This window comes from Bufo gargarizans, chromosome 2 (assembly GCF_014858855.1).
Source record: "Bufo gargarizans isolate SCDJY-AF-19 chromosome 2, ASM1485885v1, whole genome shotgun sequence".
Classification (NCBI taxonomy): domain Eukaryota; kingdom Metazoa; phylum Chordata; class Amphibia; order Anura; family Bufonidae; genus Bufo; species Bufo gargarizans.
In genome coordinates, this window is record NC_058081.1 from 485,795,558 (window position 1) to 485,939,736 (window position 144,179).

General features: G+C 42.6%; 1 protein-coding gene across 1 annotated transcript; it reads right to left on the reverse strand.

Moving 5' to 3' along the window:
- Positions 1-33,871: 33,871 nt before the first annotated feature.
- On the reverse strand, positions 33,872-117,208 carry FAT2 (FAT atypical cadherin 2). The gene is given in 26 exon segments (XM_044281172.1): positions 33,872-35,229; positions 37,514-38,052; positions 39,518-39,671; positions 39,772-40,177; positions 49,252-49,397; positions 49,562-50,363; positions 50,800-50,997; positions 51,080-51,223; positions 51,954-52,091; positions 52,600-52,814; positions 53,434-53,820; positions 54,057-54,290; positions 54,766-54,919; positions 56,262-56,458; positions 56,592-59,099; positions 59,102-60,637; positions 62,596-62,806; positions 63,130-63,204; positions 63,206-63,406; positions 64,127-64,266; positions 65,156-65,366; positions 65,817-66,128; positions 66,310-66,371; positions 82,497-82,811; positions 83,539-86,808; positions 117,037-117,208. Coding segments are annotated over 25 exon segments (13,002 nt in total). The 5' UTR covers positions 86,795-86,808; positions 117,037-117,208; the 3' UTR covers positions 33,872-34,768.
- Positions 117,209-144,179: the final 26,971 nt, after the last annotated feature.

The window sequence follows — 144,179 nt, forward strand, 5'->3', positions numbered from 1 at the left end:
CGAGGTATAATAGATGCAGTGTGTACAGGTATAGAGTAAATACAGCAGTGTATTGACGTGAGGTATGAGGTATAAATTACAGGTCGTACCTCATATATCAGTCCACTGCTGTATATACTATATATACTATATATCTGTACACACTGCATCTATTATACCTTGTACCTCACATATCAGTACACTACTGTATATACTACAGGGAGTGCAGAATTATTAGGCAAATGAGTATTTTGACCACATCATCCTCTTTATGCCTGTTGTCTTACTCCAAGCTGTATAGGCTCGAAAGCCTACTACCAATTAAGCATATTAGGTGATGTGCATCTCTGTAATGAGAAGGGGTGTGGTCTAATGACATCAACACCCTATATCAGGTGTGCATAATTATTAGGCAACTTCCTTTCCTTTGGCAAAATGGGTCAAAAGAAGGACTTGACAGGCTCAGAAAAGTCAAAAATAGTGAGATATCTTGCAGAGGGATGCAGCACTCTTAAAATTGCAAAGCTTCTGAAGCGTGATCATCGAACAATCAAGCGTTTCATTCAAAATAGTCAACAGGGTCGCAAGAAGCGTGTGGAAAAACCAAGGCGCAAAATAACTGCCCATGAACTGAGAAAAGTCAAGCGTGCAGCTGCCAAGATGCCACTTGCCACCAGTTTGGCCATATTTCAGAGCTGCAACATCACTGGAGTGCCCAAAAGCACAAGGTGTGCAATACTCAGAGACATGGCCAAGGTAAGAAAGGCTGAAAGACGACCACCACTGAACAAAACACACAAGCTGAAACGTCAAGACTGGGCCAAGAAATATCTCAAGACTAAGGTTTTATGGACTGATGAAATGAGAGTGAGTCTTGATGGGCCAGATGGCTGGATTGGTAAAGGGCAGAGAGCTCCAGTCCGACTCAGACGCCAGCAAGGTGGAGGTGGAGTACTGGTTTGGGCTGGTATCATCAAAGATGAGCTTGTGGGGCCTTTTTGGGTTGAGGATGGAGTCAAGCTCAACTCCCAGTCCTACTGCCAGTTTCTGGAAGACACCTTCTTCAAGCAGTGGTACAGGAAGAAGTCTGCAAGGTATGAAAAACATGATTTTCATGCAGGACAATGCTCCATCACAATGCTCCATCACACGCGTCCAAGTACTCCACAACGTGGCTGGCAAGAAAGGGTATAAAAGAAGAAAATCTAATGACATGGCCTCCTTGTTCACCTGATCTGAACCCCATTGAGAACCTGTGGTCCATCATCAAATGTGAGATTTACAAGGAGGGAAAACAGTACACCTCTCTGAACAGTGTCTGGGAGGCTGTGGTTGCTGCTGCACGCAATGTTGATGGTGAACAGATCAAAACACTGACAGAATCCATGGATGGCAGGCTTTTGAGTGTCCTTGCAAAGAAAGGTGGCTATATTGGTCACTGATTTGTTTTTGTTTTGTTTTTGAATGTCAGAAATGTATATTTGTGAATGTTGAGATGTTATATTGGTTTCACTGGTAAAAATAAATAATTGAAATGGGTATATATTTGTTTTTTGTTAAGTTGCCTAATAATTATGTACAGTAATAGTCACCTGCACACACAGATATCCCCCTAAAATAGCTAAAACTAAAAACAAACTAAAAACTACTTCCAAAAATATTCAGCTTTGATATTAATGAGTTTTTTGGGTTCATTGAGAACATGGTTGTTGTTCAATAATAAAATTAATCCTCAAAAATACAACTTGCCTAATAATTCTGCACTCCCTGTATATACCTGTACACACTGCATATATTATACCCCGTACCTCACATATCAATACACGGCTGTATATACTATATACCTGTGCACACTGCATCTATTATACCTCGTACCTCACATAACAGTACCCTGCTGTATATACTATACATCTGTACACACTGCATCTATTATACCTATTTTGTGTGCCAGGGCTGTTTTGTAATCCCAATCCGGCCCTGAAGGCATAAATTATAAAACGCAGCAGCAAGAATAGTTCATGGAACAAAGAGAGAGGCCTGGAATGGGTAGTCGGAGGGGCTCTAAACGGGGAATGGGGGCCCAATTTCAATTCTTGCTATAGGGCCCAGTGATTTCTATGTACGCCCCTGCCAGTAGGTCATTCCTATTCTGTGTCTGTGCATTATAAAATGCTTCATGCAGAATATAATCTGGATATCCCCTCTATGAAACATTTTGTACATCTTCCTGGCTGCTATGTGAACTCATTCAGTGTCAGAGCAGTTTCTACAGACTCTTAGATTCTGGCCTTTGGGTGTCCCTCTTTTGAGGTTCGGCAGGTGGTGGCTGTTCCAATGAAGAAGGCTGTTTGTTGCCGTGGGGTTCAAAAACACCCATAGAGACCAATTTGCCCCCTTGTTTCCAAACTTCCACGTTGAGGAATGTAATGGAGTCCAAGTGTACTTCTCATGTGAAAGAGAGACCTATATCGTTGCTGTTATGGGAAGAGATAAAATTCATGTTTTTTATCCCAGTCCAGATGACAAAGAAATTCCAAGTAAAAAATGTTTTTAAATAGTATGTAACAGCAACCAAACTCCAATCATATAGGATTGAACTATATAAGGATTTCACATCTATGCTCGCTAGAAAACACGATGGCTCAATATTCAGAGATTTGATTTTCCAGAGAAAATCCATTGTATCACGAGTATATGATGGGAGCGCTAAAACATAACACTTTGTCAGTGTAAATATCACTAATTTGTGGCAACGAGTCCACCCCAGATACTTTGGGCTGACCCTTAAGGGGGGATTTATGTATTTTTGGTAATCCATAGAAGGTGGCAATCTGGGGTGAATTCGGCAAGGCAAACTGATATTCTGACTGACAGGTAACCCTGTCCCTAAGGCCTACATCAAGTAAGCATTTAAGGTCAGAAAGAAAATGCTGTGTTGGATCTCTGTATCCGTAGTGGGGTCCTGTATGTTTAAGGGTATTTGCAGAATGTCATGATATGCTATGTATATTGATGTAATTCCTTATAACAGGCTGGTAAACCACCACTTCACATGAGTTACCACTAGGTGTTGCTGTTGCCAGGGGTGGACTGAGAACCCTCAGGGCCTCCGGGCAAAATAAATCAAGGGCCCCCTTACAGGCCCCACCCATGTTCTGCTGCAAGCCCCACCCTTGTCCCGCCTCCATGCCCCGCCTCCAGCCACACCCTACACAATCTTTAATAAGATTTCAAAGTTAAAGTGACACAAAAGGCACCCAGACCACTTCAGCTCATTGACGTGGTCTGGGTACAGTGTCCCTTTTGCTGCAATGTTCTAGAGAAACTGCATTGTTTACGTTGCAGCAATAAGTCACCCTTTAGTGGCCGGCAGCCACCTGAGGGCTTCCTGGATTAAAACAGACCTTTGGTCTGGTATCTGACGCTGGACGTCCTCACACCCTGCATGATGACCTCCAGGGTCAAATTTTTCCCCATAGGAAAGCATTGATTCAATGCTCTCGTATGGGGTGATCTAATCTCAGCAGCCATTAGTGAGCCTCTGTTAGAAGCAGTGTGGGCATAACTACTGTGAAGGGGGCACATATCTGGGCATAACTACTGTGAAGAGGGCACATATCTGGGCATAAGTACTGTGAAGGGGGCACATATCTGGGCATAACTACTGTGAAAGGGGGGGAGGCCCTTCACAGTAGTTATTAATCCCTTTCAGCAGTTCCCCCTTCAGTGAATGGGGGACTGCTGAAAGGGGTTAATAACTACTGTGAAGGGCCTAGCCGTCTGGGCAACCCCACAGATCATCCCCCCACCCACCTTGTACTTGTTCCACTGATCTGCTACTTGCGGGCTACATGGGCATGAGTTCAGTCACTTCGGTGTGCAATCCCATCCTGTGGCGCGTGATCCCGCGAGACCCGTGACCTACAGTGTCAGGTCTTGCGGGATCACGCGCTGCAGGACGGGATTGCCTGCCATTAAAGTGAATGGGGTCCTCTGCGAACTTGCGTTTTGCAAACACTTGATCGGGTTCGCGCATCATCCCGGCCATCCATCACTACTCCACACCTTGAAGATAGTCAGCCAGAAGTTGAGTGTGACCAGAGCCTGTTTCTAGGATTGCAGCCACAGATAACTGTGATGTGCTTTGTATGGATTACAAGACAACTACCTATTTCATGTACAGTACAGACCAAAAGTTTGGACACACCTTCTCATTCAAAGAGTTTTCTTTATTTTCATGACTATGAAAATTGTAGATTCACACTGAAGGCATCAAAACTATGAATTAACACATGTGGAATTATATACAATGAAAATATGTCATATTCTAGGTTCTTCAAAGTAGCCACCTTTTGCTTTGATTACTGCTTTGCACACTCTTGGCATTCTCTTGATGAGCTTCAAGAGGTAGTCACCTGAAATGGTTTTCACTTCACAGGTGTGCCCTGTCAGGTTTAATAAGTGGGATTTCTTGCCTTATAAATGGGGTTGGGACCATCAGTTGCATTATGGAGAAGTCAGGTGGATACACAGCTTCAATGGACATTAGACCAGTGGAAATCTGTGCTTTGGTCTGATTAGTCCAAATTTGAGATCTTTGGTTCCAACCACTGTGTCTTTGTGCGAGGCAGAAAAGGTGAACGGATGGACTCTACCTGCCTGATTCCCACCATGAAGCATGGAGGAGGAGGTGTGATGGTGTGGGGGTGCCTTGCTGGTGACACTGTTGGGGATTTATTCAAAATTGAAGGCATACTGAACCAGCATGGCTACCACAGCATCTTGCAGCGGCATGCTATTTCATTTGGTTTGCGTTTAGTTGGACCATCATTTACAAACCGGATTCCAAAAAAGTTGGGACACTATACAAATCGTGAATAAAAACTGAATGCAATGATGTGGAGGTGCCAACTTCTAATATTTTATTCAGAATAGAACATAAATCACGGAACAAAAGTTTAAACTGAGAAAATGTACCATTTTAAGGGAAAAATATGTTGAATCAGAATTTCATGGTGTCAACAAATCCCCAAAAAGTTGGGACAAGGCCATTTTCACAACTGTGTGGCATCTCCCCTTCTTCTTACAACACTCAACAGACGTCTGGGGACCGAGGAGACCAGTTTCTCAAGTTTAGAAATAGGAATGCTCTCCCATTATTGTCTAATACAGGCCTCTAACTGTTCAATCATCTTGGGCCTTCTTTGTTGCACCTTCCTCTTTATGATGCGCCAAATGTTCTCTATAGGTGAAAGATCTGGACTGCAGACTGGCCATTTCAGTACCCGGATCCTTCTCCTACACAGCCATGATGTTGTGATTGATGCAGAATGTGGTCTGGCATTATCTTGTTGAAAAATGCAGGGTCTTCCCCGAAAGAGATGACGTCTGGATGGGAGCATATGTTGTTCTAGAACCTGAATATATTTTTCTGCATTGATGGTGCCTTTCCAGACATGCAAGCTGCCCATGCCACACGCACTCATGCAACCCCATACCATCAGAGATGCAGGCTTCTGAACTGAGCGTTGATAACAACTTGGGTTGTCCTTGTCCTCTTTGGTCCGGATGACATGGCGTCCCAGATTTCCAAAAAGAACTTTGAATCGTGACTCGTCTGACCACAGAACAGTCTTCCATTTTGCCACACTCCATTGTAAATGATCCCTGGCCCAGTGAAAACGCCTGAGCTTGTGGATCTTGCTTAGAAATGGCTTCTTCTTTGCACTGTAGAGTTTCAGCTGGCAACGGCGGATGGCACGGTGGATTGTGTTCACTGACAATGGTTTCTGGAAGTATTCCTGAGCCCATTCTGTGATTTCCTTTACAGTAGCATTCCTGTTTGTGGTGCAGTGTCGTTTAAGGGCCTGGAGATCACGGGTATCCAGTATGGTTTTACGGTCTTGACCTTTACGCACAGAGATTGTTCCAGATTCTCTGAATCTTCGGATGATGTTATGCACAGTTGATGATGATAGATGCAAAGTCTTTGCAATTTTTCGCTGGGTAACACCTTTCTGATATTGCTCCACTATCTTTCTGCGCAACATTGTGGGAATTGGTGATCCTCTACCCATCTTGGCTTCTGAGAGACACTGCCACTCTGAGAAGCTATTTTTATACCCAATCATGTTGCCAATTGACCTAATTAGTGTTAATTGGTCTTCCAGCTCTTCGTTATGCTCAAATTAACTTTTTCCAGCCTCTTATTGCTACTTGTCCCAACTTTTTTGGAATTTGTTGACACCGTGAAAATTTAAATCAATGTATTTTTCCTTTTAAATGATACATTTACTCGGATTAAACGTTTGATCTGTCATCTACTTTCTATTACAAATAAAATATTGACATTTGCCATCTCCACATCATTGCATTCAGTTTTTATTCACAATTTGTTTAGTGTCCCAACTTTTTTGGAATCCGTTTTGTATTTTTCAACAGGACAATGAGCCCAAACACAGCTCCAGGCTGTGTAAGGGCTATTTGACCATGAAGGAGAGTGATGGGGTGCTGCGCCAGATGACCTGGCCTCCACAGTCACCGGACCTGAACCCAATCGAGATGGTTTGGGGTGAGCTGGACCGCAGAGTGAAGGCAAAAGGGCCAACAAGTGCTAAGCATCTCTGGGAACTCCTTCAAGACTGTTGGAAGACCATTTCAGGTGACTACCTCTTGAAGCTCATCAAGAGAATGCCAAGAGTGTGCAAAGCAGTAATCAAAGCAAAAGGTGGCTACTTTGAAGAACCTAGAATATGACATATTTTCAGTTGTTTCACACTTTTTTGTTAAGTATATAATTCCACATGTGTTAATTCATAGTTTTGATGCCTTCAGTGTGAATCTACAATTTTCATAGTCATGAAAATGAAGATAACTCTATGAATGAGAAGGTGTGTCCAAACTTTTGGTCTGTACTGTAAATGAACCTTTACATCTACCTCAAGGCAAATGATTAACAATAAATGTTCCAGTTATTTATAAAAAATGACTCCTCTTTATTTCAACACCTCATTTGCACACAAGGGTGCTGGCGTCGCGAATCTCAGAGACCCTGCCTTAGCTGTACCTAAAACCCAATACCACCAAGGGCACCTCAACTAACATCTGGCAGGAGATCCCTCAACACCAGAGTGTTCCCCACAGGATTCCAGTGCTATCCTTCCCGTCACTGCATGCTGGCCCAGGGATCTGCAGAAACATGAGTACCAACCACTACACCCAACAGCCCACATCTGTAGCCCGGTTGCTGCATAATCACCAGATTACACTCTCTTATCCAAGGATTTGATGGAGTGATCTTTCTCCAAATTAAGTAGGGCCTCCATTTCTACCTGAAATACATTTTGGAAACGTCCCCTTCTCGCATCCATTCCTTCCAAGTTGGAGACAACTATTTGCAAGAAAATATTGATATAGTCTAAATTGACCAAGGGGAGCAATCTGGTGCTCCTAGGTCGCAAATCTGTAATGGTGTCTCACCAGGTTTCTGGAAATCTTGGTCAAATAAATCAACAAGTAACTGTAGGTTTGGGATATCAGATTCAGAGATACCCAGATCCTTGCAGGTGCGTCTATTTGTATTTTTGAAAAATTTGTGCTACTTGAGTTTCCTCACAAAGAGGTGCAATTTTTTAACCCACGTGAAAATGTTAAAACTGGTTGTGGGTACAAAAGATAAACCTTTCTTTAATAAAATCTCAATCTCTCTAGACGACAAGTTGATAATTTGCATATTATCCTGGTTATCTGTTGTGGCCCCCCTTTATCTAACCTTGCAAATGGTAAAGGAGTCGGCCTTTTTCTAAAAAAGAGGTTTGGTTGTTCAAAACTAGTGTTGTAAAGGTAGAGGCAGAGGATGATTCTCCAGACAGCCCCACCAGTAATCATTCATCTCTATTTCCCCCCGTTTTTGCCATCTTCTCCCTTGGCCTCTAGAGAATGGGTGACCCCTTCCCTGTTCCACCATTTTACAGTATTGACTATGTTCAGAATCTGAGCAGTCAAGATCAGAGGTGGAGACCTCTGAATCAATAGGTGCTATAGATCTAGGCTCAAATTGATATGCCTGATATTCCCTAAATTCTGTGACATCTCTAATAAATTGTGTATGCTTTCTTTCTTTAATCAGCTTCTAAAACTTGTCCACTGGCTATTGAAGGGATGCTTCTCGTTTCTTAAAATTGGGATCTGGGATCAGTTTTAAATTTAAGAGTAGTGTCTTTCATTGTGTAGAACTGGCATTGGAACCTTAACTGGTGATTGTTTTATGGAGGTATACTACCATGCATAGAGCTGAGCCACTGTATCTGCCATATAAGAAAAGTTGTATTATAGATATAGATAGATATTTTTGAGGAGAAAGAAAAGACAAAACATATGTCTTGGGGCTTGTGTCTCTGATCTTTTAAGACACTAGCAAGGACCGGACTGCTAGTGTTGCATCAATGGGTCACATTTTAGTGGCGATGCTGCTGAAAAGGTACAGAGGGGTTGCAGCAGACAAATGTGTGGCGAAGTTGTACATGTTGCCCAAGCTGCTCTTGTACATCAGATGCTGTGAACCTTTAGTTACATCCCTGAATATGGCTCCCAAGTCAGAAACTTCTCCACCACCATGCCGTGCTACAGCATCACTGGAACAAATAAGTACACCTGCTAAAGGGAGAACCACCACCTGAAATAACAGTTGCAATAACTATATCAGTATTATATAGCAGTGTCTTGAGAACCTGTTAGAAGGACCATATGATCACAGGTCATGTAGCATGTAATGACAGTGCCAGGCAGTATAGCAATCAACGTTGGACTGGCCCACCAGAGTACCAGACGATGCTCCGGTGGGCCCGGGCTCTGAAGCCATAGGGGAGCCCAAAGGTCTAGGTCTAATATTTATTTTTTCTCATTTGTTTGATTTGGTTATCTTTATCTACTTTTAGGATTTCTGGCCTTGGCTATGGGGCTTCATGATTTCTGTGTACACCCAAACCTATATATTAAGGGATAGTGCATAAATTGGATTCTGTCCTATGAAATTAAAAAAGCAAACTTATCATCAGGTTTTGCCCCTAATCCATCATTGACACCAAATACGTGATAACATCTAGACCCATTGCATTGTCAATTCGAACTAGAGATGAGCAAAACTCTAATTTTCTGTCATCACCAGTGCATCTAGAGTGGCCATACTCGTTTAATAGGTGTTAGCTGAATGCTTAGTTAATATTCCTAACCTCCCCATACACATGCACACTTGGCTCATCCAAGCATGCATGTGATCTCAATAGGGAAAGAGGAGTCACTAGAAGATGCCTCAGAGAACAACAAGATCAAGCATGTTCAACATTCATGTTCAACATTCAAATCACCTACCATTTTCTGTTTATGACTCCTAAACAGTGATGTTTACATCTTTATTCCCAAGTCCAGCGATGCAGAGGTAAGTCCTTACCTGTGCCTGTGCCGCGAACCACTCTGAAACACATGCGGTCACCGGGAGCAGGCAGTTCCGAGAACAGCCTTTATCGGGCTGTTCTCGGAACTGCCTGCTCCCGGTGACCGCATGTGTTTCAGAGTGGCTCGGGGCACAGGTAAGGACTTACCTCTGCATCGCTGGACTTGGCAATAAAGATGGCAGATCGCATGTGTTCCTAGGCGAACACTGCGAACTGGCCATCACTGCTCCTAAATATCTGCATCTGTATTTATGGTTACAGACTACAAACAAGCCATGTGTAGTCTGATCCTGCATACATACTTACTCCCTTCCGTTCCATCTCCCCTGTTTCTTGCTAACCTATGGAATGTACACTATATGGGAAACAAATTTTTAATTGAATTCAGGTGTTTTATTTAGTCCCATTGCCACAGGTGTATAAAATCCAACCCCTAGCCATGTAGTCTGCCTTTACAAACATTTGTGAAAGGATGGGTCATTCTAAAGAGTTCATCTAATTCAAGCCTGGTACTGTAACAGGATGCCACCGTTGCATCAAGTCAGTTTGCAAAATGTCTTCCCTCCTAGATATTCCACCATGAACTGTTAGAAGTATTACTGCAAAGTGGAAATGTTTTGCAACCACAGCAATGCCGCCACAAAGTGGTAGACCATATAACATTACAAAACGGGGTCAACATCTTCTGAGCTGCATAGTGCATAAAATCAATAACTGCAGAGTCCAAACCTCCGATGGCATCAACATCAGCACAAAAACTGCGCCCCAGGTGCTCTTGGCATCAGTTTCCATGGCTGATCAGCCATGCAAGCCTTACATCACCAAGCGCAATGCCAGGTGTTTGATGTAGTAGTGTGGAAACCTCTGGAGCAGTGGAAACCTGTTCTGTTGAGTGACAAATTACGCTTCTCTATCTTGCAGTCTGATTGATGAGTCTAGGTTTGGCAAATTCCAGGAGAACATTACCTGCCTGACTTCACTGTGTAAACTATAATATGGTTGGCAGGGTGCAAGTCAGGAGTGCAAGTGAAGGGCTGGTAAGTTTAATGTAGTCAATGACCAGACCTGATTGCTTGCAATAAATGAAGTATCTCTTTACTGAATAGATAATGAGAGTAGTACAAACCGGATTCCCAAAAAGTTGGGACACTAAACAAATTGTGAATAAAAACTGAATGCAATGATGTGGAGATGGCAAATGTCAATATTTTATTTGTAATAGAACGTAGATGACAGATCAAACGTTTAATCCGAGTAAATGTATCATTTTAAAGGAAAAATACGTTGATTAAAATTTTCACAGTGTCAACAAATCCCAAAAAAGTTGGGACAAGTAGCAATAAGAGGCTGGAAAAAGTAAATTTGAGCATAACGAAGAGCTGGAAGACCAATTAACACTAATTAGGTCAATTGGCAACATGATTGGGTAAAAAAAAAGCTTCTCAGAGTGGCAGTGTCTCTCAGAAGCCAAAATGGGTAGAGCAGTGTTTCCCAACCAGCGTGCCTCCAGCAGTTGCAAAACTACAACTCCCAGCATGCCCGGACAGCCTTTGGCTGTGCAGGCATGCTGGGAGTTGTAGTTTTGCAACACCTGGAGGCACACTAGTTGGGAAACACTGGGGTAGAGGATCACCAATTCCCACAATGTTGCGCAGAAAGATAGTGGAGCAATATCAGAAAGGTGTTACCCAGCAAAAAATTGCAAAGACTTTGCATCTATCATCATCAACTGTGCATAACATCATCCGAAGATTCTGAGAATCTGGAACAATCTCTGTGCGTAAGGGTCAAGGCCGTAAAACCATACTGGATGTCTGTGATCTCCGGGCCCTTAAACGACACTGCACCACAAACAGGAATGCTACTGTAAAGGAAATCACAGAATGGGCTCAGGAATACTTCCAGAAACCATTGTCAGTGAACACAATCCACCGTGCCATCTGCCGTTGCCAGCTGAAACTCTACAGTGCAAAGAAGAAGCCATTTCTAAGCAAGATCCACAAGCTCAGGCGTTTTCACTGGGCCAGGGATCATTTAAAATGGAGTGTGGCAAAATAGAAGACTGTTCTGTGGTCAGACGAATCACGATTCGAAGTTCTTTTTGGAAATCTGGGACGCCATGTCATCCGGACCAAAGAGGACAAGGACAACCCAAGTTGTTATCAACGCTCAGTTCAGAAGCCTGCATCTCTGATGGTATGGGGTTGCATGAGTGCGTGTGGCATGGGCAGCTTGCATGTCTAGAAAGGCACCATCAATGCAGAAAAATATATTCAGGTTCTAGAACAACATATGCTCCCATCCAGACGTAATCTCTTTCAGGGAAGACCCTGCATTTTTCAACAAGATAATGCCAGACCACATTCTGCATCAATCACAACATCATGGCTGCGTAGGAGAAGGATCGGGGTACTGAAATGGCCAGTCTGCAGTCCAGATCTTTCACCTATAGAGAACATTTGGCGCATCATAAAGAGGAAGGTGCAACAAAGAAGGCCTGTATTAGACAAGAATGGGAGAGCATTCCTATTTCTAAACTTGAGAAACTGGCCTCCTCGGTCCCCAGACGTCTGTTGAGTGTTGTAAGAAGAAGGGGAGATGCCACACAGTGGTGAAAATGGCCTTGTCCCAACTTTTTGGGGATTTGTTGACACCATGAAATTCTGATTCAACATATTTTTCCCTTAAAATGGTACATTTTCTCAGTTTAAACTTTTGTTCCGTGATTTATGTTCTATTCTGAATAAAATATTAGAAGTTGGCAGCTCCAGTGGCACCTCCATCTGCCACCATCTCCAGGCCCCCTGTGAATGTGCCCAACATCAGCACTGCTGTAATGGTCCCGCTACAAGTAGCGCTTGTACAATTCCCTCCTTCCTCAGCAGTGACACAGCTTATTGTGCCCCCTGTGGCGGTGTAGTCTGTGTTAAAACCATCTGGCAGACTGTGTAGGTGGTTTGACCAACTGTCATTGCCTTCAAATGCAGCTGATGCTGGTCTCCCTCCTCCTCTGCCCCCTGTTCCTGCCCCATCTGATGCCTTACCAGCTGCTGCTAATGCTCCTGCTTCAGTGATGCACAGGCTTTTGCCACCAGAGATACCTCTATGCTGCTCCAGATAGCAGTGATGAGTTTTCTGAATTAGAAGCTGTCCCCGACACCCCACAGTATAGGCAACGTTTTAGTCCTATTGACGGCCATACTTTGGTGCATGATTCCAAAGCTGTCAGTGACTGAGGTCGTCGGGGCGCTCACAGTTCCATGGCTTTCTCGAGTTAAGACTGTGGTGTGGAGCCAGTTGGAGTCCATTCAGTAGGTCTCACAGCTGGAGATCGGACCACAGTGGGCGGTCACGTTCCAGTGGATCCTGTAGACATAGAAACCAGGTGGATTAGTCGCCTTCCAGTGTAGACAGCCACAGACGTACATCCAGACATGATCATCGCAGATGCAGACAAAGTCATGGGAGGCGTTTGGACATTCATTTGGGAGGTGTCCAGGACAATGGCACCTGTGGTACTGGCTACAGACAGGCTGCCCCACTGCCACATAGTGTTATTAAACATGCAAACGGGCATGTTAGGGCTAGGGGTGGAGTAGTGGTTCTCCATAGACTAGAGGGTGACAACTGTAATTTGATGCTACCGTGTACATCCTATCGTTTTTGGTTTAGACATTTTCTTCTCTGAGTTACAGGATGCAATAGACAGGGTCCTATTCATTCTATTGGGGGCGTTGGTGCTCAGTGTAGGCCGTTGTCGTAGGGGGGACCTTGTCTAAGAAGATGGAGACGTTGCAGGCACCTGAAGGTTTGTAATGCTCGTCGCGGCAGCAGTAACCTGGCATGCGAGGTGATGCAGATGTACAATGGTTTTGGCGTTAAGTGTTAGACAAGGTCTTTCAATTTTTGTTAATTTTTGGAGTCCCTCTATTTATTTCCTAAGATAGAGAGCTCTGATTCGGTTTGGGTAGTGACAGTCATGTCAGTCATTTTTAGCCTGTTGTCGGAGTAAAAATAGTCACAAACCACCTTTTTACAATTATTTAGGAGTGGCGACGATATGATGGGGGCCGAGATCCCGCGCCTGCACACTTAGTCCGTCGTCCGGCGCATGCACACTGCGATGCCCATTTCTTGTACGGCATCACAGCAATTAATGCGTTATACGGCTAACGACGCAAAAACACCACAAAGGAGGCGGTCCATCTGCGCATGCGCATTAATTACTGTGATGCCGTACAAGGAATGGGCATTGCAGTGCGCATGCGCCGGCCGACGGACTGAGTGCGCAGGCGTGGGATCTCGGCGAAACAAGACGTAAGTAGATGGGCGGTCAGAGGGATAGGATGGGCGGGCAGAGGGAAAGAATGGGCGGGGGGAAGCGACGATAAGGCTGAGCTAGCTGGGCACCTACGAGGGTAACGCCGCCCCTGGGCACTTGCGAGCCCTCATTTGCATATGCTACTAAGATGTTTTTTGCTGGTTTTATAAGTCCAGGATTGGTCATAAAGGTAACGTTTTTATTAACTGTAAGGCTGCTAGAAAGCTATGGGAAGGGTTAAAAAGGTGAAACTTTGATGACAGACTCCCTTTAAAAAAAACACCCAAATGCCCACCTGTTTCCCTGATGCTCAGCACATCCGGTGCTAACCAGCAGCTGCACAATGAGACGACACACACATTGCGCTGCTAGGCTGTGTAGGAGGAGGCTGATTTCCAGGCCTGCATGCCCCTCTCACACAGCCCAGCATTGCGATGTGTGGACTGCAGGGGAGTGCTGCAACACAGTGAATCAGAGAGTGGACGGCTTCCTACCCTACTTCACCATCTAAATGATATGCCCAGGTGTGCCCTTGCTACGCCCCTGCATTCACACATTTTTTATGAAAATGTATACCTTTTTTATGATATATAGTTAGTTTTTGCACTATATAGGAGAGAGGCAGTAAGGCTCAACAACAGTGAGGAGGAGCATCGTTACTGTTCTGTACTGCACTGTGAAGACGGATTAGGGATAACTCCAGAGACAGTTTTGTAATTAAAAAGTACAAAATCAACAAATAAAGTATATCGTGCGGCACCCAGAGCGGAGGATGAGAGTGGTAGTGGCTCTGACTATAGGATATGTCACAATGGTTTCCTTCAGACTGTCACTCTCTAGCCCAGTGCAGTGAGAAGAGGGTGCACCCTTTCTTCCCTAGGGGCACTCCCTGTAGTTGGGTCTCCTGCCTGATGGTAGTTTAGGGTGCCCTTGATGCTGGTATTGTATGGGTGTCTGGCAGGAGGTGTGGTAGTGCAATGGAGCGTATGGTATGGTAGGAGTACCTCTCTCAGTACAAATCCTTTTACCAGATGGTGAGGTATGAAGGCCTGCAAAGTGGCAAATAATGGTTCTCTTGGTATGCATATCTAGAATCTATGTCTAGCAACTGTAATCTGTCAATTATGGCTGTAATGTCCACTGCAGGATACAGGTTTTAGAAGCACACCTGGCCAGGACATGGTTAAATGTGATAGGTGTCTTAACCGTAATTGTAGCTAGCCAGCTAAGACCTGTCCTAGGTTGCTAACATAGCTTATATGTTTATACAGCTAGACCTGCCCATGACCTTAATACAGTTCCTATGTTTGTGTGTTAAAGACAAAAGCAGAGTTATTTACAGTGATTTCATGTTTGGATGTCATGTAAAAGTTATATTTTGTGCCCACAGAAGCAGAAAAAGATATTGTGCCTTTAAGATTCATTATATAATTTAAGGTAAGCTCAATAACACAGCAGACACAACAGAAAGCATAGAGTTAAACTGCTTCTGGGCAGGAGTCTTGACCAATCACAGCCAGCCTCACACACAGCTTGTGTGGGAAATTCCCCTAGCAGGAGCTGCTGGAATCATTATTCACCAGAGAGAGAAGCTAAACAGACACACACTCCACTAAGAGCTGTGTTTTATGGAAGCAAGAAGCCAAAATAGGTATTTAAAACAGCTATATAGAGGTCCTACTGTTAATATAGTGATTAGAACTGTATACTGAACTGGTTATATGTGTGTCTACTTACAGTTCCACCAAACCACAAATTCAATTGCATACAAATAAACTACTGAGCCATACAATCATACAATCCAAACAAATTGCATACAAATGCAAACTGCTCATACCAGATCATAAGCAATTGTATAGAGCAAATTGCAAACCAAGTAGAGCAAGTGAACTATTGGTTAACCTCAGATATACCTCTCAGAGAGATCATAAAGTTATTAAATAATTTAAAGTGAGAGTACAGATACTGAAGAAATAAATATTTCCACCATTTTATGTGGAATGACAAGATCGAACAGTTGAACCATCTTATGCATACTGCAATTTTATGAATCTTTATGCAACACGTGTTTTGTACATGGACTATCTGCTGCGGAGGTGGCAGTGTTATATGAAGAAAAGTTCAAGTTAATAAAAAAGTTATTTCAAGCATTTGGTGTGCTCTTTAAACCTACTGTTTCCATAGAACGGCGCTAGAGGAATTACAGAGTTAGGCTACTTTCACACTAGCGCTTGATCGGATCAGTTCTGAACGGATCCGATCATATTAATGCAGACGGAGGCTCCGTTCAGTACGGATCCGTCTGCATTAATAACTTAGAAAAATTTCTAAGTGCGCAAGATGCCTGAGCGGATCCGTTCAGACTTTCAATGTAAAGTCAATGGGGGACGGATCCGCTTGAAGATTGAGCCATATGGTGTCATCTTCAAGCGGATCCGTTCCCATTGACTTACATTGTAAGTCTGAACGGATCCGCTCGCCTCCGCACGGCCAGGCGGACAGCTGAACGCTGCAAGCAGCGTTCAGCTGTCCGCCTGGCCGTGCGGAGGCGAGCGGAGCGGAGGCTGAACGCCGCCAGAATGATGCAGTCTGAGCGGATCCGCTCCATTCAGACTGCATCAGGGCTGGACGGAGGCGTTCGGGTCCGCTCGTGAGCTCCTTCAAACGGAGCTCACGAGCGGACTGACGAACGCTAGTGTGAAAGTAGCCTAATAGACTAAAAGTCAGAGATATCAAAATTCTTCTAATGCCACAGCCCAAAAGGGATTCATAGTGCTGCGCCTGCCACAGTAATCCCTTACAAGCAGCAGTCTGTATAGCTGTAGTGGCAGGTTACCTTGCTGACTCCTATGGTTGGACTGCAGATTCTCTTTCATTCTCCCTTTCTTTGTGTAGCAGAAGCAATAAATCTCACGGAGATCGGTTAGTCTCTGGATCCTGAGACCTAAGGAGAAAGAGCACATGGACTTCTTTCCTCCCTCATCACTCACTAGAACTCCCCCTCCAGACAGGAAGTCGGGCCAGCCCACTTCTGCCAAGAGGGGACGGACAGGGTGGTAAATAGTGTTGAGCGTGAATATTCGAAAAGTGAATTTTTAGCGCGAATGTCGGCACTTCGAGAATTCGCAAATATTTAGAATATAACGCTATATATTCGTTATGACGAATATTCGTGTTTTTTTTTGTTTGTGGGCCAATGAGAAGGCTTTGTCACAGCTTAGCAACATCCCTAGCAACCAATAGAAAAGTTGCCTGCCCCTAACTATACATGTTGCACGTATAGCGAGAAAATATGCGCATCATTAATTACCGAAAATTTGCAAGCGCTAATATATTGGAGCACTCTATCTGCACATAAAGCTATTCTAATGTTCTGCCGTGCCAACCATTTTCTCCAGTCTTAGGAAACTTCTAGCAGCTTTAAAAATGTAGCATAAGTGACCCACGCTGGTATTTCGCGTGCATTATGCGAATAATACATTGCTGATTTTCGCAATCAAGAATATAATCTCAAATTCACATTTAAGAAGAAAAAAAATAAACGACAGTTACACTTGAAGCCAAGTGCTATATATCTGATAGATTATTATGGGTCAGAAAAAAAGTTGCAATGTGCTTTATCAACATGGTGCTCATCCTGAACACCATATTTTTCAATGTATTTATTCCAGCGTAAATACACTGATAAATCCTGCATATTTTCACTCACACTCTAATGCATGTATACATATGCTCAGTGTCAGACTGAAGTGCCTAGGGCCCACCACAAATATTTTGGGGGCCCACCGTACAGATACAGTACATTCAAATATTACCTGCTGACACAGCAACAAGATGCTACAAGATGATTGCTTATGGGGGTCCCTGCAGCGACTTTGAGAAGGCAGGTCCCTGGAAAAGGAGGATACTGGCTGGTGGCCTCTGTGCCTAGAAGTCATCTCAGCCACCTGATTGCATCTATAATAATATACTGGGTACACAGGTTTCTTAAATAATCTACCTACTTTTTATATGAATTTAGGCTGCAAGCTGCCTATCTGGAAGGTCTCATGCACACAACAGTGTTTTTTCACTGTCAGTGATTTGGCTTCAGTGGTCCGTGTCCGATTTTGCTTCAGTTGTGTTTCCTTGTGTCTACCTTTTTTTTTGTCTGACAGGGGGAAAAAAAGGAAGGTTAATGAAAAGTGTAATTTTATTGCACCAAGGTCTTGTAGAAAAAACAGACATGGACACGGATGACATACCAGTTGTGCATCCGTTTTTTTTTTAAGGACCCCATGACTTGAATGGGTCCGTCCTTCGTTTTCCACTGACAAGAATAGGACAGGTTATATTTTCTTGACGGACTGGAATCATGGATCACGGACGCGGAGAAAAAACTGAGGACTATCAGTTTTTTTTCACAGCTCCATAGAAATGAATGGGACCTTCGCTAAACTGTGAAAAATGACGGAACGGACGCGGATGCACACAACGGTCGTGTGCATGAGGCCTAAGTCTAATGTGTTATGTGCCACTTGTGCAGTGGGTGGGAGACTATGGGCCCATCTTGCTTATGGACCCATCAGGGAATTTATCTGTACCCCTGGGCTGTGGGCAAGTCCAAGCCTACATACGCTGCACCATTACATTCATACACTGGACACATAAATTGCACACTATAATCCACTTACCTTTAGACATTATACCTTGCCAATAACAATTTTTTTTTGCAGGCTGGGTCATGAGATGGGCAGCTTATTATCCCCTCACCATCTGTCAGACAGCAGGAGAGGGGGCAGAGACCGACTGCTCCTGCAGAACCAATAGACTGTGCAGGATATTTCAGAGGTAGGGATGAGCGGATCCGTCTGGTTTCCTTTATGCAGGGCTAAGTCCTGCATAAAGGAAACCAGATGGAGCAATTATGCTTGCTCATAGACTTCCATTATGATGGATCAAAACGCAATGCCTCTAAAAGTTTCTGTTTTGATTCCCGTCTTATGGATTCCGTTATCTTCCGCTATAACCATGTTATAAAGGAAAACAATAATGGAATGCATAATAACGGTGAGTTCAAATCCCAAGCTTTCTGTTCTCCTGATCCGTCAGAAGAGAGAGAGAGAGAGAGAAAAAAAAATCCTGTTGCATTATTTGGCATCCGTTTGGGCCATTTCCATCTGAGATCCCTTTTTTAGACAGAAAAAAAGTCGTACACGCAGTACTTTTTTCCCTCGGTCTAAAAAAAAAGGATCTCAGACGGAAATGCCTCAAACAGAAGCCAATATAAATATATAAGTATTTAGGGGGTCATTTATCAAACTTTTGTGAAGTAGAACTGGCTTAGTTGCCCATAGTAACCAATTAAATTCCACGTTTAATTTTGGACAGCTCCTTTGGAAAATGAAAGGTGGAATCTGATTGGTTGCTATGGGCAACTAAGCCAGTTCTACTTTACACCAGTTTGATAAATGACCCCCTTAATTTTTACTTCGTTCTGTCTCCCCCTGCAAGTTTCCTCACTTTAGGCACTAGACCTCCAGTACCTAGTGGGAAATATGGCCCTGTCTGTAATAGAAAATTTGTAATATACTTACTGTTCCAAAGTTGTGAGAATTGAACTCTAGGGAACCCAGTCACTTGACACAGCTCTTTTTAAAATCCAGCTTCTGACAACTTCACGTCCTTTACCAGGATTCCGGCAAGGGGTATGGATGGAACGTCACTTCTACTCTGGGTAGGGCCCGAACTATTTGTGTGCCTGCCTCATAGTCAAACTCCTAAATCCACTTCATCTGCAGATGTGCCAGGAAAAATAATTGTTCTGGCCCCATCCACATTGGAAGTGTGGTCTCATTTATAGCTCAGGCCGCAAACCTCGTAAAAGACATGTTGGTGGAAGCTGGATTTTCAAAAGAGGAGAGTCACGTGACTGGGTTTCTGGGTTTTCTTATCCAGACAACTTCGGAATGGTAAGTATATTACAAACCTTCTCCCTACAAGGGTGTTATATGTAATTAAAGTGGGTTTGTGGGGCTCGCTTGATTCCCGACAACCTCTTTAAAGTGAATCTTCACCACTGTGTGTTAGTGTAATGACCGGCGTCACACACAGGGAGGAAAACAGGGAAAGCCCTGCCCAAGGGAGAGGGAAAGGTGGTGACCCCTAACTCACCTTGCGGCTGGCACCTGACTGCCCTGACGTCCCTAGACGGGTTCCTCACCCGTGCGGCGATCACGTGCCTAAACCCTGGCTTTCCCTGAAATGAGCCCTGGATAGTGAACGGGCCGGTGGGATCGCTAGTCCGCACCACTGACACTAAGAGGGAAACACCAGGGAGAGGACAGACAAACAGATACACCCAGGTGGGCGACCACAGCAGTCCACAAAGGTCCAACAGGGATCCGGAGGGTAGCGTTCTGAAACAACCATCCGAGAACGCAGCAACACAGCTCCAGTGGGTCAGAATAGATGTCCAGGCAGGAAGCTCTATCTCTGGCAACCAGAGAAGTGTGAGAGAGGAATATAAGGAGGTTTGGGAGTGCTGGACAAGGAACAGCTGAGGAGAAGGAGCTACGGATCCCTGAGTGAGCCAAAAGGGTTTGCAAAGCAAACCCAGAAAGCTACCATAAGGAAAACAGCCCTATCTTAAATAGAGCGTGCAGCCAACCGCTGCGACTTCCTGACCCCGGGTATAACGGAGTCAGGCGTGGTTCTCGATACCCTCGTGACAGTACCCCCCTCTCTACGAGGGGCCTCCGGACACTCAGGACCAGGTCTCTCAGGATGAGAGGCATGAAAAACCCGAACTAACCGGTCGGCGTTTACCTCAGACGCAGGAACCCACATTCTTTCCTCGGGACCGTAACCTCTCCAATGCACCAGATATTGAAGAGAGCGGCGGACCCGACGAGAATTAACAATTTTGGATATCTGAAATTCTAGATTACCATCCACGACAACAGGAGGGGGTGGCAGCGGTGATGGTTCTAGAGGTGGAACATATTTTTTGAGTAACTACTTATGAAAAACATTATGAATTTTAAAAGTCTGAGGTAACTCCAGGCGAAAAGCCACGGGGTTGATGATGGCTACAATTTTGTAAGGGCCAATAAACCTAGGACCCAGTTTCCAAGAGGGAACCTTCAATTTAATATTCCTAGTAGACAACCACACATAGTCATTCACTCCTAGGTCCGGACCTGGCGACCGTCTCTTATCAGCCATGCATTTGTATTTACCTCCCATATTTTTCAAGTTAGCTTGCACCTTCTGCCATACCGATGAAAGAGATGACGAAAAACGTTCCTCTTCGGGAACCCCAGAAGACCCCCCCTCTTTGAAAGTACAGAATTGGGGATGAAAACCATATGCACCAAGAAATGGTGACTTGCCAGTGGATTCCTGACGACGATTATTTATGGCAAACTCAGCTAACGGTAAATATGATGACCACAACTCTTGGTTTTCAGACACAAAACATCTTAGATATGTCTCAAGGTTTTGGTTGGTACGCTCAGTCTGTCAATTCGACTGAGGATGGAAAGCTGAGGAAAAGGACAAGTGTACCCCCAAACGGGAACAAAAAGCTTTCCAAAATTTAGAAATAAACTGGGTACCCCGATCCGAAACAACATCGGAGGGGACCCCGTGAAGCTTCACGATTTCACTGACGAATACCTGAGCAAGAGTCTTAGCATTAGGTAGTGCGGGTAACGCAATGAAGTGTACCATTTTGCTAAACCTGTCCACTACTACCAAAATAACTGTTTTACCCGCAGACAAAGGTAAGTCAGTGATAAAATCCATTGACAGATGTGTCCACGGTCTATTGGGAATGACGAGTGGTAATAGAGACCCTGCAGGACGTGTATGTGAAACTTTTGCGCGCGCACAGGTAGAACAAGAAGACACAAAATCGAATACATCCTGACGCAACCTTGGCCACCAAAAACGACGAGACAATAGCTCCAAGGTTGCTTTACTACCCGGGTGCCCAGCAAGTGCCGAATTATGATGTTCCTTTAATAATTCGAAACGTAGGTTCAACGGTACAAACAATTTCTCTGAGGGGCAAGAGACCGGGGCGTCCCCCTGGGCCTCTAGCACCTTCCCCTCCAAAACAGAGTGTACCGCAGAGACAACCACTCCTCTTTGTAGAATGGGCACCGGATCACTCACAGTACCCCCTCCAGGGAAACAACGAGATAGTGCATCAGCCTTGGTGTTCTTTGCCCCAGGACGATAGGTAATCACAAAGTTAAACCTGGTAAAAAATAGCGACCACCTAGCCTGTCTAGGGGTGAGACGCTTAGCTGATTTGAGGTACAGGAGATTTTTGTGGTCCGTAATCACAGTGACGGGGTGGACTGCCCCCTCTAAGAAGTGACGCCACTCCTCAAACGCAAGTTTAATAGCTAATAGTTCCCTATTGCCAATATCGTAGTTCTTTTCTGCTGCAGATAGTTTTTTAGAAAAGAAAGCACAAGGACGCCATTTGCCAGGAGACGGACCCTGAGACAGCACAGCCCCCACTCCCACCTCTGACGCATCGACTTCAACAATAAAAGGCTGAGAGACATCAGGTTGGACTAGTACAGGTGCTGAGGTAAACCTCTCTTTTAGAGAGGAAAAAGCAATTTTAGCGGCGTCAGACCATTTAGAAAAATCAGTCCCCTTCCTAGTCATATCAGTAAGCGGTTTTACAATAAGTGAATAATCTTTAATGAATTTCCTATAGAAATTCGCGAAGCCCAAGAACCGTTGTAGTGCTTTGAGGTTCTCAGGAAGATCCCAATCTAAAATTGCCTGGACCTTCCTAGGATCCATACGGAAACCTGACGCAGATAAAAAATAACCCAGGAATTGTATCTCCTGAACGGCGAAGACACATTTTTCAATCTTAGCATATAATTCATTCGTCCGTAGGACCTGCAGTACTTGTCTGACATGCACCTCATGTGTTTTCAGATCAGACGAATAAATTAAAATATCATCTAGGTATATTACCACAAACCTGCCGATTAGATGACTAAAAATGTCATTAACGAAATGTTGAAAGACGGCAGGAGCATTGGTCAGACCGAAAGGCATAACTAGATTTTCATAATGCCCCTCAGGGGTGTTAAACGCTGTCTTCCACTCATCCCCCTCCTTAATACGAATCAGATTGTAGGCCCCCCTAAGATCAAGTTTGGAGAACCACCTAGCACCCGCAATCTGATTAAACAGGTCAGGAATGAGAGGAAGAGGGTATGGGTCTCGGATGGTTATCTGATTTAATTCGCGAAAATCTAAGCAAGGACGCAGGCCCCCCATCTTTCTTTTTAACGAAGAAAAACCCTGCAGCCACGGGTGAAGAAGAGGGTCTGATGTATCCCTTAGCCAAGCTCTCGGAGATATAATCTTTCATGGCTTGTCTCTCTGGACCCGAAAGATTATATAACCTGGTCTTGGGTAATTTTGCGCTGGGAATAAGGTTAACCGGGCAATCATAAGGACGATGAGGTGGTAACTTCTGACAACCTTTTTCAGAAAAAACATCCTCAAAATCCGAAATAAATGTAGGTAGGGTAGTTATGGAGGCGACTAAGCAATTGCTATTTAAGCAATTTTCTCTGCACTGCTCACTCCACTCCAATATCTCCCTGGCCTGCCAATCCACCACTGGATTGTGCGCTACCAACCAGGGAAGGCCCAGCACCACCGGAGTGGGAAGCCCCTCCAGAACATAACCTGAAAGCATCTCGTTATGGTGGTCCCCTACCCGGAGGTGTAAATTATGAACGATGTGGGTGAGGTTTCTCTGAGACAGGGGAGCAGAATCAATAGCGAATATGGGAATGGGTCTCTGTAACGTACAGAGAGACAAACCCAAAGAGCGGGCAAAATTGGCATCTATCAAATTTACCCCTGCTCCACTGTCTAGAAAGAAAGAAATAGTCTCCGTCTTATCACCAAAAATAATAACCGCTGGCAACACAAATTGCGATGTACGTATGGAGGAGACGTATACCCCCCGGCTGACATCCTCCACACAGCCTGGGGTTAGTAGTTTTTCCGACGGTCTTTTGTTTCTGAGGAAAGAAGGACAGACATTAATGAAATGACCCCTCTCCCCACAAAAAAAACAAACCCCACGCCTACGGCGAGCCTCAGGAGGACGGACCTGACTAGTAGTTCCTCCTAGCTGCATAGGCTCGTCTAAGTCCGTACAGACTAACTGCTGCTTGGGAGGGGTTACCAATTTCTCCGGTTCTTTCAACCTGTCCCTAAGGCGTCTCTCTATACGGATAGAAAGGGACATAACCGCATCAAGGGAAACGGGGGTCTCATATAATGCAAGCGCATCCTTAACCCTTTCGGATAACCCAGAGCAGAACTGACTCCTGAGAGCCGGGTCGTTCCATTGGGTATCCGTAGCCCACCTACGGAATTCAGAGCAATAATCCTCTACCGGCAGCTCTCCTTGTAAGAGTCTCCGTAATCTTGATTCAGCCAGTGCTACTCGGTCAGGGTCGTCATATATGAGACCCAAGGCCCCAAAAAACTCATCCACTGACCGAAGAGCCTGGGAATCAGTAGGTAAAGAGAACGCCCAGGACTGCGGGTCCCCCTGCAGCAGGGAAATAACAACCCCCACCCGCTGATCTTCATTACCAGAGGAGTAAGGGCGCAGTTTAAAGTATAACTTACAGGCCTCACGGAACGTCAAAAACTTGTCCCTTCCCCCAGAAAATCTGTCAGGGAGAGGGACCTTGGGTTCCGCAACAACCTGGTTACCAGTAGCAACCGCTGGGCTTGCGGTCAGTTGTAATTGCTGCTGTTGCTGGAGGACCGACGCCTTCAATCCTACCACCTCCAAAGACAGGCCACGAAATTGTTTGGACAGAGCAGCAATTTGATCCATACTGGATTGTAAGTAGGTAAAAAATATTTTTTTATTTTTATTTAATTTTTTACCTACACAAAATAAGGGCCAGAGATAATGTAATGACCGGCGTCACACACAGGGAGGAAAACAGGGAAAGCCCTGCCCAAGGGAGAGGGAAAGGTGGTGACCCCTAACTCACCTTGCGGCTGGCACCTGACTGCCCTGACGTCCCTAGACGGGTTCCTCACCCGTGCGGCGATCACGTGCCTAAACCCTGGCTTTCCCTGAAATGAGCCCTGGATAGTGAACGGGCCGGTGGGATCGCTAGTCCGCACCACTGACACTAAGAGGGAAACACCAGGGAGAGGACAGACAAACACATACACCCAGGTGGGCGACCACAGCAGTCCACAAAGGTCCAACAGGGATCCGGAGGGTAGCGTTCTGAAACAACCATCCGAGAACGCAGCAACGCAGCTCCAGTGGGTCAGAATAGATGTCCAGGCAGGAAGCTCTATCTCTGGCAACCAGAGAAGTGTGAGAGAGGAATATAAGGAGGTTTGAGAGTGCTGGACAAGGAACAGCTGAGGAGAAGGAGCTACGGATCCCTGAGTGAGCCAAAAGGGTTTGCAAAGCAAACCCAGAAAGCTACCATAAGGAAAACAGCCCTATCTTAAATAGAGCGTGCAGCCAACCGCTGCGACTTCCTGACCCCGGGTATAACGGAGTCAGGCGTGGTTCTCGATACCCTCGTGACAGTTAGGCCCAAAATTCTACACTAATTTCTAAATATACCTTTATACGGTTTAGAGCTCCATTTGACAATTATCATTTCTGTAATTTGTTCCAAAGTTTTGTGGCAGATATTCATATGCTCAACCAACACTTCTGGTTATGGCTGTCAGGAAGAATATGGTAACTGTATACCAAATAGAGGAGGACCTTTCACCTCTCCTGACATGTCTGTTTTAGTAAGTAATTAAATTCCACATGGGATGAAAAGTATGGAACATTTATTCTTATGACTCTATGTCATGCCATAACTTTTATTTCTACTAGAAGTTTATGAATAAAGGTCCATCTGGGTCTGACACTGTCCAATTAGTGCTGGCAGTGTCGTTTCTGCATAAACATCTAGCAGGACTAATAGAGCAATGGCACAACATAGAGTCATAAGAACATATGCCCCAGAATTGTTATTGCAGGGGCACTGCAAGTACTTACTAAAATGGACATGTCAGTAAAGGTGATGGGTCTGAAGTCTTTGCTGTGACTAAACATCCCTAAAAAACTATCCTTGTCTTGTGCACTTTAGGTTCTGTGTTCTTGAATTGTAGCCACAATTTTGTTATAGGGGATCCAAATCATTATCTACATCATTGTCCACAAACCAGCTGCCATTATACAAGGTATTAGTATAGCCAACAGTTATCAGTGTGCATGAGGTGAGATAATAAGCTGCTGTCGTACCTCTCCGGGTATGATCTTGGATTTAAACATCTGCTGTTGGTGGAATATCAGGAGGCCCTCATACACATTAGATCAACCAATCCTAATGAACTCTGCTTGGTCAGCCAAATTATTCTAATGTGAATGGCCAGCTTTACATAGGATATGGACAATGATATGTATCTTCACAATATTCATATGACACAGATGAACTGCCACAATACACCAAGCATTGGACTGAATTTGCTTATGTTCATTCTGAAGGACTACCCTCTGTATATACAAAGTATATGTATGTTCACCTTTAAGTAATTAAGGACTTGTCAATAGGGTTTTATACCTGGTAGTTATTGGTTCTGTTTTGGATCTGTTCAAGCTGCTTGTTCGGTTGACGTACTGCTCCAAATCAATATTAAATGAATACGTGCACGGAAAGATCAAACTGAGACACACAGAGCTGGGGGTCAAAGCAAGATCTCTGGTTTATTGCGAAACAGCAGACAGTATATAGGACAGAAAATATAGAACAGGAAGGAGTGGGGGGTGTAAGGTGGCGTATATCTTTTCTATTGGCTATAAACTCTGTATTTTCTGTCACGTCTATGTGCAAGAAGAAGTTCCCCCCTCCCCACTTTCAGATGGGGGAAGCTGCTTGCTTGAGATGAACAGAAACTGTCTTAAGGCACATAATGAAGCATGAAAGTAAGATTCTTGTTCTAGGCGTTGGCTGGGTGCCTGGCCGCCATTTTAGCTAAAGTATAGTTCTCAACAAGCAAGTATCCATTTTGTCTCAATATTCCATAACAGTTCCAAGGTCAGCTCCAGATTATGCTTTGCTGTATTATAGGAGCCCTGTTTTATAAGGAGCCCATTACTGTCATAGCTTTGGCCCACAGGACGATCCTCTGGTGGGCCATTCCAACCCTGAATGCAGCACAGGTAGTGTTGTCATGGGTAACTTGACCAGTTTTCAACATCAATCAGTTATGACCCCCAAACGCCTAATATGATCTTTAAAGTGAAGTATGGGTGCTTTTATATAATTCTTTCCTTAGTCTTGGGTCATTGACAAATCACCAAGTGACAGGTATACGTCAGTGACACCTCAAGGGTCCTGTTAAGTCCATAGAGTTGCACTCTGTGTTGAAGGTGATTATTAACCATCTCTTCTATTGTACAGGGATTGCTGAAACTTGTCCTATCATTAAGTCATTGTGTCACTGTCCCAACTTGTGTCTATTTACATGATGTCATCATACAAGCAGCCATTGATGTCTCTAATTCCTGGTATTCTATGTCTTGATCATATAAGACCGTAACTAATTCAAACAGGATTCCACCACTTGAAACTAACGAAGATGACCTGAAATTATAGGTGGCTCCTCATAAAATGACTGACTGCACCTGCTGACCTTCATGTGGGATTCCTCACATCAAACAGGCAATGTGTGACATAATTGATGGGCTGAGATGACAGCAGGTGACTGGAAACTTAATGCATGGACACATCTTTGAACATTTGTTGTGCAAACATTCAATTTTGTCTAGAAATTATTATATTTTTTCAGTATGATGATCTCTAATAATCCTGTAATCCAGAAAAATTAATTAGTGATAATCCAAAACTGTGTCTTTCAGCCCACCGCCCGACTAACTAGCAGAAACTTACTATAGTAACCTCAGGAACAATGCTGATACTGATGGTGATATCAGATATGTATTTGGGTGTTGTCCTTTTTTAGGTGACAGCTTCTCCTTCTACACTTGGACTACTTGGTGTTTGTGTGCGAAATGTTACGCAGCAACCATTGAAATTAATAGAGAATATTGATACAGGGAATCCTCCAGAGTGTGAGCCCCTTTTTTCAGCATTTTTTTTGTTCTGGTTAATGGAGGGTGGGTTCCTGATTGGGGAATGTCTCTCTAATAGCTCATTATGACTTAAAGGGGTTGTCCGACTCCCACAACAAATTTACATATGGCCAGAAAGTGCTCAGCCTAAAAAAAATTAAAAGAAAAGACATTTACCTATTCACAGCAATTATGTTCCAATGCTAAGGCCCCTGCTTCCATTTCACTGTCTGCTGAAATTGTGATATCCCGTCCTTCATCACGTGCACCGCTGCAGCCATTAACTGGCCTCAGTATTCTGGTGCTGCTTGTTACCACTGAGGCCTGTGAATGGCTGCTGTGGTGCATGTGATAATGGGTCAGACTGTAATGGTCACGTAAATACACACACAGGGGGGAGAATAGTGACCACTGCGCTCCACCCTCACCCCTGGCCCTGCCTACTTGCCTCGCAAGTCCTAATGACAGGGGACAACTGGACGGCAGTCCCTAGCTTAGAATACGTGCTGGTAGGACAGACAAGACAAATAACGGATAGTGAACGGGTCAGGTCAATACCAAGAGAGCAACGCAGTACAAAAGGATAAAGCAGAGAATAGTCAGGAGGTCAAATACCAGGAGAGTAATGAAGTACCACAGGAGTCCGCAAAGAATCTTTAGGTGGAAGCTGGGGTCAGAATACCAGGAGAGCAGCGCAGTACAGGAGGAGCAGGCAGAGGATCATCAGGGAACACAGGAACAGGTAAGTATGCCAGGAAACAAAATCGCCAAGAACCTAATTAACAGGCAACCTGGGGCCAGCAGGCTGCCTGTTAAATACTGGCTAGCTGGGGTCATATGACGTGGCCAGCACCACATGACCCACACTAGTCAATACAGCTGAGCACCGAGTGCCCAGCTCGGTGCTCAGACCTCCCCTGGTTGCCGGGGGAACTGAGAACGCCGGCCGTGCAGAAGAAACGTGCATGGCCAGTCCGTCCCGCCCCCTATCACCTAGGAGACGAGGACGCTGGACGCATCCTTGCTCCTGCACAGAGATGGGACGCCGACGGTGCTGAGGAGAGCGAGCGCCTCGGCGTCCCGTGACAGAGACGTCACACTTCTAGTTCATAGGGGACCCTCAGCTGAGCACTTTATGGCCATGAGTAAAATTGCTTTGTTGGTCTGAGAGCCCCTTTAATAGGGTATATAAAGAAGTGTAATTAAAAAGGAGCTACACGTGTTAAGGCCGATTAATTGACCTGTACTTGTGGGAGGGGCACGGTTGCCTATATCATGGCACCTCTGCCCCTCCTTCAATGAACGACGTGTCAAACTCTCCCACCCTACCCACCCTCAATCTCAGCTTCACAACAAGGGGATGGCCTCCTTCAGCTATCCCTTCAACGTCGCGGTTTCGGCATAACTCTAACCGCTTTAGCTAGCCAGCAGGTAGGAGTCCTTCTTTCGTGAGTGCCCCGACCACAAATGGGCGTTATCGGCTGAAGATAGCACTCACGGTTTACTGCTAATTGCTGTGATGCATCTGAACTTGCAAACTGAAATAATGGCAAGTCCAAGTGCAGCCGCTAATACCTATGCATGATAGCACCCTAAGGCCTCATGCACACGACCGTATTTTGTTTCCGTGTCTGTTCTGTTTTTTTTGCGGATATGATGCAGACCCATTCATTTCAATGGGTCCGCAAAAAATGCGGACAGCAAAAATAGTGCATGTCCTATTTTTTTCTAATTTGCGGACAAGGATAGGCATTATTACAATGGATCCGCAAAAAAACGGATCCGCAAAAAACCCAGATGCCATACGGAACGTCATCCGTTTTTTTTTGCGGATCCGCAATGGGCTCTAATTGCTTAAAGTGCCCTCGTGGCCACTCTAGGGCCTCATGCATATGACCGTAATTTCAGTCTGCAGCCGTCGATTTGCATTTTATGCGGGTTGGATGTGGACTCATTCATTTCAGCTTTTAGTTCAATCATTATGTTTTTTAGCTTTGTAACGTGACATCACTGTGTTCATTACTGCTATACTGCTCGATCACTGTGTCCATTGCCTCTGTAATGTGACATCACTGTGTTCATTACCTCTGTAACATGACATCACTGTGTTCATTACCTCTGTAACATGACATCACAGTGTTCATTACCTCTGTAACATGACATCACTGTGTCCATTGCTGCTATACTGCTCGATCACTGTGTCCATTGCCTTTGTAATGTGACATCACTGTGTTCATTACCTCTGTAACATGACATCACTGTGTTCATTACCTCTGTAACATGACATCACTGTGTTCATTACCTCTGTAACATGACATCACTGTGTTCATTACTGCTATACTGCTCGATCACTGTGTCCATTGCCTCTGTAATGTGACATCACTGTGTTCATTACCTCTGTAACATGACATCACTGTGTTCATTACCTCTGTAACATGACATCACAGTGTTCATTACCTCTGTAACATGACATCACTGTGTCCATTGCTGCTATACTGCTCGATCACTGTGTCCATTGCCTTTGTAATGTGACATCACTGTGTTCATTACCTCTGTAACATGACATCACTGTGTTCATTACCTCTGTAACATGACATCACTGTGTTCATTACTGCTATACTGCTCGATCACTGTGTCCATTGCCTCTGTAATGTGACATCACTGTGTTCATTACCTCTGTAACATGACATCACTGTGTTCATTACCTCTGTAACATGACATCACAGTGTTCATTACCTCTGTAACATGACATCACTGTGTCCATTGCTGCTATACTGCTCGATCACTGTGTCCATTGCCTTTGTAATGTGACATCACTGTGTTCATTACCTCTGTAACATGACATCACTGTGTTCATTACCTCTGTAACATGACATCACTGTGTTCATTACTTCTATACTGCTCGATCACTGTGTCCATTGCCTCTGTAATGTGACATCACTGTGTTCATTACCTCTGTAACATGACATCACTGTGTTCATTACCTCTGTAACATGACATCACAGTGTTCATTACCTCTGTAACATGACATCACTGTGTCCATTGCTGCTATACTGCTCGATCACTGTGTCCATTACCTCTGTAACATGACATCACTGTGTTCATTACCTCTGTAACATGACATCACTGTGTTTATTACTGCTATACTGCTCGATCACTGTGTCCATTGCCTTTGTAATGTGACATCACTGTGTTCATTACCTCTGTAACATGACATCACTGTGTTCATTACCTCTGTAACATGACATCACAGTGTTCATTACCTCTGTAACATGACATCACTGTGTCCATTGCTGCTATACTGCTCGATCACTGTGTCCATTGCCTTTGTAATGTGACATCACTGTGTTCATTACCTCTGTAACATGACATCACTGTGTTCATTACCTCTGTAACATGACATCACTGTGTTTATTACTGCTATACTGCTCGATCACTGTGTCCATTGCCTCTGTAATGTGACATCACTGTGTTCATTACCTCTGTAACATGACATCACAGTGTTCATTACCTCTGTAACATGACATCACTGTGTCCATTGCTGCTATACTGCTCGATCACTGTGTCCATTGCCTTTGTAATGTGACATCACTGTGTTCATTACCTCTGTAACATGACATCACTGTGTTCATTACCTCTGTAACATGACATCACTGTGTTTATTACTGCTATACTGCTCGATCACTGTGTCCATTGCCTTTGTAATGTGACATCACTGTGTTCATTACCTCTGTAACATGACATCACTGTGTTCATTACCTCTGTAACATGACATCACTGTGTTCATTACTGCTATACTGCTCGATCACTGTGTCCATTGCCTCTGTAATGTGACATCACTGTGTTCATTACCTCTGTAACATGACATCACTGTGTTCATTACCTCTGTAACATGACATCACTGTGTCCATTGCTGCTATACTGCTCGATCACTGTGTCCATTGCCTTTGTAATGTGACATCACTGTGTTCATTACCTCTGTAACATGACATCACAGTGTTCATTACCTCTGTAACATGACATCACTGTGTTCATTACCTCTGTAACATGACATCACTGTGTCCATTGCTGCTATACTGCTCGATCACTGTGTCCATTGCCTTTGTAATGTGACATCACTGTGTTCATTACCTCTGTAACATGACATCACTGTGTTCATTACCTCTGTAACATGACATCACTGTGTTTATTACTGCTATACTGCTCGATCACTGTGTCCATTGCCTCTGTAATGTGACATCAGAGTGTTTATTACCTCTGTAACATGACATCACTGTGTTCATTACCTCTGTAACATGACATCACTGTGTTCATTACCTCTGTAACATGACATCACTGTGTCCATTGCTGCTATACTGCTCGATCACTGTGTCCATTGCCTTTGTAATGTGACATCACTGTGTTCATTACCTCTGTAACATGACATCACTGTGTTTATTACTGCTATACTGCTCGATCACTGTGTCCATTGCCTCTGTAATGTGACATCAGAGTGTTTATTACCTCTGTAACATGACATCACTGTGTTCATTACCTCTGTAACATGACATCACTGTGTTCATTACCTCTGTAACATGACATCACTGTGTCCATTGCTGCTATACTGCTCGATCACTGTGTCCATTGCCTTTGTAACATGACATCACTGTGTTCATTACCTCTGTAACATGACATCACTGTGTTCATTACCTCTGTAACATGACATCACTGTGTTTATTACTGCTATACTGCTCGATCACTGTGTCCATTGCCTCTGTAATGTGACATCAGAGTGTTTATTACCTCTGTAACATGACATCACTGTGTTAATTACCTCTGTACTGTGACATCCCTGTGTTCCTTACCCCAGTACTGTGACATAACTATGTGCATTATCTTTGTATCATGATGCTGTGTTTATAATCCCTATGCTGTGACCTCACTGTAGTCCTTAGCTATTAGCTGTGACATCACTGTGCATCTTTTTGTTTTATCCAGGCACTATGAAATCACTGTGTGTAATTTCTGTTTTGTGACATCACTATCACTATGTGAAATATACCTGTACTGTGACATCACTGTGACAAATATTCCTAGGCTGACACTGTGACATCACTGTATTTATTTTTCTTCCTTATAGTATATCTGGAGGAAAATGTATTGGGGACGTATCTGATGAAACCTGACAAACCTCTGTACAGTATTTGCCGGTAGATTTTATAATTTCCATATTACACCTCCGTACAGAAAAGAACTTAACCTGAGCCATAACATAGTTGTGTGCATGAGACCTAAATCTATTGTAAATGATCTGCTAAGGCTATTTTGACACTAGCGTTAGTGTGATCCGGCAGGCAGTTCCATCATCGGAGCTGCCTGCCGGATCCGCCGATCAGTGTGACAACTGACAGCATTTGTAGACGGATCCGGGTGCGGATCCGTCTACAAATACATTGCAAGAATGGATCCGTCTCTCCGCTTGTCATGTGGATGGACGGATCCGTCTTGCAGTCTTTTTCACAGTTTTCCCGGTCTGCGCATGCGCAGACTGGAAGGACAGGTCCATCCTTCAGTTGTTTTGCAATGCCAGATCGGGCACTAATGCAAGTCAATGGGAATTAATGCCGGATCCGGCATTCCGGCGACTGATCAGGCATTTTGGACGGACATGATACTGCAGCATGCTGCGGTATTATGTTCGGCCAAAACGCCTGACAGTGACTGAACGGAAGGCATACTGATGCAAACTGAACGGATTTCTATCCATTCAGAATGCATGGGGATATGCCTGATCAGTTCTTTTCTGGCATAGAGCCCTTTTGACGGAACTCTATGCCGGAAAAGAATAACGCTAGTGTGAAAGTACCCTAAGATCACTATGCAACACCTTATGCCACTCTGCTGTCCAGTAATAAAGCACACTGCTAGATTTTAGGAAATAAAGCTTGTTTTTTCTCGATAATATACATGCAATTATGTTAACAGAACTATTTATAAAAAATTATATTTTATTGTTTTTAAAAATACAGCTATATACACCAAAAGTTGGAATATAACAATATGGAGGGAATAGATGCATCCAATGCCCTCAGGGCCCCAGTGGCAGCATATACAATATACATAATTTGCCATATCACTGTGAGTTAGTACATTGATGTGCTCTGGCGATGGGACTATAAATGTCCTGTAAGTTCATTAGTCGTTGCAGACCTTATTGTACCTGAGCTGCCAGCCATATATATTTTGGTCCGTGACTTCTCTATTCCTAGAATTTTGGCAGCATTTTTGTCTTTTGATATAACACTGCTTTTATCATGCAAGCAACCTACAGTAAACAAATATAAAAATGCTGAGTTTTGCCTCCGCTTCTCCAATGTGCACCTACATAGTTTCAATAATAATAAGTTAATTGTATTGGTTTGTGAAAGTGTGCCTCAAAATGGGTTCTTTGCTATAAAAAAAGACTTCAGGGTGAGGTTACCTTCAAAGGGCTCAAAACAACATTCCCTGCCAGAGGTAATACTGTATGCCGTGCAGCTTTCTAGGGTCACCAGGACTTAAATGTGTCATGCACAGCATTTTATAGGAATATATGAGCTCTGTACTATCTTACTGCAAGATATTACGGTCTGTACATAGTTCCTCTATGCACACACTGGATGAACATTTTCTCTTCAAGATTATTCAGCACTGAGATGCTGAAACACAAGCTCTCCTTATGATGGCACAGATGAGAACCCCATGGCGGTCCCCAATGTATAGTTGCAGAATACCAACTGGTCTTTCTGCAGTGATGTTATGTATGGCCTCTTTCCTTTGCTTTCTTTAGTACTTCTTATGACCATTTCCAAATGTATCTCTTTGTAACCAAAGCACTGGTCAGTTTTAAAACATGACTTCTTCACAGCTGCCATAGTCACTTTCTGCCAGATCTGGAGCCTGGTAATTTGAATTCGGCATTGGTGGAACACCACAGTCTGCATAGGATGGTTGTGCCACGCTCAGTCGTACATTAAGACGCTGGAGTCCATCCTTGGCTGGGTAAGATTGGCCTTTGGGCTGTGTGAGTTGTGAGGGATAATAGCTAATTGCAGTGTATTGGTCCTGGCAGGTAGATGGTTGTGGAAAAAAATCATCCACATTCCGGTTGCTATAACAAGGAGGTATTGGGGCTCTCTTGTGGTTAGGTTGTAAAGGAAAGGGGAATCCACCAAATAAGGGCTCTTGCTCTGGTTCTCTTGGAAGGGGCGGAATAGGGGGGGCAGTCGAAGTTTTCGGTTGTGGATATCTCTGTATTTCTGCAGGACTATAGCTGGATGGCCAAAATGATGAATCACCCGCATACACTAGAACACAAGAAAATAATCTGCATTAGAATGAGGGTAATAGCTGTAAAGTATACTACTAGCTCTTAAAGGATATTTCCACCTAGGATCAAAAATCCACAGTCCCTAAGTTGTTGTCTTATATCAACATGGTAAAAATTATGTTTTATCATCTCTTGGTGCTAATCATTTATGAGAAAATGGAGTGACAACCAATATGATTGTCATTATAGATCCAGCAGGGGTTGTATTAATGTAGCTATACATCCCATCTCCATATCAAGCTCATCTAGGTAGGTCTGCAATTCAGGAGACTTAGAAAGCTGGGTTAATAAAAAACAGAAGCCAAGTCTCCTTGCCAGAGGAGAAAAGAAAATTACATTAATTAGACTACTTGTCACTAGACCTCGAATGTGTGATAATGTTGTAGCCTTCCACTCCCAGAGCTAACTTACACAGGTAACAAAATCACCTTGGCATTCCTGGAGCTTACAGAGAGTCAGGACTGTCAATCAAAACATGTAGGTACACTACGGGGAATTCCAGACCTCCAATTAAGACGAGTGACAACAAGTAGCATCTTTGCTGCTGTCACTAACTTCATCCACCAGGTGTCAGTAGCACATCATGTCTACTTATTGTAGTACTGTCTTCTAATACAGACATCAGATTTGGGCTCTCCAATCAGTTTTCCACTTGGGGGATAAGATTGACTACCAAAAAACTGTATTTAAATGTATTTAGCAGATCCATTCACTTCAACGAAGCAGAGCTGAAAAGTTGAAACTTTGTACTCTGTCTGACAGGACTTCCATCTGTGTAAGTCTTTTTGAAGGCACAATAGTGTGATCGACTCTGCTATTGTGGACTCAAAAAGAAAAAACTAAATGTAAACCGACAGAACTAAATAGATCTGCTGAGGGATATGTTTGAATTTTTTTTTGGGGTATTCAAACATAACCCCCTGGTGGAAAGCTCAGTGGAGCGCTAAAGCATTATGTGAAAAGCCCCTTAGGCAAGTGTAATTTTTAAGATGAGCTTTAGTGATCAGTTACATATGTTTAAAAATGTGCCTGCAGATTAACATACGGTGATATATGTTTGGTTCAGTAGAAACTGCAGGAGATCTGTGTCCATTTAACACCAGAATTCTGAATTTCCCTTCCACTGAGTAGTTTCTAGACAGCCCAGTGGTAAATTGCCACAAAGATGCCAAGCGTGACCCGACTTTACTCTCTATACCAGTGTTTCCCAACCAGTGTGCCTCCAGCTGTTGCAAAACTACAACTTCCAGTGTGCCTTGACAGCCTTTGGCTGTACGGGCATGCTGGGAGTTGTAGTTTTGCAACAGCTGGAGGCACACTCGTTGGGAAACACTGCTCTATACAATCAAACAGGTGGACTGGACATATTATCATGATTATCCGAGTTAAGATATATGTTCAGTTCTTCTGGCAAGTTTGCGTATTTCTTTTCATATCAGATATAATAAAATACATTCATGACTAACTTGACTGTATATAGAATAGGATGCATATGCGAAAGGGTTCAAGCACAGTTGTATTGAGCCATGATATGCTATTCATTGATGTCTATGGGGCCCTACTGTAAAAGTGTATGCTCCCAATTTCATACAGAGGCAAACAGATTGTTGGGTTCATATGGAATGAGATGTGGTATGTTCCAGTACATGTCATATCAAGGGCATACCACATATGGCAGCACACAGAGTTGTACAGAGCCATAAGGACTCTGTGGGCCATCATACTAGGTCCATTCACTCAGGTCTGGATGAGGCCCAAGCCATATAATCCTCTGCCATATTTGCTGATTTATTAATGACCCCAAATATATGCTTTAACGTCAATGAAGGAGGGGGAAAAGTATCTATTGATAATCCATGTTTATTCCCATTTAAATGTACCACCTAATGGCATCTATAAGATCCCATAACATACAAACATTAGTGGGTGCCTATTCTTCGCCATCCCCTTATTAGGAATCCAAAATGTTGCCATATAATATGCAAGTTAAGGAGCCTGGGCCTTCTTGGACAACCAGATGCACCAAGGGGGCTGATGTACTGTCTCCTTCCAGCTGCCATTTTAAACCATATGGATGTAATAGATCCTATTAGGTTGTGGATTCTCTTTGTCTATGCTTACACCGATGGCCTATTGATATTCTCCAAGATCCAAAAGTAATAAGATCACCGAGAAATGCCAGTGTAAATAAAGCCTTCCCTTGGTTACTGCCCTTCCATCTAGTTGAGCTTGGTATTTGAGAATATAGAAGAAACACTTACTGCTCTCTTCACAATCCCAGTTGTTTTTAGCAATGGACTCATTGTCAGAACTGGATGGAGGTGCTGGAGGTAGATTGGGTGCTACACTGCAGACAGCAGGGCCCCGGGTCCCCTGTGGTTTACAGAAGGTAAGTAGCTCTGGAACATTGTTTCTCCTTGACTGACCTTCCGCATCCAACTGGTTTCGAGGTACAGAACTGAGAAGGTTAAGTTCCATTGGTGCCCCTTGGGTGCCCACACCTATGTCTCTGGATATGTATTGTTTTAAGTCTGGGTCTTCTTGTGGGGCAGGTTTGTGGCTTCCAGCCCGTCTGCAAATGCGTTTTCTAAAGATGACAAAAAGTCCCACTAAGAACAGGACTGCAAGTACCCCTCCTAGGATTTCGACAATCTCCTGAGTTCCGGATATAAGGGATCTTCTATCTCTTTCAGGGCCATCTACTTCAGCACACAGCTGCCCACCATTAATATCACTGCAATTGCATGTGCTGCTGGGTGTGCAGAGGTCTGCCTTCCCACAGGAACCATCTTGACAGCATCTGCAAGAAAGAGAACATTTATAATTGTTCTAGTAAAATTAAGGTCTTTAGGATGCATCAAATATAGTTAATGGGCTATTTCAGAGAAAACATTTTGCGCCCTGTATTATATGTAACACTTGTGTGTACAGTATTGCTCAGCGAGCAGAGGTGACAATGACATCAGGAGAAAGCATCTTCCAAATGGAAAATTAAAGGGAACCTGTCGTCAACTTTAAGCTGACCTCACTGAGGGCAGCATAAATTAGTGACAGAAATGCTGATTTCAGCGGTGTGTCACTCATGAGCTAAAAGTAAGTGGTTGTTGAGAACCAGCATCATAATCATTGCAGAACAGACCTGGAAAAGAGTCAAATCTACTTGAGAAGAGTCCTGGTTATTCATAATCTCTCATCCATCTGCTGATGATTGGCAGTTCTCTCCTAGAGAGAAAGGGAGAAAACTGGGTAGAAGACTGTCAGTCATCAGCAGGTGGGCAGGAGAGCAGGACTTTATGAATAACCATGACTCTTCTCAGGTGGCCGGGACTCTTTTCCAGGCCTAGTCTGCAATAATTGTGATGTTGGTTCTCGACAACCACTTACTTTTAACTTATAAATGACAGACCGCTGAAATCAACTCACCTGTCTGTACTTTATTCTGCCCTTAGTATGGGCAGCACAAAGTTGATGACAGGTTTACTTTAAAATCTGTGTAAAGCACCATTACAACCCTTAAAGGGTTTCTGTCATGAGAAATAACGTTATGTAGCTGACTGACATTAGCGATGTGCTAATGTCATCAGTACATAACAGTATGCTTTATAACTCCCTGCCTGCCGCCGTTCTCTTCAACACCCAGAGGCTCGGTCTATGTATCCTTTGGCACACCCAGGTCCAGTTGATTGACTTTCGAGTTCTCCTCATAGTTCTCCTCATCCCACGCCTGCACCGTCCCCTTTAGTATTTGGCGCAGGCGCAGTGAGTGAAGAACGCGCTCCTGCTGCCGGCTTCCTTCCTTCTACGCCTGCGCCGAATACTAAATGGGACGGCGCAGGCGAGGGCTTTACGGGACACTAAGGAGAAGTCAAAAGTCAATCAACTGGACCTGGGCGTGCCAAAAGGTGCGTAGACCGAGCCTCTAGGTGCTAAAGCAATGCCCTAGTAGCACCCAGAGGCTCATTAGCATATTTTAAAACTCTTTATTTTTAGAGAACAGCAGCAGGCAGGGGGTTATAAAGCATACTGTTATGTACTGATGACATTAGCACATCGCTAATGTCAGTTAGCTACATAACGTTATTTCTCATGACAGAAACCCTTTAACCACTTGAGACCAGAACACTTGATGCTTGTTTGCTCCCCACCCAATGCAGAGCTGGAGAAAAGGTGATGTGGCCAACTTGTTGTTGGTTGCTGTTTTTTCCCATACAAGCTGCATGACTACTTGGCTACTATAATATTATATAGTAGTGATGGATCCTCACCTTTCACCTTGAAATCCTGGAGGGCAGCTGCATGTGAAACCATTGGAGATGGATGTGCACATTCTACCTTGCATACAAGAAGATATGGCACATGGGTCTATACCCAGATCACACTTAGGACCCAAGAATGGAGAATGACAGAGACACGAATAACCTGTAGGAAAAAGGTAATGTAAGTATATAAATATATTTTCATAATAAACATTGATCAGACATCTCTTCTTAGCCTTGTTACTTTTTAGTCAAGTAATTACCTCCGTTTACCATCTCTGCACACATTCTGCCACTTGGACATGGCTCCTGGCTGCAGGCTTGAGTATTTTCACAGCATGGCATAATGTTCTTCTGATGAAGAGCTGATCCCAGGCTTGCCACTGTTTGTCCATTAATGGTGATGTTATCCATGCAACCATGAAATCCTTTAGAGACAAGGCCGTCGTCTTGTATGAGTCCACCAATGATCAGGTGAGATGACTTCCCAATGCATGTGGGTAGAGGTTGCTCCATGTCCACACCATCCACATGGAATTTGACAGAAGAACTTGTTACTTCCAGCATAATACTATGTAAAGCTCCGTCATTTACCAATGTCTCCAAAAACAGATTCTGGGTGGAAAGTCCTTGGCAGAGATGCTTATAATGTACGTAACCGTTATCAAGCTGTAAAATGGTCAAGAGAAAAAAATGAAATAAACTTACATTACAAACTTATACAAACAAAGGTAAATTGTGGATCTCTGTGTTTGAGATTGAAGACAAGCGGAATCTATGTTTAGAGGCTGTCCGTTGTTGATTTTCTATATTTCTGCATAAATTTGACCTACAACTACATCAGGTTTTTACACAAATCCTACAGGTTGATAATGATAAGCAAATCAAACAAATAAAACAACATTTTTTGACTTGATCATTTATTTCTTTAGGAAAATGATCATCTATGAGTGGCAAAAGTATGTTAACCTTTAAGTATTGTGTAACCCCCTTGTACAGCAATAAATAAACATTTCCGGTAATTTTTGATTAGTTCTGCATATCAGGAATTTTAGTCCATTCCTCCGTACAAAACAGCTTCATCTCTGTTATGTTAGTAGGTTTCCTTCCATAAACTTATCGCTTTAGGTTCTTCCACAACACTTCTATTGGATTAAGGTCAGGACTTGACTTGGCCATTCCAAAACTTTGACTTTATTCTTCTTTAATCATTCTTTGTTAGAATGACTTGTTTGCTTAGAGTTGTCATCTTGCTGCATGACCCACGTTCTCTTGAGATTCAGCTCATGGATAGATGTCCTGACCTTTTACCTTAGAATTTGCGGGTATAATTCAGAATCCATTGTTCCATCAGTGATGGCAAGCCATCCTCGCCCAGATGTAACAAAACAGGTCCAAACCATAATTCTAGCACCATTGTATTTCACAAACGGGATGAAATTTTTATATTGGAATGCAGAGTTTTCCTTTCTCCAAACATAACGCTTGTCACTTAAACCAAAACACTCTATTTTAGTCTCATCATCCACAGTACATTGTTCCAATAGTCTTCTGGTTTGTCCAGGTGATCTTTATCAAACTGTAGATGGGTAGCAATGTTCATTTTGGAGAGGCGTGTCTTTCTCCTTGCAATCCTGCCATGCACACCATTGTTGCTCATTGTCCTGCAGATGGTGGACTCATGAACATTAACATTAGCTAATATGAGAAAGGCCTTTAGTTGCTTAGAGGTTACTTTGGGTTCCTTTGTGACCTCACGGACTATAACATGCCTTGCTCTTGGTGTGATCTTTGTTGGTTGACCACTCCTGGGGTAGGTAATAATGGTCTTCAGTTTCCTTCATTTGTACACAATCTGTCTGACTGTGGATCAGTGTCCAAACTCTTTAGAGATGGTTTTGTAACCTTTTTGACCCTGATGAGCATCAACTACTCTTCTTCTGAGGTTCTCAGAAATCTTCTTTGTTCATGCAATGTTAGATTTCCACAAATATTTTGTTTTGTTGTTAAGATCAGAAGTTGATAGACCCCTGTTCTTTAAATAAATAGGTTGCCTACTCACACCTGACTCTATTTTCACCTTTAAATTATCTGCTAATCCTAAAGGTTCACATACTTTTGCCACTCACAGGTATGTGATATTGGATCATTATCCTCAATACATAAATAAGCCTAATATTTTTTACTTATCTTTATCTACTTTTAGGATTTGTGTGAAAATCTCTTGTAGTTTTAGGTAAAATTTATAAGAAATATAGAAAATTCAAAAGATTCACAAACTTTCAAGCATCACTGTACTTCATTAGTCCACTGCTGCCATTCCATCTCCTACTGGGTGGTTGCAGAACCACCGTGGCAACCAACTGGTTTGATTTGGGGCTAGATCTAAGGGCGGTCCCCTGGTATACACCCTTTAAAATCTATACAGTGACTTCACTGTAGAGGAGCCACCAGATCACTACCACTTGGAATAGTCGTAGTGTGGTTGGCTGCATTGATGAATGGCACAGAGGGAACAGGCAATAAACATATTCAGGAAACAGACAGAGGTCAGGGCTGGGTAAGTTCGTACAAATCTGGAATCTGGAATCCGTACACAAGAAGACAAAGAAATAACAGCTCTTATGCTCCAGCAAGCTAGAGAGACCAATATTTGTAGAGACCAATTACATGGTCAAGGAAGTGAGGTCAACAGCACAGCTATATTTGAGCTCATTAGTCAAGAAGCTGAGCACTGAATCAGAAATGGCATTAACCCTTGTAGTGCTGCAGGGAAAGGTCTCTATCATGCACACATGGGAAGAAACCTTGCAACTAGACCGCAGCCTGTAGCATGGGAGACAGGATACTGAGCAGGGGCAAGGTGAGAAATGCAACGCCCTTGCCAGCTCTTGATAGCGGGACAGTGGTGGCCATGGAGTGCCACCATAACACTGGAATCCCCCATTGCTCCCTGGTGGCTCTTGACACACAGTTAATTGCATGTTTTGTTTTTTTCCCATTCTACATTTTCCTACTGTTTATCCTCCTGACAAGCCCTTTAATGTGAATGTTCACACTTGAACACCATTTTATATATATTTTTTTTTATCATTGAAAGAACAGCAAATGCTGTTACACATGAATGAACAGTACTCAAAGTAACCAGTGGGGTAGTTTAAACATTTCTGCTCTATTTCCAGCATAGTTATTAGCATGTTAACTAAAGGGATTGTGTAATAATGAATTCTTCAAGGACACAAACATAATGAAGAAACGCAGAAAACTGACTTAATTATTTGTTATACCAGACGCCAAATCTACAAGCAATTAGCAAGCAGAAACAGAACCAGCACATATAGCAAACACATTATGTGCAAACAAATTTTGAGACAAATTTTTTTATGAGCTACAAAATGTTAAAGACATGCCTCCCACTGAGGTGGATCCAAGCATTATCTAGATGGCCGTTCATTTAATTATTAAATTGCCATTGGTGAGGATCATAGAAACGTCAATTTAAAAAGAGGTTCTCTTGAGGAGATAACCCTTAAGCTAACCTAAAAAGTTGTGCTTTAGGATCCTCTGGTGGATTTAGGTCCTAACACTAGATCCAACAGTGGACAACCATATGTGAAACTCATTTGGAGCCTATAACCACATGTAAGGGACAGTTTCTATTGGTCTTGCTTACTTTACTCCCTTTAAAAACGCATGTTTTAACGATATGACCTGTGTTTACAATGATAATAGTGCAAATCATACTCTCATGGTAGGCCCTAAAGATGCCCATAAATATCTGACCAGCCGACCATCTAATATGAATGGGGAGGAGAAAGATTAGACATATCAGTTTTAATATGACTAATCCTTAGTTCTCATGGAAGATTAGACACGATCATATCCCTATTGAGATCACAAGTATATATTGGGGTGGTCAGAGCTATCTAAGGTTTATGGCCACCTTAACCGCTTTACGTCCGCCCATAGGATATAAACGTCCTATGGGTGGACCTCTATTTCTGAAAGCACGTTTTAAAACGTCCTTTCAGAAATAGCAGCTGCACGCTAATCGTGCAGCTGCTGATCGGGTTGCCCGCTGTCAGTGACAGCAGGGCAACCCAGAGATAAGGCAGGGACAGTTCCCAGGTGTCCCTGCCTTCCGGATCGCTGCAGACACAGCGCTCGCCGAGCGCTGTGTCTGCAGAGCAGGAAGCGCTGTGCGCTTCCTGTTCCGGCCCGGCGGTCATGTGACCACCGGGACCGGAGCGTGCAGGAGCTGTGTGAGGTCTCTCACAGACCTCGATCAGCCCTGCTCTGAGGCTGTACAGCGCAGAATCACGCTGTACAGCCTCTCTGGGGGGTGCATTTCCACTGTAACTGGGGCTACTATGTCAGCCCCAGTTACAGGAGAAATCAACAGTGAAAAAAAAAAGAAAAAGTGAAGCAAATGTCCCCCAGAGGTCTTGTATGACCTTATGGGGGACGAAAAGTGTAAAAAAAAATAAAAAAAAAATAAAGGGTTGAAAAAAATAAAATAAAAAAAAGTTTCACATGTAAAAAAAGGTCCCCAAGTAAGGAATAAAAAAAAATAGAAAAAATAAAAAAAAATAGACATATTTGGTATTGCCACGTCCGTAAAAACCAGCTCTATAAAAATATCACATGAGCTAACCCCTCGGGTGAACACCGTAAAAAAAAAAAAAAAAAACGGTGTCAAAACAAGCAATTTTTGTCACCTTGCATCACAAAAGGTGCAACACCAAGTGATCAAAAATGCGTATGTCCCACAAAATTGTACCAATAAAACCGTCACCTCATCCCGCAAAAAATGAGCCCCTACATAAGAAAATCTCTCAAAAAATAAAAAAACTATAGCTCTTAGAACATGGAGACACTAAAACATCATTTTTTGGTTTCAAAAATGCTATTATTGTGTTAAAGTGAAACAAATAAAAAAAAGTTTACATATTAGGTATTGCCACGTCCGTAAAAACCAGCTCTATAAAAATATCACATGAGTTAACCCCTCAGATGAACACCGTAAAAAAAAAAAAAAAAAAACTGTGCCAAAACAAGCAATTTTTGTCACCTTGCATCACAAAAGGTGCAACACCAAGTGATCAAAAACGTGTATGTCCCACAAAATGGTACCAATAAAACCGTCACCTCATCCCGCAAAAAATGAGCCCCTACATAAGAAAATCTCTCAAAAAATAAAAAAACTATAGCTATCAGAACATGGACACATTAAAACATAATTTTTTTGTTTCAAAAATGCTATTATTGTGTAAAACTTTAATAAATGAGAAAAAGTATACATATTAGGTATCGCCACGTCCGTAACAATCTGCTCTATAAAAATGTCACTTGACTGAACCCCTCAGGTGAACGCTGTAAAAATAAATAAATAGAAACTGTGCTAAAACAACCAATTTTTTTGGTCACCTTGCCCCATAAAGTGTTATAATGAATGATCAAAAAATCATATGTACCCAAAAATAGTACTAATAAAACTGGCACCTTATCCCCTAATTTCCAAAATGGGGTCACTTCTTGGGAGTTTCTACTGTAAGGGTGCATCAGGGGGCTTCAAATGGGACATGGCATCTAAAAACCATGTGGAGTTCCTTTTCTTCTGCGCCCTGCCGTGTGCCCATACAGCAGTTTACGACCACATGTGGGGTGTTTCTGTAAACCGCAGAATCTGGGTAATAAATTTGAGTTTTGTTTGGCTGTTAACCATCGATGTGTTAAAGAAAAAATTGGATTAAAATGGAAAATCTGCCCAAAAAGTGAAATTTAAAAATTTGATCTCCATTTTCCTTTAATTCTTGTGGAACGCATAAAGGGTTAACAAAGTTTGTAAAATCAGTTTTGAGTAACTTGAGGGGTGTAGTTTCTACAATGGGGTCATTTATGGGGGTATCCACTATGTAGGCCCCACAAAGTGACTTCAGACCTGAACTGGTCCTTATAAAGTGGGTTTTGGCAATTTTCTTAAAAATTAGAAGAATTTCTTCTAAACTTCTAAGCCTTCTAACGTCCTAAAAAAATAAAATGACATTTCCAAAATGATGCCAACATAAAGTAGACATATGGGGAATGTTAAATAATAAATATTTTATGAGGTATCACTTTCTGTTTTAAAAGCAGAGAAATAGAAATTTAGAAAATTGCGAATTTTTCACATTTTTGGGTAAATTTGGGATGTTTTCATAAATAAAGGTGAAATATTTTGACTCAAATTTATGACGATCATGAAGTATAATGTGTCACGAGAAAACAATCTCTGAATGACTTGGATAAATAAAGGCGTTCCAAAGTTATTACCACATGAAGTGAGATATGTCAGTTTTGCAAAATTAGGCCTGGTCAGGAAGGGGGCAAATGGCCCAGATGGGAAGTGGTTAAAGAGCACATGCCATCAGAATCAACCCTATTAAACTGCTGATTAACATGGTATGGTAATGGTATATATAATGCAATGAGAAATTTTGCACAGGTATAATTGAATAAGCTTTTATGGAGAAGTAAATAACCACAAAGTCAGGAAAAATACATCCCCTATACCTATTTCAGTGCTGCCCCTGATCCATGTGGCCCTATGCAGGAGAACAGTTTGCCCTGGTTTATCATATTGGTTTGTTTTGTAAGACTAATTGCAAACAATTGTTGGTGACAGTGAGAAAAAATGCCTTTTCTGACTGAAGGAAATTGATGATGGAAATGATTAGGCTCAGTTTACATTTATGTCGACTTTTTTGTTGTTCTCTGCCATCAGAGCACCAGAAAAACATGATCCATTATATGGCATACAAAGGATATAATGAATACAAACAGAACACCTCCAATTTCTAGACGGGATGTATTAATGTCATTGGTAAAAAAAAACAAAAAACGGAAAACTCCTTTCCATCGTGTTTCCATTATCCTGCAGACATTCATCAAAAATAACGGAGACATGAAGCAACAGAGTCAAGCTGATACTAACGTTACACCATTGAAAGCAATGGTTATAATAGTGGAAACAAGTTTTCCATTTTCTGTTCTTTATCTTAACAACTCAACTTAACTTAAACAATTTGTGCTCATTTGAACATTTTTTTTTGCCAGATTTTACATGCTCAGAGGTCTCCATTAGGCTCCATGCCCGTCTGCTTTGGAGGCTCCGTTAGGAGCCTTCATTGTAGATTCTGTAAAAAATACAGACAAAATTGTGCTCTTTTTTGTCAGGTGAAATGGCAGATCCTATTATAGTAAATAGGTACTGTAATGTGGTATTCATTTATATTATTTGACAGAAACGCTGCGTCCATTATTTTCATAGTTCTGCTTCTATAATGGAGCAGAACAATAGAACTAAAAATGCCAACATTAACCCAGCCCTGGGGTTGAATAGCACCTAGATATATGAGTTGACACTAAGGTTGCCCTCGAGTGGGTAAACCACCAGTTTTGCCTGTATTACCAGCAGGAGGCACATAGAATTGACACTAATTTTCAGTAACCTCCTTGCTTTTAACGACTATGGGGGTCACTTGCTCGCATATTGCAGCCCAAAGGTCATATGCATCACAATCTGTGGATTTTCCCTGCCTATGGCAAGTCTAAAAAATTATACGTAGTGTGTGTGGGGAAGGGGACGGGCCAGCAGGCCTGTCTCATTTATCATCTTATATGCCTGTTTTTGGCGTAGAAAATGTTCTAAATTAATTTAAGCCAGCAAGGAAGGTGGCTTACATTTAGACCGGCGGTGGAGGCACCAAAGTTGTGTAGAGGCTGGCGCTAGACTGCTAGAGCAGGGGTTATTAAGACCCATGTCTAAAATGCCAGTCTTAATAAATGACCCCCTATATCTCAGGCTGTTTAAAGGGGTTTTCTAGGATTAGAAAATCATGGCTGCTTTCTACCAGAAACAGCACCACACCTGTCCATAGGTTGTGTCTGGTATCGCCACACACCTGTTAGAAGACAGCAGTCATACTAATCCTGGACAACCCCTTTAATAGCTACACCAGGAGATATATCACTGCCGAAGGAATATCATTTAGATTTCAAGTCAGGAGTGAGATCTGCAGGTATTACTGATCTTACAACTGATCAGATTTATCAGACTATCTCAGGCTGTATGGTGGCAAGCACTGCAGTCCCAGTCTTGGTTTAAAGCATAGATTCTTAGCTTTAAAACAAGAGATGCAAATAACTACGAGATATAGCGATACAGCCCTTAGTAGCAATGGGGTGTCACTATTGAAACTTACTGGCACTTCTATATACCGGCCTCTGGCTGGTAAAACTGACTAGTGGGAACCCTAGTAATAGATAGTATGGTAGTCATATTTGTGGTGACCCAGCTTACCTAAATACAGATAAAATGTCTTGATAATGTCTTCATAGATTTGTAACAACTTGACAAAAGAAGCTATATATACTATTTAGCTAGTGAAAAGTCTTCTCAGAAAATTGTCAGCCTTTGGTTGTCCTCATTTAAAGTTTTTTTTATTTTTTTCTAAGCACCACACTGGTTCATAATCTATGTCTGACGTTGTGGCTCAGTCTCAACTGAGTAGAGCTGAGCTGCAATAACATACACATCCTATAAATCTATGGTGCGGTTTTCTAAGCGGATAACCGCTTTAAGCAATTTTTTGATTAGTAGGTACAGGCTTATGTTTGGTAAAGCATCTCTGCAGGTGAAAGTGAGAGGTAAATTATTTGGTGAAAGATGCATTCTGAAATTGGACATATTTTTATAGGAAGAATTTGGTGCCAGTATCATGTGTCGCCATGACTGTGGAGTAGGACTTTAAAGGAAGCCTGATATCAATTTTCAAGAATGTCATATGACATTTTGTTTGTAAAGGGTGGGACATATTTTCGCCCCAGAATGTCACACTTTGGTGGGCCATTTAATGAATGCAGTTAGTTAAAGGGGTTCTCTGGGAATTCACATAATAAAATGGCTGAAAATTCTTAACTATTACTTTATTATAAATACATTCCCAAATACCTTTCATTAGTTATAATGGCTTGGGAACAATCATCAAGGGGGGGAAATGCCAGCCGTCCTATTAGCACACACAAAACCTGTCATAATCACGCAATAGGACAAGTTAGAACACTGAGCTAAAGAGCTTCCTCAGCCTCCTCTCTGCTCTGCTTGTTAGGGATTATGATCCTGAGCACAGCTGATATGATCTTCAGCTGAATCTCTGTAGTAATGGAGTTTATGAGAAGACAGTACTCTGAAGTACAGAGAGGATAGACAAGCCAGCCTGCGGTAATGTGAGACTGTGGTAAAGGAGACTGTGTGTAAGTGCTGCTGCTCATTAACCTTATCCCTACCAATCCGTTCTCTGAACTTCATTCCTACGGAGATTCAGCTGGAGATTTTATCAGCTGTAATCAGGATCATGGTCCCCAAGCAGAGCAGAAAGGATGATGAGGCAGCTCTTTAGCTCAGTGCTCTGAAATAACTTGTCCTTTTCTGTGATGAGGATCGGTTTTGTGTGTACTAATAGGATGGTGGCCATATTATTTTCGCTGATTATTGCTTCCTAGACAAAATGAGCCATTATAACTAATGAAAGGTATTTGGGAATATATTTATAATAAAGTAATATTTCAGTATTTTCAGTCATTTAATTTTATGATTTCCCAGAGAACCCCTTTAATTACTTGAATATTAACCTGAATAAAGTTTAAATGATACTGTTTCATGCATACCGCTGATGCATTTACAGTACAACATCTTAACTTACCTCCAACAGAAAAGAGGATGAACCATTAACTTGCATCAAAACAGACTGGGGTTGGCGGGTCTTAATATGTAGTTTGACTTTCCATCCTCTGGAGACATTGTGGCGGTAATACAAAAAACTGTGGCTGTCAAACCGCAAAGCTGTACCTAATGATAAAAGAAGAGGGATACATTAGATAAGACTTTAGACATTAGCAGACAATTGATCTGTTTTCCTTGTCTTCTTGATGGAGAGCCCAAAATAACTGTACAGAAATAGTTACATGCTCCCTTCCATAAAAAAAAACAACAACATACAGTAACAGACTTACTGTTACATATGCAGACTTGTTGTAGACTATACTGTGGTGTAATAACGCTCAGTCGAGCAGTGCTGTAAGAGGATAGTACTGACTGGTCCAGCTTTATTACTTCATGGCATGTGCGGCTTTTGCACTGGGCTCCATGACAAGGCAGGTAAAATATGTTGTCGATGTGTAACCCCACAGACTGGTCAAGCTCATGTCTTGCTGCATGGATTTTCTCAGAAAGAATCTGAGGACTTGCATATGAGTTGGAACCTGTTCCAGTCACCAAAACAAGGTCCAAAGACTCCTCATCCTTCTGTAGACTGGCCATCTGAATCTGTTGGCGGTCTATTGTTAGAAGGTTCCCAATGAACCTTTGAAAACTTCGCCAGTGGTCACCTATGAAGTCTCCTGGAGATAGGTTTTTGAAACGTAAAACCAATGCTTGCTGAAGAGCCTCCTCACTAAAACACCATACATAGATATGTACAAGAGCTGTGGATGAAAATGTCCCATCAGTGACTGTCACATTGAAGAAGTAATGTCCTTGGTGAAGACTTTGTAGTGCTATAACTTTTCCATCTGTTATCCCTACAGAAAAAAGGCCCCTTTTCCTTTCATCTTCAGCCAATCTGTACATTAGTGTGTCATGGAGATCCTGGTCTGTAGCATGAAGCTTGCCCAAAACACTGCCATGGAAAGACACTTCACTACTGGTGATGAAGATTTCTAGTGGCAATACTGTAGGAGGGTGTCTGCTTTGGTCAATGACTTGAATACTGATAAAAGTGGATGAAGAGAGATGTGGGGTGCCACTGTCAGTAACCTAAAAGAATAATTAGAAAAAAGGGATGGTTACTTCTTTTAGAAGTTCAGTTTTGGATACATTTACATGCTTTTGTTACACATATAGGCTATAACATTGGGTCCTATAATACAACTTGTAAGTGCCGCAACATAGTCAATAGAAACCTCACTTGTAAATGGAGGACACATAACTCATGGATTTCTATTTGAATGGCACTCTTGAAAAAGTCATCACTGGTTTTAATATAGATGACCTTGCAGTCTACTCAGCTCAAGCCTTATGTTTTATACAGCCATATTACTTACAGATTTGTCCATTGAGAGATTAAGACTGTTGTTCATGTACTATGCTGTGAATCTAGGTTTATGTATCATGTTATCGTTATCTTCTAGCGATTTATAAAGAAGGGAATTGTGGTTAATTATGTTTTAAAACATTATGAACCCATTCTTACCTGGATCTTTAACAGATATTTCTCCTTCAGAGTTCTGGTGAGAAGTGATGTTGTAGATAGGATTCCATCTTGGCTGATATGAAACACATTCTTCTCATTTCCTTGAAGGATTCGGAAGTTGAAGGGAGGTCCATGTTTGGGGGAATCCTTATCTGTTGCAATAAGTGTCATGACACTAGTACCAGCTGGAGAACCATCCTAAAGAAAAATTGTGATGATTAAACAAAGAAAAATCTGAAAACATTGACAAAGAAGCTTATATAGTGTTGGTGATCCATACCTGAAGTACAAGACTATAGTTGGACTGTAAGAACATGGGAGGGTTGTCATTCACATCCAGTAAATGTACATGGACAAGTGCTTCACTGAAGAAAGATGGAATACCATTGTCTGTAGCTTGTACCACGAGGGAATATTTGGATTTCTAGTAACGATGAAAAAATAGGAACAGATTTACATATTAGGGGACCCCAACAGTTGCTGTAAGCAGTGCCTACATTCCATTCTGCTGCTGAGAAAGGGAGTGCAAGCATGGGAAATGTGAACTACCTAGAGCTACTCCCTGTTGCATACATTCTATCAGTCTTTAATTAATTCTTGCAGTCTATGTATACCATTTTATGTCTTGTATGTCATGATGTTTATGGTCATGTAAAAACCCCTTGTACATCACATTCACAAGATCAGTTTGCCTATGTCTCTTTTTAGATTAAAAAGAGGATTGAAACACAATGTAAGAGAGAAGAGTAACATTTCCTAATATGCACAGAAAACGATGTTTTAATGTGATAGAGCAGGGATGCACAACCTGCGGCCTTCCAGCTGTTGCAAAACTTTAACTCCCAGCATGCCCTAAAAGCTCCAGGCTGTCCAGGAAGGCTGGGAGTTGTAGTTTTGCACCAGCTGGACGGCCGCAGGTTAGGCATCCCTGTGATAGAACATTCTATATAGAAACAACATAGCATGTTAAGAGTAAATTGAGGAGAACCGAACATACATACTTCAAAGCTAACGTAACATTTTGAATCAAACTCTAAAAATAACCTGTAGAACGGAACTAGACATGCCCTGCATATTTCTGTGCTTTCTGCTTAAAGTGATTCGTTTTTGAAGTCAGCAAGACAAGTTCAACCACTTTGTGGGAAAACGCTCACCTTCTCTCTGTCCAGTCGACTTAAAACTCTCAGATCTCCTCGCTCTGGGTGTATTGAAAAGTGGCCAAGAGGGTCACCTCTCACAATCTGGAAAGTGACTTTATTATTGTTTGGTCCATCCAGATCCGCAGCGGATACCTATAGAAAATATGTAGAATGAAACTAATCTTATATATAATACACATACACAACACAATATACGTTACAGTATGCCTAGTCACTGCCTCCTACAAGATCAACACACTCATCTCCTGCTATAACTATTTCTATCAGAGGTGTAACTTGAAGCTACTGGGCCTCAATGAAAAATATGTAGCTGGGTACTATGGGAAATTTATAATACTGGTGTCTTATGTGACAAAGGGGCCTTTGACCCCCTCAGGCACCAGGACCTGGGGGCAACTGCTGACTCTGCCCTGCCTATAGCTACACACCTCATTCTAATGATCTAATAATTCCCTCCCCAGGACTTATTCATGGCGTAAATAAAGGCTAAAAACACTATGATGTTCAGAACCTACTGAAATGTCACTATGGAAATGTGCGTTGTCTTAAAATGGCATAGCTGGAAACCCAAAGACAATAACATCATGCGTGGCTCTGTTATCTTTAGTGTATACTCATTTTAAAGACTCCCCTTTCTTACCATCACAATTAGATCACCCACAACTGCATCCTCTCTGATTTCGGCCTCATATTCCTCCAGGTTGAAGATGGGCTTGTTGTCATTTACATCAGTTATGTTCACCACAAGGACTGTTACATCACTCATGGGTGGAGAACTTGCCCTTGTACCTTCGACTGACAGGTAATACTGATGCTGAGATTCATAATCCAACTTCTTGTTCAAGTATAACTTGCCTGTAACAGAAATTAGTGTATAAAAGGGATTGCCAAGTATCTGGATATAATTAGAAGTACATTGAACAAGTAATGACATCATCATGGATAAAAGGTAAGAATTAACGTAGTAGTGAAAAGTATTGGGTATGCTAAATTTGGAAGCACAAATCCAGTATTAAAGGGGTTTATAAGATTAGATAAACAGTACACTGCAGCTTTCTTCTAGAAACAGCACCACTATTGTTATTTGGCTGTATGGGATATTGCAGCTCAGTCCCAGAAAAGTGTTTGGGGCTATGCTGCAATACCACACAGCTACATTGATGATAACTGCAGCATTGCTCTCACTGAAGTGAATGGGAGCAGGGCTGCATTTACCAGCTCTGTACAATACACAATGGACAGGGCTGTGTAGTTCTGGCACCAACTTTCGGCACTAGGGCTACTCTGATGTTTGTGGGGTTCAATGGTGCCAGTAGTTTTACTCATTTACAATATGAAGATTTTGCCTAGAGGGAGAGAAGAATTCTAAGGCTGGTTCCTGGAGTACGAAAAATAAGTTGTCCCTCCATGAATATGAACAGTCTCTAGTCATTCTGAATCTATACAGTACATCTCATCATGCAGACTACTCTACCTGTATCGTGCAGAAGGAACATCTTATTTTCATTCCCACTCAAGATTTCATACGTGATCTTTGCTTTGTCCTCCAAATCTTGACTCAAGTCTGAAAGATTCAGTAGCTCTGACCCTACAGCCTGGTCTTCTGGCAGCAATATAAGCTTTTCAGGGTTCCCGAAAACTGATCGGTAATAACTCAGAGACACTACAGATACCGAAATGGGTAGACATGTTGAAAGTGGACGGGGCAAACCACGGTCTGCTGCACAGATGTTCAACTCAATTACTTGGTCTTCCATATTTTCTAGAGGCTTTTCCAGATATACCACTCCAGTGTTTTCGTCTACTATGAAAAGTCCATTGGCAGAGGTTTTGAAGTAATATCGAACTTCAGAATTTAAACCTAAAGCACAAAATCCACAAAACAGTTTACCAAGAAAAATATTGTACTTGCCCCAATGTCACCAACTTACATAGCTATTTGGATCACACGCGTATGTGATGTAAATTATCATAAAGTAAGCTAAGGTTATTCAAGCAAGTCATGTCTGTTAATCCTACCAAATTCCATCCCAGAATTTGCCCACCAATATCTCCATTTTGACTCCCAAGTACAGTAGCATAATTATCTTGCATTACCTTCATCAGGATCTCTAGCAAAAACCACTGCAACTGGAGTCTTCAAAGTAGTATTATCAAACACAGTGACGGAGTAGTGATCCAAAGAGAATACAGGGCCGTTGTCATTTACATCTTCCAGATACAAGATGATGTCTGCTTGACATGACAGTCCTCCTCCGTCTGTGGCCTTTGCAAGCATGTGGTAAGAAGCTTTCTTCTCTCTGTCCAGTGGAGCCAATGTTGTAAGCTCACCTGTTGTACGTAATAAAAGAACAAGTGCTTGAAGCTTAATGTAACACAGATTTGTCAAGGGGTATTTTCATATATTTATTATACTTATGTATACATTCCAATAACAAGTGATGACAATTTGTGGAAAGCCAAGGATTTACATTTTTTACTGCATTGCACCATTGCCTTCCAAATACTGTGCCAAAGGATGCTTGCAACTTTCAATCTTGTGAGTGGTAGGGGTCTGTGGAGTCAGAGCCAAATAGATCAGAGTGACTGTCTAAACTGGTTATATGCCATTTTTTGCTATAAATGGATTGACCCAAGAGAGTAATTTCCATAGTTTGTATTGAGTATTGGATGGAAATTAAAAGTAGACAGGATGGCATTTGTCAAATTAATGTTTAACTGACTTTGGATTGTAATTAACCATACATAAGTTATATAGAAATGAGTCAGATAAAAACACAAAGCAACAGTATTTGGTAATACCTACCAGTATATGGATCCAGTCGGAACTGATCATCTCCAAGCCCATAAAGTCTATAAGTGACCATGGCATTGTGACCTAGGTCAGAGTCTTTGGCTGATATCTTGAGGATAAATACACCAGGGGGCGCATCTTCAGCTACCCTTGCTTGGTAAAGCATCTGATAAAAAGAAAATTATCTTAGTCTCTTTATATTTTCCATGGAAGCAATTCAACCGTTTCAGGAATGTGAAATCCCAAACAGAGCTGAATAGGAGCGACTGTTCTGTAATGCTGGTGTTATTTCTAGATCAGTGACGACTAGGTGTCTCCTCCTTACTGAGAGGAGCCAGTTCCTCAGTGCACTCAAACAAGACACGAATCGAGATGCTGCTGCTTATCAGGGTGATCAGAGCATTGATCTACCCCTTCATGTGCATTTCTTCAGAAGCAGTCTAAACAATAAAGATCTTCTTATCTAAGTCAGTGGGGAGAGTGATGAAAAATGTGGCATGACAGAACCATAGTAGTTTTCGTCTTTTAGAGGTCTTTCTCTGTAGCAACATTTATAAAACCTCAGCCCAGCTACTGTAAATTAGCTGTAATTCCCTGTATAACAGTCTTCAAAACTCAAGAACAGAGGGGCAGAGCATTATCTTGGCACAGCACAAGGCATAACATGGTGCATATATTTTGCCTGGAAAATTCCTTTAAGACTAATTTCTTAATATAACTTATTAAAAATATATATTTTTTCTGCAGCAATTCTGATCTAATTTCATTACAGAAGTAATGAAAGCATTTGGGGTGCTATGCTGGTAATGTTTTTTGTGACTATATAAAAAGTTCCAAATGCAAAAGTTCTTGTTGCCAATTTGATTTTTGGGGGCAAAACTGGGGACAAATCCCTAAAATAGCAGACATAAAACTCACAATTATAGTTCTCCTACCTTAAAGGTTTGTTTTTGGCAGACCCCCTTTCTGGCTATACCTGCAAAGAGAAACATATTTACCTGCTCCCCACCATTTAGTCCCAGTTTCTTTTCTCCCTGCACATGGCTGCCTCTGTCGGGTTCCCCACTGTTAACTTCTACTTTGATGCCCCATTACGTCACATGACTAATTGACATGATGCAAGGGGGCTAGATCACCGTTCCAGCCAGACATTGGTTGCAGCAGGGTCAACGTAAAAGTAGGGGAACTCAGCAAGACAGCCGAAGCTGGGGAGAAAACAATCCGGGACCCAGAAATAGGGAGCAAGTAAGCATCCTTTCCTTTGCAGGTCTGCCCAGAATGAGGAATCTGCCAAAATAGACAACCCCTTCAAAGGTCCTTTCTTGCTTTTATGTAAAATAACTCATTCACAAAAAATATTACATTTTTAAGACTGGAAAAATCTAATTCAAGAACTACTCTGGCACATCAATGTAAAACAATACTCTGTGAACTAATTTATAGAAATATACTAATATTATATTGTTTCATTAACACCACATACTGTATTTACCACATCAACCCCTTACCTGACGACAATGAGGACTATTGTCATTGATGTCCAACACAGTGATTTCCACATCAGTAGTAGTTTGAAATTTCCCATCAGAAGCCATCACACTCAAAAAATGTCTCTCTGTCTCTTCCCTGTCCAAGGGTTTTTTGGATGAAATTACCCACTGGTTCCCAAGTTCATTAATGCTGAAAAGGCCAAATGGGTCTCCATCTGTCAACAGAACATTATAATTTCTATTGAAAATACATGGAACATATATAGATTATGGAGACAGATAAAATTTCCATGCACTTTAGAAGGTTTATATGATGAAAATTTGATTGTGGAATGTGAAAATGCTCACCTGTTATGTAACATGTGACTTTCCTGTTGCTTTCGGTCATATCATTGTCCCATGTCTTGATGGTTGCTATAACTTGTCCAGGCTGGCTGTTTTCAGCTATAGATCCCCGATATATCTGAGAGGTGAACCTTGGAGGGTTATCATTATCATCAGTGACTGTGACCTCTACTAGTGCTTCTGAAGAAAGACGTATTTTTTTGCCTTGATCTGAAGCCACCACATAAAAACGGTATACCTCTTGTTTCTCACAGTCAAGCTCCTTAAGTGTTGTGATCCAACCACTGTCAGTATCGATGGTAAATAAAGTGTGGATCTCATTGTTATCTCCTTTCAGACTGTAAAATACTATCCCATCGTAGCCTGTGTCCTGGTCATTGGCAGTAACTTGTATGACAGTAGTTCCTGCAGGCATATTTTCCACTAATGAAGCTCTGTAAATATCTGCTTCAAAAACAGGTTGATTGTCATTAATGTCTTTCACTTGAATGCTCACTGAGACTAAACTCACCAACTCTTTCCCTAAGTGAGGGCAGTTAGCCTGAACATCTATGTGGTACCATTTGGTTGTTTCATGGTCTACACCTTTCTTCATAATCACTGCTCCTGTGTGCTTATCTAAACTAAACACCCCATCTTTGTTACTTTCTGGGGTGGTTCCTTCTACCAGACTGTAGATTATTGGTTCTGCAGCTGTTGCTTTCACCAAACCCACTTCTGAACCTGTGGGCAGATCTTCAGATGCTGAAAAGCTGTATAGTGCTTCTGTAAACTTTGGCAAAGTGACCTCTGTTGGCACAATATGAAGATGAACAGGTACTAGTGAGCTCCAGTTGGGTGGTGCCCCATCCTTTGCGATAACTGTAAAACTAATATCTTTGTTTTCTAATCCAAAAAGACTTTTCTTTGCTATGATAGTACCATTGTAAGGATTAATCTGAACAAGATCTTCATCATATTTAGCTATAGAATATGTGACATCAGCATTTTGCCCTTCATCAGCGTCGTAAGCTACCACCTGAATAATTGGGGTTCCTTTACTAAGGTTAGATTGGACAGATAGTACATACTCATTTGCTATGAAAACTGGAGCATTGTCATTCTCATCTGTCACAATAATTTTGACTGTGCAGAAAGAAGCTCTTCCTCCTCCATCTGTGGCCATGATTTTAATAGCTATAAATCTTTCCGTTGCATTCTCCCGATCTAATTTTCTCAAAGTTGCTATATGGCCATTATTATCTATTGAAAACATTTCTAAAGCCAGTTTATTAATTATCATATATTTCACAGTCCCATAAGGTCCATCATCAGGATCATTTGCTCTCACTTCAACCACTGTTGTTCCTATTTCTGCATTTTCCACAAGTTCCACCTCGTATACATCCTGTTGAAAGGACGGGGTATGCTTATTTGCATAAGTGATATTGATATATACTGGTACAATATCCCTGTAGACACCATCTGATGCTGAGACTTGTAAATGGTAAGACACATTTAAAGTGCTTCTACACAGATTTGAAAGGGCTATAACTCCAGAAGCTTTGTTTATGGTGAAATGTCTCTGGTGATTGCCAGAAAGGATCAGATACTCCAGCTTACCAGCATCAATGTTATCCATGTCAAGAGCTTGGACTTTGACCACAATATGTCCACAGTTGGCCAGTTCACTTACATTGGCCTCATACTGCTCTTGCCTGAATTTTGGAGGGTTGTCATTTACATCAGTAACATTTATGATAACCAGAGCATCTGAGTACAGAGGAGGCACACCATTATCTGTAGCCCTCACTTTGAGATGAAACTGACGGGTGCTTTCATAATCCAGCTCTTGGGCAGTGGAGATTTCACCTGTTTTGTGGTTTATATGAAAGAATTCATCAGCTCCTTCTGTGTCATTTCCTATAATATGATATGAAACCTCTTGGTTTTTCCCAGAGTCTTGATCTGAAGCTAGAAGTTGAATGACAGCTTTGTAAGGGGGTAGTTTTTCCAGGACATGGCCAGTGTAGACTGACTGTGAGAAGACTGGTGAGTGGTCATTAATATCCTCCACAATAACTAAGATCTTTGCTTCTGAAAAGTAACCCAAGGCTGAATCAGTAGCTCTTACAGTTATAAGATGATTTGGTTTCGTTTCATAGTCCAATTGCCCTGAAACACTCAGGGATCCTGTCTTAAAATCTATGCTAAATAGACTAAGGGCCTCATTCTCAACAATATTATAAATCACACGGAACCCTTCTGGACTCCGAGCCTGGACATGTAATATAGGAGTATAAGCTGGCACATTTTCTGGCACTGTCACCTTATAGTACAGACTCTGAAAAATTGGGTTTGATTTGTTTCTGACAATGATGACGACTTCTTCTTCAGCTTGCAATGCAATTTTACCATGATCTCTGACAATGACCTTGAGAACATACTGATTTAATGCTTCATAGTCAAAGGGTTGTTTCAGAATAATATCTCCAAGTGAAGGATCAATCCGAAAATATTTGTAATCTTCTTTAACTGGTATGTCAGATCACTATTTTTCCCAAGGTCTTTATCTATAGCTGACACCTGGAAAATAACATCTCCAGGTTCTAGGTCATCCTCCATAGCTACATAATATGGGGTGTTAATGAATTCTGGAGCATTGTCATTGATATCTTCTACATACACCTTGACCCGACTTTGAGACACACGGGGTGGATTTCTACTATCTTTTACTTCCACCACCACCTCAAATTTGTCTTGATACTCTCTGTCAAATTCCAAGCCTTTAGTCTGGAGGAGTCCAGAAGATACACTCATCTGGAAATGCTCTGTACAAGTAAGAACAGAGAAATAAACTGGCTCATTTAGTTGGTTTCCCACCACATCTACCACTGTTAAATCCAAGATGCGAGAATCATTTTCCGTAACATTGACTGTATAAAGTGGATGATCAAATTTAAGGTTGGTTCTTTGCATTTCAGTCACATTAATTTTTACTACTGCAGTATCTTGGAAAATCCCATCCCAAGCTTTTACTGAGAGTTCACAGTAAGAATTTAAGATTGAAGAATCACTTACAACAAGAAGACCATTGTTGGGATCAATTGAAAATACACTATCTGTGTTGCCTTCTGAGATGCTATACTCCACATTGGAATCTTTATCTTCAGCTGAAACAGTGAGAAGTTGCATTTGGTTATAAACTGGTAAGTATACAATCAGTTCATACACATCTTGCAGGAATTGAGGTGGGGAGTCATTGACATCAGTGACCTGGATGGTAATCTTGGCTGGCTGAGATGCATACAAACTTGGATTTCCTGAGTCACATACATGTACATAGAAAGAAAACTGTGTGGTCTGCTCATAATCAAGCTCTGCCACTGTAAATATTGTTCCCATACTTGGATTGATATTAAAGTAATTACGCATTTCATGGTCTAGTATTTGGTAACTCAACAAAGCATTGGACTCTGTATCATTGTCAGTAGCTTGAATAATCATAGGAGTGAGGTCCAAATTGGTCACCATGCTTCCAATGGGAGCATCTTCATTAACTTGACCAAAGTAAGATGTTTGTGAGAAGACAGGGGAGTTATCATTTTCGTCAATGACGTAGATAAAAACTGTTGTGTCACTAGAAAATCCAAGGGAGCTATAACTGCGTATCTTGAGTTGGTAAGATGAGGTTGTTTCAAAATCCAATCTTTTTTGAGTGGTGATGATTCCTGAATAGCAATTTATGTAGAAGACGCCTTCCTTGTTCCCATCCTTGATCTCATAATTGATGGAGGAACAGCTGGTTGCAGAAACCATAGCGACAAAAGAGCCAATAGGTACTGATTCACTTATCTCCACCACATGTTCTGTAGAGATAAATTTTGGTGGTGATGCATCAGTTGATTTGACTTGCAGGTTGACTATGGAAACATCTTGAAGTTGTGGAGTGCCTTGATCTACAGCAAGGATTGTCAAGGAAAATTGGCTTTTCATAGCTTGTTCCAGTGCTTTTGCTAGGGTCAACAGACCTGAAGAGGCATCGATATTAAAATATCCTTCATTGTTACCTGTCAAGGAACAATAAATAATGTCATGCATAAATATTTATTTGTATAAAAATGAAAAAAAAAAAATTTGTTTTACAGAAGCAACATTGTCTTTGTCCATGGGCTGTACCTGGTATTGAGGAGCACAACATTTAAAGTTCTCCATGGCTTAAAATAAAATAAGTCAATTACTCACCAAACATATCCACCATTGTTCCAATTCTGACACTCTGAGATATCACTAGGGAAGGGCATGTCCCTGGGTGCTGAAAGCCAGTGGGTGCCAAGAGGTCATTTTGTCTTGGGTAGGCTAATTCAAGACAGGGCTAGGTCAGCAAAATTAACCTTTGGCATGGGAAAGCCTAGATATGGCTCTGCTGACACTTCATGGTCCCCTGTCGATCTCTGTTTCCTGATCCCTTTCAACACACAGAAAATGCCCACTCAGGCCTTCAATGCCAGTGATAGGCTGAGTGGGCATTTTCTTGTGTGTCAAGAGCAGAGACTGCTGAGGAGTCATAAAGCATCAGAACGGGAGCACCAGGGGTACGTTGTGGTGAGTATTGACTTATCATTTTAATCCATGGTCTATATACCGTATATATAGTATATATATATATATATATATATGCATATATATATATCTATTTACAGCCACATAACCCCCTTTGTTTTACATGCAACTATGTTTTTCTCATATTTACATAATAAAAGTATATTGTTACCAACGAAAGCCAGGGTCTGAATGTGGCAGTGCCTGGTATTGCATCTCACTAGAATGGATCTGAATTGCAGTTCCAGGCTGAGCCGCTGTGCCTGAGTAAATAATAGAGTGCCGTGGCCATTTCAATCAGCTGATCGTGTTTGGACCCCTACCGAAAGTACAGTCCTGCTACATGTCCTTACTTTTTCTTGCAAGGCTATAAGGATTAGGCTTGTTGTTAAATTAATCTGCGTACCTTTCATAACTGAATATTTATTCTACGCACAATAAACTGTGTGCATGTTTCGTTTTTATAGGCATGGAGTGGCATTGGTATGGCACAAGTGAATAGTACTCGGCAGTGTTGTACATAGAGAAGTAAGGGCCGCATAGCAAGGATCAAACCAGGCCCCTAACACAGGACAGAAGCGTTTACGCCTAATAACCCCTCAATGACCCTTGGGCTATTTTTTCCACTGCCTCATTTGCTCAAAGTTGTTCCTTTAGAGGGCAGAGTCATGAGCAAGTTTTAACCTCGAGTAGAAGAGAGGATGATCAGAATTGGGCCCCCTCTTGCCCTGGGCCCCATAGCAGATGCATAGTCTGCCGCTATGGTAGTTACGCCCCTGGTACTCGGCTGATTACAAGACAGGAATGTCAAGTCAGCAGTCTTGAACCTATTTACCATCCTGCTCTCACCACATTCTTGTGATAATAAATCTAAGGTCTCAATCAAGGAAGGTAGTTGTTTATCCAGTTTAACAAACTATTGTTTTAATCCGGTCAGTGCATTTGTGTGAAGATCCAGAATATATGTTTTAGACAACTACTGACAATTATACTATAATATTATAAACTATCGATTGAGTCTCCACAAGATACAGGGCTCAGAATTATTAGCAATTTGCTAGAAGGTTCCTTGAAAATAAGATGATCACAAGTTTGGCCCTCTGCTGGAAACCACAGTGATTAGCTGTAATCTGCCGGTAACCTGGCAGCAAGTACTTCTGTTTAATTCCTCTGCCGCACCACCACAGGAGAAATGATGCATTGCATAGTGCAATTTGGTATTAGAGACTTATAAGTGTAATGCATGTATATCCTGGGTCCTCCAAAGTGAGAAAAGCTCTTTGTAGGTTCAACTAATTAATGGATGCTTAAAATGGGGAACCCTCCACTCAGAATGCCTTTAAGGGTATCTAAGATTGTTTTTCTAAACCACTCATCTAAATAAACTTTAATTAAAACGTCACTGTAAGTATTTTGGAATATCCACCTGACTGTATGGAGTATTGGATCTTGCCATTAAGTCCTTGGTCCTTATCTGTAGCACGTACTTGCAGCACCTCAGTTCCTGCAGTTGATGAGTCAGAAACAGTTCCTTCATACGCAGATGTAATGAAATGAGGTGAATGGTCATTAATGTCTTCTACCTGAATTGTCACTCGTACAAAATTACGCTTGGTTTGAGCTTCCTGATCTCGCACCTAGAGGAGAATGAAAATGCACATATTAGTTATACGAATCTATGGTCTACTTAGAATATGTTTGTTATCATCAATGGACGCTGCTCTGTCAGCGTGGTCAAACATCGTGGAGATGTTTGTTTCATTCAAGTGCTATTGTGGCCTAATGTGTGTGACCAAAGACAACAAAGATTACAATGCAATTAAAGGGGACATGCACATGTTTTGCATAGATTGCAGGTAAGCCCTCAGAATTATTTCTCTGGTGGGCGCATGGCAACTTAGTCTAAAGCTTATAGGTATTTAGTACAGCTGGTAGGTTTTTGTGAAACTGTAGTACATACCATAACAGTTAGAATATGAATTGGCATTGACTCATAGTCCATCGTCTCTGTGGTGTACAAGGCACCAGTTTTAGGAATCCATCCTGAACATTTTGGAACTTCTTGGGTCTGCACTACCTTGTATAGTGTAAACCAGACTCGTCCCACTATCATCATCTGTCGCATTTACTCTCTGCACCTCCGTACCGAACTGCACATCCTCTGGAACTTGAATTGTGTAGTGATCCTGTACAAATTCTGGACGGTGTTTATTAACCGGAAGGACATTGATGTGAACCTATGAAGGAAGTTTAGTAAATAAACCAGATTACAATGAGGATCTTCTATTCTATGCAGAAGATCAATAATTTACCATGTCAACAAATATGTACCTGCAGATTAAGGCCTCTTCATAATGTAAACAAGTATGTATACCGTATAAGCATTTGCTGATTCACAAACATTTACTGAAGAGTTGTAATTATACTAATTACAAAGAGGATGATAGGCTTCATCCATAATTTAATTCTTTTGAAAACATTGGCAAGCAATCATGTAGGGCTTGGCTGGGACCTTGCACCCATAAAGGGAAGAGTATAGTAAGAATCTATTACTACATCCATATATTGCCACAGAGTGCCAGTTTGTGTATCTTCCGATACAAGGTCATTGCTATGGATAAGCCTGTTGGCTTGGTGCAAGACAGTAAGGACCTGGCCAAGTATATTTTCATATGCCTGCTGGTTTTAGGGATTTAGACCAGTACTGCAGGATGTATGAAATGTCTGAAATATTCTTCCAAAATGATTTTCAGGTATGCTTGAAAATGTGGTTGGAAGGTGATCATAGACAACTCCTACTAGAAACCGGCAGGCTTTGGTCATGTATAACTATTATTTCATAATTGCGCAAAGAAAAATAATGCAACTGTTTCATCTTTACTGTATGTTGAGGTTTTTAGTAGTAGTAAAGCTGGAGACTATATACAACAATATAAAATGACATAATAAAAGATTACCTGGGTGCTTATTGAACGGGAACCATCTGTGACCTGTACAGTAAGGTTATAGAATGATTTTCTTCTTGACTGCAAAGGCTGAGCAATGAGCAAACCACTTGTGCTCTTGTCGATGTCAAAGTCTAGGTCATTGTTGCCTCCTTGAAACAGAAATTTAAAAAAAAGTTAGTTGTCCTATTGAGCTTCTTCTGAGGAAGGTGTATATCACATTTCTATACTGGTTTTAAGGAATCATGTATAGGTATTTGTGTTTCATGTTTGCAAGTTAATTCTTGCTATGTCCATACACTTAGTTTTGTTATTATCTCAAATTATACCAGTGATATGACTCTTTAGGTGTATACATGTCATAGGTTGGGAGTTGATTAGACCAATTTAGAAGTAAATGTCTTAGAACATGCAAATAAATTAGACCCCAAAGACCAGTGAGCAGAACTGAGTAGTGAGTAGAACTGAGATGACAACTGCACTGATTAATGCATAATACCATAAATATAGTTGTTCTGTGGATCCCTAATTCATCACACACCGAACTTTATGGACTCATACTGTAAATGTGTGACACTTATTTCATATATGTACTGTATGAATACATGCACACATACATACATAGGAAAAATCATGGCATGTTCCATAACATGCTCCCCTAAAAGCACCATGGGTGTAGCTATAAGGGATACAGAAGTGGGTAGCAATTGCACTCAGGCCCCGCAGCTCCTAAAGCAGACACAAGTACTATAAATGTTGTATGGCAGGTGTGGCCCTGTCACAGATTTTTGCACTGGGGCCCAAGAGTTTTAAGTTACGCTGCTGGTGGCACATGAACTGTGCATGGCTTCGTAATATGAAATTGTAGGAAGATTATGTACAAGCTACATGCAATAGCTTTACCTTCAATGAGCTCCAAATTCCAGTGTATATAATTTTAGACATATAAATGAATCCATTAAATTTAACTGAAATCTGTGGAAGCCACAAAAAAGCCATCTTCCTTGATTCTATACTAAGTTAAAAAAAGGTGAACTTTACCTGTTATATCAAACCAACATTGACTGTACATCGGTTCTGTACTGATGAGCCCCAACATATGGTTCACAGGATCGGTTTCCATAACTTCAAAAGCAAATTGTGGCTCATCAAATGCTAGTGATTCATCTGAAGGTCCTGGATTTTTGATCCACTGTACGTGTAATCTCACAGTGGAAGATCGAGAGGGATTACCACCATCTGTAGCTTTTACCTGGACAAACAAAACAAACAAACAAAAATATTTAACTTTGAAGCATTGGTGCTATACATTCTGACAAAATTCATGTGGTCAATTCCAGGAAATTGAATAATAAATTATTTGTTTGATGATTCGATTTGTTTTTATGAAATAGTGTCAGACCTGTGTATGGGTTGTGTCTGCTATTGCAATGGAGAATGGAGCTCAATACCATCCACAAGTCACTGACATTTGTTTTTCCAATTTAGTTCAAGCTCTCTAAAATATGGTAAATGAAACAGCCATAAACCATTAAATGCATCTTTCTCAAAGCCTATGACAGGTCAGTGTTCTTTGATGTATCTGCATTTCAGATGGATAATTATAGGGTCTAAGAAGAAGTGATTCCTAATATGATATTTTGTTGGAGGTAAAAAATGCGTTTGACAGAGCAACACTGTTTCTCAAGATTCCCTAACTTACCGTCAATATGTTATACTCTCCAAATGAAAATGAAGCAGCAGATGAGATGACACCAGTGTTGGAGTTGATAATAAATTTTTCTTCATTTTGTTCCAGAATACTGTATGTCACTTGGCCATTAATTCCTTGGTCTCGGTCCATAGCTATAAGTCTGTAGATGGGAGAAGGTGGGGACGAGGTAACACGTTCTGGAAGCTGTACAGTGAACAGTTTCTGGGAGAATGTTGGAGTATTGTCATTTACATCTAAAACGTTTATGACAACACGAGAGAAGGACTGAAGAGTAGGCACCCCATTGTCCGACACTGTGACCTGTGGGAAAGGCAACATATTGATTATAATCCTAACCTATGATATAAATTTACAAAGCGAATTATAACATTTAAAAAATCCACATAAATTACTTAAAAACAGGGCTCATATAAATATCAGAGTGTACATGATTTTACTGACCGCACATTAGAATATTATGTAAGCCCAACCAATGTCCTACCTCAAGAATGTGTTCTTCACGATTTTCTCGGTCTAGCTGTTTCTCAGTTGTAGAAATTAAACCTAAAAAGATAATTATAAAATCTTAAAGCTTTATGATACCACCTTGCGGTAACCTGACATTGTAACCTGACATTTTTTATGAATAAAACATAAAGTTACCTGAAAACTCTTTTCCACTGCATGGAACCAGCTCAGATGGATATTTTTCACTAGACCATTTTGCAGATAGCACTTGGTACCTGGTAGTTTTTGGAACCCCATCTCAGGAAGTCCCAAGTGAGCCAAGCAAGTACCATGAAGGACACATGACCAGTCTTGCTGACTAGTGATTGGTCTTAACGAATTGTCACAAATCAAACTATATGGTACCAAAACCAAGCAGAGAAGGATAGAGCTGGTACTATGCAGTGAAAAAGGGGTGTATAAGACAATGGTTTCCAACTTATGGCTTTAGCTGTTGTGAAACTGCCAGAATGTCTAGACATACATAGCCTTGCTGAATTTTTAGTTCCGCAACAGCTTGAGTGGTTAAAGGCCATGGCTCTAAAATGCGGCATGCTACTTAAAATTTTCACTAGCTCCTTATCATCAGACTACAAGCTGTCAGTTTGTAGTCTGTTGCCAAGGATACCATTAAGAAGACTGATTATGAACTTGCATGTGGTAAACCTCAACTGAATCCTTCATAGAGTCTGCACGTACCACAGTGGCAAGAATACCGATACATATCACATCCTATGGTGCTTTGTATGTCAGAGCTACAAATGACAATAGTCATAATAGAACACATTGAAAAATACTATTAAGAGATGACTAATAACACATCTAATGACCATGAACCTTCTAAACAATAATTTTCAATCTTAAATTTGATTGAGGGTACAAGTTCCAGTTTCGAAAGACTTAATGGTAGTTGTCCAGCTCCATGTTAATTGCTCCTAGATTGGGAAATAGAGGTCGTCTTTAAAACAAAGTCTACACAAGCTGTTCTTCCTTTATGTACAGGTACATTACACAGTCTTGAAAGGACACAGCTGTGTGGGAGGGGAGCATTGAGCCTACAGCAATAGTGAATAGCTGCTCAGCATTGTTAGCGCGCAACTCGTGTTGGGACAGGCAGAAGGAAGGATCAGCTGGGTATTGTTATTTGTTAAGCAGAACCTTTCACCAAAGGTTGTTGGGCTGTTTATCTGTGTGAAAGAAAGCCAGGAATTTTAGGGCTTAACCTACTTCATACAGGATAGGCTATCAATGCCAACTTGAAAAAAGTTCCCCATGGTATAATGTTTACTATTACAAATAAATAGTCTGTAGGTGCTGGGTGCAGACAAGCAGAAAATAGCTTTGCCTAACCCCAAATATTCTCCTTCACAAAGGAACCATCAAAAATGTTGGCACCAATTCACTGTAGGTTCCACACTTTATATATTGTGTGAAATTATTTACTTCGTACAGCTAGGTATGTTAAACATGTAACCTCTTGTCTACTTGCATCTTTAAGAGGTTTGCATTTACTTGGATTAAACATCTGCTAATTGCGTTTTTAGGAATTTTGTTAGGGTAGCCGTAGGTTAACGGCATACAGAACTACTGTAGATAGCATCCACTATTCATGTTCAAGCCCACCACAAACAATTAAGCCCCATATTGTGTGCATTATGCCCCTTCTTCACAGTCACTTTTTGGAATATTCCAGTGCTGTAACATCACTGTATTATCCCTGTACTGTGACATCATTGTTTGTTCTGTGCTGTGATATCACTGTGACCACTATGTGCACTATTGGCATAATTGCTTTACTGTGACATCACTATGTGCATTTTTGCAGTACTGTGACATCACTGTTTACATAGCTGCTTAGCCGTAACATTACTAGATAAATTTAACACTATGTGAATTATCTCTATGATGAGATCTCATTGTACATAATTTCCCACCACTGTGACATCACTATGCTTATCATTCCTATGTTGAGAATTTATGAGTTATTCCTTAGATATATCACTATCTGTATTATCTCTATGATGTAACAACACTGTGAGCTTTGTCCCTGTATTATGACATCCCTTTGTAAGATATTCCTGTGCATTGGGGAAAAGACACGGCAGAAATGAAGACAATAATAATCATGAGCTTTTCATGCTCTGATCTTACTGTTGAAGGTGGTCACGTCTTGCTATGGGGCCCCATGTTTAGTTGCTTGCTAAGACCTAGACCAGAAGACTCCTTGATCCAATTAAAGTTGTACAGTTTTTCTGTCTTTTCATGGTCGATACATAAAGTGCAATTATATTACCCACTTTATATTGTCATCATGGATGGGTGTCTAATGATGTAACTTTTAAAGGGGTTGTCCAACCCTTTATAATTGATGCCCGATCCTTTGGATAGACTATTAATATCAATAGGGGTCTATAAGTGAATGGAACAAAGCTGTAATACTCTGCACTGTTGCTACTATAAGTACAGTCCGGGCATTGCTAGGGTCTCAAAAGATCTGGGGCCCAAGCCCCAATGCATATGGCCCAATTCTCTGAGTCAACCAAACGCACTCCCCCAACCAAACCCCCTTCCCCCGGAAAACACTAGCACTGAAGACATTTTGCTGTACTTGCTATACAGCAGCACGTACCGCTCACATCCAGTGCCTCCCAGGTAACGTCTTCTCTGATGTAGATCTTCTCTGTCATCATCTTCTCCATTTGGTCCGTACAACTTCTCTCAGCCGTGCCTCATCTCTGTACAGTGTCACACACGGACATCTTAGCTTCCTAACATTCCAATTATTGGAGTCCCCACTGTTATCCTGCTGCTCGCTGTACCCCCCAATACCCCCAAATACTATTCTGAAGGAAAATGAGCGCCCCCCATAGTAATAGTGCTCTTTATAGTCCCAATAGTAATTTCCTTCTAGAATGCCCTCATTAGTAATACTGCCCCCTACAGTGCCTCCAACAGTGATAGTGCTCCCCAAGAGTGCCTCCATTAGTAGAACAACCCCCCAGTATTAATAATGCCCTTACAGAGCCAACAATAGACATAAGACCCCCTATTGTTCCCCCAGTGGTAATAAAGCTCTCTACAGACCCCTCAGTAATAATAAGGCCCCCGATAGTGCTCTTAGTAGAAATAATGTGAATCTATAAGTCCTCCTATAGAGCCCCCAGTAGTAATGAGAACGCCTAATGTCCCCAGTATTTATAATGCCCCCTGCTGTTATAATACTCACCCTAAAGTGCCCCAGGTATGTATATCACCCCTACTGTTATAATGTTCCCACAGTGCCCCCAGTATTTATATCGCCCCCTAGTGTTATAATGCTCGCCATGAAGTGCCCCCAGTATTTTTAATGCTCCCTGCAGTGCCCCCTGTAGTTGTATTCCTCCGTTTACTGTCCTCAGAAATTATAATTCCTCAGCCCCTTCACCACAGAGTCCAATGTAAATAACATCACACCATCTCTCCAGCCCCCTCCAATACAAAGTCCCATATAAATAACATCACTCTCTATCTACAGCCCCCTTCAAAATACAGTCCTATGTAAATAACATCACACCACCCCTCCAATATACAGTCCCACGTATATTACTTCACCCCCTCCCCAGCTGCCTTCAACCTACAGTCCCATGTAAATAACATCACCCCCTTCCCAGACGCCTTCAACCTACAGTCCCATGTAAATAACATCACACCCTTAATATTCAGTCCCATCTAAATAACATCACCCCCCCTGACACCTTCAACATACAGTCCCATGTAAATAAAAATCACCCCCTCCCCAGCCACATCCAACATGCAGTCCTATGTAAATAGCATTACCCCTCAACATTCAGTCCCATAAAAATAATATTACGCCCTCCCACAGCCACCTCCAACATGCATTCCCATGTAAATAACATCACCCTCTCAACTTTCAGTCCCGTGTAAATAACATCACTCCACCCACTGTCCATGTAAATAACTTTCCTCCCTTCAGCCCTAACATAGAGTCCCAGTTAAATAACTACAACTCCCAACATTGCTCTGTCTCTCACACTGAATAATCTACCCCTTCACTTACCTCTCCTCATGTACAGACCTCACCACAGCTTCTTCCCAGGACTTCTCTTCACTGCTGAGCCATCCTCTCCTGCACTGGTCACATGATGGTGACATCATCGCAGGTCCTTTTCAGCTACTGCATTAAGAACTGATCACATGGACTGTGATGTCATCACAGGTTCTTCAGCTCTTGCAGGGCATGCAATACAGTTGTATCTATTTGGCAGGTAGGACATTCAGGGCCTGGGCCAAAACATCAGGGGCCCAAGCCCTGAATGTTTCAACCTAGCAACGCTCCTGGGACCGATCTAAACAATGAAGAGTCTTCAGCATCCACATGAGCACCATGGCCCCTTAAACAGCTAATCAGTGGGGTTGTTGAGAGTCAGACCCTTACCAATCTAATATCCTAAAGACAGGTGATACATTTTAAGGTTAGATAACCCTTTAACATTGCATGTGAAATTGATATGGGTCGTTTCCATTGACTTCAATGTAGATAAGCTGCATCAACATACACAGCAACATACCACGGACAAATGCAGTATATAAGGCTGAGCTGGAAATACCCTACTTCAGCCAATAGACAAAAGTGGCACAGTTTCTGGGAAAAGAAAATCATAGTAATTTTCCTAATCCCTTTAAACCCCTTTAAACCCCGGCTAACAGTCTCTGTAAAGGCTTTGCTGGCCAATGTGAACTATGGTTTTATAAGATATCTGTACAGCAAGTGTGCTGTCACTTTAAAGGGTGACATAACCAGTCAATTGAGCTTGTGACTGTCAAAGAGCTTTTAAATTACACAACTACAGTACATGGTAAACATTATCACCAGTGAAAAGAAAGGCCTTCAGATAGAGGCTTTACAGGGCATATGTTTAATCCTTCAGCAGTTGTCAATATACAATGTATTCACAATGTTATGTGTTACAGTGGTCAACGTTGAAATTATAACACCAAGAAGGACAAACTGTAAGGTTATACAAATTGAGAAAGTAGCAGATGATCAAATTTCAAGCACCTAGCTCCAATATAGGTCATATAGGAGGGGCATAACAGCTAGATTTAAAGCAAAGTTGCTATGGGGCCACGAGACCTAAAAAAATCTGATAAAGTCATACGGGATGACTGCATGATGCCTTCTGTTTGTCAATGTGCCAGTTATCACCACTTGTTGCAAACTGAGAGGGACAGAACCTTGAGAGACTTTGGTTTATCACTCAATGTTGTGTGTCCTGGTGGTTGGGAGAACACCTCTGTATGGACGGATTGTTTGATTATAAGAGTGGAATGTGGTGATCCATTCTGTACTACAAGTGAAACTGGATGTGCCAAACCTAGGGTGGCAAACAGTGTCTATACAAACTGTCAGAAGTTGTTTGCACGGCATTGAGCTACAAGACAGATGTCCAGCTACAGTCTATTATGGTGCACAGCAAAATGGCAATGGAGGCTGGAATGGAGGTCTATGCTCTTCAATGATGGGTCTCGCCTATGTCTTGAATGCAATGATAGCCAGAGATTGGTCTGGAGACCACATGAGCAGAGGCCTTCACAAGAGAATGACACACTAGTCCTACTCCAGGAACTATGGGGGTAGCATAATGTACAGTAGCTGGACCCCTATTGTCTTCATTTAAGGTACACTAACATTGATTTGGTAGTGGAACCAGTGGTAACAGCCATTTCTCCAAAGTATCCCAGGGCCCATTTTTTAACAGGACAATGCCAGGCTGCATATTGCTTGTGGTACTGTGAGCAGCCTCCATGACCTAAACGTGCCTACCATGGCCTGCAGCATCTACAGACTTGTCTTGCATCAAGCACATCTGGGATATCAACTGATAACATGCTAAGTTGTGCAAGTGTGTGTATTTCTGCGCGTGGCGCTCATCCTCAATACTGAATAAATCAAGATGTTTTGAATATTTTTTTTTCCAGTTTTTTTTAAATCATTTTATATCATTAACATATCTATCCATCTTGTGATTTCTATAATTCCATAATTCTAATAATTCTATAATTCCTTCTTGGTGTTACAATTTCAATATTTAGGATTGTAAGATAAAACATTATCACACTATTTACCAAAGTTTCTGCTAAGGTGACCAATCCAGGCAGGAAACTGAAAACTTTACGTTAAATATCTGTGAGTGTGAGAATTTTTATGGCTCATGCATATGAGTATATTATGGTTTCATAACAGAGGTACTGTATAATTTGGCGGTAATTAGAGATGAGCGAATCGAAGCTGACAAAGTGGAATTCGATCTGAATTTCAGGAAAAATTCGATTCGCACCAAAGCCAAATTTCCTTGCGCTTGATGGTAATAAATCTCATTTTTTCCTAAAATGGCTGCTGCACGTGTAAGGACATGGAGAAAGAAACTCTGGGAAGGCGGGATCACCCATAATGCCATGCATGCAGTCAATCAGCAGCCAGCCAGCAATGTGATGTCGCAGCCCTATAAATAGTGTCAGCCATCTTAGATTCTGCCATGTTCCAGTGTACTTAGTGCAGGGAGAGACGTCAGTAGGCCCTAGAGACAGTGCTAGTAAAGACTTCATTGTGCTAAAAAAAATGATTTGCAAGTTCAGGGAAAGATTATTGAAGGTGTAGGGAAAGGATAGGGAGGAATCATTCCACAGCATTTATGTAGAACAGGGTTCAGTAGGGGAGGTTACAGCCTGTGTAATGGGAACAATCCTATTACACCTTGCTGCACTGACTGGGGACCCAGATTGCTATTATACAGCTCTGTAATTCCAGCAAACCATTCTTGTTATTGGGGTGCAAGTGCTGTTTGCCCTTGCGCGGTGCAATTATATGTTCTAAAGCATTTTTTCGCTTGTATTAGTGGGGAAAAAAGGGCTTATTAGCCGTTGTGTGGTGAAGTGCGAAAATTACAGCCCTTTTTGTCATGTTTTAGTGGCAAAGTGAAATATATTTGCCGCTCAGTGGTGCAGTTATATGTTCAAGAGCCTTCATTCCAAGTGACATCAGACACCCCAGCCAAGAGTCGGTAGGTTCCTCTGACACGACGCTTAGTTGGCATGGCCCGGGAGCAGGCCCTGTGCCCTCACCTGTCCTCAACCTGCCTCTGTCCTTTTCTGTTCCCTCAGCCAGAGAAGTATTGTATGCTGTGGGCTCAGCTCCACTATACAGTTAGGATGAGCTACTAGAAGACATTCAGCAGCTACTGGCCAGGCAAGATGTGGAGGAGACATCCGCCGCTTCCTCTACTAGGCGGGCAAGTAGTGATGAGGAGAGTGGCGTGCAAGCTGGTGTTGCGAGCGGTCAGACTCCTGACCCAGAGACAGTTGAGGAGGGCATCAGTGATGTGCAGACAATACTCAATGATGATGATGTAGGCGATTGCACTTGGGAGCCAGGTGACGAAGCGGCTTAATTTTTTTTTTCTTAATATAATAATGTAATATTATAAAATCCAGTGTCTCCATGATAAATCTGCAGCGTGGGGGCCCCGTGTGGCTTCTGCACACTTTCAAAATAATCCTTCAGCGGGGCGAATAGATGCCGGATGAATGGGACGCTCCATAACCTTCCCAGGAGCATCTGTCAGGAGCAGCGGTTCATTTCTGAGACGTCCGTATAGTGCGGGTGGAATCCGAAGACTCTCTCCATCTCTGTGCCCCACAGGATGTCCTCCTTCTCATCCATGATGACTGGGAACTCGTGATGTTTTCCCTGGCGAAGAGACCAGGAGCTGGTAGTTATGGTTTAAATCTTGATGAACTTTGCGACTCTTCCGGGCTCCAAGCAATCTTGAAGCTTTGTCTTCTCATTGTCTGTAGCTACTAGAGGCCTGTTCATGCCAGGCAGGTTCCCCCAGAAGCATCTGGCTCGACGAACAGCCGATACCACACTTGCGTCAATCTTGACAGGATTCGTCTCCAGGTGGAGAGAAATAGTTTTTGGGAAATCTTTCTCCATAGCAACCATGTTCTCGAATAACCAGAAGACTGGCCAATTCTCTCCTGTCTTAGGCAACACATTATTGAGTAACCGTGTAATGTAAAAAAACTTGTCCACTGACCCCATAAAGGCTTTTCCGGTGCGGGTTAACCATAGATAAGTCATTACAAGGACTGCCGCCAATTATCAAATTGAATTGTCCCCATTCTTCAATCTGTTTCCTAGTTATATTCTGTATGTCGCCCACATATACAATCTGCCCTGGATGGCATACCCGGCCTATCGTAAAGGCGTCCTCACACACCTCTGATGCCATATATTTTTCAATGTTGATTCTAAGCTTTTTGAGAACCAGTAATCCTGTCTGTTCTTTCCAACAGAACCCTAGCAATCAAAAGTCTCGCCAAGAACATTATTTTAATCAAAAGAATCCTTTTATATTTTGGACATTCTACCTTGGTGAGGTCACTCAGTACCCAACATTCCACCGTAAACGGAATCTCAACTTTCAATTCCCAGATAATAATATTATGAATTGCCCCCCAATATTGTTTCAACTCTATACATGACCAAAACATATGCAAGTGATCCGACCCAGATAAATCACACTGTGGCGAATTAGAAGTATCCCTTAACCGCCTCTGGACTGCCGAACGCAGGGACGCGTCCTGGAGGTGGTCGATTCATTCCTCCTGGATGCATATACGCGTCCTCTCGCGAGACGCGAGATTTCCTGTGAACGCGCGCACACAGGCGCGCGTTTACAGGATCGGAAGGTAAGCGAGTGGATCTCCAGCCTGCCAGCGGCGATCGTTCGCTGGCAGGCTGGAGATGCGATTTTTTTTTAAAACCTAACAGGTATATTAGATGCTGTTTTGATAACAGCGTCTAATATACCTGCTACCTGGTCCTCTGGTGGTCCCTTTTGCTTGGATCGACCACCAGAGGACACAGGCAGCTCAGTAATAAGTAGCACCAAACACCACTACACTACACCCCCCTGTCACTTATTAACCCCTTATTAACCCCTGATCACCCCTAATCACCCCATATAGACTCCCTGATCACCCCCCTGTCATTGATCACCCCCTTGTAAGGCTCCATTCAGACATCCGTATGTTTTTTACGGATCCACTGATACATGGATCGGATCCGCAAAACACATACGGACGTCTGAATGGAGCCTTACAGGGGGGTGATCAATGACGGGTGTAATGACCCCATATACACTCCCTGATCACCCCCCTGTCATTGATCACCCCCCTGTAAGGCTCCATTCAGACGTCCGTATGTTTTTTACGGATCCACGGATACATGGATCGGATCCGCAAAACACATACGGACGTCTGAATGGAGCCTTACAGGGGGGTGATCAATGACAGGGGGGTGATCACCCCATATAGACTCCCTGATCACCCCCCTGTCATTGATCACCCCCCTGTCATTGATCACCCCCCTGTAAGGCTCCATTCAGACGTCCGTATGTTTTATGCGCATCTGATCCATGTATCCGTGGATCCGTAAAAAACATACAGATGTCTGAATGGAGCCTTACAGGGGGGTGATCAATGACAGGGGGGTGATCAGGAAGTCTATATGGGGTGATCACCCCCCTGTCATTGATCACCCCCCTGTAAGGGTCTATTCAGAAGTCCGTATGTTTTTTACGGATCCACGGATACATGGATCGGATCCGCAAAACACATACGGACGTCTGAATGGAGCCTTACAGGGGGTGATCAATGACAGGGGGGGTGATAACCCCATATACACTCCCTGATCACCCCCCTGTCATTGATCACCCCCCTGTAAGGCTCCATTCAGACATTTTTTTGGCCCAAGTTAGCGGAAATTTTTTTATTTTATTTTTTCTTACAAAGTCTCATATTCCACTAACTTAAAAAAATAAAATCTCACATGAACTCACCATACCCCTCACGGAATCCAAATGCGTAAAATTTTTTAGACATTTATATTCCAGACTTCTTCTCACGCTTTAGGGGCCCTAAAATGCCAGGGCAGTATAAATACCCCACATGTGACCCCATTTCGGAAAGTAGACACCACAAGTTATTCGCTGAGGGGCATATTGAGTCCATGAAAGATTGAAATTTTTGTCCCAAGTTAGCGGAAAGGGAGACTTTGTGAGAAAAATTTCTATGAACTCGCCATGCCCCTCATTGAATACCTTGGGGTGTCTTCTTTCCAAAATGGGGTCACATGTGGGGTATTTATACTGCCCTGGCATTTTAGGGGCCCTAAAGCGTGAGAAGAAGTCTGGGATCTAAAATGTCTAAAAATGCCCTCCTAAAAGGAATGTGGGCCCCTTTGCGCATCTAGGCTGCAAAAAAGTGTCACACATCTGGTATCGCCGTACTCAGGAGAAGTTGGGGAATGTGTTTTGGGGTGTCATTTTACATATACCCATGCTGGGTGAGAGAAATATCTTGGCAAAAGACAACTTTTCCCAGTGAAAAATGTCATTTTTTTGCAAAAAATTCGTTAAATTTCGATTAATAACAAAAAAAGTAAAATTGTCAGCAGCAATGAAATACCAGAAGGCTCTATTAGTGAGAAGAAAAGAAGGTAAAAATCATTTGGGTGGTAAGTTGCATGACCGAGCAATAAACGGTGAAAGTAGTGTAGTGCAGAAGTGTAAAAAGTGGTCTGGTCATTAAGGGTGTTTCAGCTAGGGGGCTGAGGTGGTTAAACCACATTTATTAAGCCATAAAGGTGTGATATACAGTAGATTTGGTGCAAAATATTAAATTGAACCAAAACGTGATTCAAATTATAAGAAACTAAACTTAAATTCGCAAATATATTATCCCAATCTTCGAGGGAAATTCCCGGAAGATCAGTTTGCCAAGCCTTTTGTCCCAGAGAACGTGTATTATTAAATCGTGTTTTAAGCAACACTTTATAAAGTTGAGAAATTTTAACCTTCTGTCCCATATTCCCTATAAATGCATAGACAAAGCTGGGAGATTGGGAAAACAATTACACAGGGAATGGGGGAGGTGGGGCCAAACATGGAGGCAGAGGAGGACATGAAGCAACATATATTTAATACTTACAACTTCAAACCTGTAACCAGTTCCCAGCCAACACTGAAGATCCAAGGAGGGGGGCGACCGCCCCGTTTGCGAGAGAGGAAACAAGCAGACACTGCCAGACAAGGCAGACAAACACAGGGGATCTGCAGAGAGTCCGGTCCAGCAGAATACAAAGGGCCCAGAGGTGGTGGCGTCCCGCGGTTCAGACCGAGTGGCTTGGGAGAAGAGGGTGGCAACTTGCCTGTGAGGCAGTGGCGGAGCCAGCAAGCAGCTAGCATGGCCGTGAGTCGGCAGGGTGGCAGCAGTGGGAGGTCAGTAGCCAAACGTGCCCTGGGTAAACCACCCGCTTCATAGGAGCCTACCTGCCTGGGAAGTAGCGGTGCACAGGTTCACGGAGACAGTGGCGGTAGCAGTCAGTCAGTGCTTAGTGTTGGGGGTAAAATCACCTACTCAGCGGTGTGGCAGTTTTTTGTTAAGCCAAGAGACAGCAGTATGCGCGCACTCATTCAATGTCGCAGAAGCTGAACGTGCTCCTGACCAAGTTGCTGGTGCTGCAGGCCCTCCCTTTTCAAGTGGTGGACTCTGCACCTTTTAGAGAACTGATGGTTTGTGCCGAGCCGAGGTGGAGAGTCCCAAGCTGTCCCAATACTTGTCCTTTATGGCCCACTGGGTGAATGTGGTTCCTGCACAGCCACACCAGCAACTTGGCCAGGTGACGCTGCTTCCGCCATCACATTGTCACGCCGTTGGTCCTGCGACAATGTCCAACTCTGCCTCCTCATCCTCCACCGTGTCCTCAGCCTCCACTGCAGGGACAATTCACAGTGCCCCTCCAGCATACCACATGTGCAGGGCATGGCGGTGTCACGCTGTTCTGCACCTCTTTTGCTCCACAGACAGAATCCGTTTTTTGGGTGTAATTGTTCTGACAGATCAGAGGAAGGGCAAAATAGTCATTGACATCAACACAAACCTACTGCTGACACCCTCTCCACTCTGTCGGGGGGCTCTACTTGTATAAGCGTTTAATAGAACAGGCTCTGTAGGCATCTAGATGGAATCAGCTGACGATGGTGTAAAAGGAGTGTGCATCTTGGCTGCTAACATCGACCTGAAAGGCTGAGTTAATACTTGAGCTTATTTGGTCAGTTTTGGCCCTGTGACTGCCCAAATAAGTGAAGTGTGCAGTGATTCTAAGAGCGGGCCCTGTCATCTGCATATTATACTGACTCGCAGTATTATTTCACTACCACAGCAGACTCCCTATGCGTGCAACATCAGTGATTGTGAGCCAAAACCAGTAGTGAAGCCTCCACAGAGATAAGGGATAATGAAAGTATCTCCACATGTTCTGTGTTTTTGACCCACACCTAGTTTTGGCTCACAATAACTGATGGAAACAACTGACCAAATAACTGAAGTGCAAACCCAACCTTAATGAAAACACCTACGATCTATACAGATTGTGTCCCTGCCCACTTTTAACCACATTGTAATCTTTTTTGTGATTCAAGAAATAGACTCTTGGCTCAAGGGATGATCCTTAGGTACTCTGATGGGCCACTCTAGCCCAGGAGGGATACAGAGCTACAGGCACCACATGCATCTTCTCTCCTTGTAAGGCTCTCAGTGCAGCCCATGTAGTGCTCTGCAGACTCTATCCCTTGTACCAAACAAGCCTCAACCTGTCATTAGACTCTGCATCTTGTACAAATCCTTCAGGCTTTTGTTTCTAAAACACACATTTTAACTGCTGCCTCCCTCAATTATGTACAAGTCCAAGAGTGAGAAGAGAACACAGCAGTAATTGTCATTTTCACTCAGAGGAGGCTTTTTTGCCACTGTAAGTGAACAATAGAGCACAGAAAATCCAGGTTCGGCCCTTACAATAGGCTTTGTGTCTTTCGAGCATACCGATAGATAGAGCATGGTATTTTCTGATGGATCAGTTATGAGTATGACAGAATTGGTGCAATTACTTCTGCCCACCTTCCTGCCACTATCATCATTGTGTCATGTTCCTAACAGTAAACTATCATTCTGAAATTTTAGCTGCTGCATTCTTGACAAATTACAGAAGAGATTCTTGAAGCCTTGACTTGTCACTCATGTCTTGCAGATCCTACAATATAAGATGTTTTGGAGGCCTAGAATGACTGATAAATAACATTGGGGGATTGTACTATTAAATTCCCTAAAAATTATAAGGCAAATAAGGTAGGCAACACTTCTCCTATAAGCAATGACTGCATTAGATGAAACTTGGCCAAATCTGCCAAATTTGGCATGATTGGCCTAACATCTAATGTGTATTGGGGTCCCCAGAGTGGTCCTTGATGGCAGATGTCAGAGGAAAAAAAAAAGGAATCGGTATGTTTAGATTTTAATATGCCTTTGTACCACTTGGAAGCAAGCTGCTGCTTGCCATGCTGCCAGCTAGACTTGGCATATATTAGACAATCTTACCACTATCTTCTCTACTTACCTACCTCTACCACCAAATTGTTGCAGATCCTTGTGCAAGCAAAAAGTCAGAGGGACCCAGGTCTCTTCATTATCAGCATTGGCAGGGGTCCAAGATGTTGGCCCCCCATCTATCATAATATTATGGCGTATCCAAGATTTTACAATAAGAAATGCCCATTTAAAAGAAATGTAATGTGATGATAATATGACCAAGATAGAACATCCAAACTTGGACTCTTTTTTATGATCTTTTGAACCCAATCAATATCCATTTTGAATGCACTGGGTGGAATTTTGATGTGATAAACCGATAGCCTAGTTCTAAATAATATCACAGTGCACGTCTATTTATTATTATTATGAAAAAATATATCACATGTGGGGTGTTATTAAGTGAAGATGCACCTTTAAGCAGGGAAAAGCTCATTTGATGCTGGACTTGCACATCCAAGTTGCACCCAAGGACACTGGTACTATTTATGTTCCTTTAAGTCATGTATATGATAATGTAAGGATCATACAGTATGGTGCAGATGTCAAGCTAGTGGTACAAAAAGCCAAGCACATACAGTAGGTCAACTGGTATTTTAGCTCTCTGCATTAGGCAAGTCTTATCTAGTTACGATTAGAAGGCTGGGTTCACATGGGCGTTGCAGGTGCCTTGTGGGAAAAGATGCGGGTGCGTTGCGGGAAAATGCACAATTTTTCCACGCGAATGCAAAGCGTTTTAATGCGTTTTGCACGCACGGGAGAAAAATCGCCATGTTTGGTACCCAGACCTGAACCCGGACTTCTTCACAGAAGTTCGGGTTTGGGATCGGTGTTGTGTAGATTTTATTATTTTCCCTTATAACATGGTTATACGGGAAAATAATAGCATTCTTAATACAGAATGCTAAGTAAATTAGGGATGGAGGGGTTAAAAAAATAAATACATTTTAACTCACCTCATCCACTCGTTCAGCTCGCCCAGCTCGTCTTCTTTCTTCTTCATTGATGACCTGGGAAGAAAAGGACCTCTGGTGATGTCACTGTGCTCATCACATGGTCTATCACATGGTCCATCACCGTGGTGATGAACTATGTGATGAGCAAAGTGACGTCACCAAAGGTCCTTTTCCTCCCAGGTCCTCAAAAAAGAAGAAAGAAGATGAGCCGGGCTGCACGAACAAGTGGATGAGGTGAGTTTAATTTTAATTTTAACGCAGATAGTTAAAAGGGTTTTCTGAGATTTAAATACTGATGACCTATCCACCTGATCGGTGGGGGTTCCACACCCGGGGTCCCTGCCGACCAGCTGTTCGAGAAGGCACCAGTGCTCCTGTGTATGTCGCGGCCTTCTCTCTGTTCACCAAGCACACCGTCGTAAATTGATGCCTGCTCGAACTGTTGATTGGTGGTAGGTCCCGGATGTCGAACCCCACTTATCAGAAACTGATGACCTATCCAGAGAGTAGGTCATCAGTATTTAAGTCTCAGAAAACCCCTTTAACATTGTGCATTAATAGAAATTCCAGTGCAACCATTAATGACTGAATATATCAAATTATTTTAGTATCATATTTTCTCTAGTGGCTTCACTTTTGAGAACTTTTGGCAACAAGCTTTTCAAATTTTTCCAATGACAATATTAAGCACCATGAATGCACATCCTGTCATTGGGATTCATACAAGAGTCAAAAATAGGCAGAAATACAAAGGAGAACCTCAAGCTCCTGGGCACCAATGTAGAATCTCTACCAGGGCCAACATTCATTAGCTATAACAGCCATCAGACCCTTTAAGCCCCAGGGCCCAGAGGCAGCTAACACACTCCCTATAGTTATGCCCCTGTTAAAATATGTTTTCTATCACCTCAATGTCATATGGGCACCTGTTACCACAAGCCTTACAGTAATGCTTCCTAGAAAGAGAGAGTTGTGTTATGGGAACATCAAGTCCTGAAATGCATTTTTAAAGATGTCTTTTGTGATACATTAATGCACTCATGAAAAAAAGATGGGCTGCAAATGATTAAACTGTAATTTACAGTGAAAGTGTAAGCAGGTAAAACAAACATTTTCAGCAACGTCATTCATCTAATCTGCTTCATAGTACACAGTGGATCAGAGTGAGGATCAGTGTGCGGTTTTGGGAGTGGTTATGTGGAGGAGTAAGATTTATAAAAGTCAAGGGCAGGACAGGTTTAAAATGTGATGAGTCCGCTAGTATCAAAAACTATATTAGTCTGAATAAGTTGCTGTTCAAAAGCTAATTCTAGATTTTTAATAACTTTTGACCTATTTCAATTATTTTTAGGGAATTATTACAGCATTCACAGTCATAACTCAAAAAATTACCATACATAGTCACATATGCATGACTCGGTAGGTTTTGACAAAGGGCTCACACATTTTTGAATAGACTTTTGACCCAAATTCAGCCTTAGTTCCAGTAGGTGGTACTTATATTAGGACGTGGAGAAACAGTGGTCTGCAAGGAACTCACTTTGAATACGTCTCCACATTACTAGATTGCTGTGAATATCAGAAGAGGGTGGTCCAAGATGGATCGTAGAATATAATGGTTCCAATCATTTCTCTATACTTATGACTACTGGCAGTAACACAAGTCCTAGACAACATGCAAAAGACAATAGCCTGGATTATGAAAAATTACATACTAAACCAATATATTTTAACTTACCAGTATTTGGGTTTAACATGAAAAACCCTTGATTATTTCCACTGGAGAAATGGAAGGAAAGTTTGCCAGCTGAAACAGAATCTGCATCGGTGGCATCTAGCTGGAGGATGGAAACATTGGGAGGAGAATTTTCAGGCACAGAAGCATAAAATACAGCCTTGGATAACTGAGGGATGTTATCATTTACATCTTCAACTTCAATGTAGACTTCAGCCACAGAAGACAGTGGAATGGAACCCAAGTCTGTAGCACAGATGGTCAACCAGTAACGAGAAGTAGACTCCCGGTCTAGAGGAGCCTCTGTCTTGATAGACCCTGAAAAGTACACCAATGCTATGATTACTGCTGAATTACAGTTAGATTACACATTTTGTAATACAATGTAAACATGCAAATAGCACACGGAGGATAAATATGGTTATGTGCATGAGGACTAAGAAAAAAGGAATAGAATCCTATACTGATGAGTGTCTGATCATCTCATATACAAGTTGAAGAAACTGCATCTTAGGCTATGTTCACATCACATTTGTATCCTATGTTTAAGCACACACATAGGACATTACTCCCATGTGCACACCAAATGTTTTCATAGGATATAATGGGTCTGACATATGCCAAAAGAGTTGTCTCTCATTTTTTTTCAGTGTATTGAATTACAAGTGACTCTAGCAAAGAAACGTTTACCACATGATATGCATTCTTCTACTATGGGAATCAATGAAACTGCATAGCATACATTTGTATACTTCAGGATGATATGTTGATTATATGCATTGGGAGGTTTTCCTAGTGTACATGCTGATAATGTTTCATAAATGTGCTACAAATAGGGCCAAAGCCAGTGCTGTATTACTAACAACTGTCTATACATATCATTTTCACATGAAGTCCCACCACTACCTTCTTCATTGAAGCCACACAAAGGCATATTATGCAAATGGAATTACATTAAATTGGATTTTATCATATCAGGCAGAGTATTTATGTTATGATAAAAGAGACATACAATTAACATTTACATCATCTGGTTGTAACTCACCAGTCTCCTCATCTATGCTGAAAACGGAGACGTCTGTTCCATCCTTTATGGAATAACGTATTTCACCATCCTTCCCTTTATCTTCATCCTGAGCTGTGATTGAAAGGACTAGTGTCCCAGGTGGAGAATTTTCCAATACTGAGCTTGAGAAGACAAATGTTCTAAATAAAGGTGTTTGTAGATTTTCATTCACATCGAGCACTTCTACCTCCACGTGGCATATAGAAGAATGTGGAAATGGGTGGCCGGCATCTGTAGCTCTGACAGTCAAGTTGTAGAAAGTTCTAGTTTCAAAGTCAAGTTCTTTTTCTAATATCAAAGCACCCGTAAACTTTTCCACACTAAATATCCCTTGCTCATTGTTAATCAGGGTATAAGATACCTCTCCATTGGGTCCAGAGTCAATGTCCTGAGCATCTACAAAGTATAAAACAGTTCCTATGGGAATGTCCTCTGCAATTTTTACATTGGCAGTTACTGGTCGGCAATATGGGGCATTGTCATTGACGTCTTCCAGTGTTATAATAACATCAGTCACAGAAAAAAGTTGCCTATCTTTCTTTGACTGATCTCTGGCCTCTACTTTAAGTTTATATTTTGGCAACAGCTCTCTGTCTAACATGCTCTTAACTGTTAAGTCACCTGTGACACTGTTAATGGTAAACTTATCAGTTGGGTTTAGAAGTGAATACCTTACCCAGCCATTGTCTTCCTTGTCAATGTCATTTGCCTTTACTTTAACTACAACACTACCAATCTTAGCATCCTCTTGTATCACCACACAGTATCCAGATGAAGGAAACTTTGGTTCATTATCATTTACATCCAACACATTAATAGCTAGAAGTTTCCAAGATGATTTTTGAGGTGTTCCAAGATCATAAACTGTAATATTAAGAATATATGAACTTGTGGATTCATGGTCTAAAGGTGAGGAAACAATCAGTTCTCCCGTTTCCATGTTGATCTCAAAGCAGCCATCATCATTTCCATCAGATATCACATAGACTAGCTTGCTATTCAATCCAGAATCCAGGTCAGTGGCAGTCAATGAAGCAATGGAAGAATTGACAACTGTATCCTCATTCACATCTTTAGATACTGGAAAATTGTCATCAAATTGAGGTGCATGATTATTTATCAGATGGTTGTTAAATGATGTGTCCTCCTCAAAGGTTTGCTTTTCAGGTTGTAAACTGAAGTAATTTTTCATGTTCTCCATTATCTTGTTAACCACACCAGTTTCTTCACAATGTGCAGATCTGGGAGAACCTTCATTTAATATTGTAATATTAATAAATGTGGACACAGCTTCATTTTCTCCATCACTGGCAGTAACAACTAATGAGAAATAAGAATGTGAAGATGTTGGGTCATACAAGTCACCTCTGATTGTAATTTCTCCAGATGTTGGATCCAACCGGAATTTCTGTAGCTCATTGCCAGATAGAATTTGGTACCGTATGGTCTGAAGCTCATCTACATCCACTGCTGAGAGTTCAGCCACCTTTTCCCCAATAGACATGTCTCTTGTAATGCTTATATTGCAGTTGACCTTCTCAAAAACTGGAGCATTGTCATTTAGATTGTTCATGATGAGAGAAACATAAACTTCACTTTGTCTACGATAAGGTGAGCCCAGATCTGATGCCCAGACTTTCAGATAATATATTCTTTGATTTAACTCATAGTCAAGCACCTTACTGTTAGAAATAACTCCAGTTATTGGGTCAATTATAAATGGAGCAAATTTCGGACTAACCAGCTTATAATTTACCTTGCCATTGTTTCCAGTGTCTGTATCAGTTGCTGACACTTTTAATACCTTTGTTCCAATAGGAGAATTTTCATTGAATGTTCCATCATATTTGGACTGAGTGAATATAGGGGAGTGATTATTGCAGTCTATAAGATCAATAATAACAGTAGTGGAGACCTGGCCATCGAGTGCTGTAACTTCTAAATTGAACTGAGAATGATCTTTTACATCCATATGTTTACTGGTGAGAATCAAACCACTGTTTCTCATAAGTCGAAACTTATCAGTAGAAGTTTTCAAATAATATCCACCCACTGGAGCTGCTGGATGAATTTTTACTATAGCAACTGAAGTACCGGGAGGGGAGCATTCGCTAATCTGTACTTTATAGACATCCTGTTCAAATCTTGCCATGGCATATCTCCATGGAGGGATGTAAATTGATTTGAGGGGGGAATAAACTGGTGGCTTTCGCTTGTCTTTGGCTCTAAGAGTTAGATTAAAGCCTTGTGAATGTTCTAGCCAGTTTATCTGTGCAGTTGATACCACAGTAAATTCATTTTTCCCCACATATGACCTTAGCACTTTAAAGTAACCAAATGAATCTCCATCAACAATCTCAACAGAATCTATACTGCACCCTGGATCTAAGAAGTCCATGACCACAGTGGCATAAAGGAGCCTATCAGATGAGTCAGCCATGGCTGTTGTAACAGATGAGATAAATGGAGGCTTCCTTGGGGCTGGCTGCACAAATACCTCCAATGAAGCTACATTCCCAAATCCATTACCCTCTGCAATTTTTCTCATACGGTCAACAGCTAAAATTTCCAGCTTGTGAACATTTCTATGGGTTGCGTTTAAGTGGCCAATTAGCATGACAATACCACTTGTTGGATGGATACTAAATAGTGACGACTTGGTGTTAAAGGTATAATAGAACATAGCATTCTGTCCGAAATCCGCATCTGTGGCACTTATCTTACCAATGATAGTTTTAAGAGGAGCATCTTCATTAATTGTAAATTTGTATGATGTTGTTGAGAAGAGAGGCCTTAGATCATTCATATCTAAAATTTGGATTGTAACTTTAGTCCGTGCTTCATAATCTAAGGATTTCTCTGAGGCAAGAATGAGTAGATGATAATTGTCTTTAACTTCTCTATTTAATAGGGCTGTATTGCCACTCCTTATCCTTATGCGCAAAAAGCAGAAATCCCCAACCACCATCTCCTCTGTTTTAAAAAGTCCAGTTGGGTCTCCAGACACAATCCGATACTTAACCGTCCATTGAGGATCCTTCAAGTAAATGCCCATCCTTACTTGGCTCAATACATAAGTCTTAGGAGCAGAATTTTCATAGATGGTTGTATGATACAAACTCTGGGTGAAACTCAAAGAAGAGTCCTCATTGTTGGGTCTTTCCTCAGTAGATGTATAATGAAGCAGCAATATGACAATAACTAGGACTTCTTGGGTGATGGTAAAGCCAACCATTGTGTAATGTCTCCCTAAAAATGGAACAAAGACACGTTATAAGACCAAAAATAATCTAAACATCCAATCAAATGTCAAATAACATATATAATTCTTTTTTGATGGATGTAATGTGTATGTCGAGCCAATTCTATTACCCTTTTATTGTGGATAAGGGCCCATTTTTTTGTGGGCAACCAAGACACCATTATGGCTTGGCCTAGTTGCATTAGTTTTGTATCTATAGAATTACAATGATCCTGATGAGGACAACCCTTTAGATGCATGGAGTATCATGAAAATTTGTGAATGCGATCGTGTAATAAATAGTTTATTGGGCAAACAGTTGCATTTACACTAAAAGTGTGGGTGATGTCCATTCACTGTGGAATCATCTGTACTGAAAAGGATATCTTTTTACACTTCTGGAATTCTGGACGATGAATGATAATTTAGGTGTAACAAGAATGAGAAACTGAACAATTATCGCTTGTTCGATCGTTCGGTGCTTTTATAATAGATAATAGATCACTTTTACTTGATTTTATGACTTTTTAAATCATTATCTACTCTTGTAGGGGGCTAAAGTCAACCAAGGTTTGCTGGTCACCTAAAATACATCTAATTGGTTTTCTCAGCTATTCAGTATACATAGTTTTATTTGTAGTTCTATATTTGCTTGCTTTTATATTCTTGCTACATTGATTACACAAAAAAGGGTAGGGTTAATATCCATAAAAAGTTTGAAATAAAGGCTAACAAAAAATAAAAAATAAAAATCAACTGTTATGCTGACTAAGTACTGAAAACCAGTTAACTTGTTTATAATCGGGAACTTAGCCAAGACACACCCTAATTGTGGTTTCACTTCTGCAATCTTAATAGAACAGGTTTTCTTTAACATACCTATTTTACTGGTCCAGTTTCTAGGGGGACCTAAACAGTAAGTTTTGGTAACATCGGAAAATTATTTTCTTTAGTTTTTGGCAAAGATCATCTGTACTTTAATTGGGTGGATGGGACAAATATAATTAATGTACAAGGCGTAGCCATGATTTGGTCCCATACAATAGGACTGGCACATGGGGAAGATTTTCCACAATGAAAATCTACACCAAATTGAGAACAAAATCTGCATAATGTTACATGAGAACTAGTCACAGATTTCACCCTATGCACAATGGCAGAATACAATAGGGTTTTATGGGTTGCTACATTTCTACTTTTATTCAAAAACAGTGTCACATTTTCCATGTTTTTTTTCTGACATTGCAGCTCAGCCACACCAAAATAAATAAGGCTCAGCTGCAATACTGTACTCAGACTGTGGACAGGTGTGGTGCTATTTCTGCAAGAACATTTACTGTGTCTTAAGGTGACCATACACTTTCAATGTCCTAAACTCCCCCCCCCCCCCCCCGACTTGCACACATGCATGATCAGTTGACTGTATGTGTGTTTTCAGTGGAGAGACAGGAAAAAAGCGGTTTATCTCCAAGGAAAACAAAAGGATCGGTCACTGAAATTCACATAGTGTACACCAGTCCCACCGAAAACAATGTGTGTGTGTGTGAGGGACCTTTAAGACAGTTTAGGAGAGAACTTGATGGTGGGTGCAAACTGCAGTCAGACAACTATAATATATGCTTATTATAGTTATACTGTCATGTACAACCAATTGCACTTTACTTAGATATGAAAAGACTGAATAGTTAAACAAAATGTCTACAGCAAATAGCGGATGTATGCTTTCATCTAATTCATGTGACTAAAACTCATCAAAGCAAAAACTATGACTTCCCTTTCTTAAACAAACATCCAGATATTTGCTTTTCCCTCTCTTGGCTATAAGATTTATGTTAGAATATTCTTTTTAGTGCTTTCTGTGGTGACACATGGTCAGGGGCGGATTGGTCATAGACCTTACAGGAAAAATTCCGGGTGGGCCGATGCCCTGGGGGCCGCCTGAGCTCTCCTCATGACCGCTGGAAGTTTTTGGGGATGTATTTTGTGCTGCTGGCGGCAGTATTTTGTGATGGACTGTGGTATTGTCCCAGTCATATTGGTGTTTGACTGTGATGCGGTTGCCATGCAGACTGTTTGCCGGTGGCAACGCGTTGTTGGCAGTTTGCATGTGCACTTCCCCTTTAAGGTTTGCCTTCCTGCTGTTTTGTGAGCAATGGGTTAATCTTCATGCTAGTGGGGATTAAGGGGTTTCCTGGGTGTGGCTGCGGGCTTGATATATATCTGTGGCTTGCTGGCTGGGTGCAGTTGTACTACAGCCTTGCTTGGTGTTGTAGCTTTGCTCCTTGCCCGGGTGTATCTGCCCAGTCCTTGAGGGCCACCTTATGGAACATAAATTGTCCTCCCTTATGTACCCTCCATGTACCTTTACCCTCACTTGTTGTATGTGTGGTGTGGGTTTATGTTCTGGGTGTGTGAAACGTTTTGTTGGTTGTTACATGTCTAGGCTGTTGTTGGTGTTGATCCCTGCATGTATGCTATACGTCACCCGGTATGTTGATACCTCCCAGAGGGGTGAACCATAATTCTGGTTGCAGTGCTGCTTGGATTCCGGTGTGTGGTGTTGTTTGTACGGTGTCCTATTTAGGGGTGTGGGCACCTGTACTTATGCACGGGTTCCAGTTATGGTGTCTGCGGCAAGTAAGTGTGTTTTTGGTGTTCTTACCTGCCGGCTCTTTAGTTATATTCAGTCGTCTACTTTTCCCTGCAGCTAGGCCTGTGGAGATTCTGGTTCTGGTTCATCCGTGTCTTGGATGAACCTGGTTGTCTCTTGTCCCTGTCTCCTAACTTCAGGAATATTCAGGGATTTCAGGGTTCTGAGGTTTCCAGTGTATGGGTCATCGTACCTTAAGGGTTGGCTCATACAGTTAGGCGAACAGGGCAGGATTTAGGGATGCTATAGGAGGTGACCAGCTTCCTTTTCTTGGTAGCCTGGTCTAGCTGCCACCCCTATCCATTTTACATTGTACGGTGGGGGGTTTCCCCCACTCCCCACCGTGACAGGTATTTGGCTCTTTTGGAGTGATCTAATGTGCCACACTATGGTATTGCTGAGCTCGCCTACTTGTCTTGGCCCTGCCTTCCATCAATTTGGAGCTGTCTACAAAGTGGAGCAACTTTTAGTAATTTTTCCAGGGCCCCCCTGTACATGGTGCATATGATAAGGCTGGTGGGAAATAGGGGAAAATATGCTCCATGTTTTTTTTTTAACTGGTGAATGGATGGAACATTAGAGTGGTTAATATTGGTACACGTTAAATCAATTTTGCTATTCAGTATGTATTTCTTTGCTTTGCTCTGGCTGATTTTTATAAATCGAACTAGATCAACTTTTGAATTTTCACAGCCTACAATCACTCCCATGCACATTAGATAAAATCCGGCTGCACCCGCCAGTTTCATTGACACAGGCTTAGTTTTGAATGTGCCAGGTTTTGTCCTGCATCTCATCGTAGACATTCATGATCGTAGACATTCAAGGGAAAGAAGGGCATATTAAGTTTCACCATGGGTTATTCTTTCTTCCTACCAGAGGTATCCAAGAGAAGTCTAGCAGACACTTAAAAAAAACACTTCCATGTTTCTTTTCAGACTTGCATTTCAAAGAGATATTAAACCTCTTTTACTAATAAAGTTACAGTTTTAGATGCTGTATTTATACAGAAATCCACATCTTCATTTTCAGTTACTGCATCATGTGACATAGATAGAACTAACTTTTCTGTCCTTATACTTATGTCTTCCCCAGGAAGCCGATATAACCCTTCCTGTGCAGATGGAAACTACAAGCAGAGTCTAAAGGAAGATCGTCATCTGCTGTACCTCCACCCCTCAGCAGATCTTCATTCCTCCCACTACATCCTCCCCTCCTCCACCCCAGCATAGAATGCCTAGAATCACTAAGCTTCAAGGACCTTTTGACATCCCATGGTAATGTGACCAGATCAAGTCATGATGGGTCATATGACCAAGTGACATCATAAGGTCCTGTCAGGATTATGAGAATACAGACTGCCCAGGGGAGGATCAGTTGGTGGAAACTACATTATGGAGGGAATGCCCACCCTCAGTTACACTCTCCCTCTTAGGATAGCAGTATTCTGGGACTTGTAGGCAAGACTGCAGCAACATTTGAAGGCATTTTGAAACAGCAGCAGCCATTTTTTATGAATATAGTAGAGAGATATGGCAGATGAGCACTAGTGTTGATCGCGAATATTCTAATCGCAAATTTTTATCGTGAATATTGGCACTTCGAGAATTCGCGAATATCTAGAATATAGTGCTATATCTTCATAATCGTGAATATTCTAGATTTTTTTTCATCAGTACCCATGATCCCTTATGTCTTCTTGCTTGTGGGCCAATTAGTAGGCTGCAATATCTTTGATTTAGGAGTAGTGTTGATCAGCAAATTTTCATATCGCAAAATAATGACTGGAGATCATGAATTCTCGAATTCGGGAATATATGACGAATATTGACCCAAATATTCGTGAAATATCACAAATTCGAATATTGCCCCTGCCGCTCATCACCGATGAGCACAAGAAAACCAGAAGGCAGAAAGAGGACTTGTAGCAGGGATGAGGCAACAGTATAAACTGTTTTGACATACTTGTAGAGATTTCTTTAGGTTTATGGAAAAAAATTATGGAAGTAATTACCTCTCTCTCTGTTAAAAACACACTCCCGCAAGCTGAGTGATTACCAGAGGAAATTACACCCAGGGCCCTAACCCCAATAAAGTCTAATTGATTCAAAACCTAAGACATAGACCCAAGTGGACAGTGATTAGTTCAAAAGGCAGCTCCAAATGCAATTTTTATCTTCAAATTTTGAGGCCCATTATATCTTCATGGACTGGGCCCACCGGAAGATCCTCTGGTACTCTCGTGGGCCAGTACAACCCTAGACTATAACACAGTGGTTGAAGGGCTAGTGATTTGGTAATGCCTTAAGATGTCACAAGAAGAAATGTTTTCAATGTAAGGGGCTCCTGTATGAACTACAGGCTCAACTTATTTTGCTTTGAATTTTGATATGCTTGATCATTGGTTCTACTACCTCCACCACCTTCATGCTAGGTTCATGTTGGGAAACAAGACATGAAATAGATAACAAAAATGTATCCAAACTCTAGTCAAATGTACCGTAAAAGGCAACCTTGGATGAAGAAACATACTTGTTACTGAACAATGGTAGGTCTACCCTAAAACCTTTAATGACTCTTTCCATATATGCTCATGCCACTTAAATATGACTTATATAAGTGATAGATGATCTTGAAACTGGGATTTGGCTCATAATGACACTCATGGCTTTGGATGTCACTTGGGGTGGTGTGTGTGAGAATCACCAAAGTGGTCATAAACTTAATTGACTTGTTAAGTCTGTCACTGCTTCGGCATTTACGTTGACACATGTCAACTCACTGCTCACTGAAGTGTGGTGTGTGCTTGTCTTTTACACTGCCCAACAACTTAGATATCACAAGTCTGTTCATTATGTAACTGCTATCAGCAGCCAGCGGAGTGAAGTTTCCCCAAAACATCCTGTTTGCCATTGAGAGAAGAGTCTGGCCGTGGGTGGCTTGTGCACACAACTGGTGGGAAAAAAGGATAAAGAACCGGGAAAACTAACAAGACCTTCATTGTGTGGACTGGAGTATTAATAGAAATCTAATCCAACTATCATTAGCAAAATGAATTTCCAAACTTAAGAACTTAGGTCAAAAAATCTAATTTTCTTATCCATAAACTTGACACCTTAGCCAGCAGAGCTAACATATGATGAGCTTGCAAGTTTTTACCTTCTGAATATTTAATCTGATTATTAAATGTATTCATTCTGGCACAAAAACTGCATTAACAGGTAGAGCTGACATGTTGAGACTATCTTCAAAAGACCTTGAGCTCTACTGGATGGCCTGCTACATAACCCAAAAAGTCTGCTAAAACTTTCTATTAGTCAATACAATTGTTGTGATTGCTTATATAATTGGATTTATAATTTCCAGATTCCTTATATCCATGATGTCAAAAGGCTTGGTGGCCCACATTGGGTGAAAGTCCTGGAGGTTATTTTCTAATTTCACCTCCCCTTTCTTATATTTCTTCGCATATCCACCCTAAACACTCTATAGATCAGGGATGCTCAACCTGCGGCCCTCCAGCTGTTGTAAAACTACAACTCCCACCACGCCCTGCTGTTGGCTGATAGCTGTAGGCTGTTCAGACATGCTGGGAGTTGTAGTTTTGCAACAGCTGGGGGGCCGCAGGTCTGGTGAGAGGTTGCACTAGGCTGAGGGGTAGAGGAAAGAAGATGTCCCCTTGTAACACAAGAGATAGTGATGCTATAAGTAAACAGTTAAGTGAAACAATATATACTATTCTACTGAGCAACATACACTGTACCAATTTCACTAGAAGGAGCTACCTATATGTATATATTCATATTTAGATTTTTTTGTATAACACAGAGTCACCGTTAGGCTTCAGATAATGCAGTAGATAACTCAAGGTCTACCATTGGCAGGTGATACCACAGCTCATACAGGTCCTTCTAAAAAAATTAGCATATTGTGATAAAGTTCATTATTTTCTGTAATGTACTGATAAACATTAGACTTTCATATATTTTAGATTCATTACACACAACTGAAGTAGTTCAAGCCTTTTATTGTTTTAATATTGATGATTTTGGCATACAGCTCATGAAAACCCAAAATTCCTATCTCATAAAATTAGCATATCATGAAAAGGTTCTCTAAACGAGCTATTAACCTAATCATCTGAATCAACTAATTAACTCTAAACACCTGCAAAAGATTCCTGAGGCTTTTAAAAACTCCCAGCCTGGTTCATTACTCAAAACCGCAATCATGGGTAAGACTGCCAACCTGACTGCTGTCCAGAAGGCCATCATTGACACCCTCAAGCAAGAGGGTAAGACACAGAAAGAAATTTCTGAACGAATAGGCTGTTCCCAGAGTGCTGTATCAAGGCACCTCAGTGGGAAGTCTGTGGGAAGGAAAAAGTGTGGCAGAAAACGCTGCACAACGAGAAGAGGTGACCGGACCCTGAGGAAGATTGTGGAGAAGGACCAATTCCAGACCTTGGGGGACCTGCGGAAGCAGTGGACTGAGTCTGGAGTAGAAACATCCAGAGCCACCGTGTACAGGCGTGTGCAGGAAATGGGCTACAGGTGCCGCATTCCCCAGGTCAAGCCACTTTTGAACCAGAAACAGCGGCAGAAGCGCCTGACCTGGGCTACAGAGAAGCAGCACTGGACTGTTGCTCAGTGGTCCAAAGTACTTTATTTGGATGAAAGCAAATTTTGCATGTCATTCGGAAATCAAGGTGCCAGAGTCTGGAGGAAGACTGGGGAGAGGGAAATGGCAAAATGCCTGAAGTCCAGTGTCAAGTACCCACAGTCAGTGATGGTCTGGGGTGCCATGTCAGCTGCTGGTGTTGGTCCACTGTGTTTTATCAAGGGCAGGGTCAATGCAGCTAGCTATCAGGAGATTTTGGAGCACTTCATGCTTCCATCTGCTGAAAAGCTTTATGGAGATGAAGATTTCATTTTTCAGCACGAGCTGGCACCTGCTCACAGTGCCAAAACCACTGACCATGGTATTACTGTGCTCAATTGGCCTGCCAACTCTCCTGACCTGAACCGCTATCGAAGCATCCTGGGCCTCCATAACACCTCAGCAGTGCCACAGGCTGATTGCCTCCATGCCACGCCGCATTGAAGCAGTCATTTCTGCAAAAGGATTCCCGACCAAGTATTGAGTGCATAACTGAACATAATTATTTGAAGGTTGACTTTTTTTGTATTAAAAACACTTTTCTTTTATTGGTCGGATGAAATATGCTATTTTTTTTAGATAGGAATTTTGGGTTTTCATGAGCTGTATGCCAAAATCATCAATAGTAAAACAATAAAAGGCTTGAACTACTTCAGTTGTGTGTAATGAATCTAAAATATATGAAAGTCTAATGTTTATCAGTACATTACAGAAAATAATGAACTTTATCATAATATGCTAATTTTTTTAGAAGGACCTGTATATTCCCCCTCCTTGCACAACGGCCTTCACAGGTCACAGAACATGTCTACAACAACACTCCGACAGTGAACATTTCCAGTCTACTGGTTCCTATGGTATATGTGGATGCTTTAAAGCATGTAAATGTTGTTAAAGGGAGCCTGTCACCTCATTTTCCCTTGTTAAGCTTCTGGCAGTGTTCTACTGTGCACCAAAAGAGCCTTCTAAACATACCTTTACTAGCATTTGTGTGAGTAGCTTGCAGCATATAACATAATTTTATGCAAGTTCCCAGACGGGGGCGTTATCCATCATGCATGAGCCCAAGCTCCCCTGTCCTAGCATGAGCCCAAGCCCCCCTGTCCTAAACATTCATATATCCTCCCCTCTCCTCACTAGTGCCTGTCCTCTCTCCCTGTGACGTCATTCATTTCCCTTGATGAAATGCTGTCAGGCTCCTGCACATTACAAACACAGCTGTGGATGTGGGCATCGGTTTCACAACTTGTAATGCACATGCACAGTCAAGCAGCGCTCCACAGGCCTCCACAGGAGCTGTGAAGCTGATGTCCACAATTAAAACCCCTTTACACTGGCTGAGCATCAGCCAGATAATTGCCAACAAGCGTTCCTAGGAAGCGGTGTAAAGGTGCCGCTGATTACCCGATTGTTCATTGGGTAATTGGATCTTCCATGTGGTCACCTACATCATCGTTTGCCGGCAGTAGATTGTGCCTTTGAAACAGACTCTGCTGCTGGCAAGCAATGATTGTACAGTATATGGGGACGAGCCGATGGCATCAGTGATCTCTCCTCCACATACAGTGGAGGAGATCGCTGCATGTAAATGCAATGGTCTACTTCACTGACAAGAAGGCACTGAGGCCTTTACTCCTCTTCTTCCAACAGGTCTGAAGTGCTTCTTGACAGACCGATGGTGCACACGCATTACAAATTGTGAAGCCAAAGCCCCCACTGATTGTAATGAGATGGCACTGGACAGCATTTCACCAAGGGGGATGAATTACATTGCAGAGAGAGGGAAAGGGCGTTAGAGAAAATAGGGGAAGAGCTATGTACATTTAGGACAGGACGGCTTGACTTCATGCACCATGGATAATGCCCCTCCCTCATGACACTAATTGGCCTAATTTGCATAGCACATATAGAACATTTTATGCTGCAAGCAACTCCCACACATGCTAGTAAAGGTATGTTTAGAATGCTGTTGGTGTACAGAAGAATACTGCTAGAAGCTTAATAGGGGAAAATGAGGTGACAGACTCCCTTGGACAGAAGTTCAGGCAAGGAGGCTGCTCCCATAATCATGTATAGAAAATAGAATAAAACATCTATGATCAGAAAATAAAAATAGATTACACAAAATATGTTTCAGAATCTGGTTTCAATTATTAAAAAAACATCAGTGACCAATCTCCTTAAACTAGTTGGGAACACAGTGTAACCTTTTTTTGCTCCTCTAACAGAAATGAATTTGACAGCCTATTTTTTCAGAAGCATTACACATAAATCAAGGCATGTAACTAGAATTCAATGCACACAAACTGAAAGTTCAGTTCAGTCGAGTAAACTTTTCTGCAGTTATATGTTTGATTTGATTAGAATCTTGTCCATTAACTACTAGAATATAGAATAGCAGCTTAAAGGGACACTAACCCCTAGTAGTATGGAGCCTTCATTATGGTTAACTCAAGAGTCACCCCTTGGTGTATATAAGGGTGCTGCACTGCATCCAACCTGATCTAAATACATTTCTTGGTTGGTATCTGTTGCTACAATTTGCGTAATCCAAAATGTTCTTGATTTATACAGGTGTGGGAGTTAGTTCTGTACCGGTAGGTAAAATGTATCCAATGCAGTCAGTGACAGTGACTCAGGAGCCCCTTTCAAACAGGGTTTTGTTGGTTCTTTATTTTTGTTGCGCAAGATAAATGTATAGGCTGTACATTTGGGCCCAAAACTCAGATAAACTGCTGCTTAACTGAGTGCTAAGGCTACTTTCACACTTGCGCTAAAGCAATCCAGCAAAGGAACAGCCTACCGGAGTTCTCTGGATCCAGTGTAGCACCTCCAGAGCCCAATGCCTATACTTGGAACCAGTGGGGATCAAAGCCGCTTCCCAGCATAAATGCCGGAAATCGGCAGGACGTGCAGAGGGCATGAGGAACTATCTAGCCTATTCCAGATCCGGAGAACTCTGGCAGAATGTTCCTCTGCCATAACACCCGGCTGGATTACTTTAGCACTAGCTTAACTAAGCATATACATTTCCCTGACTATACAATGTAGCTTATTACCCACCACTAGGACAAAATTACAATAATGTGTGTTACTTCACAGTAGGAGTAAATGTCCACTTTGAGGATAGTAATAACAGTACCAGTCTCTCCAGACAGGTTCTGTCTCCTAAGGTGGCCCTCTCTCTAGTGCACAGCTTGCACCCAAATTGCCCACTAATAAGCTGGACTGTTTTCAAAGAAAACTTGTACTGGCCAGGAAGGGAATGAGAAGCCCCACTACCAACCTGCCAACAATTCCATAAAAATCCAGACTTGAAAACAGGACTTACAACAGACCCTAACAAACTACTCATCGCTAGGTATACTCAGCTTTCCTGGATTCCTTATATCTCATCCATCTATTCCTGGAAGAGATATATCCTCTCATATGTGTACTAGGCTCCAGGAAGTAATCTTGGAGAAATATAATGATCCCCGATTACTTTTCCTGTCACTCACACTGTTTTAAGCTGGTGAAGAAAAATAGGGAGGTCTAGAAAACTAAGATCCCAGTTAAGGCCTTTATACAAAATAGAGTATTGTTGGCCGATTGACAATAATGTCCACACATGGCATCACACATTATATCAGGGGATAGAAGAATCGGGTGCTTTTAATTTCAATGCCTGTTCCTTTTGTTCTCTCGGGATATAGGCCACCACCAAAGGTGTCAGGCTGCCACTTTCTCCTCTCTCCCCATTAAACATACATATATGCTTAGACAAACTAAGCAGGTATGTGTATGGGGGAGTCGGGAGACAGAGCTGTTGGCTTAATGAGCATTTGGCTGCCACCTCTTCAAGGTGTATGGGCCTAGATGGTAAAGTTCAGGATGCAGATGGTTACCATTAGTTTTGCAAACGTCAGCCAACAAAATATATGCTGAGTTTAAATATCTATAAAATCTAATAAGGTTGGCCAGTACAAGGAATAATCACTTATGTTAACTGTGTTGAGAAACCATTGATATTTAGGACATGTTCAGAACAGATTGTTTTCAGCAGGTAACATTGTGTCATACCAGTTCTGTGCAGATTTCACAGGCTTCTTGAAACTGAATACCTCATGTGCCCCGGCTGCTTGAAAAACATGTTAACTTGTAGCAAATGCAGTATAATTTTACTCTGCTCTATTGTCAGCCCATGGGGTGATTCTGATAATAGACATTTATTAGGGAATTACTCTGCATGCAGTTCCTTAACATAGGTAACATAATAAGGGGAACGAATCCTCTCTCTCTCTCTCTCTCTCTATATATATATATATATTCTGTTATGTGTTATATTGAATGACACAATAAAAAGTTTGAAATTGACATAGGTCAAAAATGCATATGTTTTCACAGAAACTGTGTTAAATCCTTCCATCTTACAGGTAAAGGCTACAGCCACTATAATAAGATGCCTTTAGGCTGGTGCCAATTTTGCCATTAGGAAATAAGCAGTTGAATGGAATAAAATATTTTACTACCTGTACACTACAGTTTTGACAAGTTTCAAGTCTATAATGAAGGCTGCCATGTCACACTAATGAGCCCTGTTCTGTTTCATGAAATGACTGGCGTGAATAGGCATTCTGCGGGCTGAGACATGTATAAACCATCCCTTGCTGTGCCTCATTTTTGACTCTGTGACCTTTGCAAAGCAGACTGATGCATATCACGTATGATTGGGAAAGAAGAATGCATAGACCATTTGAGTCCACAAATTACTCCTCACGGACATAACAGATAGATGATAGATACCTGCTATGTAAATAGCGGTGTCTGCCCATTGGACCCCCATAAGGTTTAAATCTGAGGGTAGAATTTAAGTACCCAAATATATGTTAAAGTTCAGCACGGGTTTTGAGATCACCCCTGTTACATTTCAAATTCTTTGCCTTTGCTTTATGTCCTTAAGGCCCCTTTACACCGCTCAATTGAGCAGACAATTGTCGGGAAGGAAGCGTTCCTTCTCGACAATCTTCTGCTTGTCAGTATGGGGAGGAGCGATAACTAATGCCATCGCTAGTCCTCATACACAATAATTTTTTGCTGATGGCTAAGGCTGTTTAGATGGCACTATCTACTGCAGACAAATGATGATTTAGGTGTCCACAAGACCAATTGTATTACCTGATGAACGAGCATTTCACTCTTTCATGGGGTAATCGGTGACACCTTTACAAGGACAACGACCCTTGTCCATACTGTATGTCTTATTAGGACATCATAGAGGGTATTTTGCAGTCAAAGTAGAGAGCTTCAGCAAACAGCAATACCCACTTTGTAGGACTGAGTGCTATGTAATACCACATTTTTCTTGATGTTTACTATATCGTACTCCAAATCTATGTGCTAGTGAATACAGGAAAATAACCGCTGAGTCTAACTGTCAACTGCTTTCCCTAAGTAACGGCCTGCATCAACGACACCACCGATCCTGGATGGGATGCTTAACCCTTCAGCTAAGTCACATTGACACAATCACAAAAGTTCATTCTTTTATATAGGCATCTCTGGCGTTGGGGAGCCTGTCAAGTGTCAGCTTCAGATGGAGTTGTCTTCTTTGACTTCACATTCCCTGTTGTGGATGGATATCAGAAGACAGGCACACTGCAGGTGTAGCAAGAAATCATGAAGCCCGATAGAAAACTTCTTCACAACAGTACAATACCCACTGTTAGCAATAACATATTCTACCTCTTCACTTTATCTCAGCAGTTCCTTTAACCATAGATATCTGCATCTCAGCTGTTGGGCCCTATAGCAGCTACAATGCCTGCTACCACAATTGTTACACCATAGCTGCAGGATTGTTATGTCCTCTATTTCGGTCCATTGGACTGGACTCGATAATAACTATTTTAATAACCCCCCAAAAAATTAACCCCTCCCCAGCCGTATGTGATCGTCTTTCATGTTTTCATGGGCTTCGTAGCTACTAGGCCTTCTGAATCCTGTTGTGACTGAGCTCCGTTATACTGTCTGAAGCTGGACCTACCAGAGACTCCACAGATGGCTCTCTAACCTTATCCTAAGTTGTTGATACCTTTACTGAAAAGATGATGGCAAATGGCAATTTTGGAGACTACCTAAAGATAATTGGCTAAATGATCGTTTTGCCAAAAGCTATCTCTCCCAACTCCCTCACAACTCTCTCATACACATGCATGTTCAGCTCAGCCGAACTTGTATGTGTATTCAATCGGGAGAGGGGTGAAAGCCGCTGCCAGACAATATCCAAATACCCCTAACCTTGGGAGCTCCCCATACACATTAAACTGTCGTCCTAACCTGCCACAGTTGGCAGGTTCATCTGACAATACACTAATGTGTATGGGGGTCTTTAGTTTCTTCATCAGGTAAGGTGAGTAGTATAGGATCTGAATTTCCCTAGCCTTGCTTCTTCTGTGTTTGAAACTATTCTGAATACAAAGCTACGGAAGGGATTTGCTGAATATTTATACACATTAATAATAGAAAATCACAGTTCCAGACATATTAATGCAGAGTTAAATGCTGGAGTATTTATCTTCACATGTTATGCATGCCATAGAGATGTGATAACCTCTCCTGACATAGATAAAGCTCTGCAAAAAACTATTATTCTAGTTTACAGAATGAAATCCACAACGGCTGGTAAGAAGAAAGATAAAGACATTATTCTGTTGCAGATTAATCTCTGGATGTATCATATTTCACGAGATGCTGAATGTTTGTATCTGATAGAAATATAATGGTTGATAAGAAGGTAGGATAGATAAAGTCCTGTATTAAGTGAATAGTGTGTAGAAACAAAACCCTTCAAGTTGTCTGAGGGTGAATAACTAATTTAATCTACTTATCAGCATTAGGCAAGTCTTGTTTATAAAAGAGGCATCCTACTCATAATTCAGACAGTCGAAAGATAATCGCTGCTTCTGGTGTGTCTCGGACACTGGAGTGATATACTTGGCTTAAAATAGTGGGTACATAAGGTAACATAAGGACTCTAAATGCCAGATTTGCCCATCTGCAGGGCTGGATCATAGGGAGGACACTATTCGTACATGTCCCAGGTTCTCTACCACCTTAGGGGCTCCACTCCTAATCCTTCCTGTTAAGGGCAGTTCTATCTATCCGTATGTAGCTAGAGTGGGAGAAAGTCTTACTATTCACCACAGCATCTAAGAGGTTAAACAGAATTGTATGTCCATACAGTTATATCCATCTGCAAGTCAGATATGATTGAAAACTCCTAATCATTACATATCAGGGTTGACAAATATGGCAGGGTACACCACCAATGGTTCCTTTTGAACATTTTCCCCTGGAACTGTTCTAAGCAGGAGCAACCACCAAACGTTCCTTATGACAGTGAGTTCCCATACCTCCAATGAGCCCTGCCCCCATCCTTAATAAGTGCCAACCAAGACCTCCTCACCACTGACCACTGCAACAAAGAGTCAAAAAACAAGAAACCCTTGCACCACCCACCAATTAACATAACACTACACAAGTCCTCTCATCTAATCCAGTCATGTATTGGCATACCCTAAGGCCTTTCATGAAGATGGTTTGAATAGTAAGGATGCAGAGTTTCCTGTGAAGAAATTTGAAGACCACGGCAACAATGTTGAATGATTAGTCATCTGGTTATGTATTAGTGTACACACATCTGTGAACCTATTAAACATACTGCACATTATTAAACAAACATTACAGACTGAACTGGACGTGTATTCTTTCCCTATGATTGCCAGGTGTGTTCCTTCAATGAAGCACACTCTTCACTATGATCTGCCCATGAATTGCTAGCAAATCTATCTTGTTGACAAGTTGTGCAAGTCGGAATTTATATTGTTCATTTATCTTTTCCAGCCTTCTAAGCATTTACAAAGGCAAACTATCTATCTATCTATCTATCTATCTATCTATCTATCTATCTATCTAGTCTATCACTCTATCTCAATCTATGGATTCTAATCCAATAGATGAAGGACTGACTATATAGAGAGTTGTTGTTAGATGTATAGAGGGCTATGATGAGCTCTTTGCTCTTGATAAACTACTGTAGCCATTGAACACTAATACGCCTATGTTCTTTTCTTGCACAGGAGCCTCCTAATATCTATGTCTGACACTGTTACTTTGTATAGCTGTGCATGGCTGGGGAACCAAGGCCTTATAGAAACTCAATTTACAATATACAGTATAGATGAATTATTCCATATACTTATTTTTAAAGAAACAGTGTTGAGTTTCATATGTAGGTTTTGCAACAGTCTAGAGCAGGCATGCTCAACCTGCGGCCCTCCAGCTATTGCAAAACTACAACTCCCAGCATGCCCGAGCAACCTATAGCTATCAGCCTACGCAGGGCATTGTGGGAGTTGTAGTTTAAGAAATACATACTTACACCCAGGCCAGTTGTTACTAATAGCTAAGAACCAGAGAATGTGCCACTTCTTACACGCTGACCATTTCAGCACATATGGTCAATATATGAGTCTATGTGTTAGATTTTTAAAAAGGACTGTTAAATCGGTTGACATCACACAATGATGTCAAGACGGGGCTGTCCTATAGATCTCTTAGTGGGTTGTCCACTGGGTGCAGGCTTTCTCAGATGTCCAAGTTCAAAAGAACATGTACAGTCATGCTTTCATTGCAGACCAGTACCAGCTCATTCAGGGATCGGTGAAGTCACTGTTGACAACTGATGAAGCTGATCACCAGATGATAAATGATAGCAGTAGTTGCTCAGGGGTAAAATTTCATCCAGTAGAGAAATTATTGCTTATACAGCACTTTTACTGTCCTGAGAAGAACAAATTAATGGAAGACAAAGACAAGGTAATGGTAGGACATGGACCAAGTTTTGAACTTTGTGCCACTCAATTCAAATAAACTTTGCTTCCCTGGCCACAAAGCTCTGAGGGAAGGGAGGCCCAAGCTAAATTCTTGCACCATGGCCCATGAGCCTTTAGCTACGCCCCTGAGGACCTCCATCTGTCAGAATGGAAAGCCAATTTGGCAAACCTAATGCATGCATGCATTACATGGATGAGCATTCATGTGAAAGGCTGGCACGTAATACTACATTTCCCCTGCTGTGGCTTCTGCAGGAGAAATTCGGACTTAGACTCATCTTTCCCTAGTGTTCAGCAACTGATTGCCAATGGTGAGAGAAGCGAACATGTGCTGATAAGCTAAATGCCACACTGCTTCTTTTTTAAAAGTATATCTATCTATCTGTAAATACCGACCAAGACAGTGATTTCTTGGTGCCCATCTGGCATCTAACACCCTAAGCACATGTCCCTCCAGCTCCTCCGCTTGTTACACCCCTGATTTCCCCCACTTGTTACACCACATAGAGTAGGATCGATAGATTTTCCTGTTATCCCATTTTTGGTTAAATTGCAATAATAGCCTCTAGGTCTTTGATAAGTCTAAAGTCTATAGCTCTTTATGTCTGGGTTATTTTTTTCTTTATCCTATTGATATAAACAAATTGCTTTCTAATGAATATTGTCTCAGTTTAGGCTACAAGTAAGACCTAGATCAGTGAGAAATGCCTAACTCGGCAACATTTTTCTCTGTCCGTTTTTCCCAGACATGCTTGATGCGTGACATCTTCATTTGTAACACTTAACGCCCAGTGAGTGCTCTATAGAAGAATAAAGGATTACTACATGTTCGCACTACAGAAGACGAGGTATTCTAGAACATGAGGCCAGCTTGACCCTGTCTCCTTGCTCCTGTACCCAGCATTATGAAAGTGTCACTCAGCCCAAACCACAAGCTTCCCAAAACTAGCCTAGTAAAACCTGTAAGCACACGCCTCTTGCTTTTATAGACATGCTGGGAGCAAATTCTCTGGTTACACAGCCTTTTTATTGCAGTCATTCTGCCTGGGGTCACTGAGGAATAGGAGGCAACGCCAAATCTTTATTATAGGACAAGAGAAGCAGGGGGGCTGGGGAGGAGAATTTACGGAAAAACTAGTTACTTTGATGTTCTTGACAGAATGAGCAGGTTCAGTGATGGCACGTGTTGGAATGAGTTACCTCTAGATGCTCACTAATCATGACCCTCTAACTACATGATGAGTGGTGTAAAGGTGAGCGTATAGCTTCAATGGATATAAGACACGTAGGCTATTTCCATTCTAATTAAGTTGTTCTCAATCTAAAGTAACAGTGCATTAGTAAAATTATGGACTCGGACAGTCCTTCACGATGGTCAGACAGTTTAGATAAATACTCAAAATTGGATGAACTTTGATAAGGTCATTTTTTAATGGATGGGCGCCTCATATGTGCTTTAATGAGCTACGACTTCACACATTCTTAAACGGGTTGTTCAGAATTACAAAAACATGGCTGCTTTCTTCCAGAAACAGTGCCACAATGTCCATTGTTTGTATCTGCTATTGCTTCTCAGTTCTGATAAAGTGAATAAGGATGAGCTGCAGTGCCAAACACAACCTGTGAACATGTGTAGTGCCTTTTTATGGATGAAAGCAGCCATGCTTTTTAATTTTGTGCAATCCCTTTAATCTCATATATCCTTTATTCTTAGTCCACTTGATTATCTAGCGATCTAATATCCTAAAACTTAGAATTCTCAAAATCAGTTTCTGTCATGGTCACCTATCAAATTTTATTTACTTGCCTGATCTATGTTAGAAGAGATCAGCTAAGGTGAGGGTGTACAAGGATATTGATACCAAGGGAAGGGTACAGATTACATCTAGATGACCACTAAAGGCTTTGCCTAAAGATGTTGTAAATACCTACAATATTACGTGTTAAAGGGCTTTTTGAGATGTTATTGATGGACTATCCTAAAGTTAGGTCATCAATATCAGCTTGGTGGGGGTCCAACCCTCTGCACTCTCACTGATCACCTGTTTCATGAGGCTCCTGTGAGGTTTACTAAGCACAGCGCCATCCATTGGATAGCAACTGTACTTGGTATTGCAGTTCAGACCCATTTATTTGGCAGTCATGCCACAGCCATATGACTGATGAATGTAACATTACTGGCCTAGGAAGAGGCTGAAACGTGCACTAGAGACAGCGGCCTGTTCCAACAGCTGATCTGCAGGGTTCCTGGGAGTCAGACTGATCTGATATTGATTTCCTATCCTGAGGATATGGGCAGCACAGTGTCTCCGTGGCACTGGTGCTTTGCAGCGATGGGGTTCTAGGTTCAAATCCCGACCAAGGACAACATCTACATGGAGTTTGTATGTGGGTTTCCTTTGGGTACTGATAAGGCACTTAGATTGTGAGCCCCATTGGGGACAGTTGGAGTTTGGATATCCACACTCCAAAGACAAACTGATAGGGAACTTAGATTGTGAGCACCATTGAGGATGCTAATATCTATAAAGCACTCCTGGTCCTCGAAAGCTCCTTTAATAAACCTACTGTTATTAAAGAGGGTTACAAATTTAATAACCTAAATGCCCTGCCAAAAGAACAATGACTTATGGAAATACCACCGACACCAAATGCCCAGATCACATGCCCCTTCTAGCTACACCACTGCTCACCCATATACTTGAAGCACGGTCCTATACACCCTAACATATAAAGTATACACTTGGTTCTCTCTGCAAGGACTTCTGTGAAACAGGTGAACATTAGTTTACTTGAAAAAAAATCTCCTCCAAGGGTCATAACATCTTTGACTGACTATCCTGTACTTGATCTTAACTTTGAAGATGGCTAAGGGTACTTTCACACTAGCGTTTTTGTTTTCCGGTGTTGAGGTCCGTCCTAGGGGCTCAATACCGGAAAAGAACTGATCAGTTTTATCCTAATGCATTCTGAATGGAGAGCAATCTGTTCAGGATGCATCAGGATGTCTTCAGTTCAGTCTTTTTGCCTTTTCAAATTCCGGAACACTTGCCGGCATTTTTCCCAATGACATGCATTAATGCCGTATCCGTCCCCGAGTGTTCCGGCAAAAAGGATCCGGCATTGCGGTCTGTGCATGCTCAGACCGAAAAAAATGTGAAAAAAATAAATGCCGGATGACACCGGAGAGACGGATCCGGCATTTCAATGCATTTGTCATATGGATTCTGATCCGTATGACAAATGCCATCAGTTTGCATACGTTTTGACGGATCCGGCAGGCAGTTCCGGCGATGGAACTGCCTGCCGGAATCCTCTGCCTCAAGTGTTAAAGTACCCTTAAACTGCTGTCATGAAAAAGAGATGGAAATGTTTGGTAAGGACTGGAACTTATACAATCAATCTTCAGGTACTCTTGAAGACTGTCAATGGTAGAGAGGCTGATACCAACATCTGTACATCAAATGTGACAACCTGGAATCTGGAATAGAAGTTCTTTCCTTGCACAAACCCCAAGCAGCTACAGGTCAGATATGTTCCTGTATATAAGTTATAAGTGATATGTAACACTTTTTGATCACTGACAGTTTTCCATTATAAAAAAAAAAGTTTGTCTTGTGTTTGCAAGTGAAGCTGAGATGCAATACTAGATACAGCCCATGGACATGAGTGGTTATGTTTCTTTTTTCTTATTCTTGAAAACACATCACTTGAAACTGGTTGTTAGGGCATTACGGATATCCTGCCTAACAACTGCAATGCTGTCAGGCAAGGTTTCCTTAGCAACCAATCTGTCTCTGACCACCCATCACTTCAAGTCAAGTTGGCCATGCTCAAGGTATAGACAGAACAGCTAATTCTCCTTTCTCTACCATATACATGTGTATTTCAGTGTCAACAGTAGTTTATCTCTTGAGGTTATGAAGGACCATGACGTCAGATTGTATATCTGCCATTAGGCGGCAGACAGGCACAGGAAACCTCATGTTACATTTGTCAGCTAAAATCATCAGGTTTGGCCGGCTTTTAGCTAGTGTACTGTATATGGTGGCGATATTAAGAAGAATTTAGTTTCCTATAAATGTTGATAATCTCTCTTAAAGCAATGGCTGGTCTCCGATGTCCACCGCTGTTATAGAAATGTTACTTTTAAGTGCTTCAACTGTTTTGTTGTTATATAGGCGCTCTGCTGTGTATACGCACCTGTCTCTGTACTGGCACAATATGTTGTGTCCGTTCTTTACGGAATAATATGTTTGGCGGGTAACATTAACAAGCATAGACCTGAGTTGATTCCCAAGCACACAAATTAGGCAAGTCAAAAGTCTTGTCGCCACAGGTATTGGCAATCAAAAAACAAGCTATATGACGAGGATTCGTGACGGGTGTAAGCCTGATGTTAGTATGCCCACTGCCAGCACGTACCAGGCAAGATGATGACGTTATCACTTGTCTTAAAGGGAACCTGTCACCAGTTTTATGGTGTCCTAACTAAGGGCAACATAAATAAGTGACTTATTTGCTTATCAAAATGCTGGGTCACTTTCTTTAATTGACCCAGTCAATCTGCCAACATCTTGTATTGAAAAGCTCCAGCTGATAATGATGAGTCATAAATATTCATGAGCTCCTGACTCTCCCTGCCCACCTGCTGCTGAATGACAGTTATTTTCCATATGAATCAGCAGCAGGTGGGCAGGGGAGTGGCTATAGCTCTGAATTAAATATACGCTGGACTCGATGACCTCACGCCGGACTCGAAACAGCTCATTAGCATGTGGCATGCGGCATCTTTGTGTGTATATTATGAGGTAACCACCTGTCACACCAGTAAGTGAATACATCTAAGGCACTTTTTAGTAGTTAATGGTTGTATGTAATTAGTTAGATTATAATCAAATATCCACATGACAGGTTCCCTTTAAATCTACAATGTGTATGTAAAACCAAATATCAGGTGGATATGCCCCCATTGTCTGATAGGTGCATGTCCCAGCGGTGTGACTGAGAATGGAGCCCGGAAAGTGGTGGAGGGCGCAATGCGCATGCACAGCCGCCCTCCATTCATTTTCTATAGGGCTGCTAAAAATAGCCGAGTGCTGGCTGAGCTATTTCCGTCTGGCCCATAGAAGTAAATAGGAGCAGTGGCCTGTGATGCGCGGTGCCCTCCCATTCATTTCTATGAGAGAGCAGTTGATGGTGGCCAGGCTGGAGTTCTCCAGCCCCCACTTCGGGAGGTTCTGTTCCCGATATAGGTACGGGTCCCAGTGGTGGGACCCGCACCTATAAGACAATGGGGGCATGTCCTATCATTGTCTCAGAAGACAACCCCTTTAATTAACCTGAACCTTCAACTTGAACAAGTGATTGCAACAAAAGTTATATGCAAATGTGACCCAATCATTACATAAGATGAATACACTGGGAATAGCTGAAGGGATATGGGAAGGGAAGAAATGGACGCGATGAAGAGTTACAATCACAAACATTGTATATACATTGAAAAGGCTGAAGACCATATTAATAAGTTGATACCATTTTTGGACTATTTTGGAAAGTCCTGGGCTCCAAATCCAATAGTCTATTAGGTATTTTTCTTTTTTTTCTCAGCAGAATATGGTGTCAGTAGTAGTAATATGTCATACTACAACGTTCCTGAACATTAGTATGCCGGCTCTGTGTGAGGATATTGATTGAATTATTCACTGTTGCATTGCAATCTTTCTTCATGATCAAGCAAAGGTCATTAAACAGACTCAGCCGGACCTGAATTTGTTAAATGAGCTTTGCCCAGCCTCACCTTATCTCCTACTAGAGGATTTGGTGTTCCCTTCTTCCTTTGATCTTCTACCCTTTGATAATGTTTTCCTAATTTGGGTAGTGTAATTATGACCAGGAGGACTAGATTTAACTCTAGCACATGAACGAACATTCCCTTTAGGTCGTACAAAATGATGTTTTGAGTTTAGAGGAAGTGGAACATCAAATAGGAGATTTGAGACAAACTTAAGGTGTCCATACAACCATCCATGCAATCCCCTCTAAGTAAGTTTCAGAGGTGAGTTTTCTCTACATGTCACAACCATAGCGTCAGCTCTAGAGTTTGAGGATCCCACGAAACATATCTCAGCTTCCTGCATCGGAATATTGAGGTTATCATCAGTTACACTTGGATTTAAAGTGTAACTGTCATTTTGGTTCAAAGAGTCTTCTTAGCAAAGCTGTCCGCTAAGGACAGCCTGCTTTCAGTCTTCAGTGCTATTGAGTCCTGAAGACACCTATGTGCTACAAGTCAGATAGGAATGTGATGGGCACATATACGTAGTGATGGACTGGAGTAGTGACGAGGCAGGCTGGAAAATTCTGTATGTTACAAACAGGGGTCTTCAGCGCTCAGTAAAATGCTGAAGACTGACTCCTCAGCAATTCTCCATTAGAGCTTTTTAGAAGACTATTATGCCCTGTTTTCTAGTACAAAGAAACATCTGTCAGTAATAAAGTACATTACAAGAATGTTTAACATCCCTGTCCCTAGAAATTATTAAAAATAATCCAAACTGATAGTTTTAAGCTTTACATCTGCATATAGTTAGTAAAACTGAAGACTTGGTAGTAAATGATTTGTTCGATTAAACTAGTATATCTGATGACTGCTTAGGCTACTTTCACACCTGCGTTCGGTGCGCATCCATCTTGTATCTGCACAGACAGATCCGCACCCATAATGCAAACGCTTGTATCTGTTCAGAACGGATCCGTTTGCATTATTCATTCCAAAAAAGTCTAAGTCCATTTTTAATTGCACCATATTGTGTCAGGGAAAACAGATCCATCCCCATTGACTTACATTGTAAGTCAGGACGGATCCGTTTGGCTCCGCATCGTCAGGCGGACATCAAAACGCTGCAAGCTGCGTTTTGGTGTCTGTCTCCAGAGCAGAATAGAAGTGCAACGGAGCCAAAACTGATGCCTTCTGAACGGATCCTTATCCATTCAGAATGCATTGGGGCTAAACTGATCCGTTTTGGGCCGCTTGTCAGAGCCCTGAAACGGATATCACAAGCGGACCCAGAAACGCCAGTGTGAAAGTAGCCTAAGATTATAATAAAAAACAAGCATTTGGTCATATACGATGACAAGCCTAATGAAAAGATATAGATCACAGAGTACAAACACAAATTATGCTGTAATTTTAAAGGTGCAGGGATCATGACTCATGTGTCACCTCACATTAGAGAGAATAAATTATAGAGGAATCAACCTTACATCAGCTTTGAAATTTCTAAAAGTCATAATATAATCAGACACAGTTTTCTTAAGATCAAGCACTTTACATTTAATGATCATAGAGTTGTGCTAATGATCTGTTTACATGGAAATGGCATATGAAGACCTGATATGGAAATATACAAGTTGAATTGCTAAACGGGTTCGGACAGATTACTGAGATGACAGTAAAACATGATGTACAAACTTTTATTTGGGGAGATTCCTACTAATCTGATAACTCTAAAATTAATTAAAATGGTTTTATGTCTGAGCCCAGCATGGCCATAGACAGTTACCCCAATGGGATGTAGCTATTAGATACCTTTGTCAAAATTCATCTTAGATGTTAGGTTATTGGGACTGAAGTTGGATTGGCTTACCAGAGTACTAGGGGATCTCCAGTACGTCTACAATTATTTGCTTCCAAGACCCAGCTGAAAGCAACCCAGTGTGGAGGGGAGTTAGGGGTGTATCACTTGCTGCTAAGGTCTATTACTTATGGGAAGATTCACAAAAAACCTATTCCTTACTGAAGTTAAGTCCTGTATTTGAAATAATAGCAACAAAGGTTGTGATGTCATTAAAAGTGGTGGTGCACATGTTCTGTACAGATGGAGGGTGGGTCCTTGGAATTATTTCATCTGGTGGGCCTAAGAAACCCAAGCCTGGCACTGATTGGGGCAATAAAATCACACAATTTAGTAAACTGGACTTTTGTTTAACTGCAATAATACATGAGTGTCTGACATAAGATGGCCACACACTGCCTGACTTTTCTGATGGGACTTTAGGGCCACTAATTGGACCATGTAGGGGATGATAATGAGCACTACAAACAGAAGCTCTTGCGAGCCTTTAAAAGAGATTTACAGCATATTGTAATTCTCAGAGAAATGTAATTGGTCCATGTCTTTTCTCATAGAAAGGCAGAATAGCTTCTCTATGCCCCATTGACAGATGTTATTGGTGAGACATCTCCTTGCCTTTGACCAGTTTCTTAAAGGGATTGTCTAATTAAGAACCACTTAGGACCCTCCTCTATGAGCCAGAATGGACTGTCATTATGTTATAATACATTTAATTTCAAAGAATTCTGCAGAGAACTTGCCTAATCCTTATCTTCCTAAATATCTGTCACTGATGGAGAGTCAAAATACACATTAGATGGTCTTTTGGTCCTGCTGAAATTGGTGGGTTTGGGTGACATAAGTGGCAGGGGGTGGTTCTACCAACTAGGCCCCTGTGCACATGCAAACATTTGCCCATATAGTATGTTCTCCTAGTGGTGGTTTCATTTTCCACTGGGAAAGCAGATAGACAACCCCTGTGGGAGTAGGTCATATTGGTTGTCAGTAACAAAAACTGTTCACAACTTGATAGGATTAGATAACAAATAATATTCAGCATTTTTTGTATTCTAGAGAGCGATGCTCTCTTAGCCATTTAAAGTCATACATTTTCTTGGGCTAATCATGTGAGCCTTGTTGCTACCTGCACAGAGGTTGTTTTATGAAAAAGCACAGTGGGGGTTATGTCTTGTCAGTTAGTTGCTATGGTACAAAAACATGTACCATTTCAGTATAGGGGCAAGGTTTGCTTGTTGGAACCAAAGCAGCCGACCAAACGTGTCACAAAAAAAAAACATTTTAAAGATGTCGTTAATCACTGACATCTCAGAGCTGTTGTGGGGAACTCATCTGTGTAGATGTCAGAAAAAGGGCTAGTGTTGCAAATGACATTGTATATCCTGACCCTGAGTGTAAAGGGGATTTCCAATCAAAATAGATCTTAAAATATGTATAGTTATCCCTATAGATATTGTGATTATTGTCAGTCCATTTACAAGTAAAGTCCTTGTTGTCTACATTTCAGCAGGTTAGTCACCTCTCTAAAGATCCAGAAACCATTAACAATATTTAAATAAAATCATAAAAGATTGATGGCAGAAAAATACAAAGGAAATATCATCGAAAAGATGTAATAGGTTATTTGAAAATCAGCTTATAAGAAAAAAAATCCTAGTGGCAGGTAATTGCCATCAACTTCAAATTGGCTATCGTCTGCTGGACACTTGGATACTGTTATGCTTCGTTCACATCTCCATTGTGTACTCCAATAATCTTTTCCGGCAGAGGAACTGCCTACAGGACTACACCGTATCCAGCATAGCTGGACACCGCTGGATCACCATTCACTAAAATTACCAAATGCAGCTGAATTTCTCCAGAAGAAAGCTGGTATTTATGTCAGAAACCTGCTGGATCCCATTAGAGTGAAAGGGGATCCGGCGGTGTCCAACTATGCCGAAACAGACAACCGGAGTACACAATAGAGATGTGAACCTAGCCTTATTATTCAGCTTTTGCCAGACTCCATATGATGCCATCTCAGAAAGGTAAAAACCCAACCACTCCTTGTGTCCCCCAATGGTAGTTGTCAAGAGATAACATGGCAGACCCTACAGAAGTGACTTATGGGCCAATTTCACTGAAATCAATGGGATCTGCCAACAGAAATTGAAAGTCTTTGGCAAGTTATCTACCACTTTTTTGGCGCTGAAAGGTGTAAGTATCTATCTACCAGTGTGAAATACTTCCTTACATCAACCCAGACACATCTAGATTACCTGGGAAAACACAATCATAAAGGGAAGTGCAATATGATAGCTCTTATTAGCTAGGCTAATGGAAGAATACACAAGTGAGTACAACACCATGAGCCTCGAGCATCCGGAGTGAAATAACAAAGACGTCCATGCTGCCTGTATTTCCATACCCTTTGTAATATTTATTTATTGAATAGAAAGCAATGGCTTGCACGAGCAGTGAGATCTTCTCGAGTAGTCCCCATCAGATAAGTGCAGGGTTCACCAGTGAACTGAGACACAAAACAATTCATAATGAGGAGATTATCTGTAGGGTCTTATTGACACAAGCCAGGGGTAGGAGTTCAGTCCCATCCCAACACATGCGGCCTGGCATTGAGTCCTATACACTGCCCTTCCCCCACGTCCTCCACGGCTCAAGTTTTTTTTTTCTTTCCCTCTCTCCTTAAGTATACTTTGGTTTTCCATTGACCACATTCACACCCCCTACTACTTATTGTCAACACCCTTTTGTGATGGTGGGGGATGGGTAGATGCAATTACCATGGTAGGTAAAATAATGACATTTTAATGGAATTAATGGAATCACTTAGTAAGATCTTATTGAAGTTTGTATGGTGCACCTTGTACAGGTGCATTAACTTTACCACATAAATGTAGCAGAGTAAAAATTTGTAACTCAGAACTTTATAGCTGCCCTATTTGTACATCATGCAGTAGCTAGACTGTTCTTCGCCTGGGGCAGAGATTCAGGTTGCTGCCTTAGCCCTGTATCTAAAGACCCTGGCTAAGGCAGAGTGTCTCACAAGTTCTAGGAGCTAGCATTTGGGCCACATGTCATGCCAGCCATGCCTAGCTGCACCCCCTAGTTCTATATAAAACTTTAGATAGCATATAGTGTTACCACAATGAGCTATGCTAAATAGCAAAATTAGCTCTACTACATTTGAATAATCAGATATTATAAAGTGAATACTACTTTCCCATCAGGGATTCCAATCACATTTTTTTATTCATTAGTTGTTTTCACCCCTCGGTTCTTGACACTGTAATGATTTTCTTCACATTGGATAACTGTTAAAAACTCTAAAGTACAGTAGATACATTAGACTTAGGTTGGCCATGCACATTAGAAGTATATCAGGCAATGGCAGGAATGGCCAACCATCTATCCCAACCCTCACTCAATGACAGGTGTCGGAGGAAAGAAGGGTCAGGCATGACATTTTAATAGAATCGCTTTGTAAGAGCTTATTGAAGTTTGTATGTTGCACCTTGTACAGGAATGACCAACCATCTAATGTGAATGGGGGTATCCCAACTCTCACTCAACGACAGGTGTCGGGGGAAAGAAGGGTCAGGCATGTTGGATTTCAATGTGTTCTCAGGGAGATAAGCCAGCATAAGAGGTGTTTGGCAGAGGTGGACTGAGGATAAGGCCATATATTGGTAATAACTAGCTGGTGCTTCAAATCACCCGACAAACGAGAAAACGCTTGTTTGTTGGGTGATAAGATCTTTATGTGGCAACAACAATAGTTTTTTTTGGCAATGTATCACCCTGGGTCACATTGGTGTGAGCCCCAGCATAAATCTGGTGGTGCCCACTCACATAATAGATGTTTATTGTACTAATGTAACAATATAGACCAGGACATGCTCGTGTCAGGCTACGTTCACATCACCAGTAACCTGATCTGGCAGAGAACAGCCTGCCAGAGTTCGCGGGATTCGGCATTGCTGGATACTGCCTTCACTGCTGGACCACATAGACTATAATGGGATCAGTCTGGACGCTTTCTGACATGACTGCTGGGCTTCAGCCATAAAAAAAATTAAAATATTCCTAAATCCCATTATTGTTTTTGTGGTCCGGCGGTGTATCCGGCAGCAGTATCTGGTGAACTTGGCAGGCTGTTCTCTGCTGGAACAGCCTGCTGGATCAGGTTACCAGTGAGGTGAATTTAGCCTTATTTGGGGTGATATATATATATATATATATATATATATATACATATATATATATATATATATATATATATATATATATACACACACACACAAGTCAAAAAACACAAAAACACAGTTTAATACATTTTACATAAAGCACAAACATATTCTGCAGTGTTGTATACTCACATCATTCTCTGCTACTAATGTACCAAAAGAACCCACCATTCACTTTTACTATCACTTGCTACATGTATAATAATACAGCACTATAGTCAAAAAGACTATAGACCTCTGGTAACCCTGACATGCAAGCATGGCAAGCTATAGACATAGAACACTTGTTGATTGACATGTCCATTAAAATAGGGCGTTGCAAACATTGTCTGTATTCAAAAATTGACCCTGGAGTGCATTAACTTTTGTAGAGTAAGAAAGGCAGAGAACAATACTTAACATATCAATCAAGAGAAGTAGTGCTGTGCAAAAACACAGCATTGGAATAGGTAAAAAAAAATATCAAACGTCATCCTGCACATAACAGGAAATTACCGATGTCTCATGGATATGTTTTATATCTCATAAATCAAGTGCTAAGACCTCGAGTCATAGTGTAAGTAGTACTGTGCATTTCAACTATAGTACTGTGTATTTTTTATTGAGTAGAGATGTGCATTTATCCTTTTTAGATTTTTGCTATTACTTTTATATTTGTTTATTAGGCAATTGACACTCACGTACAAGACTTTGGTGGCTCATGGAGTGCATGGTGGAGCCATGTACCCCATGTGGTGCCCCGAGAAGAAAGAGCAGCTGCATGATATGATATGTGATGGAGCACACCGCAAACCCTATAGAGTAAACCTCTGAAAAAATAGAAGGGGTACAGTGGTGTCCCATTGCAGTCTTATGAGCACCTTATTGAGGATAATACAACACGCCTCTTATGTGCATGTGCGGTTATGGGAAAGGACAAAAATCCATGTCACACTGTGGCTTGTACATATAACATATAACACTCAAGAAACCTTATAATTCCCATCTTGGTATAATGAAAAACACAGATTATCAAAAGTCCCTATCTGCTTCTTCTTTGATGACTCTGTGAGCTTAAAAGAAATAAAAAAAATCCCACAACCTTTATACTAAACAAGGAGAGACAGGACCTACAAAAGTTCTGCTTCACTAATACACCAGAAACATTTTGTTAAAGCCTGACTACTGGAAACTATATCACCCAATGTACAGATATTGTTGAGTGTGCTCCACTGGCTATCTTCCTGAGACCATACATCATTCTAGTAAAACTTGGGAAAAAAACTATGTAAAAGTCTAATCAAGTCACACCTCCTGCATGTTTGATCTGCCAAAGCAACCACCTTATATCTAAGAGCAACTTATTCTAATATACTGTATTACCCAACAACATTTTTTCCACATGCAACATCAAAATCTCATAACCATTATCCAAATTACCAAGGGCATTCTCAGACATTGCTCATCAGCTCCGAGACACGTTCCTTAGCAGAAGCGACAGTTGCAACACAAAGATCCAGAATGCCACTAGCAGGTTTGGTCAGTTCCCATATTCTTAATTAATATTTACCAAGGTTCATAGAAAGACAAACTTAGTTGGAAGCGGACATTAGTCATGTCATGTGCCCAGATGGTTTTCTGGTGTACCTGTCAGTACACTATTCCTAAAATTATACATAGATGTCCGACATATACATTTCCTCTGCCAAACCAGAAGAAGACCTCAAGCTTCTAGCTCATACTTCATTCAACATCCATGAGGAGCTCCTAAATCTTTGTAGGGTGCTTAAGTCTGGAGCTAAGACTATCCACAATCCTTAACAATGCCAGGGTTATTTGTGTAATGGAATCATTAAAGTCTTTACTCAAGTTCCCTTTGAATGTTTCTGCATTTTAAGGATATACATCCTCCACTGCTGTAGGACTCCCACCAGCACTAATAATGACCAATTTATTTCTCCTTTTTTTCCTGGTATTCTCTCACTTGTGCCTTCTGGCACAGTCCTATTGTTATAAGCTTCTCTTTTGTTATCCCTTTGTTTTGCTATACTCTTTTTACTTTTTGACCTACGTTCCTGTTTTAATGCTTTTGTGTCTTTTGCAACATGCACTAGAGCTAACTCTTTCCTACCCAAGCACCTTCTATCAGCAAGGTTACTTTCTGCAAATAAAAATAAATTTTGTCACTTACCTTAAGGGGATTGGCTCTTTTGAGGGTGAATTAGGCCTCAGCAGTCATAGACTGAGTGTGTCTGACTCCCCTAAGATGTAGGAAAGTCCTCTGCTCCATGTCTCTACTGAATTAAAATATGCCTGGTACAGTAGTAAGAGTGTCCTACAGTGGAAGTCGAACAGGTAGAAGCACAAGGCTTGCTGGCAGGAGAGGTGTGTCCTGTGAGCCCAGCTCCTGTCAGACAGGCTAGGGTAGAGCAGGAGGAGGAGGAGGGAGTGCTTCTCTCCCCCAAGGTGAGGGATTGTGACAAAGCCAAATCCTAGATCTGTATGCAGATAGTTATATTCACTGCAGCAATTACAGTGGGGGGAAGCGTGAGGCATTGTTATAAACCATGCAAAAGAAGAAAGAAAAAAACTTTCTTAAGGAAAATTACATTGCAAACAGAAATCCGTGTAATGTGCACCATGTACTGTGAGCATTGCAGCCTGACACAATTAACCTTCACAGCAAATGAGGCTAACATACAGTGTGACCGTACTGATGTCCTTTTGGGCAATATCTGGTTAAAGGCAAAACACAGTATACAGCTCATCTATACGTGAGAGTCAAGGCTCAAGAAAGAGGTCATGTCTATTGTGTTTATGTTATTATATATGCTATGTAAAAAAAGAGGCTGGAATTGCTGATCTCAGGATCTGTGGCTGCAAGAAGGTGGAGATAGTTTATGGCATCCAAAGAGATCTACGCTTGTAACTTTTCTATAGTAGAGACCTAAGCCACCATCATGAAACAGTGCCTTATGGGCATATTACTTATCCACAGGATTTAGCACCTATTCCCAGGAAAGGGGATAAATGAATGATTACTGTATGATCGCAAAGTTTGAATGGAGGGCTGGTAGAGCATGGGTGCTGATCCTCCTGTCCCGTGAACTCATTGTGTTTATTGTCTCTCTACTGTGACTACAGACGGCCGGTTCAATGAATTTCTTGAAAAAATTCGGTTCAATCCGAATTTATTTGCGGTGAATCGAGTTAAAAAACAGCTATTTCCTGGCTGCAGAGAGCCTGTATAGTGGTGTAGAACAGTGTGCCTTGCAGTAACATGCATAGGAAGTGTGCTGGGGTAGTGAAGTAATACTGTCAGTCAGTATGACATGCAGATGACAGGGGACGCTCTTAGAATCACTGCACACGTCACTTATTTGGGCACTCACGGGGCCAAAACTGACCAAATAACTCAAGTGTGAACCCAGACTTAGAGGTCGATGCTAGCACCAAGAAGAAGCGCACTCCTTTTACCCCCTTGTCAGCTGATTCCACATAGATGTCTACAGAACCTGTTCTATTAATCACTTATAGAAGTAGAGCCCCCCGACAGAGTGCAGAGGGTGTCAGCAGTAAGTTTGTGTTCACGTCACTGATTATTTTGCTCTTCCTCTGATCCATCAGAACAATAAACCCCAAAAAACGGATCCTGTCTGTGGAGCATCCGCCTTCACTTGGTCAGCATTTGGTCAGTAATCCATTAGTATTGCTAATGCCAAAATACCCCAAAAATACCCCCAAAAAGTCAGTAATTTTCTCACTTCACCACACAACGGCAAATACTTTTTTGTGCCACTAATACATGCAAAAAAGCGCTTTAGAGCATATAACTGCACTGCTGAACTGCAAATATATTTTACTTTTGCCACTAATGCACAACAAAAAGTGCTGTAATTTTCGCACTTCACCACACAACGGCTAATAGGCCCTTGTTTCCCACTAATACAAGCCAAAAAATGCTTTCGAGCATATAATTGCACCGCACAAGGGCAAACAGCACGTGCACCCAATAACAAGAACGGTTTGCTGAAATTAGAGCTGTATAATGGCCATTTGGGTCCCCAGTCAGTGCAGCAAGGTGTAATAGGATTGTTCCCTTTACACAAGCTGTAAACTCCCCTACTGAACCCTGTTCTACATAAATGCTGTGGAATGATTCCTCCCTATCCTTTCCCTACACCTTCAATAATCTTTCCCTGCACTTGTAAATCGTTTTTTTAGCACAATGAAGTTTTTTCTAGCACTGTCTCTAGTGCCTGCTGATGTCTCTCCCTGCACTAAGTACACTGGTAAATGGCAGAATCTAAGATGGCTGACACTATTTATAGGGCTGTGACATCACAGGGCTGGCTGGCTGCTGATTGGCTGCATGCATGGCATTATGGGTGATCCCGCCTTCCCAGAGTTCCTTGCTCCATGCCCTCACACGTGCAGCAGCCATTTTAGGAAAAAATGCGATGCGTTACCACGAAGCGGTGAGGAAATTCGGATTCAGTGCAAATCGAATAATTCCTGAAATTCAGATCGAATTCCACTTCGTCAGCTTCGATTCGCTCATCTCTAACTGTGACATCACAGTGTACTGTGACCTCATTGTGTTTATTATCCCCGCACTATGACATCACTACGTTTATCTCAGTATAGTATATAGGGGCAGACACAGGGGCATCTAAGCATATTGGAGGGAGGCATAGAGGGGTTATTATAGTATATAGAAGGGGAGTCACGGGGGTTGATAATACAGGTCCTTCTAAAAAAATTAGCATATTGTGATAAAGTTCATTATTTTACTGTAATGTACTGATAAACATTAGACTTTCATATATTTTAGATTCATTACACACCAACTGAAGTAGTTCAAGCCTTTTATTGTTTTAATATTGATGATTTTGGCATACAGCTCATGAAAACCCAAAATTCCTATCTCAAAAAATTAGCATATCATGAAAAGGTTCTCTAAACAAGCTATTAACCTAATCATCTGAATCAACTAATTAACTCTAAACACCTGCAAAAGATTCCTGAGGCTTTTAAAAACTCCCAGCCTGGTTCATTACTCAAAACCGCAATCATGGGTAAGACTGCCGACCTGACTGCTGTCCAGAAGGACATCATTGACACCCTCAAGCAAGAGGGTAAGACACAGAAAGAAATTTCTGAACGAATAGGCTGTTCCCAGAGTGCTGTATCAAGGCACCTCAGTGGGAAGTCTGTGGGAAGGAAAAAGTGTGGCAGAAAATGCTGCACAACGAGAAGAGGTGACCGGACCCTGAGGAAGATTGTGGAGAAGGACCGATTCCAGACCTTGGGGGACCTGCGGAAGCAATGGACTGAGTCTGGAGTAGAAACATCCAGAGCCACCGTGTACAGGCGTGTGCAGGAAATGGGCTACAGGTGCCGCATTCCCCAGGTCAAGCCACTTTTGAACCAGAAACAGCGGCAGAAGCGCCTGACCTGGGCTACAGAGAAGCAGCACTGGACTGTTGCATGTCATTCGGAAATCAAGGTGCCAGAGTCTGGAGGAAGACTGGGGAGAGGGAAATGCCAAAATGCCTGAAGTCCAGTGTCAAGTACCCACAGTCAGTGATGGTCTAGGGTGCCATGTCAGCTGCTGGTGTTGGTCCACTGTGTTTTATCAAGGGCAGGGTCAATGCAGCTAGCTATCAGGAGATTTTGGAGCACTTCATGCTTCCATCTGCTGAAAAGCTTTATGGAGATGAAGATTTCATTTTTCAGCACGACCTGGCACCTGCTCACAGTGCCAAAACCACTGGTAAATGGTTTACTGACCATGGTATTACTGTGCTCAATTGGCCTGCCAACTCTCCTGACCTGAACCCCATAGAGAATCTGTGGGAGATTGGGAAGAGAAAGTTGAGAGACGCAAGACCCAACACTCTGGATGAGCTTAAGGCCGCTATCGAAGCATCCTGGGCCTCCATAACACCTCAGCAGTGCCACAGGCTGATTGCCTCCATGCCATGCCGCATTGAAGCAGTGATTTCTGCAAAAGGATTCCCGACCAAGTATTGAGTGCATAACTGAACATAATTATTTGAAGGTTGACTGTTTTTGTATTAAAAACACTTTTCTTTTATTGGTCGGATGAAATATGCTAATTTTTTGAGATAGGAAATTTGGGTTTTCATGAGCTGTATGCCAAAATCATCAATATTAAAACAATAAAAGACTTGAACTACTTCAGTTGGTGTGTAATGAATCTAAAATATATGAAAGTCTAATGTTTATCAGTACATTACAGAAAATAATGAACTTTATCACAATATGCTAATTTTTTTAGAAGGACCTGTATATAGGGAGGACGCAGGAGCGTCATAGTATATAAGAGGAGAAACATGTTACAGTATATAAGACACAAAGTCTCATAGTACTAGCGGGGTACAGGGTGTTCATAGGATATAAGAGAAGAGGTCATAGTCTCAGCATATTGGTAATACTTGCTTACAGTATTGCAGTAATATCGAAATCCCTGTAATGTGATTTATTTAGCAACAGTATGGTGGTGCTATCCAGTCACAGTGTCAGACTAGGGGTTCCTCTGGTGCACCAGAGGAAATTATTCTCGGGGCCCAACCCCCATATAATTGATAAAGTCTAAAAGATTTTGATTCAATGAAATACACCCTAGTGGATTTTTTTTTTGTCTCCAAAGGCAGCTCCAGATCTTTTTTTCTCCTGTACCTTTTAGACCCACTATGGTATAGGGGCCTGGGCCCACCAGAAGATCTCTGGTACTCTTGTGGGCAGTCCAACACTGCATAGCATGGTGGTGTTAACTAGTTATGGTATGGTAGTATTATTGTCATAGCATGGTGGCGTTAACCAGTCATGATATGGTGGTATTATCCAGTCATAGGTGGGTTCATTTGGCGGGTTGATCTAATTTATATATACAGATTCCAAATTCTGGAATAGTATGCCCTGTATTTCCCAGTAGAGCACATGACTCGTAAGGAGCACAGTTCACACCACTGGATACAAGGGCCTTATTGTACACTTGGTGTTGATGCCTTTCTTAAATGTAACTGCAACATTTACATTTATTAATTGTCCGCTCGACATTTACTTTTACAATATGACAAATAATAGTTTTATCACTGATCTACTCCTTTATTAACACTGACCAGTTATAATTATGATTTCCTAAAATTTGTGAATCATGACAATAATTGGAGTGTAAATGAGCCTTTAATGGGACGTATTGATTCTTAGCATCTAGGGCAGTGTTTCCCAACCAGTGTGCCTCCAGCTGTTGCAAAACTACAACTCCCAGCATGCCCGGACAGCCTTTGTCTGGTTGGGAAACACTGATCTAGGGCAGTGTGAGCTGTAAACATGGTCCCGGTTATCTGCATCCATGTTTGTGTGCAAAACACTCATGCCATGGTATTATTACGATGGCTGTTAAAGGTACCACACCTAACCTGAATATTATTGCTGACGCAAATAAAACAAAATAGAAAGTAGATAGATAGAATCTTTAAAGGGTTTTTCCAAGGCCATGATTTTACTTAAAAACTGGGTCAGAATGAGTTATAAAAAACAATCATTATTCTCCTCACTGATTGCCCGCTGCTTTGGTCCCCATCCTTTTCACATCTTGGTCTCAGACTAGAGACATTGCAAATGACTTGGAATGCCAGGACTGATTGGAGTCCAAGTGGAGAGGGGCAGGGAGAAGAAATGGTGAACCAGCAGTGATGGGGGAATCAGTAAGGTGAGTAATTATTCTTTTATTAAACTTGTTTTTAAATAAAATGATTCCCTGGAAAACACCATAAAACTTTCCATAAAATCTATGTAATTTCTATTGCAAGTCTCCCAACCAGTGATTTATCAGCCAAATGCGATATATGAGCACCCCATCTGTTGCCAGCTTAAAATACTAATGTCCACTTACGTCATCACAGCACTGGGTTCACAACCATATCACTGTCACTTGGTCCCTAGTTTAGGCTCATATTGGACTTATCATTACTGTCAGCCTTGTAAAACAGAAGTATGCACCATATCAATAGCTCATCACACCACGTGTTACAACAAAGTGAGAGGTAGGTTTCCATGCTGCTCGATACCAGCTGATATATTTAAACATGCAGATATATTGTGTTGTGTGATATGCTTGTTCATGATCCTTGCTAGTTTGTTGTCCATTCCTTCTTTTCAAAGGCATTACTTAGATCATTCATCAAATCAGACTCTGATCCTGACTTACTAATGATGATATAGTGAGTCCACATCTGTGCTACTAACACATTGAATGTTTACTTTAATAAATGCTCTAATCAATGAAGCAGAAGATCCTACATTAATTAATCTCATCTTGTTTGAAGTCTCTCTGTTTGGTAACACAGAGATGGTTGTGCTCACGGTCATGTTCATGATTTTGTTTGGTCCTTCTACCTAGCATTTTATGTGGCCATATATGATGGAGAAGAGCTTATATACTTACTTTGGTCCCCTAGTATGTTCCCAATCAAATATTTTTTAGTTATTGCTGAGTTCAGTTTTATATATAGTCCTTCGGCCTAACTTGATGTCATGGTCTTACCTTCTTGCTGTTCTCCTTCGTTTGACATGTGCTGGCGGCCATCTTGGTTTCTGGGTTTCTTGTAGCCTCCCACCCTACGGCTTCTCCTTCCCACTGGGAGGAGCTGGATGCCTAGCTCATATATATAGGAGGTCTGTGGCTTCAGTTCCTTGCTTGGTCCTCCTGTGTTCACATGCTTCTAAGACTGCTGCTGCTTCTGGTTCCTGATCCTGGCCTCGTCTGACTACCCCGCTGGTTCCTGATCCTGGCTTCGTCTGACTACCCTGCTGGTTCCTGATCCAGGCTTCGTCTGACTACCCTTCTGGTTCCTGATCTCTGGCTACGCAAGACCCTGCTTCGGTTTAGCCATCCGTTTGGACTTTTGCTACAGCTTGATTTTCAATAAAGCCTTCTTATTTCCACTTATCTCTTGTTGTACGTCTGGTTCATGGTTCCATGACATTAGGACCAAGCCATGAATTCTGACGGTACAGGGCCATCCTCGCTACCTACGCTGGTTGCCAGACTTGATCAGCAGGATCACCTGTTGGGTCGGTTCGCTGTGGCGTTGCAAACCCTGCTTGAACGCACGGCTCATTTTGCTTCCGTTGCCAATAGGTCGGTTGTCGCTCCTGGGCCCGCTCCTACTGCCGCTCCGGTTGTTGCGCCAGAGTCTACCCCGGCACCTGTTGCTGCGCCTGCGGTGTCTCGGGGTATGACCGGTTCTGCCCCCCTTCCACAGCGCTTTGGGGGAGAGCCAACTCAGTGCCGAGGTTTCCTTAACCAGGTGGGCATTTATTTCGAGTTGCTGCCACATGCCTTTCCTACTGAAAGATCAAAGGTGGGCTTCTTGATCTCGCTGCTCTCGGACAAGGCCTTGGCCTGGGCCAGCCCTTTATGGGAGAACAACAATCCGGTGGTTGCCGAGTTTTCCGGTTTTGTTGCTTCTCTTCGGAAGGTATTCGATGTGCCGGCTCGTGCTGCCTCTGCTGCGAAGCTCCTTATGTCCATCAGACAGGGTTCACGATCCGTAGCTGAATACGCCATTGAGTTTCGTACCCTGGCAGCAGAGGTGGGCTGGAATAATGAGGCTCTGGTCGCTGCTTTCTCTCATGGCCTCTCGGATGCCTTGAAGGATGAGGTTGCAGCTAAGGACCTACCAGTGGAGCTCGAGTCTCTTATTTCTTTCCTGATTTTGATAGACACCAGACTCAGGGAGAGACCTTCCTTTAAGGAGAGCCTGCGGAGGTCTTCTAACAGATTGGCGCCTACGTTTGCTGTCCCACCCGTGCCTCCCTCTCCTCCCACGCCTCCTGGGGATGACTTGTCTGGGGGTGAACCCATGCAGCTGGGGTTTGCTCGCCTGTCCGAGGGGGAGAGGGTACTCCGGAGACGCGAGGGCCGATGCATGTACTGTGGTCTCGGTGGGCATTTTCGGTTGGCATGTCCGAACCGTCCGGGAAACGCTCGCACCTGAGATCCTGTCGGGGGCAGATCTTGGATGGAGTCTCCTCGTCCCCGGTTTCCCGTGTTGACAAACCACTGATCACTGTTGTCCTCTCCTGGGTCGGGGGCTCGGTGACGACCCAGGCGTTGGTGGACTCTGGTGCTGGTGGTTTGTTCATTGATAGTGTGTTCGCTGCCGCCAATTCCATTCCTCTGCAGCCTCGAGGTTCCCCACTGGCTCTTGAGGCGATAGACGGCAGACCCCTTGAGGCAGTGGGGATAGCCATTGGTGCCGTTCACAGAGAGTCGGCCGAGATCCTCTCGTGGTCACCGCAGTGTGGGGCTAGTTGCATCCATGGGCCTGTCAAGTTGCTGTGTACTTCCTCGGACTCTCTGTTGCCTCCTGAATACGAAGAGTACCGGGATGTATTCGATAAGGTGCGCGCGGTTGCCCTACCTCCGCACCGCCCATACGATTGTGCCATAGAGTTACAATCTGGTGCCGTTCCTCCTCGTGGCAAAGTCTATCCACTGTCGGTAGCGGAGAATGAGGCCATGGAGGAGTACGTGAGGGAGGCGCTTTCACGCGGACACATTCGCAAATCCTCGTCCCCGGCAGGGGCTGGATTTTTCTTTGTGAAAAAGAAGGGCGGTGAGTTGAGGCCTTGGATCGATTACAGGGGTCTCAATCGCATCACGATCAAGAACGCTTACCCGATACCCTTGATTTCCGAACTGTTCGATCGCCTCAAAGGGGCCACGGTCTTTACCAAACTCGACCTGAGGGCGGCATATAACCTGGTAAGGATCAAGGTGGGCGATGAGTGGAAGACCGCGTTTAACACCAGGACCGGTCATTATGAATCCTTGGTTATGCCCTTTGGGTTGTGCAATGCGCCCGCAGTCTTCCAGGAATTCATCAACGATGTTTTCCGTGACCTGTTGCAGCAGTGTGTGGTGGTCTATTTGGATGACATCTTGGTATATTCTGAATCCATGGAGGCCCACATTAGGGATGTCAGACGAGTGTTGCAACGGTTACGAGAGAACAGGCTGTTCGGTAAGCTTGAGAAATGCGAATTTCACCGATCCCAGGTAACCTTCTTAGGTTACATCATTTCCGCTGAGGGGTTCTCCATGGATCCTGAGAAGGTTTCGGCTGTCTTACAGTGGCCCCAGCCCAGTGGTCTCCGTGCCCTGCAGCGCTTTTTGGGCTTCGCCAATTATTATCGGAAGTTCATCAGGGACTTTTCTATGCTAGCCAAGCCTCTCACGGATCTGACCAGGAAGGGCAGTCATTTCCAGGTCTGGCCGCTCGAGGCCATCCGAGCGTTTGAGGCTCTAAAGTCCGCCTTTGTGTCGGCTCCGATTCTGTCGCATCCCAACCCTGGGTTGCCCTTTGTCCTCGAGGTGGATGCGTCTGAGACGGGAGTAGGCGCCCTTCTGTCTCAGCGTAGAACACCAGAGGGTCCTCTGCTTCCTTGTGGGTTTTACTCCCGGAAACTGTCTTCCGTGGAGTGCAACTATCAGATTGGTGACAGGGAGTTATTGGCCATCGTGCAGGCCCTTAAAGAATGGAGGCACTTGCTCGAGGGTTCGGTGGTTCCGGTTCTCATCCTGACGGACCACAAGAATCTGACCTACCTTTCTGAGGCCAAGAGATTGACACCACGTCAGGCCAGATGGGCTCTGTTCTTGTCACGTTTTAATTACGTGGTCTCCTACCTACCCGGTTCCAAGAACATCAGAGCGGATGCCTTATCACGGCAGTACTCCGAGCTGTCCGGGGAGGAGTCGATTCCGACTTCGGTCATACCTCCGAATCAGATCCTGGCCGCCATTCGCACCAGCCTGACCTCTCCCCTGGGTGAGCAGATTTTGGCGGCTCAATCTGGTGCTCCCTCTGGGAGACCCAACGGCAGATGTTTTGTGCCTGAGGAGTTGCGCACTCGGTTGTTGCGAACCTACCATAACTCCAAGGCCGCGGGGCATCCTGGAAAGAATCAGCTGTCCTGGGCTGTTTCACGTCTGTTCTGGTGACCTTCTCTACGTTCCGACATCGCCGCATATGTAGCGGCATGCTCCGTTTGTGCCCAGAGTAAGTCCCCTTGGCACCTTCCGTTGGGCCTTTTGCAACCCATAGCCACCGGGGAGCGCCCATGGTCACACCTGGGGATGGATTTCATTGTGGACCTCCCTGCATCCCAAGGCCATACGGTCATTCTCATGATTGTGGATCGGTTTTCCAAAATGTGCCACTGTGTTCCTCTCAAGAAGTTACCCTCTGCACAAGAGTTGGCCACGATTTTTGCCAGGGAGGTCTTCCGGTTGCACGGTTTGCCCAAGGAGATTGTGTCGGATCGGGGGAGTCAGTTTGTGTCCAGGTTCTGGCGCGCCTTTTGCTCCCAGTTGGGGATTCATCTCTCTTTCTCCTCGGCCTACCACCCTCAGTCCAATGGGGCCGCAGAACGATCCAATCAGGCCTTGGAGCAATTCCTTCGTTGCTATGTCTCCGATCACCAAGACAATTGGGTTGACCTCCTGCCTTGGGCTGAGTTTGCCAGGAACACGGCGGTGAACTCTTCCTCTGGGACGTCTCCCTTCATGGCCAATTATGGGTTCCAACCTGCCGTGTTACCGGAGGTATTCTCTCCCCAGGATATTCCGGCTGTGGAGGATCACCTTTCCGTCCTACGTGCTTCTTGGATACAGATCCAGAGGTCCCTTGAGGTCTCTGCGCAGCGCCAGAGATTCCAGGCTGATCGCAGACGAGCGCCCGCTCCTTCCTACCAGGTCGGAGACCGTGTATGGTTGTCCACCCGCAACCTCAACCTTCGAGTGCCCACTCCCAAGCTGGCGCCTCGCTTTGTTGGTCCCTTCCGAGTGCTTCGCAGGGTAAACCCGGTAGCCTATGCCCTTGCGCTTCCTCCTGGCATGCGGATCTCCAACGTGTTTCATGTCTCCCTGTTGAAGCCATTGGTGTGTAATCGTTTCACTTCCTCGGTTCCTCGGCCCCGTCCGGTCCAAGTGGGCAATCGTGAGGAATATGAGGTGAGCAATATCCTGGACTCACGCCTGGTCCGCGGTCGGTTGCAGTTTTTGGTCCATTGGCGTGGTTATGGTCCAGAGGAGCGTTCCTGGGTTCCCTCCGCAGATGTCCATGCTCCTGCTTTGCTCCGAGCCTTCCACGCACGCTTCCCTCAGAAACCGTTCCTTACTCCGCGGAGGAGGGGCCCTTGAGGGGGAGGTACTGTCATGGTCTTACCTTCTTGCTGTTCTCCTTCGTTTGACATGTGCTGGCGGCCATCTTGGTTTCTGGGTTTCTTGTAGCCTCCCACCCTACGGCTTCTCCTTCCCACTGGGAGGAGCTGGATGCCTAGCTCATATATATAGGAGGTCTGTGGCTTCAGTTCCTTGCTTGGTCCTCCTGTGTTCACATGCTTCTAAGACTGCTGCTGCTTCTGGTTCCTGATCCTGGCCTCGTCTGACTACCCCGCTGGTTCCTGATCCTGGCTTCGTCTGACTACCCTGCTGGTTCCTGATCCAGGCTTCGTCTGACTACCCTTCTGGTTCCTGATCTCTGGCTACGCAAGACCCTGCTTCGGTTTAGCCATCCGTTTGGACTTTTGCTACAGCTTGATTTTCAATAAAGCCTTCTTATTTCCACTTATCTCTTGTTGTACGTCTGGTTCATGGTTCCATGACACTTGAGGGTTGAGTGTCTGATCATCATACATGAAGAAGATCCTATATACTTTCTCTCATCTTTATAGTCATCATTTGTGGTAACACAGAGTGCTCAGAGTCTCTTATCAAAGTACAAAATTATTATGATCCTTTGCAGATTTTTTTTATAGTAGTTGGGTTAATTGAAAGTAAAAGGACGATTACGGCACTTATTATTCTTCCCATAAAATCTTCCTCTTTATTAAATTACATCATATGCGGAACAGTATCACAAACAAGCAGTTTACGACTAAGGAGAAGGTCTCCGAAACGCGTAAACAACTGCTTGTTTGTGATACTGTTCTGCATATGATATGATTTAATAAAGAGGAAGATTTTATGGGAAGAAAAATAAGTGCCGGAATCGTCCTTTTACTTTTACTTTGCCTATACGTCCAGGAACTTGCTGGCTTGACTCCGGGCACATGGGATACTACATGCTGAATAGGTGAGCTGGACAAACGTTTCCTAGTTGGGTTAGTTAATGTTTCAGTTTGGTACCACTACCTAAGGGGCTGAGTGTTAGAATTATTTTATGATGTGGGCATACATGATAATAAGGAGCCTACATACTTAGGCCCAGTTAACACATCAGTTATTCGGTCAGTTATTTCCATCAGTGATTGTTAGCCAAAACAAGAAGTGGAGGCTACACAGAGAGGTATAAGAAAAGATTTGCAGCGGTGGATCTTCCGGGAGGCAGCGCTTCGCAATGGCCGCATCTTAACAGAGCTCCGGTCCCATTCATATCACTTTTGGCCGCTTAGTGGTATCTGTTAAATAGCGAGCACTACCAATGTGACCGTGTCTAACATCCCCACTTTAACTTGGTGTACCTGAAATATTAACCGCCTTAATTCTCCAAACGTAAAAAAGTGTTAAACCATCTGCATAACCTTAAATCAGATATTGTATTTTTACAGGAAACCCACTGGGTCAAGAGGAAACATCCACCCCTGCGTAATAAGAGGTTCCCAACCTGTATTGAAGCTTCTTCTAGGAAAATGAGAGGCGTAGCTATCTTGATTAGTTCGCTAATCCAACACGAAATATTGGAGACTATTGAGGACTCGGCGGGCAGGTATCTCCTGGCAATGGTTATTAATGAAGGTACAATCTACTGTCTGGTAAACTTATATGCTCCTAACGTCTCCAATAGGGCCTTCTTTGCATCTTTGCTGACAGCTATAGCCAGCTGGGATGTAAATAATGTCATAGTGGGAGGGGACTTTAATGATGTTTATGATATGTCGTTAGATAGATCTTATCAGGGTATATCTTTCCTCACCACTGATAGCAATGCTATTCAAATGCTCATGGATCACGTAGATCTGATAGACCCTTGGCGATTACTACATCCCACAGATTCTGACTATACACACTACTCACATGCCCACAACTCTCATGCGAGGATTGATTACTGGTTAATCCCTCATACCTCCATTCATCTTTTGAAGTCTTCCCGAATCATGGATATCTACATCTCAGACCATGCACCTGTAATTTTTGAGCTGACCTTAACTACGCCTTTTCCCCTTTCAAAAAGATGGTGCTTTCCATCATACCTATTTCACTCAGAGGATTTTAAAAATATGATCTCCGGTTTCTGGTTAACTGATGCCTCTGATAATGAGAGACATAGGGAAAACATTAACCTTTTTTGGGCCGCCTCTAAGGAAGTTATCCGTGGTCAGATAATTTCCTATTCTCACAAACTGAAAAAATTAACAGCCTCACTAGTCTCCACCCTGAAAACCCTTACTCAGGCATACAAGAAATGTAAGCTTCATAACAATCCTGAAACAAAACAACAATATTTAAATGCCAAAATGGAGGCTGAGGCAGTTGCACATGAGCGAGCACTTTTAGATGTGAAATCCCAAAAACATAAATTCTTCCGTTCGGGTAATAAACCGGGCAGACTGTTAGCTTCCCTTACCAAACCTTTTCGATCCGCTACAAAAATCTCTAAACTGAAGCTACACCTAGGTTCTTTCATATTCCACCATACGGAGATTGGAGATCAATTTAGATCCTTTTTTTAATCCTTATATACAGCACCCCCAGAAGATATGCCTTTAGGGTCCCCTTTTCTGAATGCTAATCTCTTACCCACCTTGTCAGACGACCATAGACTAATTTTGAATGCCCCTATTAGTCAGGATGAAATCTCAGCCACTATTAAAGCTCTCAAACTTTCTAAGGCACAGGGTCCAGATGGCTTTGGGAATGAATACTATAAATGATTGAATTCCACTCTGAGCCCTCATCTATGCTCACTGTATAATCACATCATCACTTCTAACACTATTCCCAACGGATTTAATGATGCCTGCATAACGGTTCTTCCAAAACCCGGTAAAGATCACCTATTGGTAGAGTCTTATCACCCCCATCTCGCTTTTAAATGCAGATTTTAAAATATTCACTAAAATATTAGCAAACAGACTTCAAACAATTCTTTTAGATATTATACATCCTTTACAAATGGGTTTTATGTTAGGGAGATCTATTACATGCAACATCGGACAGCATTTGGGGCGATATCATCAAGCAGAAACATCCTGGTTAGCCTAGATGCTGACAAGGCTTTCGATCAAGTGTCATGGAGGAATCTTCAGGAAATCCTTAGGTTATGACACTTTGGCCCCATGTTTTGTACTGCTGTCCAGATGATGTATCATAATCCCCACTCTACAATATGGGTTAACTCTATAGGCAGAGGAACGAGACAGGGATGCCTATTATCCCCATTAGTATTTAATTTAACTCTAGACCGTTTGATTAGAGTCTTACAATCTCTCCCTTTGTTCCATGGTATCCACACAGGATCAGTGGAAACTAAACTATTAGCCATTGCCGATGAAATATTATTATTTATCTCCAACCCACGTCAGGCTATCCTAGAGATAAGGTCAATTATAACATGATTTGGTGCTATCTCCGGCTTTATGGTCAATTATCATAACTAAGAGGCGCTACCTATTTTTCGTAGAGCAAGAAACCATTGGGGTAATTCATTTCCATTTCAATGGCATTCTGAATCTATTACTTACCTAGGGGTTAAATTGGCAGCCAACCCCACCCAGTTGTATAAGCTGAACTACCGTCCTCTTATCACCTCAATCATTTCTTAAATTCAATCCTGGCAACACTTTACTTTAGCTTTCTCTGGCCGATGTCACCTCCTTAACATGGTGGCTTTCCCTAAACTACTCTATCTATTCCAAACTCTCCCCCTATTGCTTCACTCATCGGACATTAAACTTCTTCAGAGAACTTTTAGGCAATTCATTTGGAGCTCCTCATGGCGGAGTCGTATTAGTTTATATAAACTACAGCAACCACGAATATTGGGAGGGCTTAACTTCCCTGACATCTCACTATATAACCTGGCGGCCAACTTCTGATATGTTATTGACTGGATGTGTGGTAAACAATTTGCCAATGTTGATATGGAAAAAAATTCTTCCCTTACATTTCTCTTCTAGCACTCCTACACTTACCAAAAACTACACTTCCTCATAACATACGGGACTTTCCTGTTTTATGGAATACTATTCAGGCCTGGCATAAAGTTAGGAAACTCAGTAAACTAGATAGCACACACACTTTCTTTCAGCCCTTTTTGGGTAACCCAGGGTTTTTGGAGGGCAAACCACCCAGGATATATACCACCCTAGCATCATAGGGATGTATTTGGGTTCTTGATATGCTAGATTCCAGTTACTCTGTTCTCCTCTTCTCAGAAGCCTCCCAACGGTTCCCAGCATTTACTTATAACTAGAGTTGAGCGAACACCTGGATGTTCGGGTTCGAGAAGTTCGGCCGAACATCCCGGAAATGTTCGGGTTCGGGATCCGAACCCGATCCGAACTTCGTCCCGAACCCGAACCCCATTGAAGTCAATGGGGACCCGAACTTTTCGGCACTAAAACGGCTGTAAAACAGCCCAGGAAAGAGCTAGAGGGCTGCAAAAGGCAGCAACATGTAGGTAAATCCCCTGCAAACAAATGTGGATAGGGAAATTAATTAAAATAAAAATTAAATAAATAAAAATTAACCAAAATCAATTGGAGAGAGGTTCCATAGCAGAGAATCTGGCTTCCCGTCACCCACCACTGGAACAGTCCATTCTCAGATATTTAGGCCCCGGCACCCAGGCAGAGGAGAGAGGTCCCGTAACAGAGAATCTGTCTTCATGTCAGCAGAGAATTAGTCTGCATGTCATAGCAGAGAATGAGGCTTCACGTCAGCCACCACTGCAACAGTCCATTGGCATATATTTAGGCCTAGCACACAGGCAGAGGAGAGAGGTCCCGTAACAGAGAATCTGGCTTCATGTCAGCAGAGAATCAGTCTGCATGTCATAGCAGAGAATGAGGCTTCACGTCAGCCACCACTGCAACAGTCCATTGGCATATATTTAGGCCCAGCACACACACAGGCAGAGGAGAGAGGTCCCGTAACAGAGAATCTGTCTTCATGTCAGCAGAGAATTAGTCTGCATGTCATAGCAGAGAATGAGGCTTCACGTCACCCACCACTGCAACAGTCCATTGGCATATATTTAGGCCTAGCACACAGGCAGAGCAGAGAGGTCCCGTAACAGACAATCTGGCTTCATGACAGCAGAGAATCAGTCTGCATGTCATAGCAGAGAATGAGGCTTCACGTCACCCACCACTGCAACAGTCCATTGGCATATATTTAGGCCTAGCACACAGGCAGAGGAGAGAGGTCCCGTAACAGAGAATCTGTCTTCATGTCAGCAGAGAATCAGTCTGCATGTCATAGCAGAGAATGAGGCTTCACGTCAGCCACCACTGCAACAGTCCATTGGCATATATTTAGGCCCAGCACCCAGGCAGAGGAGGGAGGTCCCGTAACAGAGAATCTGTCTTCATGTCAGCAGAGAATTAGTCTGCATGTCATAGCAGAGAATGAGGCTTCACGTCAGCCACCACTGCAACAGTCCATTGGCATATATTTAGGCCCAGCACACACACAGGCAGAGGAGAGAGGTCCCGTAACAGAGAATCTGGCTTCATGTCAGCAGAGAATCAGTCTGCATGTCATAGCAGAGAATGAGGCTTCACGTCAGCCACCACTGCAACAGTCCATTGGCATATATTTAGGCCCAGCACACACAGGCAGAGGAGAGAGGTCCCGTAACAGAGAATCTGGCTTCATGTCAGCAGAGAATCAGTCTGCATGTCATAGCAGAGAATGAGGCTTCACGTCAGCCACCACTGCAACAGTCCATTGGCATATATTTAGGCCCAGCACCCAGGCAGAGGAGGGAGGTCCCGTAACAGAGAATCTGTCTTCATGTCAGCAGAGAATTAGTCTGCATGTCATAGCAGAGAATGAGGCTTCACGTCAGCCACCACTGCAACAGTCCATTGGCATATATTTAGGCCCAGCACACACACAGGCAGAGGAGAGAGGTCCCGTAACAGAGAATCTGGCTTCATGTCAGCAGAGAATCAGTCTGCATGTCATAGCAGAGAATGAGGCTTCACGTCAGCCACCACTGCAACAGTCCATTGGCATATATTTAGGCCCAGCACACCAGGCAGAGGAGAGAGGTCCCGTAACAGAGAATCTGTCTTCATGTCAGCAGAGAATTAGTCTGCATGTCATAGCAGAGAATGAGGCTTCACGTCAGCCACCACTGCAACAGTCCATTGGCATATATTTAGGCCCAGCACACACAGGCAGAGGAGAGAGGTCCCGTAACAGAGAATCTGGCTTCATGTCAGCAGAGAATCAGTCTGCATGTCATAGCAGAGAATGAGGCTTCACGTCAGCCACCACTGCAACAGTCCATTGGCATATATTTAGGCCCAGCACACACAGGCAGAGGAGAGAGGTCCCGTAACAGAGAATCTGGCTTCATGTCAGCAGAGAATCAGTCTGCATGTCATAGCAGAGAATGAGGCTTCACGTCAGCCACCACTGCAACAGTCCATTGGCATATATTTAGGCCCAGCACACACAGGCAGAGGAGAGAGGTCCCGTAACAGAGAATCTGGCTTCATGTCAGCAGAGAATCAGTCTGCATGTCATAGCAGAGAATGAGGCTTCACGTCAGCCACCACTGCAACAGTCCATTGGCATATATTTAGGCCCAGCACACACAGGCAGAGGAGAGAGGTCCCGTAACAGAGAATCTGTCTTCATGTCAGCAGAGAATTAGTCTGCATGTCATAGCAGAGAATGAGGCTTCACGTCACCCACCACTGCAACAGTCCATTGGCATATATTTAGGCCTAGCACACAGGCAGAGCAGAGAGGTCCCGTAACAGACAATCTGGCTTCATGACAGCAGAGAATCAGTCTGCATGTCATAGCAGAGAATGAGGCTTCACGTCACCCACCACTGCAACAGTCCATTGGCATATATTTAGGCCTAGCACACAGGCAGAGCAGAGAGGTCCCGTAACAGACAATCTGGCTTCATGTCAGCAGAGAATCAGTCTGCATGTCATAGCAGAGAATGAGGCTTCACGTCACCCACCACTGCAACAGTCCATTGGCATATATTTAGGCCTAGCACACAGGCAGAGCAGAGAGGTCCCGTAACAGACAATCTGGCTTCATGACAGCAGAGAATCAGTCTGCATGTCATAGCAGAGAATGAGGCTTCACGTCACCCACCACTGCAACAGTCCATTGGCATATATTTAGGCCTAGCACACAGGCAGAGCAGAGAGGTCCCGTAACAGACAATCTGGCTTCATGTCAGCAGAGAATCAGTCTGCATGTCATAGCAGAGAATGAGGCTTCACGTCACCCACCACTGCAACAGTCCATTGGCATATATTTAGGCCTAGCACACAGGCAGAGCAGAGAGGTCCCGTAACAGACGATCTGGCTTCATGTCAGCAGAGAATCAGTCTGCATGTCATAGCAGAGAATCAGGCTTCACGTCAGCCACCACTGCAACAGTCCATTGTCATAAATTTAGGCCCAGCACCCAGGCAGAGGAGAGAGGTCCCGTAACAGACAATCTGGCTTCATGTCAGCAGAGAATTAGTCTGCATGTCATAGCAGAGAATCAGGCTTCATGTCAGCCACCACTGCAACAGTCCATTGGCATATATTTAGGCCTAGCACACAGGCAGAGGAGAGGTTCATTCAACTTTGGGTAGCATCGCAATATAATGGTAAAATGAAAATAAAAATAGGATTGAATGAGGAAGTGCCCTGGAGTCCAATAATATATGGTTATGGGGAGGTAGTTAATGTCTAATCTGGACAAGGGACGGACAGGTCCTGTGGGATCCATGCCTGGTTCATTTTTATGAACGTCAGCTTGTCCACATTGGCTGTAGACAGGCGGCTGCGTTTGTCTGTAATGACGCCCCCTGCCGTGCTGAATACACGTTCAGACAAAACGCTGGCTGCCGGGCAGGCCAGCACCTCCAAGGCATAAAAGGCTAGCTCTGGCCACGTGGACAATTTAGAGACCCAGAAGTTGAATGGGGCCGAACCATCAGTCAGTACGTGGAGGGGTGTGCACACGTACTGTTCCACCATGTTAGTGAAATGTTGCCTCCTGCTAACACGTTGCGTATCAGGTGGTGGTGCAGTTAGCTGTGGCGTGTTGACAAAAGTTTTCCACATCTCTGCCATGCTAACCCTGCCCTCAGAGGAGCTGGCCGTGACACAGCTGCCTTGGCGACCTCTTGCTCCTCCTCTGCCTTGGCCTTGGGCTTCCACTTGTTCCCCTGTGACATTTGGGAATGCTCTCAGTAGCGCGTCTACCAACGTGCGCTTGTACTCGCGCATCTTCCTATCACGCTCCAGTGCAGGAAGTAAGGTGGGCACATTGTCTTTGTAGCGTGGATCCAGCAGGGTGGCAACCCAGTAGTCCGCACAGGTTAAAATGTGGGCAACTCTGCTGTCGTTGCGCAGGCACTGCAGCATGTAGTCGCTCATGTGTGCCAGGCTGCCCAGGGGTAAGGACAAGCTGTCCTCTGTGGGAGGCGTATCGTCATCGTCCTGCCTTTCCCCCCAGCCACGCACCAGTGATGGACCCGAGCTGCGTTGGGTGCCACCCCGCTGTGACCATGCTTCATCCTCATCCTCCTCCACCTCCTCCTCATCCTCGTCCTCCTCGTCCTCCAGTAGTGGGCCCTGGCTGGCCACATTTGTACCTGGCCTCTGCTGTTGCAAAAAACCTCCCTCTGAGTCACTTCGAAGAGACTGGCCTGAAAGTGCTAAAAATGACCCCTCTTCCTCATCCTCCTCCTCCTCCTCCTGGGCCACCTCCTGTTCCATCATCGCCCTAAGTGTTTTCTCAAGGAGACATAGAAGTGGTATTGTAACGCTGATAACGGTGTCATCGCCACTGGCCATGTTGGTGGAGTACTCGAAACAGCGCAACAGGGCACACAGGTCTCGCATGGAGGCCCAGTCATTGGTGGTGAAGTGGTGCTGTTCTGTAGTGCGACTGACCCGTGCGTGCTGCAGCTGAAACTCCACTATGGCCTGCTGCTGCTCGCACAGTCTGTCCAGCATGTGCAAGGTGGAGTTCCACCTGGTGGGCACGTCGCATATGAGGCGGTGAGCGGGAAGGCCGAAGTTACGCTGTAGCGCAGACAGGCGAGCAGCGGCAGGATGTGAACGCCGGAAGCGCGAACAGACGGCCCGCACTTTATGCAGCAGCTCTGACATGTCGGGGTAGTTGTGAATGAACTTCTGCACCACCAAATTCAGCACATGCGCCAAGCAAGGGATGTGCGTCAAATTGGCTAGTCCCAGAGCTGCAACGAGATTTCGCCCATTATCACACACCACCAGGCCGGGCTTGAGGCTCACCGGCAGCAACCACTCGTCGGTCTGTTGTTCAATACCCCGCCACAACTCCTGTGCGGTGTGGGGCCTGTCCCCCAAACATATGAGTTTCAGAATGGCCTGCTGACGTTTACCCCGGGCTGTGCTGAAGTTGGTGGTGAAGGTGTGTGGCTGACTGGATGAGCAGGTGGAAGAAGAGGAGGAGGAAGCCGAGAAGGAGGAGGTGGCAACAGGAGGCAAAGAATGTTGCCCTGCGATCCTTGGCGGCGGCAGGACGTGCGCCAAACAGCTCTCCGCCTGGGGCCCAGCTGCCACTACATTTACCCAGTGTGCAGTTAGGGAGATATAGCGTCCCTGGCCGTGCTTACTGGTCCACGTATCTGTGGTTAGGTGGACCTTGCTACAGATGGCGTTGCGCAGTGCACACTTGATTTTATCGGATACTTGGTTGTGCAGGGAAGGCACGGCTCTCTTGGAGAAGTAGTGCCGGCTGGGAACAACATACTGTGGGACAGCAAGCGACATGAGCTGTTTGAAGCTGTCTGTGTCCACCAGCCTAAATGACAGCATTTCATAGGCCAGTAGTTTAGAAATGCTGGCATTCAGGGCCAGGGATCGAGGGTGGCTAGGTGGGAATTTACGCTTTCTATCAAATGTTTGTGAGATGGAGAGCTGAACGCTGGCGTGTGACATGGTTGAGACGCTTGGTGACGGAGGTGGTGGTGGTGGTGTTGGTGGTACATCCCCTGTTTGCTGGGCGGCAGGTGCCAACGTTCCTCCAGAGGCGGAGGAAGAGGCCGAGGCGGCAGCAGCAGAATAGGCCGAGGCGGCAGCAGCAGAAGAGGTAGCAGGGGGAGCCTGAGTGACTTCCTTGGTTTTAAGGTGTTTACTCCACTGCAGTTCATGCTTTGCATGCAGGTGCCTGGTCATGCAGGTTGTGCTCAGGTTCAGAACGTTAATGCCTCGCTTCAGGCTCTGATGGCACAGCGTGCAAACCACTCGGGTCTTGTCGTCAGCACATTGTTTGAAGAAGTGCCATGCCAGGGAACTCCTTGAAGCTGCCTTTGGGGTGCTCGGTCCCAGATGGCGGCGGTCAGTAGCAGGCGGAGTCTCTTGGCGGCGGGTGTTCTGCTTTTGCCCACTGCTCCCTCTTTTGCTACGCTGTTGGCTCGGTCTCACCACTGCCTCTTCCTCCGAACTGTGAAAGTCAGTGGCACGACCTTCATTCCATGTGGGGTCTAGGACCTCATCGTCCCCTGCATCGTCTTCCACCCAGTCTTGATCCCTGACCTCCTGTTCAGTCTGCACACTGCAGAAAGACGCAGCAGTTGGCACCTGTGTTTCGTCATCATCAGAGACATGCTGAGGTGGTATTCCCATGTCCTCATCATCAGGAAACATAAGTGGTTGTGCGTCAGTGCATTCTATGTCTTTCACCGCTGGGGAAGGGCTAGGTGGATGCCCTTGGGAAACCCTGCCAGCGGAGTCTTCAAACAGCATAAGAGACTGCTGCATAACTTGAGGCTGAGACAGTTTCCCTGGTATGCATGGGGGTGATGTGACAGACTGATGGGGTTGGTTTTCAGGCGCCATCTGTGCGCTTTCTGCAGAAGACTGGGTGGGAGATAATGTGAACGTGCTGGATCCACTGTCGGCCACCCAATTGACTAATGCCTGTACCTGCTCAGGCCTTACCATCCTTAGAACGGCATTGGGCCCCACCATATATCGCTGTAAATTCTGGCGGCTACTGGGACCTGAGGTAGTTGGTACACTAGGACGTGTGGATGTGGCAGAACGGCCACGTCCTCTCCCAGCACCAGAGGGTCCACTAACACCACCACGACCATGTCCACGTCCGCGTCCCTTACTAGATGTTTTTCTCATTGTTATGGTTCACCACAACAACAAATATATTATTTGGCCCAATGTATTGTATTCAAATTCAGCGGGATATAAATTTGAGGCCTAGTATTTAGGCGCTGGGTGACCGGTATGGATTTAGTGACAGAATTAGACTTGGAAATGCACAGAAGCGTGTGTGTGAAGTTATTCTGAATGACCCAATGTGCACCTTGAATATTATATACCCTTTTGGGATAGATTTCAAATAGCTCTGATATAGCAGGAACCACTAAATTATGAAATTGCTAAATTGGGAATTGTACTTCAACCCAGAACAAAAAATGTGCTTTGACGGGACACTAAATAACTTTCCCAGCTACAACAGTACAGCGGTAACGAGAGATTTAGAGGGATTTAAATTTGAGGCCTAGTATTTAGGCGCTGGGTGACAGGTATGGGTTTAGTGACAGAATTAGACTTGGAAATACACAGTAGCGGGTGTGTGTGAAGTTATTCTGAATGACCCAATGTGCACCTTCAATATTATATACCCTTTTAGGGATAGATTTCAAATAGCTCTGATATAGCAGAAACCACTAAATTATGAAATTGCTAAATTGGGAATTGTACTTCAACCCAGAACAAAAAATGTGCTTTGACGGACACTAAATATCTTGCCCAGCAACAACAGTACAGCGGTGGGTAACGAGAGATTTAGAGGGATTTAAATTTGAGGCCTAGTATTTAGGCGCTGGGTCACCGGTATGGATTTAGTGACAGAATTAGACTTGGAAATGCACAGAAGCGTGTGTGTGAAGTTATTCTGAATGACCCTATGTGCACCTTCAATATTATATACCCTTTTAGGGATAGATTTCAAATAGCTCTGATATAGCAGAAACCACTAAATTATGAAATTGCTAAATTGGGAATTGTACTTCAACCCAGAACAAAAAATGTGCTTTGACGGACACTAAATATCTTGCCCAGCAACAACAGTACAGCGGTGGGTAACGAGAGATTTAGAGGGATTTAAATTTGAGGCCTAGTATTTAGGCGCTGGGTGACAGGTATGGGTTTAGTGACAGAATTAGACTTGGAAATACACAGTAGCGGGTGTGTGTGAAGTTATTCTGAATGACCCAATGTGCACCTTCAATATTATATACCCTTTTAGGGATAGATTTCAAATAGCTCTGATATAGCAGGAACCACTAAATTATGAAATTGCTAAATTGGGAATTGTACTTCAACCCAGAACAAAAAATGTGCTTTGACGGACACTAAATATCTTGCCCAGCAACAACAGTACAGCGGTGGGTAACGAGAGATTTAGAGGGATTTAAATTTGAGGCCTAGTATTTAGGCGCTGGGTCACCGGTATGGATTTAGTGACAGAATTAGACTTGGAAATGCACAGAAGCGTGTGTGTGAAGTTATTCTGAATGACCCTATGTGCACCTTCAATATTATATACCCTTTTAGGGATAGATTTCAAATAGCTCTGATATAGCAGAAACCACTAAATTATGAAATTGCTAAATTGGGAATTGTACTTCAACCCAGAACAAAAAATGTGCTTTGACGGACACTAAATATCTTGCCCAGCAACAACAGTACAGCGGTGGGTAACGAGAGATTTAGAGGGATTTAAATTTGAGGCCTAGTATTTAGGCGCTGGGTCACCGGTATGGATTTAGTGACAGAATTAGACTTGGAAATGCACAGAAGCGTGTGTGTGAAGTTATTCTGAATGACCCTATGTGCACCTTCAATATTATATACCCTTTTAGGGATAGATTTCAAATAGCTCTGATATAGCAGAAACCACTAAATTATGAAATTGCTAAATTGGGAATTGTACTTCAACCCAGAACAAAAAATGTGCTTTGACGGACACTAAATATCTTGCCCAGCAACAACAGTACAGCGGTGGGTAACGAGAGATTTAGAGGGATTTAAATTTGAGGCCTAGTATTTAGGCGCTGGGTCACCGGTATGGATTTAGTGACAGAATTAGACTTGGAAATGCACAGAAGCGTGTGTGTGAAGTTATTCTGAATGACCCTATGTGCACCTTCAATATTATATACCCTTTTAGGGATAGATTTCAAATAGCTCTGATATAGCAGAAACCACTAAATTATGAAATTGCTAAATTGGGAATTGTACTTCAACCCAGAACAAAAAATGTGCTTTGACGGACACTAAATATCTTGCCCAGCAACAACAGTACAGCGGTGGGTAACGAGAGATTTAGAGGGATTTAAATTTGAGGCCTAGTATTTAGGCGCTGGGTCACCGGTATGGATTTAGTGACAGAATTAGACTTGGAAATGCACAGAAGCGTGTGTGTGAAGTTATTCTGAATGACCCTATGTGCACCTTCAATATTATATACCCTTTTAGGGATAGATTTCAAATAGCTCTGATATAGCAGAAACCACTAAATTATGAAATTGCTAAATTGGGAATTGTACTTCAACCCAGAACAAAAAATGTGCTTTGACGGACACTAAATATCTTGCCCAGCAACAACAGTACAGCGGTGGGTAACGAGAGATTTAGAGGGATTTAAATTTGAGGCCTAGTATTTAGGCGCTGGGTGACAGGTATGGGTTTAGTGACAGAATTAGACTTGGAAATACACAGTAGCGGGTGTGTGTGAAGTTATTCTGAATGACCCAATGTGCACCTTCAATATTATATACCCTTTTTGGGATAGATTTCAAATAGCTCTGATATAGCAGGAACCACTAAATTATGAAATTGCTAAATTGGGAATTGTACTTCAACCCAGAACAAAAAATGTGCTTTGACGGACACTAAATATCTTGCCCAGCAACAACAGTACAGCGGTGGGTAACGAGAGATTTAGAGGGATTTAAATTTGAGGCCTAGTATTTAGGCGCTGGGTCACCGGTATGGATTTAGTGACAGAATTAGACTTGGAAATGCACAGAAGCGTGTGTGTGAAGTTATTCTGAATGACCCTATGTGCACCTTCAATATTATATACCCTTTTAGGGATAGATTTCAAATAGCTCTGATATAGCAGAAACCACTAAATTATGAAATTGCTAAATTGGGAATTGTACTTCAACCCAGAACAAAAAATGTGCTTTGACGGACACTAAATATCTTGCCCAGCAACAACAGTACAGCGGTGGGTAACGAGAGATTTAGAGGGATTTAAATTTGAGGCCTAGTATTTAGGCGCTGGGTCACCGGTATGGATTTAGTGACAGAATTAGACTTGGAAATGCACAGAAGCGTGTGTGTGAAGTTATTCTGAATGACCCTATGTGCACCTTCAATATTATATACCCTTTTAGGGATAGATTTCAAATAGCTCTGATATAGCAGAAACCACTAAATTATGAAATTGCTAAATTGGGAATTGTACTTCAACCCAGAACAAAAAATGTGCTTTGACGGACACTAAATATCTTGCCCAGCAACAACAGTACAGTGGTGGGTAACGAGAGATTTAGAGGGATTTAAATTTGAGGCCTAGTATTTAGGCGCTGGGTCACCGGTATGGATTTAGTGACAGAATTAGACTTGGAAATGCACAGAAGCGTGTGTGTGAAGTTATTCTGAATGACCCTATGTGCACCTTCAATATTATATACCCTTTTAGGGATAGATTTCAAATAGCTCTGATATAGCAGAAACCACTAAATTATGAAATTGCTAAATTGGGAATTGTACTTCAACCCAGAACAAAAAATGTGCTTTGACGGACACTAAATATCTTGCCCAGCAACAACAGTACAGCGGTGGGTAACGAGAGATTTAGAGGGATTTAAATTTGAGGCCTAGTATTTAGGCGCTGGGTGACAGGTATGGGTTTAGTGACAGAATTAGACTTGGAAATACACAGTAGCGGGTGTGTGTGAAGTTATTCTGAATGACCCAATGTGCACCTTCAATATTATATACCCTTTTTGGGATAGATTTCAAATAGCTCTGATATAGCAGGAACCACTAAATTATGAAATTGCTAAATTGGGAATTGTATTTCAACCCAGAACAAGAAATGTGCTTGAACGGACACTAAATAACTCGCCCAGCTACAGCACTAGGGACAGATTTAGCTGGATATAAATTTGAGGCCTAGTATTTAGGCGCTGGGTGACCGGTATGGATTTAGTGACAGAATTAGACTGGGATATGGCCAAAAAATGAACAGACTATTGCTGGTTAAATGCACTTGGTGTGACAGCTTCACCCTGATGTAGGCTTTAGCCAAAAAACAACCACACCATTGAGGGTTAAATGCACTTGGTGACAGGCGCAGCTTGCCCCTGATTTTGTATATGGCCAAAAAATGAACAGACTATTGCTGGTTAAATGCACTTGGTGTGACAGCTTCACCCTGATGTAGGCTTTAGCCAAAAAACAACCACACCATTGAGGGTTAAATGCACTTGGTGACAGGCGCAGCTTGCCCCTGATTTTGTATATGGCCAAAAAATGAACAGACTATTGCTGGTTAAATGCACTTGGTGTGACAGCTTCACCCTGATGTAGGCTTTAGCCAAAAAACAACCACACCATTGAGGGTTAAATGCACTTGGTGACAGGCGCAGCTTGCCCCTGATTTTGTATATGGCCAAAAAATGAACAGACTATTGCTGGTTAAATGCACTTGGTGTGACAGCTTCACCCTGATGTAGGCTTTAGCCAAAAAACAACCACACCATTGAGGGTTAAATGCACTTGGTCGCAGCTTGTGCTGGCGCACCACAAGACACAAAATGGCCGCCGATCACCCCAGAAAAATGAGACTGACAAACGGTCTGTGCAGCCTAAAAACAGTGAGCAATTGAGGATCAGCAGCTCAATGATCCACAGCTGCAGATCGATCAGTTAATCAAGTCCTTTGGAGGAGTTAATCTGCCTAATCTCGCCCTACTGTCGCAGCCGCAACCTCTCCCTACGCTAATCAGAGC